Source organism: Cricetulus griseus, chromosome 7 (assembly GCF_003668045.3).
Source record: "Cricetulus griseus strain 17A/GY chromosome 7, alternate assembly CriGri-PICRH-1.0, whole genome shotgun sequence".
Lineage (NCBI taxonomy): Eukaryota > Metazoa > Chordata > Mammalia > Rodentia > Cricetidae > Cricetulus > Cricetulus griseus.
The window spans coordinates 8,201,410-8,323,305 of record NC_048600.1 but is presented as its reverse complement, the minus strand read 5'-3'; the positions used below and the strand labels follow the sequence as shown (position 1 = coordinate 8,323,305).

At 41.7% G+C, this 121,896-nt stretch overlaps 2 protein-coding genes across 3 annotated transcripts; one reads left to right on the top strand and one right to left on the bottom strand.

Annotated features, from left to right (window-relative positions):
• The first annotated feature begins 1,103 nt into the window (after positions 1–1,103).
• Positions 1,104–69,112, top strand: Rasgrp3 (RAS guanyl releasing protein 3). Its single transcript, XM_035448290.1, has 18 exons — positions 1,104–1,459; positions 24,949–25,080; positions 28,037–28,235; positions 30,911–31,013; positions 33,169–33,231; positions 33,737–33,868; positions 35,177–35,324; positions 36,869–37,042; positions 37,404–37,520; positions 40,381–40,656; positions 48,603–48,680; positions 51,054–51,170; positions 54,331–54,446; positions 57,056–57,203; positions 64,126–64,162; positions 64,391–64,516; positions 64,976–65,337; positions 67,234–69,112. The coding sequence occupies exons 3-18, from the start codon at positions 28,166–28,168 to the stop codon at positions 67,240–67,242; spliced, it is 2,076 nt and encodes a 691-aa protein (XP_035304181.1). The 5' UTR covers positions 1,104–1,459; positions 24,949–25,080; positions 28,037–28,165; the 3' UTR covers positions 67,243–69,112.
• Positions 69,113–77,768: 8,656 nt separating this feature from the next.
• Positions 77,769–93,267, bottom strand: Fam98a (family with sequence similarity 98 member A). Of its 2 annotated transcripts, XM_027426066.2 has the most exons (8): positions 93,109–93,267; positions 88,477–88,625; positions 85,252–85,386; positions 81,835–82,019; positions 80,777–80,857; positions 80,085–80,201; positions 79,642–79,809; positions 77,769–79,560 (listed from the first exon to the last, which is right to left on the bottom strand). In XM_027426066.2, exons 1-8 carry the CDS (start codon positions 93,228–93,230, stop codon positions 78,880–78,882), a joined length of 1,638 nt encoding a protein of 545 aa, XP_027281867.1. In that variant the 5' UTR covers positions 93,231–93,267; the 3' UTR covers positions 77,769–78,879. The 2 variants fall into 2 exon arrangements, with proteins under 2 accessions (XP_027281867.1, XP_035303457.1); XM_035447566.1 differs by lacking the exons at positions 81,835–82,019; positions 88,477–88,625; positions 93,109–93,267.
• Positions 93,268–121,896: the final 28,629 nt, after the last annotated feature.

Here is a 121,896-nt window from a genome sequence, read left to right as displayed (position 1 = left end):
GTCACCAACACAGGAGTGAAAAATCCTGTGGAGATGATGTGTTTCAGGGCGTTGCATCCTCAGATCTGGAGTTTATATCTATTGCTGACTTTAAACTCTCACTGATGGGTTTTGATATTCCCAATGGTTTCCATTTATACTCTGGGCTTTCACAATTAGGTAAAAAGTTAGACCTGAGAAATTGATCCTCTTCCTCCACTTCTTCCTCCCCTCCTTTCTTTTTAATAATAAATTTTATACAGAGGGAAATTTCTGGATTAATTTTCACCACAAATAATTATAAGATGAACCCCAGTTTGGAAGATGGGCCATACATGCTCCTGAGAGAGTTTACACTTGTTAAAAATCAAGGCTGACAGTAGCAGGCTAGTATGACTCAGAAATCCCCTGGGAGACTTTAACCATGCATTGCCGATGTTCTCTTTTCCAAATGAGCAGACTGTCTGCCACATCTCCACTCTCCCTCCAAAGGTGAGCTCCTCACCTTAATATTCCAAGAAGTCCGAGACTCAAGGCCAGACACCTTCTAAAGCCACACACTCCAAAGGTTTTCTTAGGAGAGAAAAGTGATAAAGATGAGAAGGGAAAACTAAACCCTGGTGGATCCAACACAGTGGGCCGGCTAGTCTGCCACTGCTGCGAGCCACACAGAAACTGCTTCTGTCCCAGCTTCCCAGCAACATATTTGCAAAGTGGTAGTTTCTCTTTCCAGTCACCCTGACTGACAATCTCAACTGCTCTGTGGTTCCCCAGAATGTAGACAGCAATGTGGAAGTGAGGTTTGGGGCCACAGATAATCATTTCCATGGCTTTTTGACAAAACTTCATGGGATATTCTTCCATCATCCCCTATGTTCTTGCCCCTGGCCATCTCTGGCTGCAGCAGCCCTGAAGCATTCTTAAGAGGGCTAAAGTTTGCCCTCCTTGGGACAGTCCCCTTTATTGTGTGGAGAACCCTGGAGTTCTGAGAAAATGAAACCAAGATTGACTATTGTAAGAGCACCTGACCTGTAAAAGCAACTTCCACCTGCTGGCTTGAACTCCTGCTTCCCTTTTCTTGCTGACTAGACACACCTTAAGTGAGGTGGGAGAGTAGAGGCTGTCAGCCTCCCCACCCCCACACAAACGCAGTTAGCTTTCTGTTTGCAGTGACCTGCCCTCCTGTGTGACTTATCAGCTCTTCGGGCATTTATCTCTAGAAGGAAAACAAACGGTGGAATGTCCTGCCCCGCATGCTAATGAAGTGGCCAAGCCCACCCACAGCTTACCAGAAGGTTTACCAGCTGGGAGAATAATGAGCTTCGGTTTCTGACCTCCTGGCACCGCTCGGTGTTTATCAGGAGGTGCATATGACTGGTTAAGACACAGCCTGGCTCGAAGGGAACAGCCGCTGGTGGCATGCTCACACTTGGCAGCCAGACAGGCAAAGCGCTGCTGTGAGGAAGAGAAACTCACCCTAGTAAGTCAGTAACCTGAGACTGTCCTCTCTCTCTCTCTCTCTCTCTCTCTCTCTCTCTCTCTCTCTCTCTCTCTCTCTCTGTGTGTGTGTGTGTGTGTGTGTGTGTGTGTGTGTGTGTGTGTGTGTGTGCTCGAGATTCAAGCCACCACCAATTTATTATGCCATCTGGATTTTGGTACCCTGTGACATTGTATTTGTATTTGTTAATTTGTGGGTTTTACTATTTAAGACTGTTCTTTTTAGCCACAGTGTCTTCTAACTTTGAGGATGGAAGACTTTGTCTAGCAAAGGAGTTGATTTCTAGGTGTCCCAGGATTTTTAGGTTCATAGCCAGGATTTAAATCACCTAGGAGTGAACTGGTGGGTAGGAGCAGATGGCTGGAGTTTTGCTAATATTTTATCACTGAAACTTGGAAAACCATATCTGTTAAAAAAAAATGGTGAATTTATGGTATGACTGACTTGACCATTGTGAGTCAATTCTGAAAAAGAATTGTGTAAGAGTCTGCAAAACACACTTATAAATTGACATCTGCATCAAATGTCACTTGAGGTTCTAAGCATGCTTTCCGGTTCATTGAACGCTTAACTTTACAATATGTTTCTTCTATAAACTCACACTCGCTCATGACTTTAAAGCTAACATAATGCTGGGTGGTGTTGGCGTACATCTTTAATCTCAGTACTCAGGTGGCAGAGGCAGGCGGATCTCTGTGAGTTCAAAACCATCCTGGTCTACAAGAGCGAGTTCCAGGACAGCCTCCAAAGCTACACAGAGAAACTCTGTCTGGAAAAAACAAAAAATAAAACAAAACAGAACCATAATAAAAGCTAACATAACACTTCCAGTTGTTTTGGGTCCTCCTTGTTTTAGTAGCTGTGTGGTGCTCAGGGTCTTTGGTTTTTTGTTTGTTTGTTTTGTTTTATTTTGTTTTTTCTCCTTGTTGATGACTCAGATTATGAAAGCGTTCAATGACAGAGTTTGCTCTGGATAGAGTGGCAAAGTGGGAACACCAGTGGGTCAGAGCTGTTGCTCAGGGACTTTTGGCCCATGTGGAGGAAAGAGTAGGCAAAGGTCTGACTGATGATGTAGCCTCTAAAAGTGGCAAGCCTCTGCATCAACAGGGCAGGAAAGATGACCAGGCAGGTTCCTTTTTCTGGATTGCCTGGTCAGTCCTGAGGGATCAGAGCAGGGCTGTATTCTTTCAGAGTCTCAGGAGATGGTGTTTTGCTTGAGATGCGACTAGGATCTTCTGAGTTGAGCTTCCCCAAGATTACTGATGGTTTGCCCTCAAGAGTCAAGTTGTTCCCTTTGCTTGTAAGCTCTGCCTGAGGGCACACAGGTTCCTCTTCACCCCTACCTTGCCCCCTTGCATGTGGAGATGGTATGAAAATAATGGTGAGTCTCCAAAGAAGCACAGCTGACCTTGAACATCTCACCAGCCATGATCCCTAAGGAGACAGCTTTGGGTGCTCTGTGGGGTGGGTGTGGGAGGTGTAAAAAAAACAAAACAAAAACAACAAAAAGAGACTAATCTGGCTAGTCTGGCACCTGAAGCTCTTCTTTTCCTTAAAATGTGGAAGAATCTGCAAAAATCTTGAGTGTCCAAGGAGGGAAAAAATATAGCTCCAATTCTTTGTTCCTCTTTATGCCATTTTGTGAGGTCCTGGAATCAGCTGGCATCTTCCCTGTATAGCCTGGGACTTCTTCCCTGTCTCACTGCAGATGGCTGCTGTTTCCTGGGCCATTCTTGAGAGTTCCTGTTTAGCAGAGTCCACATCTTCTACAGGTTAACAATGGAGAAAACAAAACCAAAACAAAAACCTCTCCAGTGAAATCTTGTCTCCAGAATAATAGCTCCTCTGATAATAAAATGAAATATCTATTGACTACTAAACTAAGGACCATTCTCAGATGAGACAATAGATTTATGATAATATACAGGGATGAGGTGAATCTCGGTGGTCAGCACTTGCCATGAAGTCCTGGGTAAACACTTCTTCCCCACCAAGCATATCCAATGGGATGTCTATGTGGGACTCAGTGTCCTCTGAATTGTCCAACTTCTGAAGTTTTGACCTCTCAAAGATTTTGAGCAATGCAGTGATACCCCCTTTTCAAAGTACTGATAAAAATTATTTTTAAGAAGTCATTAATTTTACTTGCAAATAATATATATCACAGTGTCAAAGAACTTTAGATCTGGGTATGAGTTGTAAAATGTTCAGTTAAACACATGCATTTTGAAGATGGGGAAAATTGCAGCACATGTTTCTACTGTAGTAACTATATTCCAATGTAGAAGCAGAAAAAAATACCTAAGGTTCGGATACTGGTAAAGAGATAATCAATACTAGTAAACATTGTGTATTCTTCTTGTGCATTTATCATACCTAATGATGTCCACAGGTGTATGCATTTTCATAGACTGTTTATAGTAATGTTACCTGTTGTCTAACCAGTGTTTGGCTCACGGTACCGTGGCTTAACAATTTTATCAACTGTGTAATGGTGTGAAAGTGACAGGAATTCAATGGAAACCATGCTTTGAATCTTGAATTTGGGTCTTCCTTTCTTGACAAACTAAGTAGCAGTGTGAGTCACAGCTCTTATTCAGCCAGGTGATCAGAAGGGCAAACCACTGGTACCCTACAGGGCTCCTTGCTGCTTAGTGGTGCTGTTGTCTCTATTTAACTGTTGAATGCATTTTCAACTGATGCCATTTTCAATTTATGATGATAGTGTGTCAAGATAGAACCCAATTGCAACTTAAGAATGTGTATATATTTTGAATATTGAAGAAAGCGAGGCTCAGAAGCTGCCTGGGCACTTGCAGACATGACACCTGGGTTAGACTCTTGACCCATATTTACATATATTTATATGTAAATCCCACCATTTAAAGATCCCTTCAGATGCAAATAAGAGTGTTTCTATCCTAATACAATTAGGTGTGTGTGTGTGTGTGTGTGTGTGTGTGTGTGTGTGTGTGTGCGCGTGCGCGCGCACGCGCTCGTGTGATGGCCTTCTAAACTCTCTACAAAAGGAAAGGCTACTTCCCCCAGGGACGGTCCCAACCTAGACTCCATAGGATCACTGACTGATGGTGCACTTTTTTTTTTTCTCTTTGCAAAACAGTTCACAATGAAGACTTTTGTGTTGGTAAATCCAGTGCTGAGAGCTTTGTTACTAATCTGGACTATTCCACACTCCTGTCCCGTCTGGCTTTTCCATCATTACTTTTTTCTTCTGTAACTTCTTTTCTTTGGAGGATAGCCACTCTACCCATGCTGAGCACTGAATACCTGGCTTGGTACTGGAGAAACTATTTTTAGACCCGTTTGTATAGTTCAACTTAGAAGGCTGGTCATCCAAGTAGGGTGTTTATTTGCTTATTCATAGAAACAGCACAATCCTTCATTCTTAAACTTAAACATCGGTTAAGTGATCCAATACATATATCACTAATACAGATACCATACCACCATACAGTTGAAAATTTTGTTTAAGGACTGGCTATATAGCATGTAGCATTGGCATGCATATTCTATGAAAATACACACAACTCTTCACACTGTTTGGCATAGTGAATGCACACTAGCATCACACCTGTGCATGTGTGATCACACTTGTGTCTGTGTAGGGCAGCATGGAATGAGTCCCACAGCAGAGGACTGGCTGGGAGTGGGGAAGGAGGAAATCTGATGGCTGCTGCTCATGTCATTTTGTTATGAGTCACTCTCATCTCACAGTTTGCTATGCATCTAGACATTGGCTGTCTCTTGCCAGTTGTGAACTTGTGGGTTTTCTGGGTCATCGGTCAGGTGACGCCCTTACAGAAAGCTACTTCTTAAATCTTTTTACAAATTTCATCTGCCTCTCTACATGCCTTCTCGTGGCTAAATGTCAAACTTGTAGGCAGTAAGAGCCTCAGGGAAGGGGGAGGAGGGGGGTGGGGGGGAATGGGAAAAGTTTTCAGTCAGTCAGGAGGAACATTGAGTAAATAGGCATGACATGGATACCTAGAGAAAATTATACATTTTTTTTTTCTAAGCCATCATGACCAGATTGTCTGTTTTGAAGATCAAGCTATTTATAGAAAGAAAAGATGTTTTAATCTTTAATTTTACTTACTGGATCCCTCTAAAACTAAGGCCAATTCAATATTAGTTTTTAGTGTCACCTTCTAAATCAGAACACTGGGAATTAACTTCACTGGAGATGAAAGTTGTACCTTAGTGTCCTTAAGTGATTACATTCTACGACTTCATGCACACCATGATCCAGATGCCTAAGTCCCTTATGTTAAACACCATGGAGTTTTCACATAACCCATGTTGCTCTTCTGGTGTGATTAAATCTTCTGTGCCCTACTTGGAGACGTTACTTAAGATTGTTCTCTGCTGTTTAAGAAATAACAAAAAGAACCGAAAGGTTGTACGTGTTCAATACCAATGCCACTATTTTGAAAACATGCTTTAAATTCTTGGCTGGTGGTTGCATTTCATAGACATAACCCTGAGGATATGAAGGATGCAGTATTTGACTGGAATTGCTTGTTTCAAAGGAAATGTCAGAATTCGATGAATGCCAGGCAGAAACACAAAGAATGGGCTCAGAATTTTGACACCATTCATAAGCCATATTGGAGAGCTGCTATGTAGCAAAGTCAAATGCTTGCTTAATTTCTTGGGAGTCTTACAATAGGGAAGCAAATTCTATGATGCAGAGCATGTTTTGTTTGTCTTGGCAGATGGTGTGACTTAAAGACATCTATTTCCAAAGAGCTAACCCCACTGACCCTTGTTTTTCTTGTATCAATTGCTCATTTACAATGTAAATTAGCCATTGGAGTGCCATATTTTCATTGCTTTATTGGCCTAAAGTGTTGGGTGTTCTACTCTGTCGAGTGGTCTTTGTCTTTTCTTATTGTCTTTCTTATATACCTCTCTTTGTGCTGGGTTTAAAAGTGTGAGCTCTGTTACTCTTTTAGACTGATTCACTCTTGTGTAGCCCCGAGTGGCCTTAAACAGAGAGATCCATCTGCCTCTGTCTCCTGAGTCCTGGGATTAAAAGTGTGTACCACAGCCGGGCGTTGGTGGTACACGCCTTTAATCCCAGCACTTGGGAGGCAGAGGCAGACAGATCTCTGTGAGTTCGAGGCCAGCCTGGTCTCCAGGGCGAGTGCCAGGACAGGCTCCAAAGCTACACAGAGAAACCCTGTCCCGAAAAACCAAAAAAAAAAAAAATTAGATCATAAGCAATACGTCATCACACTTGGGTGTTCTGCTAGTTGCAACATTCTCACGTTCAGGGAGCAAGAGTGCATTCTGACTTGCTTGTTATTTTTCTTTGTGTATGAACTTACTCACTATGAAGAGTTTTAGCTTATAGACTAAATGGACTCTCTGCTGTTGGTCAGTTTTCCAATATGTTCATTATTTATTGGCTGACAACATTATCAGAATGTTGGTAAAATCATAACAATGGCAGTATGTGATGTCTATTGATTGTAAGTGCAGCTATATATAGTAATAGCCAGGGGAAATGCAAGTGCACAGGTTTTGCAATAGAAGCTATTATAATAACCTTTGTAATGTGGCTATTTAAGGTAACTTTCTTTAATTAAAAAAAAAGAGTCTTGAAAAACATTTAATTCATGAACTGACCCAAAAAGTATTTTTTTTCTTAATAGCTATTGTAATAATCAGAATTTTCTGCATCTTCCCAGAGTATACAAGAGAACATTTTTGAAAGACAGACAATGAAATGGTTGGTTGTAGGTTTACCATCATGGACTTCATTTCTGTCAATGGAATCCAAAGAAATGTAAATCTTGATGCTCCTACTGTAATAGAAGGATTTCATTCAAGTCTATTTGGTGAGGTGATTCAAGTTGCCGCAGCTGTATCAATATCTTTTAAATTTTCTATTTAATAGGATTGCTATTTGTATCTTCTGAAGGCTTCTTTATCCCCCAAATGTTGTCTCTTCTTTTCATGTAACCAGGTGGATTGTCACAACCCATAAGAGTCCATAGCATTATGACATTGATTTGCTTTAGGATTATAAAACAGTCGATTTGAATTAAAAACATGCTCCTGGTGCAATCTGGCAAAGAACTAACCATGCAGTGGAAATTTCTATCTCTTCCCAGGGCTTTGTTTTAGTTATCACTTTCCTATTGCTTAATTTTTCAAACCTGAAGACAAGTAACTGCATTAGAGAACCTTTAAGTTATTTTAATTGTCTTTCTTTTTCCCATCTGGGGCATCTGCAGTGTGACAGAGACCTAAGCAATTGGCCCAAAGGGAGATTGATGGGCTACGAGTGGATGTAGACACAGTCATCAATCTATACAAAGTTAGACTCCAGGCTCAGTCTCTCTGTTTTCAGGATCCGGGGCATTTTCTTTACATCCAACAATCCCAACTGCTTCTCACCAGGCTTCCTTGGTATCCTCTATATAAATTAGCATCAAAAGGTACATGAGAAAGTCATTCCTAGAAATCTGCACATGCAAGTTGCAGAACACTTTCCACCCAGAATCAAGGACGTAGGGAGAAGAAATAGCCTTCTCTGGCTAAGCTATAGCTACTCACACTGTGACCATGAAGGATGTCCTCCTCAAATCTCCAGTTAACACAGACTCTGGAGCTTATAAACACTCAAGAATTCTAAGCAGTTTTACATTGAAGAACCGAGTACATCCACATTTAGTTCTGTGACACTCACTCTGAAAGTTCGATTTGAATGAACCCTGGAATCTGTGCAGCTCTCAGTTCTGCTTTCTGAAAGTACAAACTATTTCATTTATGTGTGGAGTGCCTGCCCCTCAAAAACCACAGGAGTTGACAGACTGTTTTAGAGATCATTATATATATATATATATATATATATATATATATATATATATTGTCTGATGGGCAATGGCTAATCTGAAGGCTGGCTTTGCAGGTTTCTCTGTGACCTGCTTCTGTTTCCAGCCACTCTTGATCCCGAGATGGCTCTGCCTCGGTCTGTGTTTCTTTTGTAGTAAGCATTTAGACTGTGCCTGCAGTATGAAGAGGAAATAAAATAACATTTACTTTCACCTCATCCAGAAAGTTGAAACTATTGTGAGCATAGTACTGGAGGAGAAGAAACAACTTTAGGAAAGTTAGGTTCCTTGCATTTTAAGAGTCTCGCTGGAAACAATGCCCATGAAGTTTTAACATCATGGTGTCATCTTGTTGTAGAATATTATTTTAACTAGGCAAAGATATGTTACATTTGTTTATGCTGCAGAGTATTACTTTAACTGTGTGAAGGTGTGTTACTTTTGTTTATTCTGCATTTGCTCAATCATGAAAGGATGTGTTGCATCTGTTTCACCTTGCCTGCCTAAGGCACCTGATTGGCATAATAAAGAGTTGAATGGCCAATAGCTGGGCAGAGAAAGGATAGGCGGGGCTAGCAGGGAGAGAGAATAAATAGAAGGAGAAACTTAGGCAAGGAAGAACAAGAAGGAATGAGAGAAGGAGGAGGAGAATGAAGAAGACACCTGGGGCAAGAAGCCAGGCAGATACCAGCCAGTCACAGAGAAGCAGTGAAAGTGAGATATACAAAAGAAAGGTAATAAGCCCCAAGGCAAAAGGTAAATAAAGTGAAACAGGTTAATTTAAAAGAGCTGGCCAGAAATGAGCTAAGCTAAGGCCAAGCATTCAAAACTAATAAGTCTCTGTGTCATGATTTGGGAGCTGGTTGGTGGTCCAAAAAGAAAAAGCCTGGTATATCATCTCTCATTCTGCCTATATCTAAAACTGGTGCTGTTTAAGGAAAGGGAAGCCATTGTGCAATGAAGACTCCTGCTCTTGTCATGCAACTGATGTTGCATCATGACCAATAATACATTTGCCATTTCTGTTAGGAGACTTTTCCAAGACACAGACGCTTCCTTAGGCACCGTGGATTCATAACTGCATCCCACACTCTCTTCTTTAGTTCCTACCCAGAACACACTGAGATTTCATGACTGTGGTATCCTCTCAATTGTTGTCCTCTGCATTTTGTGCAGGGTGGTCCTGTAGAACTCAGCCTCTGCCAACACTCAACCATCATTATACCATCTCTTCTGATGACAGGTGGAAAAAAATGGTCATGATTATAGGACTAGCAGATTCGCCAAAAGTGCCAAGAGCTGTATTTAAGTTTTATAAGAAGTGACATAATGTTGGCACTGAGAGAGGCCATACTCACTACTCCCATAAAATGTTTCTGGGGACCATTATTACAGATAGCTAGAAGGGCTAATCAGAGCCAGGGGTGGAATCAATGTAAGTTATCTTGTGACATTTCATCTTTATGGTTTTTTTTTTAAATAATATGTTTTAACCTCTCTTTGAAAGTTGGTGACATTGAATAAGATGTAAGAATTGAGGACCTGTCTATACAATTGTAAGAATCAGTGAAATGCATCATGCATAAAACATTTTGCAACTTACCTTGTATGTTATCTCATACCAAGCTTTTGAGAGATGAATTTAGAAATTCACAAATTTAGAAAGTTGTTTGGACTGTTAGTCTATTATTGAATCCAAAACTTTTCAAGGCTTAATAAATAGTCTAGTTTGCAGGTCCCCACCCCGTCCAGGCAGAAGTCATCGAAAGGAATTTAAAAATCTAAAATGTTTTTTTCACCCAAGATGACTCATTCAGTATTTTTATATATTAAGCATGGGTAATTATATGGACTTTCCCCCCATAGAATATTATCAGTTTGAGCCAGGGGAGATTTCCTAGAGTTGGTGACTTTTGAGTTGGAGGAAAAACAAGCAAGCAACACCACTAGGAAGCAGTTACTGTTGAGAAGAAAAGGGGGCCATTTTGAAAACATCTGTTTCAAGAATCACACCTAACTTGGTGGAGCTGAATCCTAGGGTTTGTATTATCCAGTACAGTGGAGAAGAGCTTGAAGGCAGGTACTTCCAGGAGCTCCTGGGTAGTGTTTGCTCTTCTGAAACATTGAGATATACTGGAGAAACATTTAAAGTTTCCAAAAGAACAAAACTGAAAGCAGAAGGATTAGAAGTTCAAGACAAACCTGGGAAACCTTGTGCGATCTTGTCTTAAAGAGAAGACAAAAACAACCACAAAACCCAAGTTTTCATTGTGGGACATTTGACTATATACAAAAGTAAACAAAATAGCACAAGGAATTCCCATGTTTTATCACACAACTTTTTTTCTCAATTTTTTATCTCTAAATATACTCTTCTGTTGCCATCATTAATCTTTATTAGCTCAGTGAGTAAAGACACTTGCTGCCACCTCTGATGACCTAAATTCAACCCTTGGGATGCACATGGTGGAGGAGAGAACTGACTCCAAAAAGCTGCCCTCTGACCTCTACATGTACACTGTGGTGCACATACATGCACATGTGTGTGCTGAACAAAGAACAAATAGAAATACGTATTGCCTTTTTGAGACAGGGTCTCTCTACGTAGCCTTGGCTGCCCTGGAACTCACTCTGTAAACCAAGCTGGCCTCAACCTCATGAAGATCTGCCTGCCTCTGCCTCTGCCTCCTGAGTGCTGGGATTAAAGCATGCACCACTGTGCCCGGCTTTAAAGAAAGAAATTTAATATATTTTTTTAAATCTGCTAACAGAACATGGCATACATGCAGGCAATGGCATCTGTGGCTGTGTGAAAGAAAAATGGCCTCCAAAGGGAGTGACACTATTAGGAGGTGTAGCCTTTTTAGAGGAAGTGTGTCACTGTGCGGGTGGGCTTTGAGGTCTCCTAGGCTCAATCTATGCCAAGTGACACAGTTCACTTCCTGCTGCTTGCAGATCAAGATGTAGGACCCTCAGCTCCTTCTCCAGAACCATGTCTGCCTGCATACCGCCATGTCCTACCATGCTGGTAATGGACTAAACCTCTGAACTATAAGCTGCACAGTTCAATGTTTTCTTTATAAGAGTTGCTACAGTCATGGTGTCTCTTCACAGCAATAGAGATCCTAACTAAGACACTATCTAAAGTTCAAGGGAACGGAGGAACTATGTGGACAGACTGAAAACTATGGCCTTGATTTGATATGATGAGTAGTTGCAAAATCTAATGGTTACTCTAAAAGGTGCATGGCTTTTCCACCAGACTTCAAAACACTACACGTCTGAAAAGAGGTGAATTTAAAATAATGAAAACACTTTCTCTCCACCCCTCATTATATGATGAAAATGTTCAAACAAATAAAAGTTTCAAGAACTGCACAATGGATTTCCAAATATTGCTAGTAAAGTTCAACAGTAGGCTTCTGTGTCTGTTTCTTAATATACCTGTCCATATATATCTGTTCCTCTCTCTTGCCCTTTGGCCTTCTGTTTCCAAAATAAAATGCAGACAGCAACATACTTTATTACCAAGCAACTCATCAGACATATCATTGATAAGAGTACAATATTATGTAGGATCTATACCTTTTCACATGAGAGGTTCAACTTATCTGCATGTATTTTCTCCAAGGAAAAGTTGCTGATTCCAGAAAGATCAACCCAACTCCAATCTGATTCCTTCTGGATATACATAACCCTTGAAATGGTTGGGAAAGCTCTTGATCCTGAAGACCTGCCCTACTACTGAGGAGCCTTGAAAGCAGAGGTTCTCAACCTGTGGTTCGAGATCCCTTTGGAGGGTTGAATGACCCTTTCATAGGTGTTGCATATCAGATATCCTGCATATCAGATATTTACATTACAATTCATAACAGTAATACAATTACAGTTATGAAGTAGCAACAAAATAATTTTCTGGTTGGGGGCCATTGCAACATGAGGAATTGTCTTCAAGGGTGAAAACATTAGGAAGGTTGAGAATCACTGCTTTAAGGCCCTTGTCAGATGTGGGCTTGGCAAAGCAACATTCCTCTCAGTGAATATGAATTGAAATTGAGTATGAAGCAACTGACACATAGAGCTGTGTACTTGACACTGAAGCTAGAATAAACCAGATCTGACAGTTTCACAGTGAGCATCATTCCACCTCTCCCAGCTCTGTAGGTCAGTTATGCAGCAAGGTAGGTGGTTTGTAGGTAAAAAGGTGCTAAATGCATTCTCCACAGAGTCACCAGAGAATGTGCAAGGGGATGAGCTGGGCAACAGGAATGGAGAGAAAATGTTCCTATGATAGAGAATAAATCACTGTCTTCATGTTTATCCTCTGACTCCCTCCAAAATGAGTTAAAGCTGTTTGTACTAAGTGGCAACAACAACAAAAATATAAAATATAATTGGAACTACTAGGAAAACCAGAGACAAATTATTCCAGTTAGTAGAGTGAGAACAAATTCGGACTTTAAAAAGCCTTTGAAATGTTCCTAATTATGGCAATTTTTGGTATGTTACCACCTGCTAATTGATTCCAAAATTAAGGCAGGCAGAGGTGATGGGGTGTAACTTAGCAGGAGGGTGTATGCATTGCATGTGCACAGGCCTGGGTTCCATCCCTGGCACTAGGGGGGGAAAAAGACAAACCAGGTTAAGATGCTGTCCAAAGATACATTCTTCCAAATTTTACTGCTAATAAAAAAAAAGTATAGAATTTATTTGAAACCTGGAAAAGTCAACCAAATAGTAGGCCTTTGCTTACACAAAAAGTAGACACTCTGGTAACAGATAAAATGTAGGTATCTTATAGACATCCAATTTTTATTCATTTTTGTTTATTTACTTGTGTTTATTTGTATGTGTTTTCAGTTACATGCATGCTGAAGTATACAGAGGAGGTCAGAGGTCAACTGTTGGAAGTCCTTTCTCACCATCTGTTTTGTTGAGGCAGTCTCTTGTTTTTAATGCTACTGTAGGGTTACGGTTAGGGTTTAGGGTTGGGATGCTCCGGGCCTGCTGTGGTTACAAATAGGGGCTATCACATTCATTTTCTTAGGTGGGTATGTCAGAGGACCACCCAATGAGTCTGATGTATGTCAGAGGACCACCCAATGAGTCTGATGTATGTCAGAGGATCACCCAATGAGTCTGATGTTAGAGGACCACCCAATGAGTCTGATGTATGTCATAAGACCACCCAATGAGTCTAATGTATGTCAGAGGATCACCCAGTGAGTCTGATGTATGTTAGAGGACCACCCAATGAGTCTGATGTATGTCAGATGACCACCCAATGAGTCTGGTGTATGTCAGAGGACCACCCAGTGAGTCTGATATATGTCAGAGGATCACCCAATGAGTCTGGTGTATGTCAGAGGACCACCCAGTGAGTCTGATGTATGTCAGAGGATCATCCAATGAGTCTGATGTATGTCAGAGGACCACCCAATGAGTCTGATATATGTCAGAGGATCACCAATGAGTCTGATGTCAGAGGACCATCCAATGAGTCTGATGTTAGAGGACCACTAATAAGTCTGATGTCAGAGGACCACCCAATGTGTCTGAGGTGGGGGCTGGCAAAGGAAATGTCAAGATCAAGCAAGCAGGCATCAGATTCCCTGCTTAGGAAAAAGACACCGGTGTTCCTCCTAAACCCACCAAAGAAGGAAAGGCACAAAGATAAGTGACACTTGGTTTCAGCCTTAGGGGACAACAGAGGGTAGTGAGGATTTAGGGAGCCTGGGAGGCCCTTGCTGGTTGGCTCAATTAAATATTGCTTTGTGGTTTGCAAACCTAGAATGTGCAGATCTAATTTTCCTACAGGAATCAAGAAAACTAGATGTTAAAGTGGAAGTTGGGTTTGTACACTGTTTTTACAAATAGCTAAAACAGTTTGAAAGTTTTTAAATGTCAGCAGCAACACCAACAAATACAGTTATTGGCTGTGTTGTTCCAGAGGACTACAATCTGTAGAGAGGGGTAGAATTGATTAGTGTACATGATCTTCACTTTCAGGAAAGCTTGGAGACTTGTAGTTTATTATCTGTCTAGCTAGGCATTCTCAGATAAGGGGGAAAGTGTGCAAAGAGAATGGTGTGTGAGAGCAGTATTCCTGATGTCTTCACAAGGACTGTGTTCTTACACTTCACTGCTGTAAGTGAAGAGACAGAGCTTAGGTAGTTATGGAAAGCAGCATTGTGTTTTGGGACCTGCAGGCACATCTGTGAGAGACATTGTTGATGCCATCTACGTGGCATTCTGACATTCCTCTTACTGTCACACAGTCCTCAGTTAAGAACTTGGTGGAATGATTTGGTTACGGTCTGCATTACAGCAAAGGTACAGAAGCTTGGAAATGTCTAGATGACAGAAGAGATTTTCTAGATTAAAAATAATGTAGGAGGTTTTCATTTTACTAAAGTAATTCCTGCCTTCTCCAAAAGCCAAACATTAAATTTTAGGAAAGAAACTGTCACGATAGATAGTAACTTTGCTGGAGAATGTGACACTTGTCTGTACTTGTTAGCACTCAAGAGGCGAATCAAAGCAGAAAGGTTTTTTCTTTGTTCCTTTTTTTTTAAAGAAGAAATCAACAATGGTAGCACATTTATTTGCAACACACAAAACTAGTACACATTGGGTCTCAAGTATTTCTTAATTTTCATATGTAGAGAAAGTTCTAGAAATTTCGGTATTTTTCCTAGTCATTGAACGTTATTTTTTTCATTGAATGTTTTTATGGTGAGTCTGTGTGTGTTTCTGTGTATGAGTGCAGGCATGCACATGCACAGGTCAGAGGACAACCTCCCATCAAGTGTCTACCTTCCATCTTCTTTGAGACTCCTGTTTACCACCGTGCACCCAGGCTAGCTGGCCTATGGGCAACTTGGATTCTCTGGTCACTGCCTCTCTGTAGGAACAGTGGGGGCATTTGTTACCACCTCTGGTTTTATGTGGGTTCTGGGGATCCAAACTCAGGTCCTCACACTTGCGTGCAAGCACTTCACTCACTGAGCAATCTCCCCAGTCCTATATGTTTTTTTTTTTTTCCTGGAATAATGAAAGAATGTAGTACCAAATTTATGAGATGTTTAAACATTTTAATTTGTATTTTTCACTTTCAATTATACAACTATACATAACTTGTGTTACATTTAGTGATGAGGAATTATCTTTTTACCTAAAATTCAGGAGACTACTGAATGTTTGTGTGATTAGTAAGAAAACAATTAGATAAACAATAAGATCAATAAATACCTTCTGTTTCTCCCTCCCTTCCTCTCTCCCTCCCTTCCTCTCTCCCTCCCTCCCTCCTTTTCTCTCTCTCTCTCTCTCTCTCTCTCTCTCTCTCTCTCTCTCTCTCTCTCTTTGAAACATGGTCTCTATATAGCCCTGGCTGTCTTGGAACTCACTCTGTAGACCAGGCTGTCCTTGAACTCACTCACAGAGATCCACTTGCCTCTACCTCCATAGTGCTGGGATTAAAGGCATGAGCTACTAGGCCTGGGGTGCATGCTCTGTTTCCTGGACTATAAATCAGAAGCAAACATTGAAACAATATTGTGAGATACAACTGGCAATGGTCAGATAGTGTGGGCACCTGCACACTAGTAAAATCCCCGCAGGTTACCACAGAGGCTGCTGTGTTCTGCTTCTAAATTTACTGCCAGCTTGGTTTCAGTTGCTATTTCAGTATCCTTGTTGTGACCAGCAGATCCATTCACGAGACTTTTAGTGAAGATACTTCCCTGTGTGATGACTTGGTTTTAGGGATGTTAGTGTTACTAGCATTACTCCTGGAATCTCATAGTGAACTTTGATCTAGAAGGATGAAGAGAGAGAAGACTAGAGGGAAGTGGACACAGCTTCTCTTGAAGTAACAGAGTGGGAGACCTGGAATTGGGCAGAATAAGACTGGTGAATTAAGCCAGAAATTAATAAATGGAAATGTCCTCAAATGTGAGCACATTCGGATGCCTGGAGCTATCATTCTTTGTGCCCTGTGCCATGCCAGTGGCTTGCTCAAGCTCTGAAACTGACACCTCCTGCTTATCTCTCCTCTCTACTGGAGCCAAACTAATCCTTCTAAACAGTCACAGGACACCCTATTTAAAAATCTTCCCACAGTTCCCTATTGTGTGACATAGCTCTAAGGTCTTTTCCATGGCATATAAAACCTTTCATAAATGACCCCTGACCTCAGGCCCAACCCTGACCCAGGCCCACCCTATCCCAGGCCCACCCTCACCCCAGGCCCGCCCCTCACCCCAGGCCCACCCCTCATCCCAGGTCCCACCCTACCCCAGGCCCACCCCTCATCCAGGCCCACCCCTCACCCACCCTCACCCAGGCCCGCCCTCACCCCAGGCCCAACCCTCACCTCAGGCCCACCCCTCACCCCAGGCCCGCCCCTCACCCAGGCCCAACCCTCACCTCAGGCCCGCCCCTCACCCAGGCCCGCCCCTCACCCCAGGCCCGCCCTCACCCCAGCCCGCCCCTCACCTCAGGCCCGCCCCTCATCCCAGGCCCGCCCCTCACCCCAGGCCCGCCCCTCACCCCAGGCCCACCCAAACCCTTTCTCTCTGCTCCTCTATGCATTATAACATTATGAAAATGATTTCTTTTTCGTATCCCCGTGCTCTGCACGTTGCCTTTTACTGTTTTTAAAAGTGCTGCTCCACCCCTGACACGTTTTAGCCTGGCAACAGCAAACGCGCTTTTCAACAATTCTCCACCCTCCAGAACCTTCCAGACAGACTTGGCATCCCGTGAACTGATTTCCTTTGTGCTTTGTGTGATTTATACCGCTGCCTGGATCTGTTTCCCTGGGAGTTTCTTAAGAATAGGACAGTATTTCTACAGACGCCCTATGCAGAAGTGTGTCTGCTATCTCAACGTGGGTCTCTCTCTCTCTGCCAACACGTTTCTTGCCTTCCAGCGTTACCTTTAAATTTTGGGTTTGTTTCTCCCTATTCCCGTTTCTTGGTCATCTCTAATTGTTACTTTATGATAAGCTGTTTTCTGTTCTTCCTATCCTCTTTCTCCATCTCTCTAGGTTAGAAGTCTGATGATTCCCTGCTCTGGCAAGTTAGTCAAACAAACTCCAACCTGCACTATGATCTTTTAAACCAGTGGTTGTCAACCCGTGGGTTGTGACTCCTCTGGGGCTGCATGGCAGATATTTACACGATTTACGATTCACAACAGTAGCAAAGTTACAGTCATGAAGTAGCAACTGAATAATTTTATGGTTGGGGGTCACCACAGCATGAACTGTGTTAAAGGGTCACAGCATTAGGAAGGTTGAGAACCACTGCTCTAAATACTCGAGAAATCCCAAAGTTCTTTGCGGTATGTTGACAGCTCCGCCTCCACTGGGCTCCTGTCTTCCATAAGTAAATATGTTGTTAATCCATTCATAATATTGTCTTAATGGGAAACCATATTTTAATGTCCAGAAAACTACTTTGCAAATTCAGTTGGGAATGTTTCACAAGTCCAGGACTTCTTGATTTTAAAATCACTGTGCTTCACTCTCTCAAACCCTCCACATGTGAACTCTTTTGTTCTGGTGAAGAAGATGGGAGGACTGCTTTCTGGCTGGATGATGACAATGAACCTTACAGAAGTTAAATGGGACCGACGATACCACAGAATGTTCTAGTACCTTTTGCTTTCCCTTCGGTAGGAGTGCTATGATTTCAGAAGCAAGAAAGTTGATGTCTTAGGTGCGAGGATAAGCCATGTCACAGACTCTTGGTTTGTTTTCCTTTTAGAAAGAATAATTTTGTGTGTGTGACAGGATAAATATTTAAATAAAAAAGAGAACAGCAGTATGGGGAGCCCTCCAGCTGGATGCTTCAAGCTGTCTAAATGTAACTAAAAGCAAAGGAAGAATTTGAAAGACCCCTTTTTCTTTTTTTCTTTTTCTTTTCTTTTTTTTCCCTTTCTTTCTTTCTTTCTTTCTTTTTTTTTTTTTTTTTGGTTCTTATGTTTGGCTTTTAGACAGTTCCAATAAAAAGTCTAGCTCCAAATCCCCGATTCAGAAGCAATTTAAACGGAGATTTTACCATCTCATAAAAGAGTACTATAAACACGAAGGTTTCTAAATAGGAACAAATGTTTTCACTTATATTTAACATAGTACAGTTTCAGCTGGAGAAGGAAAATAGTCTGTATTAGAGGTTTAGGTGGGTTTATTGTCTGTGCACGTGAAAGTGGTCTCAAAAAGATGAAAAAAGTTTATCTTTTAAAACATATCACTGACAATGATACAATTGCCAAGGTCATAAAATAATTATTAGTAATAATAAAGAACTCTATGTCCCCATGTGTTGTTCTTGTTTTAACTTAATTTACCTTTATGTGTATGCATGCTTTGCCTACATGTGTGTTTGTGTGCCACATGCATGCCTGGTGCCCATGGAGACCAGAACAGGGCATCAGATGACCTGGAACTAGAGTTTGTTGTGAATTGCCATATAGGTGCTGACAATTGAACCCCAGTCCTCTGGAAGAGCAGCGGGTGCTCCTAATTAAGCACAGGGCCAACTCTCCAGTCCCTACTCTTTTTTGATTAAGTACTCAGGTGAGCACATAACACAATGGGTTTCATCATGGCATCTTTATACATATGTGTAACATTACACTTTGTTTTCATTTGCTTCCGTGTCCCCTCCCCCACTCTGGGCGATTCTCTCCCCTTCCCACTTTCTCATTACATGATTTCTTATCATATATATATATATATATATATATATATATATATATATATATATATATATATCCTGGACTTAAACCAGCCTCCCAGATAGCACTACCACTCTTGACTTGATTTGTGCCTTTTTCAAAATCCAAGACTGAGTTAGACATGGTGTATATGCCTATACTCCCAGAATTGGGATCTGAAATCAGAGAATCATGAGTTCCAGGAAAGCCTGGACTACACAGCAAGTTCAAAGCCAACTTGGACATACTGAAACCCTGTATGACAAACCAAAAAATTAGTTGCTTAATTAAACCCAAGGCCTGGGTGGTGGCTGTGGCCCAGTGTTAGAGCAGTTGTCTAGAATGTGTGAGGCCCTGAACTGATGGGTAGGGAAAGGGGGAGGGGCGTGGCAAGGAATCAGCTCAGAATTCATCTCACAAGGGTTCACTGTACTTTGGTAACAATAAGATTTTAGCTGTACTTTATTTACTGCTGGAGAGGGACAGGGCCTCTAGAGTGGATTTTAGGGGTGGGGAGGTGAATGAAGATGGAGATAAGTTCAGAAAAGTGACTGGCATGGGAAGCATTAAAATGACCCCCTTCTCCATGTCCTCTTCCTCCTCCTCCTTCACCACCACCATCATCAAATTTACTCTGAAGTAAGTGGAACAATTTTCAAAGGAATTGCAGAGATGTGACTATTTCAGGTGACTTCATACCAGATCCTTTTAGGGTGTTGGGTCCACTAACAGAATTACTGTGAGGGCAAGATTGGCATCGTTAGAAGAAAACATTGATTTTTTTTTAATTAGAAAATACAATTATTTTTCCAAAGTCCCAAATTTTAATTTCTGGGGTAAAACATTTCCTAGCTGCTATTCTCATTTTGGAATGTTATTTTCAGTTTGAATAGGGGGTTAGCTTAGTGGGTCCTAACCCTTTGGTGTGGATGAATGTATCTGCCTGTGGGGAGACACTGTAACCACGCCTCCTAAGGGCTGGCTACAGGTGTGCCTGACCACCCTGTCAGGGCATGATCAAGTTGAGGTCAGGATGACCTGTGATAGGTTTTTAAGGGGCTGCATGGCACATGGGGGCTCTCTCTCTCTCTCTCTGGCCTGCCTGCCTTGCTGTCCCTGGCACGCTCTGGCTTGCATTGGCTGGTGTTTATAGAGCATGAGCTTCTTAATTTCAGGGGCGTGGGTTCGTGCCCCATTTTGGGTACCAGGTATAATGAGAGCCGATCAGTAGTCTGTAAGGTTAAGATATCTTTATTCAGATCAACACCAGTCAAACGCAAGCCAGAGCATGCCAGGGACAGCAAGGCAGGCCAGAGAGAGAGAGAGCCCCCATGTGCCTTGCAGCCCCTTAAAAACCTATCATGCATCATCCTAACCTCACCTTGACCACACCCTGACAGGTGGTCAGGCACACCTGTAGCCAGCCCTTAGGAGTCGTGGTTACGGTGTTTCCCTACAATCCACCTGGATATCATCCACCCACAAGTGTCTACAGCATGTGCTCATGGCTTTGTTTCATGTTCAGCTCCTTCCAAGTGCCAGGAAAGCACCTTTTAGTTGGACTTCGGAGTTTTATAGTTTATTACTAGAGCGTCCCTTGGATTTTCATATTCAGCTTGCACCAGCTAGTACTTAAGTATGGTGGTTTGCTAGTATTAAATGCTAGCAACTAGGGAAAAAAACCCACAGCTGAACTTTTCTATTTTCTTGTTACCCTCCCCCCCCCACTGCTGTACCAAATGCAACGAGGTCTTGTGAGTATGATGAACTCTGAGCTGCTCCTGTTTGGTACTTGGTACCAGTGTTTCCCCTGGGTTGCCAAGCCCACTGTAACAATGAAGCTTATTCATCTATAGACAATATCGCCAGTGATAGATGCTTAGGAAGTAGTGAGCCAGTGTTCCCCACAGTGCCTAGAAATGGCTTTAACAGGCTAAAAGGTTTTCAGATCTTGGGGATGGGGGAAAGGAAAGATTTTGGAGTCAGACTTGGGCTTTGGGAATTAGAGGATAATATGCTATTGGACAGTCAACTTAACTTCTTGAGGCCTCTGTATTCTTACTTATGCAGTAAAGATAATAATACTTAGCCTTTTGGATTTTATTAGATTAACTATAACATAGATATTCCCCCAGCGTTGTTACATTCATGCTATATTTCCAGCAATAAGTGGTATTTTTACATGCTATTATTTCTTTGGCATTTTTTTAATTCAGAACAAAATTTCCTGTTAATATTAGTTATTATCTTATCAATTTAGTAAAATCTTTTAGAAGAAAGTGATAAGTGAATAGGCAGCATGTAACTTAAGACCTAGGAAAGTCTTATTTACTAAGCCTGTCACAGGCAGGAATGGAAAATAGTTTTAGAGTTGAAGAATATAGTATTTTCATTGTTCTGTGACCTTTGGACTAATGCTCAGCCCTCCATAAGTGTGGGGGATTTTATTCTTTATGTTATCCATTATGGCCAATGGATAATGATTCATCCTTGCTGTAAGCACAGGGCCTATTCTCTATGTTCAAGCTATTCCAGTAGGTCTGTGACACTGGCAGTTTAATAGTGATGAGAGCAAAACTGATGGAGCATACTGGGAAGAACAACTGCTCTGAGGAAATAAGGTAGAAAGAGAAATTCAAAGAAATGAGGGGTGAGATTGAAAAAAAAAGAAATCTAACTAGAAAATGGGAACTTAGCAGTGCCATATCGTAGTTCTTTTTTTTTTTTTTAATCTTTTAAAAACCAACAGGTAATGAAGGTACTAGAGGGTGGGAATGGTTAGCCAAAGACAGTTATTCAGATACTAGCTCAAAGTTCCTTGAATGTTGCAGATACCGATATTGCTAACTCTACATGGCCAAAATTAATTCATCATTTGTCTCCATGAACTTGTTCTGTTCCTCTTCAATTTCATATTCAAGTTGGGATTAGCACTATAACCCAGCCCAATATCTAGGTAGAAATGTTGACATTCTCTTAAAGGCTATAAATCCCCATGATCAATAGATCAGCCTTGTTGGATCTATTTTCTGCATACACTCTGTAATCACCTGATTTTGTTCATCCTCATTGTCACTTGCTGGTTCAAACACCATCATCTCTTGCTCGGATGGTTATAAACAGATACTAAGTATTTTCCCATCTTTTTATTGTTGTTGAGACAGTACTTATTTATCCTAGGCTTGCCTTGAACTCATCATCTAAGAAGATGACCTCAAACTCCTGATCCTTCTACCTCAACCTCTAAAGTGTTGGGAATACTGGCATGTGTCACCATGCTCTGTTTATATCAGTGGTTCTCAACCTTCCTAATGCTGCAACTCTTTAATACAGTTCCTCATGTACTGGTGAGCCCCGCCATCATAAAAGGGTCATTTGACCCCCACTAAGGCTTGAGATTCAGAGATTGAGAACCACTAGTTTGTATGGTGCTAGGGATCAGACCCAGGACTTTCTGTGCATGCTAGACAAGTACAACTGAGCTATAGCTCCAGCCCTCAGCCCCCATCTTTGGTATATGCTTCTTCAGTCCCTTCTCTGTACTATAGCTCTAGCTTCATGATTCCAGAGTGATCGAATCTCTTTCCTACTCGCTGTTAGAACAATAGTTTCCCCTAGCCTTCATAGCTTATGCTATTCCTCATGACTTAATTACTTCTACTTCTTTAGTCCTGGCCCTTGCCACATCCAACATTCAGTTATCCCAAATGCCTTTCACATCCTTCCCATTGCTGTCTTCTTGCCTATTCTTTGCCTAGCTACAACTCTCCCAGTTCCTAGACTCAGTAAGTGCCCCCTCCCTTCATACTCTGTGCTGTGCTTGAGAGTCTATTTTATTGTAACCACTTCTCTAGTTCTTTGTTACAGCATAGGCATAAGAACTGTGTGTTTCTAGGTCATCAACCCATCTTTTCCTTTCCCCACCCTTAAGCAGCCAGATTAGTTCCTTGCTTAGCATCTCATATTTAATATATCCTTAGTATATATTAAATATATCCTTAGTATATATTAAATACATGTTTATTTGTCATATAAACTACTTTTCAGAATCTTAGTATTACTTCTTTTACAGAACTCAAGATTAAGGCTTTTTAAATAATATCATCTGTTTTAGTACAGGATTTAGGTACTTATGAAAATTTGTCTCCATATGACGGACAGTTATATGCAAAATAAAAAAAATACATGTGGTTGTTTGGGAAAGGTTGCATTTAGGACATAGAGGCAGGAAGATCTCAATGAGTTTGTGGCCTGTCTGGTCTAGATAATGAGTTCCAGGACAGTCAGGGATAAATGGTGAGTTCCAGGAGAGTCAGGGATACATAGTGAGACCCTGTTATCTATCCCCAAAACAATTACAATGGGAAAAAAAACACATTCATGTATGTATAGAGATATTGTCTAATATGAGAAGAGAGGGTCTTTAAGAGATCTTGTTTGATCTTTTCTGGGAAGAGAGAATACCGTAGACAAGGCAATCTTTGGAAGTTCTAATATAGCTAACATTGTTTCAAACTACTTCTCGTTAGATATGGCATTTCACCTTCTGGAGCTCGGAGAAAACTTCTGTGTGGTGTTGGTGTGCTATTGGTGTGGGATTGGGGTGATACTGGTATGGGACTGGTGTGAGATTGGTGTGGTTCCCAGGCACCTCTTGGAACTTAGTCTATAACCTGACAGTCTTTCTCAACTTTGGCTTGAGAATTTTCAGGAATAGAATTCCGTTACAGGTAAGGCCATCTACCCACTGCACACTACCCTAAAACAATGATAATTTTCATTCCATTTTGCTTTTTTTGTCTTTAAATGCCACACTTACTACCACATCTACAAACTGGTTCTATACTTTAAATTCAGTACTCAATTTAAAAGGCTTCAGGTTTAAGTAAAACTTCGCACATGTGACTGGCTAGTGTCGAAACCCGCTTTTGGGGGGGGGCGCTCTAAGTCAAGAGCCTGAAGTGTTCATTTGTATCTAAAGCTATTAGTTAAAACTGGCATGAAATTGGCCTTTGCTTACTGATCTTAAAATTGTGTGCATGTGTGATCATCCTAGCTTAGGGGAAGGGATTTTTGATAATAACGTCTTCACAAGTTAAATTAATGTGAGTCTTTTTGCTATATGGATGTATTGTGCCTTTGAAACCACACTCAACAAAACCCTACAGCCCATTTAGAATGATTTTTTTTCTTGGGAATAATTTAAACTATCAACACTATAGTAAGATCTAAACTACCAGGAAACTAAACAACCCAAATTACAATAACACTGACATTCCTGTTGAGACAATCCCAAGTGATTTAGGGTCAGAGTGGTGTTAACCACAGCAAAGTGCTTAAGGATTTGTTAACATTGTGGGTCAATTCTTGGAAACTCTTAATGAGTAATTCTGAAGATAAGTATACTACTGAAGTAAGATTTTATACTATGTGAATAAAACTTAAAAAATAAAATTAAAATAAAAACAAACACATGTATGCTGTTTTAAGGTAAATTTAAAAATTAGATTATATTGATTATTCTTCTGGGGTGGGGATGGTCTACATGCTATGGCATATATGTGGAGGTCAGAAGACAGCTTTGTGGAGCGCCTTCTCTCAATTCTTGCCTGGATCTAGAGGGTTAACTTAGGTCATCCGGTTTTCACAGAAAACACTTTACCATCTGGGCCCTTTCTCAGGCCCCTAAAAAGCAGAATTTTAAAACTGCTACCAAATAACTATTTTGAATATGTTTCCCTTTTATTTGATTTTAAGGTTAAAGTTTACACCAAATCTCAAACATCACACAGACCTCAGGGAATAACTTTGGGAATATTTCAATACCAGGTAGGTTCTTTAGGGTTTCCATTTACTAACTGGGATCTTTCCTGCTGTTGTTTTCAGGTTTTCCAGAGCACTTGTAATTTGAGTTGAATGAACCAGTTCTTCAGTCTGCTTCCTTGATGCTCTTTCCGGGATGACAACTGCCCTTGACATCTTTTCAGACCTAGAACTCGATCTGTATGAAAATAGATTGTAAGTACCTTTTAAAATAAATTATTAAGATTATATAAGAAACAACCCTAAATGCACCCAGCAAGACAAAAGGAGCACACCATGACATTAGGGAGAGCTGTATTTCTGCATGGTGAGATTATAGGTAAACTCTTTCCTTGCTGTCCATTTTAAGACACGAATGCCATTGTTTTCGCAAGGTGGGATCTTTGCTTTTGAAAAGGCATTTGTAGACACAATAAGGCCAACATGAGTGAAATGTGATTGCAGATAAATGTGCAGGAAGCAGAAGGATAAGTGAAGACACAGACAGGCTTAGTGATTGCAGAAACAGATTGTAACCCAATAGGCCAGTCCATTTGGCCCATTTACAAACCAGATTCTTCACTGTTCACAAATATAGCTCCAAATACAGTGACAGGTCTTTAATACAGGGTTATTTCTAACCACTTGTGGGGAACTCAACACTTCCCAGACAACTCAAGAATCATTTTGGGGTTTGGTCTGAAAAACCACTTACAGTCATATACCACAATTTCCAGCTAATTGTTCAGTCTCAACTTTCTAAATGTATCAATGGGGCTTACATTAGAGAGAAATTGGGGAAGCGCTGCCCAGAATGTCCTAGAAAAGGTACAAAATTCTTCTTATGACTGTTGGTGGACCCTGTTAAATATAAAAGGGCGACAGGATCTTTTAAAGCTAATTTAAATTAGTGAATCAAACTGAAAAAGAAAACAAAACAAAACAAAAAAACCCTCTTAAGTATTTATGGGATCTCTAATTCTCTCACAAATTTGTACATATTTGGATAAACTTTGTGTGATTTTTACTTTATTCATAAAGTTAATACATCATTTTGGGGAACTTCCTATGGAGATTTATTACCTCAGGCAGCTGAAGAAAAGATAGGAAGAGAGTTAAGGCTTGTTGAGTAGGAGTGGCATGGGGAGAGAGGTGGTTTTCTTAAAGTAGGGGGTCAGGTTTGCTGATAAGATGGCTTTGTTATGAGGTGTAAAAGAGCTGGGTACACATATTTAATCCCTTTTCTAATGTTTTCATTGAGCCATTCTTTTTATCCTCTAGAGTGGCACCCTAGGCACAAAGATGTGGCTGTATAGAATGAATCAACATGAATTTTTTTCTTTCATCTAGAATCAGATAAAGCCCATAGGCTCAATATATGCCCATGCACAGACTCACCCAAGTGCCGTCCTTTGGTGACCTCACTGAATGAACACAGCCATGGCCATGGACATTAGTCATTTTCCCCTATGCTTTCTGCAGTTGACTGGGAGCCTGCTGAAGGCAAGGATAGAATGATATCTTCCTTCATCTGGGTAGCTTTTGTTTCTAATGCTTTGCCTGATGCTCGGTCATCACCAGTTAAGTAAACAGCACCTGAGAGGGAAATAAACCCTGACCTAAGCAGCTCACTAGAAGTCTCTAATGGCCTGGTTGGTGCACTCCACTGTCCTAAGTGGATAGTGCTTTGCAGCATGGTGGCCTCTGTGCTTCTCTATGTCCTATGACAATCTGGCATGAGAGGCATCAGATGCCGGCTCTAGGAAAGTAAGACTGTGCTGTCTCCCCAACCGTGACACCAGTTGCCCCATGACATTGAGATAATTGTGATTACATGCTCTTTCTAAGATGTTGTGAAAGAGTAATGCCCTTAATACTAGATTAGGGGACAATATTGTGACAGCTCACACTCTTCATATCTGGGAGACTCGTATGAGGGAAAGGAAGTCCACAAGTTTTATTTTAACATGGGGTTCTGGTTTTTTGTTTTTTGTTTTTTAGATTATTTTGTTTTTGTTTTTTTCTGAGACATGGTTTCTCTGTGTAACAGTCCTGGCTGTCCTGGAACTCACTTTGTAGACCAGGCTGGCCTTGAACTCACTGAGATTCACCTGCCTCTGACTCCTGAGTGCTGGGATTAAAGGTGTGTACCACCACCTGCCAGCTAGCATGGGGTTCTTGCTTCTAGGCGTGAAAGATGGGATAGCTCAGATCAAATTGCTGAGTCTCTGTGAAGTTTATCTATAAGCAGACAATAGTAATTGCTGCCTCATAGCTTCATTATGGAAGTCTAATCAATAAAGTCAGGCAATATCACTAAAGTGTCTAGTTGTGGTTTGAACGAGAATGGCTCCATAGGCTCATGTGTTTGAATCCTTGGTCCCCAGTGGGTGGAACTGTTTAGGAAGGATTAGGAGGTGTGGCCTTGTTGGAGGAGGTGTGTCACTGGGCTTTCAGGTTTCAAAACCCCACACCATTCCCAGCTAGCTGTCTCTCTGCCTTGGGTTTGTGCATCAGGGTGTAGTCACAGATACTGTTCCAGAAACATCCCTGCCTGACAACGTGCTCCTCACCATGGTGGTCATAGACTCTCACCCTCTGGAGCCATGAACCCTAATAAATGTTTTCTTTTTCTAAGTTGCTTTGGCCATGGTCTTTTAGCAGCAATAAAAATGTACCTAATACACCTCCTCAGGGTAATGATGTTACTATTAGCAAGTTTCAGAAAAATTTAGAAGTTTTGCTTATAGCTGTTGAACATTTACATGATCAATGAGGTTGATGCTTACAACTACAGCTGTATTCAAAAGTGTTTGTCCCTAAATATCTCAGCAATGCCATTAAACTGAATGGAGCATGAGGTGTTCCTGAATGCCTTATCAGGTGCGAATATGAAAAAAGTGTAAGACATTGTTCTCAGAACTGTTCAGCTGCAGAAAGGGATGATATTTAAGATGGAACACCTCTGTGGTCTTTCATCACAGTACATGCCAAGGGGCCTCCCATCCAGGTGTTTCATTCTTATGGCAAGGGAGATCATCTGTCAATCTGATACATTTATTGTAGAAAACACATTTCAAGGTGGCAGTTGGGCGGGCCTAGGAAAGATAGGAAAGCAGTCCTTTGATGTGGTCTAAGTCTACTCTGAAATAATCTCTTCTTGGTCATTTAGAGTTTTCTTGAAGTATAATTAGGAGCAGAGTCTACCGAGGGGTGAGGGAACCACTGGTGGCTATAGCTATGGAGGTGATCAGTCTACTGCTGGAAATGTCTCCAGATTTTTGACAACGGCTAAGTAACCATGGGGTCCAGCGGCCTCGGGAAAGCAGCGACGCTAGATGAACTGCTCAACACGTGCATTGAGATGTTTGGTATGATGTTTAAATTTCCTTCCATCTTGATGTTGTTGCTTGCTTCAGTTCACAGGCAGGTTTCAGTCTCTGTACTTGGACATCTGAGGGTGGATCCACTCTGTCTCTCCAGTTTCACTGGCCTCTGCTTTCATTTCTGTTCACTTCTCACAGCTCACACTCCAGACAAACCATCTACTTATTTCTGGAACATTCCTTGTGTCATTTTCTACTTCCATAGTTTCCTTCTCTCATTGGAATTCTCTTTGAGGTCATCAGTTGCCATCCTGAATAGTCATAATTCCTAATAACCTATCAGAAATGGTGCTCACTTTTCCATCCCACTTCTCAGTGTATGTTTTCATGCATATGGTACATGCTACAGTGATGATTGCCTTATTCCTTGCCTCATGACTTGGTGTGTGTGCATTGCATGAGCTACTATAATCTTCATTTGTATATATCTTGTATATATCGATGCACCTTTGTATTGCTGTTTGTATATTGTAATGCAAGATTCTTGGCCTGGAAGGTCCCAAATAAGCACACAGACGCTATATTAATTATAATACTGTTGGCCAATGGCTAGGGCTTCTTATTGGCTAGCTCTGTCTTTTTTTTTTAAGGTGATATTTCTTTTTTTTCCATTCATTTATTTAGCTCATAAATAATGTCATGTACAATTATGAAACATAATAATAAATGTGAATAATAAATGTTCACAATGGCATGGCAAAATTAAACCAATTCATATGTTATATCACACATATTCATCATTTTTGTTTTGAGAACACTTAAAGTATATTATCTCACCACTTTTAAAATATAGCATATTGTTATCAACCATATTTATCATGCTCTAAGTAGACCTCAAGGCATCACAGAGTCCATGCCTCTTGTCCCACTGCAGTTTTATATCCTTAAACCAATCATTTCCCCATTGTTAAAAGACCCACATTGAAGCCTAATAGCCACAATTCTGCTCTCTGTTCCCATACATTCATCATTTCTAGGTTACACATAAAATTAAAATTGTATGACATTTGTCTTCCAGTGTGTCACTTATTTTTTTTTTTTTGGCCAACATATAACTTTACTACTTAGTAAAGATGAAATCAAATTTGCATGCACAGGTGAGCACTCACTGAAACACCTTGGATTCATCACATATTTGAATATATATATATATATATACATACATATATATATATATATCAATAATGGCAATATGTTATGCATCAATAGCAGCAACAGCTTTTCCAGGTTCTGCAGTCATTTGAACAAAATTGTAGAGACATCCAGGGTACTCCATTAAAAAAAAACAACAAAAAACCAAAAACAAACAAACAACAACAACAAAAAGGTAAAAAACAAAATCCCAGAAAACAGCACAGTTCTGTTACTCTTGTGGTACTTGGCACCATTTTTTTTTCAAATTGGCTAGCTCTGTCTTAATTATTAACCCATTTCTATCAATCTTTGTATTGTCACGTGGCTGTGGCTTACCTGGTAATGCCCGGCATGGTGTTACTCCTCCAGCAGCATCAAGACTCTGGCAGGCTCCTGCCTACCTTTCCCAGAATTCTCTTCATCTCCTAGCCCCTCCTATCTTCCTGCCTGGCCAATCAGTGTTTTATTCATCAATCAGAAGAGAAACATATAGAGCATAACATCTCCCATCAGTATATCTATCTTATCATTGAGCATTGGAGTCACAAAGAGACCTTTGTTTAACCAATTTAACAATTTAATTTCTTTAATTGATAGGAAACCAGAAGTAAGCCAGAGTAGGGCTATTGGATAAAATACAGAATGACTGTGGCCAGCAAGGTGGCTCAACTAATGACACAGCCAAGCCTAATGGTCTGAGTTTGATCCCCAGAGCTCACATGATGGAAGGAGAGAAGTAGTTCCTGAAAGCTGTCCTCTGACTTCCACACATGAAACACCCACTACAGCAATAAATAAATACAAGATGATCACGTATATTTGAATTTCAGATAATCAACATGCCTTTGTATGTCTCAAATATACCAAGTCCATACTTGTTCTGAAAACTTAATCACTATTTACTTTCAATTCAAATTTACTGGATGTCCGAAATTTATATTTGCTAAATTTATCAATAACAAAGCAGAAGAGTGGTGATACCATCTACATTAGATTACAAGAAAATACCAGCAGAAATTGGAGGTAATAAAGATAACTGGGCTTAGGCTGGAAAGATGGCTGAGAGATGGCTTGGCGGTTAAGAGAGCATGCTGCTCTTAAAGATGATGGAGTTCCATTCCCAGAACCCATGGTGATGGCTCACAACTGCCTGTTACTCCCAGCAATGCCTCCAGGTTCATGTGCACATACCTACATGAATACACATAATTAAAAACAAATTTTACTGGGCAGTGGTGGTGCAGGACTTTAATCCCAGCACTTGAGAGGCAGAGGCAAGCGGATTTCTGTGAGTTTGATGACAGCCTTGTCTACAGAGCAAGTTCCAGGACAGGCTCCAAAGCTACAGAGAAGCCCTGCCTCAAAAATCCTAAATATATATATATATATATATATAATATATATATATATATTTACAAAATATAACAGGGCTTATGAGACTTTGTTGACAATGTATTTTCTCAAGTGATATTAAAGGAATAAAAGATTAACCCTGACATCTCTGCCTCTTATTTTATTTTCCACAGATGACAATGGAGAATTGAATGACAGCTATTTGCCAAGAATAGTTCTATTGATGCACCGATGGTATTTATCTTCTACCGAACTGGCAGAAAAACTCCTCTGCATATATCTTTTCAACTGCTGTGTAATGTTCATATTATAAATCAAGTTCTGTATTTAGATAGAGTGCCTATATAAAACCAGTAAATTAAGATGAATAAATGGTCTTATTTAGTCGGTTATCCAGATGTTTTGCGACTATATAGATGTTAGAGGAGACATCTGGATGATGAACCAAATAGCTGACTAAATACTGGATGTTTTGGCTGAACTTGAAGATATCAGCAAGATGTAAAGTGGAACAGGAGTTGTAGGTTGAGGATTCCTAACTTACCCAAAACATTTACAAACATTACTTAACACTGGTTCAATATTTTCCTTCTGTGGTGACAACAAAGCCTACCTTAGTTTTCATAGTTCCCCTTGCTGGTAAGACATGGTGAATGTTCTAGAAGGTTTTTTCCTCCTGTAATTTGTTGATTGGTGCTAATTTTTTGTTTAATTGATAAAAAACAAAGAAAAAATCTGTAGAAGGCTGAAAATAAAATTCCTCATGGTTGAAAGCCCACCTTGCAATGTGAGCAGGTGTTTACTGATTTTTGTGTTTTCTATGGTCCTGAAAAACCATCAAAAGGCACATTGTGATAATGCAAGCAGTCTCTCAGTTTGAGGAAGTTGATTTCCTAAGGTCTGTGTTTGTTGTACAATCTCTAAGTGTTCATTTACATCTCTGCCTTATATTAACCCAGAAGCCCCAGCAGGAGTGAGAACACTTACAGAAAAGGGAGAGCCTGGGACTTAGAAAGTCTGCTCAAACATTGTTGCCTGCCAGTGTAGCCTGAGCCAAGCAGGGACTGAACCTGTCTGCTTCATGTTTTTTCCTTCCATCTTCCTACAACCTCAGGGGATGAGGGGATAAAGGGATATTGGAGGGGTTAGGAATGGAGAGCCTTAGAAGTGAGCAAGATTCTGCGTCCATTGATGCCACTCTTGACAGGTAGAGTGTAGGGAAGGATGAGGGAGTCAACAATATGATCCATACATTGCCCATAGAACTCATCCACAAATGACACGCCTGTCCTTAGTGGGTTTGCCAATGCATGAAACATGAATAAAAAATATTCGGGCATGTTAGAGCATAGTGTGGAGTTTCAGATGGTATAGAAGTGGAAGACTGACATTTTCCTCCTCTTTACCTACTCCATGCCCACTGCGTCCTGTCACTGTAGGAGTAATTGTCCTAGAAGAACCAGTGAATAGATTTAAGAACAAATAATACAACCTTAGTATTAACATACCTGAACATGACATTTTCAAATACCAATGAGATCTGAGCACTTGTTACATAAAATACCAGTCCTAAATATGAAAACTTTTTAGCTAAAATGGTGCCTCTGGCTACTATGAATTTTGAATTTTGCAGTATGCTTGTAACCACAGTTTGTGGTTGTTGGTTGGCAAGTACTCAGGAAGGTGCAACTAATTTGTAAGTGACTTCTCCACCAGACCAAAAATATATCCCAGGGCCTTAACAAGTCAAGTTTGTCTATACAGTGGCAATGTGCTCACATCCCACTTCTATGCCCATTTGACTATCTCCAGGTTGAGTTCACGTCAGCCACAATTTTGAAACCCAACCATTTTATATCTTGGATATTTAACAAATTTCAGAATAGCTGTACTTTCATGTTAGAAATAGTCATGAGTCACGAAGGAAACTTAAACAATTTAAATTTAAATGTCATATATGGCAGATATCAGAGGGGTTAAAGAACCACAATCTATTAAATACATCCGGGACACACAAACTTAGATCCTAGTTACCTGCTTCAGACTCTAGTCTGAAATCACATATAGGAAGCTAGCTGGAGCTGATTTCTAGAATCAGTAGTAATCTATATGACCATTAATATCATGACAGAATATATATTACACTTACATAATAAGAGGTCAGTAAAGATGGCACACAGTCCAAAAATACACTATTTTAAATAGACTCTCATTTGACCATAGCATTATATTAGTTACAGTGGTGACTTTTTTCCCTTGTAGTATTGTTGGCTCTCCAAAAGTTTCAGAGCTTGGGCATTTTGCAAGGTTTTGGATTAGAAGTGCCCAACCTGTAACTGGGATTGCCTGGGATTTGTGTAAATTTTTGGAGCAGTGTCAGCTAGGCATGTGCAAAAGGAAGACATGAGAACATTTTCTTTAACTAGTCTACGTATCAGAACACCAGTGGAGAAGGCTGTGATGAGTTCCGACTGAAGGTCTGCTATTTCATGAGGTAAGCACACTTACAGATTTCATTTCTCATAGCTTGGGGTTCTGGAATTATCAATAATTCCTGTTTTTTTTTTCTAAGCAGCCAATGCTTCACCTCACTGTCTTTGTAACTATTAGTTCTTCTCTGCTCCTGGTGGGTAGGTTAGAATTTACTTTATGGACTAGAAATCAACTAGGGGCTAATGCCGTACAGAGGAAAACCAGCTCACAGTTTTGTTGGATTCTATGTTTTCTACTCCCTCACCATATGCTTTGCCATGAATTGCGGGGAGTGGTCCTTCAGGTGTGTTCTGTAATAAGTCAGGAAGAAGTTCAGGGTTGCTGGATCTTGATTCTTGACAAAAGGAGCAGAAATACAAGTGGTGCAATTGCTGGGGATATGAGCCGACAACTTGGAACTATGGTACTGGATTCTGTGTTTAGTTCAGTTTAAAAATGGTATGATAGTCTCCAAAGGGTCCAAATGAAATCCTCCAGCCATCAAAAGTCCTTTATATACCTTTCAGGTACTGGATTCTGAAATTCCCTGCAGAGTTTAATTTGGATCTTGGTTTGATTCGTATGACTGAGGAGTTCCGGGAAGTAGCTAGTCAACTAGGATATGAGAAACACATCAACCTCATGGACATATCCAGCATGTAAGAATGGGCACATCTTTTGGTCTCCATAGGTTCATTGCTTTGGGGAAGGGCTAGTGATGACCCTGCTTGAATGGAATCTATATTGTTCTAGAAGAAAGCTAGCTTCTTTGGACACAGCCTGGCTGTAGTGAACACAGCTGTAGTAGACACAATCTTTCTCTCCAAGATACAGTTTGTTTGTAAAATGGGATGGTACCTTTATGGGATTAATCTATGTTTAAGAATTCCACCAAGAAGCACATGAAAACATCTGGCACAGAATGGATGTTGAGTACTTAGTAATTGTCTCCTATGCCCCAGCTATTCAGATCACCACATTGTTTTCTCCTAGGAGCCCATCAGAAAAATCTTGGGTCCCAACTAAGCCTGCTGAATTAGAATCTATACCTTAATAAGATCCCATGCGATTCATACTCTCATGCAAGTCTGAGAAACTCTTCACCCTAGTTCTTCAGAGGCTTCCCTGAGGTTACACAAATGTTGACCACAGTTGTGTCCTGACTGGTTATCTCATAAGGGACTTAATACTAATTAGACTCATTTAAGGCAAACCAGCTAGCTCTGCCCAGGGGAAGCTTTCTCATGAACCTATATATGGTTGTCCATATTACAATTGTATATTCTATCCCAAGCTGGCCTTGAATTCAATATGTATCCTAGGGTGTCTCTGAGCTTTCTGATGATTTTCCCATCTTGACTTGCTGAATGCTAGGTTTACAGGTGTATATCAAATACACATATTTTGAGTCTTAGGCCTTCTCTTTGCCTGGAATGCTTCTTCAAGACTAATTGATAATGAATGACCCAGGAATCATCAGGGAGGCTTGTTTACAATGCCTGTCATCCAGATTCATTCCTAGTAAATCAGAGTCTCTGGAAGTAAGATGTAGGCCTCTGTCTTCATAATGAGTTTTTCAGATAATCCATATGACACTCAACTGTGATAAACACAATGTGGTTGTTTCCAAGTGCTTGAATCACCTCCTTTATGCCAATAAACCTCTGAATTTACAGGTCTCACCCTGATCTCTTCTGTATAGTTCAGCTATTTCTTGGTCACAAGGAATACCAAGTATGAGATTCAGGATGGACCACAGCAAACCTAGCCTGCCTAGAACAAAACAACTCCAAGTCTAGGTTCTGTTGGCAATGGGTGGGTGGTTTTCAATTCCAATATGGAGGGGAGAGCATGCATTCCACACAAGCTCCTGGCAGTAGGCCAAGAGTCACAGTCAGTGGGTTAATATCTTCCACTGAGAGAAATGCGTGTTGGGCACGTTGACCAGACTTTCTCTTCTTTCACAGTCCTTCCTATGACTGGATGAGGAGAGTCACACAGAGGAAAAAAGCATCGAAAAAGGGGAAGGCTTGTCTCTTGTTTGACCATCTGGAGCCCATTGAGTTGGCCGAGCACCTCACTTTTCTGGAGCATAAATCTTTTAGAAGGATCTCAGTAAGAACTTGACGGTTATTCTTCCAAGGGTAACATGCGCTGTGCCAACTTTCCCAAGAGCTGCGTGTTCATACTCCCGAGTGTTGGCAGCCTCTGCCACTGGGCTCGGTTGGAAATGTGCCCTTGATTCACAGGAACAATCCCTTTTAACCAAATATAAATATTATCCTGTCTTTAGTTTATGGCCCAGGAGCTATATTTCTGTCGCTATGTTCAATGTCTCCTTTCATAGATTGAAAGCACAATTTTTCTAAACCTTCAGCAGAGATTTTAACCATTCAAGGTTTATTTAGCTCAAGTGACCTCTTCCAAGTGAACGGTTTTGCTGGGACTTTTATTTGTAGCACAGGGGCTAACTTATTGTGGTATCTATACAAATGCCTAACTATGGACATACGTTGAGAATTAAGAAGTGTAGGCATTGAAGAGCTCTCATGTTGGCGTATTTCCTGGAGATGGAAGTCCCCTGCGTTAGACTTTCCTTCCTACACATCTTGATGGATACTCATTCCATTCTTACATCCGTTCTCCCTTCCCGTTCCCCTTCCTTCCTCACCTGCAGTCTCTTCAAGATACCTCTTTCTTGTTGCCCACTTCTTTATAGTGGTTCCATTAGCTGGTTGCTTCTGGGTCTCTCGTGAGCTCAGGGGAAGTCATTCCCCTTCCAAGGAGCCTGAAGTAAATCCCACCATTGCTGGCAAACAAGATGGTTTTGTCTACAAGCACGGATTTCCTCCTTTCTCTTCCTTCTTTCTTCCTTCCTTTTTTTTTTTTTTTTTAAAAAAAACTTTGAGTAGCCTTGAGGATCAAACCCAGGTCCTCATACATGCTACACAAATGTTCTAGAAGCTGTATCCTTAGCCCAACAGCAGAAATTTCTGAAAGACTGATGCATTCACCAAGCAAATCCTGTTTGTAGAGAACTATCAAGATGCTTCTCAAACAGGCCAAGGAAGGCGAGTCCCTGAACTTTGTATAGGACACAAGGCATCTCCCCTCACAGTCTGAAAATACGTCTAGATTGCTAAAGAGCAATCTTCCTTTACTATTTTTTTCCTATCTCCTTTTTTCTTGAAATACTAAAAACTTACTCATTTTTGAGAATATTATATTCCATTCATTTCCTGTTCTCTAGTGTGTGCCATTGTATCGTAAAGTGTTTATTTTTTGGTGTCATTAGTAGAACTAAAAATAGAAAACCTTAATTCTTTCCTGAGGCAATACTAAGCTGTCTGTTTTAATATTCCCAGGCTAATGGCCTATGTGGATCTTTATGGTTTGGGAAATTTGGAATTCTCAAGCATGTAACTTTGGATTTTGCCCCTTCTTCCCCCTCCTCTGAAGCACTGTGATTTGTGTGTTTGTGGGAGTGAGTTATGAAATGTAGCAAACAGTTCATTTAAAGGCACACGGATTTCAAGTTGGAATCCTTTATTAATGGGAAATGGAAGAAATCATCATGCCACAAAAGCTAGGGCACCCCTTTATCCATCCGCTAATGTCTGATTTTGTGATAGTTTAGAATCTGATTATTCCTTTTCCAGTTCACAGATTATCAGAGCTATGTCATCCATGGCTGCCTGGAGAATAACCCAACACTGGAGAGATCTATTGCTTTATTTAATGGAATCTCTAAGTGGGTCCAGTTGATGGTTCTTAGCAAACCAAGTCCTCAGCAAAGGGCCGAAGTCATCACAAAGTTCATCAATGTAGCACAGGTTTGTCTCATACTCAGATCCAGGTTTGGGGAGTCTGTGTATTGATTTCATTGGGAAAAGTCATTGAGAATTTTGGTGCTAACAATGGAAGAGCTCTCACAGGACAGTTAAACCATACTCCTCTCCTGTAACAAGATTGATTTTAAATGGCAGTCCTTTAGAACTATTTAATTGTGTTCTATGAAATACAATATCTTTCTTTTTAGAGGATTCAATTTTCATTTCATCTAAAACTCATGGATTCCCCCCTAGATTCTTGTTATTAACATTGTGCTTGTTTTCACCTGTATTTTGGGAAATTCAGAATAACTTTGAAAAATCTCTACCAAGTACCAGTGATAACATTTTTTTCTCATTGCAGAAACTCCTTCAACTAAAAAATTTTAACACCTTGATGGCAGTGGTTGGCGGGCTTAGTCATAGCTCCATTTCCCGACTCAAAGAGACCCATTCTCATCTCTCTTCAGAAGTTACAAAGGTATGGTGGATTTCAATCTAAATTCTAAGCAGTGTAGATTGTTGTAATGTGCTCTGATCCTGATAAGTGTTACCTGGGAGGACAACCTTTTTCTCTTAAACAAATGCAAAGTCACACATAGGGAACTAAATAGGAAGCAAAGAGCCCTATTGGCAGAATCAATACAGAAACCCAGATGGCTGCTAGGGGGAAATGTTTCAATGAGAATGTTCTGGTCTGGTGGGTGAGATGGCTCAGTAGGTGAGGATGCTTGCCACCAACCCTGGTGACCTGGGTTTAATCCCTGGAACTCACATGGTGGAAGGAAAGAACTTATTCCCAACAGTTCTCCTCTGATCAGTATATGTAGGCTAAGCCATGCACACCTCCTCTCCAAGAAATAAATGAATACAGAAGGAAAATAGTCCTACCCAAAGATGAATATATTGTAAATGTCACCAAATATTCATTTGGGGCTTGCTCTGTGATCAGCACTCTGATAAATGTGGAAGATGCCAGATGAGTAAGATAAATACTTATTGCTCACTGACAACACTGTGGCACATGGGAGATGCAAAGAAAAGGGAAGCTGGAGTAGAAATATTCAGACTCAAAATCATGTACCTTTAAAAGCCAGTTCACATATGGATATTCTCTATTATATTTATTTACAGACCATATCCTATAACTATCTCACTTACTAAGCAGAAAGGAACGTTTTCTCTTAGACTAACACTTGGCGGTAGTAGTAGAGGTTGTGTTCTGTTTTAACCCTAAGGAAGATGAAGTTTAAGACAACCTAAGTTGGTTAAATAACAAAGCAGTCTATTGTCCAACAGCCCTGGCAGTCCAGTGTCTGAGTGGACTCCAGGCGTGACCTTTTCAGGGTCTGGCTCAGTTCCTTCACATTCTTCCCAGGCTCAGAGATTTGTAGCTGCTTTTGTTCATTTTTGGTTTTTGTTTGTTTGTTTGCCTTATTAGCTTGGCTTCCCTCCTGTTTGAACTTTGGGAAGCAATAGGAAAGATCTTGTAAATGGAGCTTTTTTGTCCTAGCTGCCTCGTCTCAAATAAACACACAAAAACTTATGTTAACTGCAAAATGATCAGCCAATAGCTCAGGCTTATTACTAACTAGCCCTTACCACTTATCTCAGTTCTAATAAACCATGTACTGCCCAGAGGCTCATGGAGTTTACCTCTATCCCATTTCATGTGTCCAACTCCATCATCTGGCTGGTGATTCCTCTGACTCCACCCTTCTTCATCACATCATTCTCAGTTTAGTTTTCCTGCCTAACTTTTTCCTGACTTGCTATAGACTGATCAGCTTTATTATTAACTAATGAGAGCAATACATACTCACAGTGTACATAAGAATGATCCCACAGTAAGATCTAATCTTTTTTTAAAGATTTTATTTATTCATTATGTATACAACATTCTGCTTCCATGTATATCTGCACACCAGAAGAGGGTACCAGATCTCATAACAGATGGTTGTGAGCCACCATGTGGTTGCTGGAAATTGAACTCAGGACCTCTGGAAGAGCAGCCACTGCTCTTAACCTCTGAGCCATCTCTCCAGCCCCAACATCTAATCTTATACATGAAAGATTTCTCATTTTAACTCTCTTCTCATTAACTAAAGACTAACTTTCTAGGCATGTTTGACCATCTCAAGGCATGCAATGGCCATCCTGAACCAATAAGAGTTGTCAGAGAAATACGGTCTACTTATTGGCCTAACCCTCTGTTCCTAAACTGTTTAGGAATAAAAGGGGTGGAATTCCTGTGATGGAGCAGATGATGATTGGAGCAGAATCCATCTTACATCCTGGGGGTAGGGTGGGGGTAGAAATAGCTCATCTAAGCATGTGCAATGCTTTTGGAATAGGAAGGCTAATCAGAGGGGATTTATTAGAAAGTCTAGTTGTTGTTCACTAACCAGCAAAATTCATCTATACAAACATGAGTGAATACTCCAGAGAAGCACCATTATCTGGCCTCAAATTCTGCCCTCATCCCAAGTATAATGGGACTTATTATGGGTTCTTAAGCTTTGTACTAAATTTCAAATAAAAGGCAAAAATACAATTTGAGTTATAGAGAATAAGAGGCTTGAGGTTATAAGTATATCTTTAAAAATTATATATCAGAGGGACATAGTGAGGGCTCAGCTTTTAAGGGCTCTGACTAATCTTCCAGAAGGAGCGGCTTTGATTCCTGGTAACCACATGCTGGTTCACAGCTGTCTGTTACTCCAGTTCCAGAGATTTAACACCTTCTTCTAATTTCCACATGTCCCAGACCAGGCATACATATACTGCACACACATACATGCAGACAGAGCACTTATATAAATAAAGTAATAACACACACACACACACACACACACACACACACACACACACACCACACCACACCACACATCCTTAAACTCTTCTTTCTCATAGGAAAAGAAACTGAAAGCCAAACAAGTGAGAAGCCATGTTCACATTCACCCCTTTAGTTAATATAGAGCCTAAAACTCCAGCTAAGTGCAGCGTTTCCTGCCCTGCCTTGTTCCAGGTTAGCTTTCAAGTGACATTTGCAATGCAATTTCCTTGGAATTCCTTTGTGAACTGCCATTTCTCCTGACTCTCCAAATCCTAAGTATGCCATTTAACAGCTCACAGGTAGGCAGAGGAACAGGCTGTGAGAGCCTGGCCCAGTACACTTTTCTGCTTGTCTTCCCTTTGGATGACAGTTTCCTTCATCAATGTTGGTGCAGCCAATCCTCTTCCCCATGGCTGAGGAATTCCAAGCCACATATTCCAGAGTCTGCAAGTGGATAGGAGCGAAAGCTGTTAGTTGACAATTCTACTTTTCCATCTCTTCCCAGAACTGGAATGAAATGACCGAGTTGGTCTCCTCCAATGGCAATTATTGCAATTACCGAAAGGCCTTCGCCGACTGTGAAGGCTTCAAAATCCCCATCCTTGGCGTGCACTTGAAAGACTTGATAGCAGTCCATGTCATTTTCCCAGACTGGTTGGAAGAGAACAAAGTGAACATTGTGAAAATGCACCAGCTCTCCGTGACCCTGAGTGAACTGGTCTCCCTGCAGAACGCCTCTCACCACTTGGAACCTAACATGGATTTGATCAACCTGCTCACTGTGAGTTGCTAGGACCAAACATGTGCTCAACAGCACTTCTGTTCCTTAATTTCTAGTGCCACGGAAAGATATGTTGCAACAATTCACTTTTGGGGAAAAATAATTTAGGGGTTAGTGCATGTTAAGGAGTCTCAAAGAATGAGAAAAATGAAAACTTATACCCATAAGGAGTATGACTCGAGACTATAGCCTTGGAGCAAACACATTTTCCTTCTTTGGGATGAGCCTGGTCTCTGCCCATATGAATGCCTTCTGTAGGTCTTTTCTCCTTAAGAGCCACTTTAGCCTTCTGCTGTCTGTCTGCACACTTGCCCATCTGATCAGTTCTTTTCTTCTGCTCTGAAATCCTCTGCTTCTCTTTCAATTGAGAATTCAAAGACTCCATCTTTATTCTTTTTTTCTTTTTCAAGTCAGGTTTTCTCTGTGTAGCTTTGTAGACCAACTGGCCTCAAACTCACAGAGATCCGCCAGCCTCTGCCTCCTGAGTACTGGGATTAAAGGCGTGCACCACTACTACCCAGCTTCCATCTTTACTTTTAATTTGAAAGCTTCTGTTTTATATTGTGTGTGTGTGTGTGTGTGTGTGTGTGTGTGTGTGTGTGTACATGGTGTATGTGTGTGGAAAAGGGACGAGGGGGGTGACCTTTGATCATACCACAGTACATACTCGGAGGTCAGACAACTTTGCGCAGTTTGCTTTCTCTTTCCAAGTTTGTTCAAGGAGTAACTTCACTCACTGAGTCATCTTTCGGGCCCCTTCTTGCTTTTTTGTTTTTGTTTGGTTTTCAAGTTTTTTTTGTTTTTGGTTTTTTTGTTTTGTTTTGTTTTTGGCATTGTTTGTTTGCTTGCTTGTTTTAGACTTGGAATTTAGCTCAGGCTAGTTTTGAACTTATGGTCTCCCCTGGCCTCAGTCTCTGAAGTACTAGGATTATAACTGTGAGACATCATGTGCTGCTTTTAAAGACTTTGTCTTTCTAGCGTAGTCTTTGTTCTCTTCCAGTGCAGTAATGGATCTTTTGTGTTTCACCCTTGTACTTTATATATTTTTCGTTAACTGTAGAAGGCATTGCTCTGCATTAGATTAATTCTTTCTGTTCATGTGCTTTTTTTTTTTTCCAATATGCCCAGCAGCTTTCAGAGTACCTGGCACTACTGAGAACTCAGAAGACAAAGTGAATGATGTGTTTAAGAGTAATGAGTGTCAAATACTCTCATTGTTGTTTATTTATTTTGGCACTTGTAGCAGATTGTTTAGATGGACTTCAGGTCCAGAGGTTTTTAGACACAGCAGGTATATAGACCGAGACATCTTCCATTGGGTCTTCTTTTTGAGGAAGAAGAAACACAAACAAATTCTCTTACTCTTGCTTAAACAAGGGAAGGCACAACTTCCCTATTTGGCTTCACAGCAGCCTAGCATCAGAAACTTGGCTGCCAAGGTAAATTGGTGTTTTCTTTTTACGTCCACGGAGATTTTACTCCTGTAAAGATCCAACGGTCTAAACCCCCTAGGATGGCTGCATTGGAGTAGGAGCTCGGTTCTCAGACTTTACAGACTCTGTCCCTAGAGTAAGTGATTGTTATTAAAAGACACACCCCTAAGCAGAATGATAGTGTTAACTGTACTCAATATGAAGTTGAGGCGATCAACACACATATCTCTTGGGTGTGTGTGATAAACAATAAACAAAAAGATGTTCTCCAATGAGGAACCTTTTTTGGTTTTTCGAGACAGGGTTTCTCTGTGTAACTTTGGAGCCTATCCTGGCACTTGCTCTGGAGACCAGGCTGGCCTCGAACTCACAGAGATCCGCCTGCCTCTGTCTCCCAAATGCTGGGATTAAAGGCGTGTGCCACCAACGCCCGGCTAAACTGTATTCTTAACCTTAAGTATAACTTTATAAGGCAGTTATCTACATTTGAACAATATCCCAAACACCTGAAAGACAATGATAATGTAAGGAAATTAAGTTTGAGTTTTAAGTACACCAACCAAGAGAAAGGTCTCTCCATGGTAGAGTACTTGCCTAGGATGCACAAGACCTGGTTCTATACAAAACAAAACTAAACCTAAATGCACCAAGCAACATTATCAAAAAGAGGTGTTTAGGAAAATTATGAATATTTCTTTAATGAAAGTTCAATGGTACAAATGGGAAACCTGAATTAAAAAAATAAAAGCTAAGAAACAATTCCTTTTTGTTAGGAAAAACAAAAGAAAAGAAATGCAGAGTTTGCCCACTCTTTTTTTTAGGAGCACTGAGGGAAAATGTAGAAGTTTTTAAGGGCAGGGTCTCATAACCCATGGTGATGGCAAAAATACTAGATGAAAAGTCTTGGTCTTAGCCCTACCTCTGTGCTAATCAGTTCTGACTTTGCCTTTTCATAATGTTCTGTGCTCATTTATGAGGTCTAAATTTCTATGAATATAGAAATACAGAATGGCAAGACATGAAAATAAAGAAAAATTTGTGGTATTGGCATAGGGTCCACTGACTCCCCAGGACAGCACAGGCCTGAAGAGGAGTTATGACACCTAAGCCAGTTTCCACTTAGATCTCATATCTTCCTTGTCTCACCACAATCAAGTAAAATATTCATTCCTCACAAGGACACATCCATTTTTTTTCCTGACCTCTGGGGACCTAATGTTCCCAACATGAGTCCTGAGGAAACTTATGTGTTCACTAGAGTCTAGTGGCCACTCTATGAAGTCCATACATGTTTGTATTAGAACCACACATCTGTAGCTGTCTGAGGCAGGAGAGCAAGTCCATGAGCATAGCTTTTAAGAAGTGATTCATTTTTCTCCAAGTCAAGTTTTTGCCCAAAGTGACTGTGTTCTTTAGTCACCAACATGTGCTTCAGACACTGAAAGACAGAAAGTGAGAGCTCAAGTTAATGAACAGTTATTAAACACCTATTCTGTGCATTAGGCTGTCTACCTATGCTGGAATTTTCCATGACCACTGACTCACATGACACTCCCCCTGGGTCTTCAAGGTATATTCTCACAGGGGCCCTGTAATGAATCCTGGGGGAAAGAGAAAAATGTCATACCCCCTCTGTTCCTTCCTCAAACATGAAGGAACTGAGGTTTATTAATACCCAAAAAAGCCTAAAAGTGGCTACCTTCTGGATACAAGGGTGAGGAACTTTCTCCCTTGGGTAATGTATTAGTCAGCTTTTCATCACTATAACAAATACCCAGCATAAATCAATTCATGAAAAGAAAAGCTTGTTTTGCCACAGCCTTGGTTCTGTGGCAAGGCTGCACCTCAGTGGGGCAACATTTGGCCAACCAAGATCACTTATGGCTGGCAAGTGGAAAGACAGCACGGCATGGCTGAGGTTCCATAATTTCCTTGGAGGTGTGCTCTCATGATTTGAAGACCTTTTACTGGGCTTCACCTCTTAATGTCCCACTGCATCACAATTGTGCCACAGAGCAAGCTTTTAACATATGGGCCTTGGAGGGGGCTTTGAAGATGTAAATTAATAGTGCATGAATGACCTTGGATGGACATGTCTCTATACTGTGCACATATTACTCACATATAGTTTATCTTTTGTCACTAAAATTTTAAACAATATTCTCCCCAGCCCTTTTCACTAATTTAGAGAATAAATTTTATGTGGCAAAAACCATGTTGCTTGCACTTTGGTGTCCTTTGTCCCTTGAACAGCAGAGGAACACAGCAGTAGACCATTGGGATTTAGGTAGTTCTCCCTTTCAGGGTAGATCTGGAGAAGGCATCTCCCCTTGAGGACCCAAGTCATATAGTGAGGAGTTCTCAAAGCCGATGCCTCTGTTTCATGATCTATGAAACAGACAAATTCTTTTCATGTTATTTTTAGCCCCATCGGTTGCTTTTACCATTTTGAGCACATGCAAATAGTTGGAAAGCCCCTATGTTTTTACAGTCTCATTTTAAAAAAGACAAGAAATGAAAAAAGAGAGAAGGAGGAGGAGAAGAAAAAGAAAGGAAAAGGTGATTGCTAAACTGATGAGTATAAACAGTTTATGATCAAGTGTGTTTTGTTTTATAATAAGCAAATTGGAGCATGAAGTCTAATTCTAGATCAACCTGTGCTGACAGGATTGGAGGGTAAAGGCAACTGACAGTGGATCAGAATAGTGCCGAAACCCACCAGGTACAAAATATGTTACACAAAAGCTGGTCACATTATTTAAAAATGGGAAGTAGACAGGGAAAATCCAAGGAGCTCTGAGAGAGGAAATAGGGCTGTGAAATGGTAGCAGTTGTCCTGGGGACAGTTTTCTGTTCACAGATAAGCACCAGGACATGTGGTTGCTATATTGCCTAGATGCCAGTTCTGCATAAGTGACCTTCTAAGTAAAGCCAGTGAAATGGATACATATTAGCTCATTTAAATCTTCCCCAAGGTCCTGGCTGGAAGCTCTGCTCATCAGGAAGAAATCAAGAAGCTTCATTGCTTGCTCAGGATTGCAGTGTTGATAAGTAGATGGAAGACACTTGGAGATGATCAAATCGTGTCCTTCTCTGGATCAGTTATATACCCATCAGTCATGGGAAAATACCTAACGAGGGTACTTGCAAGAGCATCTTGCGAATTTAGTGGTGTCTTGTGGGCATTTCTAGTTGAATGTCTTGGAGCTGCTGTTAACTCCTTCAATGATGCTGGTACCCTTCATTATGGGATTTGAACATCACAGGACTTGGAGGCAAGTAAGGAGGAAGGAAACTATGCTTATCATTCAAAGCCAGGGCTAATTCCTGATAACAAGGAGCTTGGAAAAATAGATTGCCCTTGGCTTTCTCTCTTTATTTATGGAAAATCCTCCCTGCAAGGCCTCAAACAGCAACTTCATGGAGCCCAGCAGAATCCTTGGGGATTTAACCAAATGGTAGGCAACTTCCCATGGTGGGTTTGTTTTATTTGTATAGTAACATGAAAGCTGTTTGTTGCTGGTGACCAGTGTTTAAATATTGTCCTAATTCATATTAAACTCCAGATTGCTGACTTCTCACAAACCAGAGATGGCAACTTGATATCAAATGTTGGACAGACAAATATTTATTATTATACCTAAATAACAGCTGTTGGTGTACGTTTCCTGTTCCAACTACCTGCTCCCAAATAAACATGGAGATTTAAGATTACTTAAAAATGCTCAGTCAATAGCTCAGACTTGTTACTAGCTAACTCTTACACTTTAAATTAACCCATATTTCCTATCTACCCTCTGTCATGTGGTTCATGGCTTGTTACCTCCTTTTCTACCTGTGCTATTTCCTCTGTGTCTCCTAGTGTCTCCTCTGACTCCACCCTTCTTCTTCTCATCACTCTCAGTTTGGTTCTCCTGCCTACTTTATCCTGTTCAGCTATTGGCCAGTCAGCTTCTTTATCCAACCAATCATGGTGACAAATATTCACAGTGTACAAAAGGACTATTCTACACAAAATAGCTGCTTCCAACTTTTAAGAGACCATGCCCCCTCCTATTGCTTCCTTAGCAGAGAGATGGTATTCTGTTCCATTTACCATAACAAACTGTTGAGTATAAAGAAAAGATTGAAAACCTGATAGCATACATAAGGATTCTTTTTGTTGTTGTTGTTTTTGTTTCTGTCTTTTGAGACAGGGTTTCTCTGTGGCTTTGGAGGCTTCCCTGGAACTAGCTCTTGTAGACCAGGTTGGTCTCCAACTCACGTAGATCCGCCTGCCTCTGCCTCCTGAGTGCTGGGACTAAAGGCATGTACCACCACTGCCCAGTTCACAAGGGTTCTTTTTTTTCTCCAAAATAAGTCATTGTGGTACTGTATCAGCTATTACCTTGTTACTGTACCAACATATCTGACTATGCTTTTAACCCCATATTCAGGAAGCAGAAAGAGGCGAATTCAGAGTTTGAGGTCACCCTGCTTCATATTGAGAGTTCCAGGTCAGCCAGGGTTACATAGTAAGACCTCCATCTTCAAAATCAATATAAGAAAAGCAACTTAAAAGAGAGAAACATTTATTTTGTCTCACAGTTAAAGGAACCAGTCTAATATATCAAGAAAACCATGGTGGTGGCACAAGCTTGAAGTTGCTAATCCCAGTGTGTCTCCAGTCAGGGTGCAAAGAATGATACATTGGTATGTGGCTAGCTTTGTCTTGTATTTATATAGCCCAGGACCCAGCTTGGGAAATGGTGCCACCCAAATTTAGGGTAGGTCTTTCCATTCAATTAAGCTAACCAAGATATCCCCCACAGATAGCTTTTCCCAGAGATTTCTCTCTTTGGTGAGATTAGATAAAAAATGGATAATATTAACCATCACAGGTGTCAATGTGCCCACCAAATATCCTTTTGCACATACTACTTCATTCTTTTGAATTATTGGCTGCTTCCTAGAGGCATTAGCCTCTGACATGTGTGAATGGGTGTGACTACTGTTTAGAGAAAGGTAAATTCAGTGTTCATCGTTAGCAAGCAGGATTGTCAAGACTTGGTAAAATTTTGGTACCAATTTATAGCAAGGTCAATTTTATTCTTCCTAGGAAAGAACTTCAGGCAACTAAGTCTTCAATTTAAATGATGTAGGGAGTGGCTGTTAGGACAGTGATGTGACTGATCTCTGGCACATATTATATGGTTAAAAAATATTTGCTAAATGAATGAATGCTTTTGGATTTTATGGTGTCAACTTTGTTTTTGAAGGAGTTTGAACAAAATCACCCTAGAAAACTGTAGTTTGCCTCTAATTTTCTCTTCATCTCTTTTTCTTTCTGTTCTTTGCTCCATTCTCATAAACAATGAAGATTTATTCTTAAACAAGCTAAAAAAATCTTAGAGGACATTTGTCATGCCTAAAGGCCAGTAGCCTGACTCTTACCATTGTTGATGAAGTGATGGGATTCATTGAGTCACCTGGCATTGAGGGCATGGGTGTGAATTGTCTGGCTTACTGCAATCCTCATGACTTGCTCTAGGGGAATGGGAGCATGCATGTTAAAGTGTTTACCCATTATAGATACTCTCACTCTCCAACCTTGATGGAAGCTGGTGTCCTTGCCTGTGCTGGCCTTCTCTTCCTCTAATCATCTCCTGAATCTTTCCTGATCATTTCAGTCTCCAGGGGTCCCCGTGTGTAATAATACTAGGAACGAGCCCACATATACCAATAATAACAATGTCAAATAGCATTTCCCAAGACAGTCCTGTGGGCCAAGTCCTTGTGAAGTACTTTGAATGTATTCTTTCATTTGATCCTCATCAAAATCTAGTTTTGTGGAGACTTGTATAGTCTTCACCTTTTATAGACACAGGATCCATGTGGGGATGCCCAAATAACTTGGTTTGGGCTCCGAGTTCACCGATGGCAAACTCAGGCTTGAACGGTAGCCCCTTTGATCTTAACACTTATTCTTCTCTTTCTCAGAATAATTCCTGTAACATTTGGATGGAGGCATCTCACTTAATCCTTAACATGCATTGATGGCAACTCAGTTTTGTTGTTTGTTCGAATTCTGTTTGTTCAAATTAACTACCAGACTCTTAAGGGCAAAGAGCCACATTTGGTTTCACCAGGCCACTGTACAATGCTATAAAAGCAAAAGGATGTGGGCTAATTTATTCTTTATTTCCATGGTTTTTAATCAAGTCTTGTGCTATGCATCTGTCCAGCCCCGAGCCTATAAAAATCTAGACTCCCTCATCTCTGCCTCAGGACTGAACATGTAAGACCTGTCTAACCAACACTGCAAGGAGATGGAGTCCATTGTGGTTTTCTTGATGCTGATGACCACACCAGAATTAACTTTCTCTTTTTAAATTTTTATTTCTCACCTCAACTCTTTTGCATCCATCCAGATTATTGCGCACGGGACTCACAGCCTTCAACTTGAAAATATTTCAGTAATTTGGGTAAAGAAATGTCCAACATAATCACCTGTGTTGTTTGATCTTGTCATAGCTCTCTCTGGACCTCTACCACACTGAAGATGATATTTACAAACTGTCACTGGTGCTGGAGCCTAGAAATTCCAAATCGGTAGGTACTGTTTTTCTTTCAGGGCTCTAAACACCACTGTTTGTCATTTATTGTCATTGGCTATTTTGGTGGTGTTTTGTGTTCTTATGGCTGAAGAACTTTGAAAATCTGTAGTATTCCCATTTGACCAATGGGCCAGCTTACTCCCAAAGGTTTCAGGAGTATTTCTTCACATCAAATGCTAAAGGAGAGAAATAATATTACCTGTATGCTGTTTTATTATTTACCTTTTATCTTTTGTATTCCCCCTCTAGGAACTTACCTACGCAAAGGGCTAAAAGAAAAAAATTGTCAGTCATCCTAGTATTTAAGATCCTGTGTTAGAGTTTCTGTCCAGATCCCTTATACCCTTCTATGCTCTGTAAAAATAAATAAATAAATAAATAAATAAAGGGGTTGGAGAGATGACTTGGCAGTTAAGAACACTTGCTGTTATTGCAGAAGACCATGTTTGGTCCCCAGCACCCACATGGTGATTCACAACCACCTGTAACTCCAGTTCTTAGGGTTTTAATGCCCTCTCTTTGTCTCCATACATGGGGCACATTCATGCATGGAGGTCCAAACACTCATACATATAAATAAAAAATAAAATAAACAGAAACACAAAAACACCCTCATGCCCATAAAAGTAGTTTAAGAAATTTAATCTGCCTTAAAAATTCTGTGACTAAGAATGATTGAAGAAACACCTAAGGCTGACCTCTAGAGTCCATATATACATGCCACACACACGTGCACACATGCATGCACACATAATCATACACATAGAGCCATGGTGTGTGAAGGGATGCAAAGGTGTGAGTGTGTGCATGACCCTATCTAAATTGTATAAAGTTGTTGATCTTGCTAGCTGCCTGCCAATAGCACCCACATCAACATTGTATGGGATTTAAATGAGTTATGGTTCCTCCTCAGATTCTCCTGAAAAAAAATGTATCCCCAGTTCATACATAGCACATAAAGAGCCTCCTGGAACAGGTTTGCCTGTGTGTACCAGGAAAAACACTGTCACTATATGAGGGTCCCACAGAGAGCAGTAAATAAACCATACAACAGCCTTAGCTGGGCTCCCAGTTGGGTTGTGTGTCCTGCTTGAGTTAATGCATTATTGACACCACATTTCCCATGTGACTAAGAGAAAATGTCTTGAAAGACAGAAAAAGAAAAAAAAAAAAACCTGTTAGAAAAGCCTGTGGAGAGGACAGAGACCCAGGCATTCACACAACAGTTGGAAGTAATTAGCACCACAAAGAGTGGGTGAAAGGACATGAACTTGCCATGTGTCAGTTACTAGTTGTTGTATGCATTCAATGCAAATTTATCACAAATACTATTTGAAAAAGCTTGAAATTAGATTGCTTTTGTTTTTGAGACAGGATCTTGCTATAAAACCTGGGCTGGCCTCAAACTCCTGAACTTCTACCTCAGTCTCCCAAGTGCTGGAATTACAGGTATGTGCCACTGTGGTTGGCTTGATAACTGTAATCTATGTATGTGTATGTGTTTGTATACATACATACATATGTAAAAGTCCATGGTGCTTTATCGTGTGAACCTTTAGGAATCATCTGGTGATAACCTGTAGTTAGAGAACCCAGATGGGCAGTTTTGGTGGTCCAGAAGTACAGTTTTTAAATACTTATTTAAAAGAATAGAATGCAGGCTGCTATTAAACAAAGTGCATTATCAAAACATATCTTTAGCCATGTGTGCTAGTACACACCTCTGCTGGGGTCCAGCCTGTACCAGTCCCATGCTGCAGAGGCCATCTGTTCTGGACTGATGTCTTTGGGGCTGTAATCAGAGCCATTAAACAACCCTGGTCCATCCCTGAGTGGGAGACTACAGACCTGGGGAAACTCCTAGCTAACCCGAGGCATTAAGGATGAAACACCGACACATCTAGTTATCTCTGGAGGGCTCTCAGTCCATGCTGGAAACTGGAGTTCATGGTTTATTCAAGCATCCTCTTAAATAGCTTTCCAACAGCGGGAGGCTAAGACAATGAGATGGTAAGTTCCAGTGCTACAGAGCAAGGGACCGTGTCTCAAAAAGCCCAAACTAAGGTAGAGCATGTTTTGAGTTACTGGTTAGATTCTATCAACAAAAGATGTTTGTTTGTAAACTTGTGAAGCTGGGTATGGTGTCCTGGGGGGGGGGCAGAGGCAAGAGGATCTATACAAATTTGAGCCCAGCACAGTCTATGTTGTCCCTGTTCTACTTGGGTGTCATAGTGAGACACTGTTTCTAATAAATAAACACTTGAGCACTATAGAAACTTAAGTTTTTGCTGCTATTTATATATCAAATTTTCTCTCTTGGTGGATCAAGGTCCAGTTAATGTTGAAAAATGTGTGTGTGTTCTTTTAGCAGCCTACCTCCCCTACAACACCCAACAAGCCCGTGGTGCCCCTGGAGTGGGCTTCAGGAGTGATACCAAAGCCAGACCCCACAATCATCAACAAACACATAAGGAAGTTGGTTGAGGTAAGTAAGAGGAGGAGAATAAGCAGAGGGTTCTAGAAAGCCTCTTTCTCTTTCCTGAGTGTTCTGTGAGCGTCCAGAAATCAGATGACCATGAAAACAGCTCTTGGGCAATTAGGAACACTTTAGCTTGATTGAGGAACAAGTTCCTCAGCTGACACTCATGCTGTCTGCATTGGCCACAAGAGGAGACTTTATCAGAAAGAACCTCTTTGTCCCTTGTCTTTTTTGTTTGTTTTGTTTTTCCAGACAGGGTTTCTCTGTGTAGCTTTGGCTGTCCTGGGACTTCATCTGTAGCCCAGAATAGACTCGAACTGAGAACTCACAGTGATCCCTGTGCCTCCGCCTCCCAAGTGCTGGGATTAAAGGCATGCACCACCACCGTCGGGCTCTGTCTCTTGTCTGTGTCTTCTTATTTACCCAAGTATTCTCAGGTCCTTCTAGCTTTCTCCCTGGGCATTTGCCACCACCACCACCCCACCCCCCCACCCCACCCACCCCCACCGTCACTGCCACCAGAAGGACTTTAGGGATTAGAATTTCTCATGGAAAACCCACTCCAGATGAGTTTGCTACTTCACAGCAGGGAACTATCCTGTAAACTGGTTTATTTCACCTGCTGTATAGGATGAGAGTTTTATGACACAGTCACATGATGCCACTGAGGTCAGAAAAACATCACTCAGTCTAAGTCAAGGTTCTTTCAGGGTTCTCCCTGGAGAAAGCAAAAGCAGATCAGTGCTGCCCCCATGTCATCCCAGCACTTGGGAGGCTGAGGCAGAAGGACGGTGAGTTTGAGGGCAGCCTGGTCAAGGGATGGGAAAGAGAGAGGCGGGGGGCGAGCACAGTAGAGTAGAAGTACAAACGCACAAACGTAGAGGAAGAAGTGGCAATGTCTGTGGTTGGAAATTGATTAAACCCCTGCTGTCTTGGACTGGTACATCATCTAGTACAATAAAATTGAATCTCTGAGATGGACTATCTATGGGACAGATAGTGCTCTCTCCTGGAAGGGGATGTTCAGAAGAATAAAAGAATATTTTTTGTGTTGGAAAACCTAGGGATTTGGCAATTGCTGAGAGAGGTTTTATGTTGTGCATGAGGCAGAAAGAAATAGTTAAAAGGCATAGTGCTGATGCATATGAGAGGCTGAGAGTCAAGAGAGTTAAAGGCAAATAGAACTACACAACAGGACCCTATCTCAAGAACAAGTAAGCTGAGTGCTGGAAAGATTGCTCGGTGGTTAAAAGGACTTCCTGCTCCTCTTTGGGGCATGGATTTGATTCCCAGCCCTCACATTGGGTGACTAACAGCCAACCGCAACTCCAGCTAGGGGATGCAACACCACTATGGCTTTCATGGGTACCTGAATGCATGTGCATGAACACATGGCACACGGGCATGCAGACAATTTAAAAATAAAATGCACCTTAAGCAAGGATGCAAAGAAACTGAAAACCCAAGCAAGCCAAAGAAAACCACAAAGGTGGTGAGGAAGGGACTTTTGCTGAGGGAAGAGCCTGAGAAGACCATGTAATCCAGGGCAAAGAGGAATAGAGTTTGGGGGCCAAAAGGACCCAAGGAGGGCATTGCACATATCAGGATGCTCTGATTACAAAAAATGAGAAGTAGAGACCTTCCTTCCTTCTTTCCTTCCTTCTTTTCTTCCTTCCTTCCTTCCTTCCTTCCTTCCTTCCTTCCTTCCTTCCTTCTTGATATCCTTTTCTCCCTCATTTTCTTGCATCTTTTAAAATTAGCACATAACCTATTAGATTTCATTATGGCATTGTCAAACAAGTTTTGTTTTTGTTTGTTCTCCTGGCTTCCTCCACCACTATCCTCAGTCCCTATCTCTGTTTGTACCCTCCACCCCTGGTAACCACTTTACTGCTTTTTTGTCTCATATATCCTGTCGTTCTCCCAACACCTCCTAATTCCCTCTCACGATTTTCCTTCTGTTTCCCCAGCTTAGACCCACACCCACACAGACGTAGAAACATTCAAACCTAAGATCTGCACGTTTGAGAGAGAATTGTGATTTTTTTTTCTTCTTGGATCTAGGTCACCTCATTTAATATCACATTTTCCAGATCTACCCATTTTTATGGAAATTTCAAATTTCTTTTTTTCAAACAGCTGAATAAAAATTTTTCCAGTGTATGTCGTTGAATATTTTTTATTTTTGTTTTTTGTTTTTCAATACAGGGTTTCTACATATAGCTTTGGAGCCTGTCCTGGCACTCGCTCTATAAATCAGGCTGGCCTCAAAATCACTGAGATCTGTTGGCCTCTGACTCCCAAGTGCTGGGATTAAAGGCATGTGTCACCACTGCCTGACTGAATAGCCATACTTTTTATAGAGTATAAGAATTTCGTAAAAGAAACTTTAGTAAAAGTTCGTAAATGAAATGAATTGTCCCTTATTTGATTAAGCTAAAGGTAAGCTTTGTAATCCAAGCTGGGTCAATCTGTCACCAAGGAAGTAGGATTGGATTGATGGGAGTAGAGATTTGGGGTGTGAGATTCTCTTCTGAGCAGGGGCAGCCTGCTCGATGAGATGGGTCCAGATAAATGCTTTGCTTTAAATTGCATGTGTTGGGGACTCTCTGCACAAGCTGTCACATCTCCTATTGTCAAGTAGACCCTTAGAATACTTGATTTGTGTTGGGGAGTGTTCGTGCTCTTCTCTTACAATTCTGAATGATTTTTAAACTGTATATTGACTTTTATTTGAACTGTAGAATTGATTGTTTCATCTGTAAACATTTCTTCCTTCTAAATTTGAGTAAAAAAATTCTTACTGGGATTTTGATAGGGATAAAATTCAACATGTATTTTCAATTTTTGAGGTATTTTAAATTTCTAAAGTTTCATTTTCTACTTTTATGGCATTATAATAAAAAAAACTCACCAACCTAATTCCTACTCAATTCTGAGGTCTCAGTTTAGACTTTTCTTTCCCCAGGAAATCTTTCTTTATCTACATTCCAAACTCCAAGCCCTCCACAAACTACTTATGGTTTTATAGTGTTAAATAAACTTTGAGTTTACAGCTCTTCACCAGATCCTAGGCTCTTGGATTGAATGGATAATCCACTTATTATTTCAAGTTTAGTGCCTGACTTACACATGCTTGTGATGAATACTTGTCTATCCTTTGCAGTCTGTGTTTCGAAACTATGATCATGACCACGATGGATACATCTCCCAAGAGGACTTTGAGAGCATAGCTGCCAATTTCCCCTTCCTGGATTCCTTCTGTGTGCTAGACAAAGATCAGTAAGTTCCATTTTGTCATTTCCAATGGCTCTAGTTTAAAGCAGAAGAAAATCTAGGGGCAGGCAAACCTGCAGCCTGCATCCTGACAAGCCATGCCCTATTGTTCTAAACATGACCCGTTGGGTGTTGTCACAGGGCAGAGCACATCTCTATTAAACACAAGTGCCCATTTGCAAATGAACCAGCTGTTGGCTTCTTTCAATACTTCTACGGCTTCACTACCAACTCTGAAACCCCCATCAAGACAAATAGGAGTGACAAACCTGAGAGCAGATGCCTGTAGTCCAGGCTACTTGGCAAGCTCAAGGCCTGCTTAGGCTACAGAAAAAGAATTCAGTATCGGCCTGGACAACTTAATCAGTGAAACCATGGCTCAAAATAAAAATTACTAAAAGAGGACTGAGGGTTAAGCTCAGGGTGAAGAACTCCTGTGCAGAACTTCCCCCAGCTTTAAGTCCAGTACCCGAATGACTGGCCAACATTCTTCTTTCTGGTAACTCACAGAGTAAGCTCCCTCTATTTTGTGGTTCTACATACATCTCTTGGTTCCTGGAATTCCTAGCATATGAGAGAAGACATGGTAGACAGGCCCAGGAGTTTCTTCAGCTCCTTGATCTTTGAGTACTTTATACCACATCTGATGGAAGTTGGAAGCTCCTGTGCCTGGAGCAACTATTTATCAGAAGATCTATATGATGTAAGCTGGGATATATGCTAGGCAGCAAGCACCTCCTTTCTCTGTTGAGCCATGTAAGAACATGAGCTAGGTTGCTGCCTGGTGGTTTAGCTCCATTTGCCCTATTGCCCTTATGGTATAGTAAGTGGATCCCTGGGGCATGTATGATTCATTGTTTTTACACACACACACACACACACACACACACACACACACACACACACACACATTTCATTATACATATGCACATATGTATGTGCATATATGTCTTTCTAAATGAATGTACTTCCAATAAGACTTTTGTGTTTGTTTGTGACTGATGCATGTGTCTCATGTGTCTGAAGATATTGTGGGATGTTTTTTTAAGGGTGGGAAAGATACTAGATGACTTAATTTTATAAATTCTAAGTATGACTCAAGTTATTTTGCATATGAGATTGAAAAAAGGATCTTAAGTCTGGGGTGCAATTATGGCATCATTGATCAAAACAGGGGAACCTGTGGTCATTCAAGTTGGAAAGGAAGATAGGGGACTTTGGCATGTCTGTGTTGATTTTGAGGGGCATGTACAAGGAGAGATGCCTAGAAGTTATTGAAGATGTAGCATGAAATATGTGAGAACAGTCGGGCCTGGAGGTGCACGATGAGTTTTCAGCCCCACAATGTTAGCTGGTTGCCAGACAGAGCTCAATGTAATATTCCATTCCAGTGAGAAATTTAGGGAAATGAGATCAGGACTTGGGAAATGAGCCCACAGGACTTCCCTTCCCACTATCGGATTCTGTACAAGGAACAGAAAGGGGACCAAAAGGGGAAAGACTAAAGCAGAACAACACAGAATTGTAAGCTCCATAGAGAAGAGAGTGTAAATAAGTAAATAATGTCCCTGCATCACACACTGCCATGATGTCAGCGATTTTAAAGATTGAGAGGAGGTCACAGTACTGTCCTCAGTGACATTTTCAGTAGGATGGCAGTGGGAGGAGCTTGACTGGGTGGTGTAGAATGATGGCAGAAAATGCTAATGAGTGATATCTTTGACAATGTTGGGAGTTGCTAAGAGAACTACCAGTGCTGGAGAGACAGCAGGAACATGGAGAGAGATTGGAGGAGAAGGGAAGTATTGGGCATTTCTGTAAACCCAAGAAATAGGTGAGATGATTGAGCAGTGTGTTTGGTCCTTACTGATAGACAAATGACAATCGAGGTGGTTATAAGAAGAGAATACGGAGCAGGGCATTGGTGGTGCATGCCTTTCATCCCAGCAGTTGGGAGGCAGAGACAGGTGGATCTCTGTGAGTTCAAGACCAGCCTGGTCTACAAGAACTAGTTCCAGGACAGCCTCCAAAGCCACAGAGAAACCCTGTCTCGAAAAACCGGGGGGGGGGGAAGAGAAGAGAATACAGAGGTGGACCAGGAAAGTGAGTAGAAGAGGAGTCACTCTGTGTAGAGATCTGGAGGATTTACTCTAGTTAAGCGGTGGGTCTGGAGGACACACATGCAAAGGTCAGTGGGGGAGCAGCCTGCAGTGAATTAGGCTGAATAAAGTTGAGAAGGACAGCAGCAATTTCAACCTTATTACTAGTTGAGGACTAGAAATATGACCTTCTGGAAGCTCCTATTCAGTAATAAAGATAACTTTTGAACCAGAGCACACAGGCTATGTGTACAGCCATATAACCACACACACATAACCTGAATATTTGTGTATGCACACACATACTCACAGATACACACACACACACACACACACACAGCATCTACTTATTGGAGGAGGCTTTGAATACTTCATGTGTCTTTTGAGACTCATCCTCCTCTTGGATGTTTAGGAAAAGTTAACATTTCTCATTTGCTTTAGGTCACAAGGGTTTGGAAGGTGAGTGCTAGAGTGTGACAACCTCTTAGTGATGCCCTTTTTTGACTTTCCTAACAGGGACGGCCTAATTAGCAAGGATGAAATGATGGCTTATTTCCTGAGAGCTAAATCCCAGCTACACTGCAAAATGGGACCAGGATTTATCCATAATTTTCAGGAGATGAACTATCTCAAGCCGACCTTCTGTGAACACTGTGCGGGCTTTGTAAGTGAGATTTTCAGTTTTTATTTTTGCAGCACCTTAGAAAGGTAGGGAAGTGATTTACTCAGTAAAAATCCATTTTCTTCCTTTCGTCAGAAATAAAATGTGTCTTGGTCCCCTGAAATTAAAGATGAAATGAAAACTGAGATTTGTGAGCTTAGCTATGCTCTTAGAGTAACCCCAGTCAAGACAGGGAAGGTTGCTGAGCCCCGTTAGCTTGAGAGAGAGCTTCTACTATTACCATCTGCCAAGTGAAGTGTAAGCCTAGCTCTGGCATCCATCACCACTCTTGCTAATAGTTGCTATAAAGAGGATCATTTATCTTAGCCAGTTCCTTCTAGTACTCATTTAACATATTAGTCACTACATCCATCATGGCATGGCTCAATACTTCCCGACTCAAAGAGGGGGGAAAAGAAACACCACTGGGGATAAGGTAGTCATGATAATAAATAACATTTATTTAATGCATGATGGTAACAGAGTCCCTGGATGGTGATGTAAGGAATCCCCACAGCACACCTTTTAGGCAGGCTTTTTTTTTTTTTTCCCCACATTTGGCCTATGAAGATGGAGAGGTATAGGATGGCTAACCCAAGTCCTCAAAAGAGTATGAACTCAAACACAGGGTACTCTGAGTGTGAGCCCTGTCTGCCTTTACCACCGCAGCACATGAAGACTGTACACCAGTAATTCTTAACCTGTGGGTTGTGACCTCTTTGGGGGTAGAATGACCTTTTCACAGGGATAGAATATCAGATATCCTGCATATCAGGTACTACAATATGATTCAAAACATTAGCAAAAGTACAGTTATGAAGTAGTAATGAAAATAATTTTATGGTTGGGGGTCACTACAACATAAGGAACTGTATTAAAGGTCATAACATTAGGAAGGGTGAGAACCAGTGTTGTATACCTACCCTGACACCGGGTAATGGGGCCAGCGTTCAGCCCTCTCTTACCAGATTCTTGGACTCTAATTACTTTCCAATTGGTACTCAAGTAAAAGAAAGTGAAAAATTAGAGGTGAGGGTGGCATAGCACCTAAGTATGATAACTACCAGAGCTTAACCGTTGGTATTATTTAGCCATCGCATCCCAGTGTTGACTGCATCTGGGCTGCCTGTCAATCACTTTTCCCATCCCATGCCTGAAGGACTGGCTCTGTGAGACCAAGGGGACACAGCTCTCTGAGAATAGGTATGTAAGAGTCAGCCTCTACTTTTCAGACAGTTCCTGGTACTGATGGCAGCCCGCAGATCTCCCTAGCCAGGCTTGCTTCATGAATGCCAAGGATAGAGAAATCCCTTTTCTGTTAGCATCTCTATTGGGTGTACAAATGCATGTCCTTTTTAGTGTGTCTCTTGTTTCTCTATTCTCATGGGGATTTGGGGAAGTTAATAAGTCTGAAAATGCAAGCAGAGTTAGACCACGAGTACCACTGCCCTGCAAAGTTTGAGCCTTTGAATGAAAAGGTCAGACTGAGTGGACTCTCCAAGGCATATCTGAGAATCAAGATGATTAGCTGGCCTCTGGTGGTGTATGAGGTACTTATGCCATCTCACAGTGTTTGCTGTTGCTGACTCCTTCCTTCCTACATGGGGATACCTGTTTAGTACAAGAAGGAAGGTGGTCCATTTGGGATCCACGTCTTCCCGCCAACTCATCTGGCTACAGTTGCTGACGCTGGGCTCTGCTGCACCTGGTATGAAGTACAAAACTCTGGACCCCGGGTCTGGAACCTTGGCTTTGAACCTCAGTTTTGCCCCCTCTAACTCCATGTCATTAATGACTATCAATATGTCTGTTTTCCTATTTGTAAAAGATAGTCAGTACGATGGACGGTGGTGGCATGTGCCTTTAATCACAGAACTCAGGAGGCAGAGGTCCATGGATCTCTGTGAGTTCAAGGAAAGCCTTGTCTACAGAGCAAGTCCAGGACAGGCTCCAAAACCCTGTCTCAAAAGAACCAAAAAGCCAAAAGCCAAAAAAGGATAGTCAATATACTACTTAACCTGTCAAGTTGTTGGGGAGATAAATAACACTACGTGTGTTACCAGTCGGAAAGTGCCAAGGGGATGAGAAAAAGAAACAGTTTAAAAATTTTTGAAAGTATTCTCTTGGTACTTTTAGAGGTTGCATGAAATTAACTCTTTTAATCTTATTCCTTTTAATTTTCAAAATATATTTAATTTCATTAGGATAGCTTGACTTGATCTTTGTTCACATCATACCCAAGGGTCCATTGATCTTCAAGGGATTTATAAATACACCTCTAAAGATACATCCTTGAAAGGAATTATGAGAATGCCAGGAACCATTTTCCAGCACCTGGGCCATCTGCTTTTGAAATAAATTCTATTTTAAGGAAGGCAGTACATGTAGTTGAGAATCTGTATTGTGAACTGAACTGAACTGAAAGTGTGTTGGTAATCCCCGTATTTTATAGAAGAAGAAACTGAAGGTTGGAGAAGAGAGTTGGTTCCCCAAGGTCACAAGACATTAGCAACTGTGGCACAAACCCCAGACAGCTCTCCTAACTCTCATTCCATTGTTCTTTATATTATAAAGAATTTCAAGTATTGTACAAGCCCATGTTCTTAGATCAAAGGAGCCTGGGAAATGCTCCCAAGCCTCACCTAAGCAGGGCTGCCTTTGGCTGTCGTTGGCTGGCACACTGACCCAGTGCCTTTTCCTGGCAGGGTTTCCTTCTGGCTCAGGAAACCATGTCCTGTAAGGACTCTTGCTTGATTATATCTGTTTTCAGCAGCTCTGCAATGATGTTAATAGTGTACTGCATGTCCATATTCGGGTACCCTATCTTTAGGGGTGGGGTGGGATCTCATTCAATAGTTCAGGATGACCTTGAACTTGAGACCTTTCTTCCTTAGTCTTCTGAATGCTGGGATTAGACACAAGCACCACCAAGCAGGAAAGGATTCTTCCTCCTCTCTTTCTTTCCTCTTTTTCTTGAAGATCGATTTTTTTTCTCACAGAATAGATCCTGATTATCGTTTCCCCTTCCTCTACTCCTCCTATTTCCTCCCCATGTAGCCTTCCATCCAGATCCACCTCTTTATGTCTCTCATTAGAAAAAAACAGGTTTCTAAGGGATAATAATAAAATAAACAAAAAATAACATATTGGAAAAGGACAAAACAAATAAACAGAAGAAAAAGAGTCCAAGAGAAGGTACAAGAAACAGATACAGATTGTTTGAATTCTCAGGAATCCCATAAAAACACTAAACTGGAAGCCATAATATAGATCCCAAAGACCTGTGCAGGCCCTGTGCATGCTGCCTTTGCCTCTGTGAGTTCATATGTGTTCTGATCCTGATGATTTAGAGGGCCTTGCTTTCTTGGTGTCCTCCATCCTTTCTGGCTCTTATACTCTTTCTGCCTCCTCTAATGTAGAGTTCCCTGAGCCTGGAGGGGAGGGATTTGATGGAAACTTCCCATTAGGGCTGAGTGTTCCAAGGCCTCTCAGTCTCTGCATATTGTCTGACTGTGAGTCTCCGTATTTGTTCCTATCTGCTGCAGGAGGAAGCTTCTCTGATGATGGCTGAGCAAGGCACGGATCTATGAGTACAGGAGAATGTCCTTAGGAGTCATTTCATTGTTATGTTTCTTCAATATCACAGTAATTGGGTTTCCCCCAGGTCTCTGGCCTGTCTAGTTTCAAGTTCTTGATCACTCAAGTTGGGTTCCATCTTGTAGAGTGAGCCTTAAAGAGTCAAGTCAGACATTGATTGGCTACTCCTACAAGCTTTGTGCCACCATAGCACTAGAATATCTTGCAGGCAGGACTCCAATTGTAAATCAAAGTGTTTGGAGCTGAGTTGGTGTTTACATTTCTTCTTTAGTAGCATGCAGACATGTACCAAAGACACTAGCACATAGGGTGAAGGCTCTATGTAGGCACCAGACTTCTCTATGTTCCATGATCTATGTAGGTGTTGTCTTCAGCAATTGGACCTTGCCATTAGTTTATAGGGAGCAACCTATACTCTTAGCAATAGCCTGGGTTGTTTGGGGGTTCCCATGGGACCCCTTTGGCCAACAACATAATAAATGTGTCTCATTCCTGGTACAGGGAGCTTTATTTGGTGATGAGATGTCCAGTTGGGACTGTGTCTCCCCCATTATTCGGAGATTTTTTTCAGATCAATTTCATATATGTATATATTTTAAGAGGCTTCTACTGATTTAGGCTTCCATACTAGTCCTCAAATGGCCCTTATTTTTACCTGACTCTCCACATATGTGTTCTCTGCCTTCTTCCCCCTCTTGCTTCCACTTGATTTTCCTCTTCCAACATCCCCAATCCATCCATAACTATCTATTCTATTCTATTCTATTCTATTCTATTCTATTCTATTCTCTTCGGGAGATCTGTCTGTCCCTACTCATCCCTTACTTTGTACTTAATCTCTGTGGTTCTATGGACTATAACTTGGTTATCATTGCCTGCATGTATGTCTGTGTGATATTGTCAGGGTGTCTGGGACTGAACCACCGACAGTTGTGAGCTGCCATGTGGGTGCTGGGAATTGAATGTGGATCCTTTGGAAGAGTAGACAGTGCTCTTAACTGGTGAGCCATCTTTCCAGCCCCCAGCTAGATGATTTTTAAAGCTTTCTGGGCTCTTGAGAAGATGTAACTAACCTGACCACCAACTTCCACTTTCTTCCCCCAGCCAGTCTCCTATGGCACTCTACTCCGAGGTGCTGCCAGTCTGTGGTAAGGAAATCTTCCCTATCCAGAGGCAAACTGCAGCCCTGCTAGAGGCATTTGCCTCTTAGTGTGTTCTCATGGACCTTGGCACTGTGAAAGATCAAAGGACTCTCTGGGGTCCCCTGGTGGAGTTGCCTTGGCTGAAGGAGAGAAAGGGGCTGCCACCCCCACACCCTTATGTCACTCTGCATTAGTAACTCTGAGGGCCAGATGCCCATCCATGCATTGTGAACAGTGTTCCCACTACTCTCAGGATGCCATTGGCCCAATTCTTCTCGGCATCATTTTATTAATCAAGCAACAAGCACCTAGCCTCACCCATAAGGAGGTTGGGAGTTTTCCCAGTTTAAGCCCACTAAACTGAGCTGATCCTAGTACTGAATGTGCTGGTCTCCCTGCTGCCCCTGGGCAAATGTTATAAGAAGGTAGAAAGAACCGCAGGGCAAGGGCACCTTCCTCACAATGTTGAGAACTGTGAGGAAGGCAAAGCCCCCACTGTTCCTGGAGTTTTTAGGGTCAGAACCTTGGATCCAGGAGCCCCACCAAGCTAGGCTTAGCCACTTGACCTCAAGAGGCACTTAAGACAAATAATGGGTGATTCAATGCAGCCACATTGAGAAGAGGAACAAAGAAAGAGGAACAGCAAGACTCCATCAAGTCTGTCTTCTGAGTTCTGACACTGCAGGTTTAGGCTTAAATAGAGCAAGAATCACACATGACCAAACTGTCCTTGTTGAAGTGTGGTTTGGCCCAGTTGTGAACCATCATTGTCTGAGCTCCAGTCTCTCCTGTCATGTGGTCTGAGAAGCTGTCAGAGAATTGTGGGAATGCTCTTAAAGGAGACAAGCCCTTCCTCTTGCTGGCCTGGAACTTCAACCTTTGCTTCTCTGGGCATGAGATTGCTGGAAGCCCCCGATCCTTGAGAGCCATGGCTTCATTCAGGAGCTTGAGGGGAGAAGGGAAGGGGATATGGGGCTCTCTAGAATATCTTCATTTCTGCCAGGATGCTACACCACAGCCAAGACTGTGCCCTGAGCAGCTTGCAAAAAGACTCCTTGTTGAACTTGAGGCATTTGTCATGTCAAAGGACAAAATTAAAGTTCCAGTTAAAGATTCTTGGTAGTACTCTTTTAGATGCTAAAACCAGGTACCATGTGGCCATTCCACAAAACAGTAAGTTTGCAATGAGTTGAGCAGCAGAAGTTGATTTTATAGACAGGGAGAGAAGCTGAAGCAAAGGGGATTGGTCCCTCCCTCTGCATGGAAGCAGGAGTGTGTGGGGGGACAATAGCAAATAAGCCAGGCATGAAGGCACATGCTGGTAATCATTGCTTGTGAGGCTGAGGCAGGAGGATTGGGAGTTCAAGACCAGCCTGGGCTACATTATGAGAGCCCGACTAAACAAAACAAGGAAAAAAAAAAAAAAAACCTGATAGCATGAGTTCCCTTTACCTTCTTGTTTAAGAAGTTAGCTGTAGGTAACAAATTGAAACTGGCCATTTAGGGAGAATTTGGCTGTTGTTTCTCCGGATCCCTGGGAAGGTCCAATAAATGCTTAGTTTCAGCATTGTGGTGTGGGGCATTAGTATAGGTGATTGTATTCTGATTTTATTCCAATGTGTTGGGGTCTTGTGCAGCAGCTGAGTCCTTCATAAGGCCCACTTTTAGTTAGCAATCACTTCCTACTAGCTAACTTCGGGGAAGTCACCACATCCTTGATTGGCAGAGTCAGAGCCTTTCTGACTTCTCCCTCAGCCTTGCTGCAGTCATGGTGCATAATAAGATATTTGCCCCTTCTCTACCTGGAAAAATCCGAATTAGTAAGTGCATGCTTAGACGACTTCCTTTCCTGTAGAGGGTGCCACAAGCAGCCAGGAGCATTACGAAGAAAGACAGGTGAGTTTTCTTATACATTTGGATTGAGAGTCCCTCACCAACGTCTAAACAACATATTGACTTACTAACTTTAATTTCCCATGTCAACTACCATTTGGTTCCAAGAAAGACAAGGGACGTTGTTACCACAGCTGGAGGGCTGGGAGAAGGCTCCTCTCCGGCAGGAAGGGTGTCCAGGGCAGCTACATCCTGTTTGTGAGCTGACTTCCCAGGTCTTCTGCCTCTGTGGATTTGTTTTCTTTCTAGGCTTCTCTTCCCACACCCTGACATTCCTTTGTCTTCTGTTTCAGCTCTGGGGCATAATCAAACAAGGCTACAAATGCAAAGGTAATACCTGTTAAGTCATGGACATTTGGGGTAGGATGCTCTTGGCCTGATTGAGCACTTAGATCTCTTGGAGTTAATATGTGCTGGAAGAAAGCCCTGAACTTCCCAGAGCCATCCCTGAAATTCAGATTGGGGGAGGGGAGGGCTAGCAGCTCCTGTGTCACTCTAGAAGCTGAGTCAGACACTCCTGCATCACACTTACCAGTGGCACCTTTGGGGTCTTTTCAGACTGTGGAGCCAACTGTCACAAACAGTGCAAAGACCTCCTGGTTCTGGCCTGCAGGAGACTTGCCCGGGCGCCCTCATTGGGCAGCAACCCTGGGTCACTGCCTGGAAGCCCAGCCTTGCCCCCAGGTAATACTCTACGTTCTTCACTGCCACTGTGTCTCTCCACCTGTCTATTGGGAAGCTCCACCCATCCCTGTTCCTCCCATCCCAGACCCCACCCCCGAGAAAGCCGGCCATCTGCGGCTCCACCCCCGAGGGCATTAAATGCCCCCTCCTCGTGGTTTCCCCTCGTGGTTTTCTCCTCTTCCCTTGGGGTCACCCCGAATGCTTTGCTCAGATTAAATCTGGATTTATTAATTCGGCCTGATCTGATTTATTACATAGGTGGCGGAGGAAACCAGCAACCTGGGATCCAATATTTTCCAGTGAGCTCACTCACATGCTCACCTGCTGCTAATTTAATTCTAGCCCTAGTCAGTTTCTCTGGGACCTTGCCTATCAGATTCCTGGCTTCTGTACTCACAATGATGAGTTGCTACTGAACAGACTGATGCCAAATAATCATCACTCTCCTCTCCCCTCTAGTGCAGGATGAGGTGTTTGAGTTTCCTGGGGTCGCTGCTGGACACCGCGACCTGGACAGCAGAGCCATCACGCTGGTTACAGGCTCTTCTCGTAAAATCTCCGTGAGGCTACAGCGAGCCACCACTAGTCAAGCTACACAGACAGAACCTGTGTGGTCAGAAGCTGACTGGGGAGACTCGGGGTCCCATACGTTCCCCAAAATGAAATCCAAGTTCCATGACAAAGCAGCTAAGGACAAAGGCTTTGCCAAATGGGAAAACGAGAAGCCCATGGTACAAGGTGGTGTGGATGTGGTAGACAGAGGCACTGCATTCGAACCTGACCAGGATGAAGGGCAAGATGAAGCCAAACAGGACGGTGAGGTCAGTGCTGGGAAAACACAACTAGAATCCGAAAGGAGGAGACTGAGGGTGCTGATGTGGGCATCGTAGCTCTGCAAAATAGCCTCATGACTTCAAAACCGATGCAATTGGAAATCAAGACGTATCCCTTTTAGAGCTACTGGCTAGTTACATGATCTGGAACATGATTTTTTGCCCCTTGAATCTGTTTCAGCATGCTGAAAACTAAAATAGAATTCTGAAATGTAAGGAGGTCATATCTGTATCTCAATGGTACATCAGGGACCTGTGACTGTGTAATATATTCAAATATCAGTGCATTGCAGGTTAGCTTCATTTCCCAAGGCAGTGTCAGGGCTCACATTCAGGGAAGACTTGTAAATAGAGAATAAGAACTCTTGTCAATATCCCAGAAAAAAGAGGGGTGGGAATCCAAGATGTCAAGGCTGCAAGGTTCTATAAAGTGGACTCTATCACCCAAGAATCACACTCAGGTCACCCGCAGTAAACTGGCATGCACATGGAATGTTAAAATATGCTGAAATTATAAATTGATTCAAGATGGAGATAATTTAATAGTCAACAGTCCGTGGTGTGTTAAGAAAACAGATTTGGGATCATCAAATACTCCTAGTCTGAAAAGTAACATATTTATTGGGAAATCAAGTTCACACTGTGTGAGTATATAGTGTAAATGTATACAATCAGACATATGCATATGTATGCATCTAAATTCTCTTAGTGCCCTTATATGTATTATAGCACAGATTTCTTAGATGGAAACATTTGAACAAGGAGCATTTTGAAGGAGGGACTACTGTTTGGTACAGAACCCTATGAGAACACCCGTTTATTGTATATGAACTCTGAGAGTAAGACTCACAAGTGAAGTGTGGAAGTCTGTTTTTTGTTTAATGATTTATTTGTTTGTATCTGAGTATGCTCATGTATGTATGTGTGTATGAATATGTGCACCTGCACACATGTGCCAGGATGCATGCACTGAGGTCAGAAACGGGTGTTATGGCCTCCTCTATCCTCTCTCTCTCTCTCTCTCTCTCTCTCTCTCTCTCTCTCTCTCTCTATTCAGGGGTCTATCTCTGAATCTGGAGGTCATGTTTCCTATGCTAGGCCCGAAGCTAGTTAGCTGTAGTCCCATTATGTCCCATTGGATTTTTTTTTTTAATGTTTCAGAACAGTTTTATGGTAGTCCTTTCGGGAAGAATCCAGTATTATTTAAAATTATTGGCAAAGTTACATGTATTTTACATACCTGAAAGTTTTTAGAATGTTGAAATAATTGAAGAAAGGGTAATAGGTGAATAGATTTCAATAAATCTTACAAAAGCCTTATCTTTAAAAAAAAAAAAAAGCAAGTGCAGCAAGCATTTTGAGACACTGCCCATCTTTCTGATACCCGTTCTTTTTTGTGTCTTGTTTTTGTTTTTAAATTTATTTTTGTGCAGAGGTTAAGAGCACTGACTGCTCTTCCAGAGGTCCTGAGTTCAATTCCCAGCAACCACATGGTGACTCACAACCATCCGTTATGAGATCTGGTGCCCTCTTCTGGTGTGCAGATATACATGGAAGCAGAATGTTGTATACATAATAAATAAATAAAATCTTTAAAAAAATTATTTTTGAGTTTCAGTGTCACACTATCTTGCTTGGAGCTAGCCTCCAACTCCTCGGCTCAAGGGACCCTCCTCAGATTCTCAAGTAGCAGGGACTACAGGCTCAGGGCCTATCTGGTTGGCTCTATGATCTTTTAATTCCTTCCTAGATGTGTAAACTATGAGGCACTGGTCATTGGCGGTCTTCCCTCACACACAGTCATCTGGAAAACAACATTCTAGGTTTGCTCTCCTTTTGTTCAGTGAGACCCAACTATGCAACAGGCTCTGCTTTGTCTTGCAGGATGGCTGAGTTCAAGCTGGGGAAACTGAAGGCAATTGTGTCAGCTTTAGGGAGAAGAAAAACTCTGAAAAGCACCCCCAGCCCGGGAATCGATCTGCTCATGCTCACGGCTTCATGTCTTCGTGGGATCTCCGTGACTGGACTACGGGGCGGAGGATTTACGCTGACTCTGAACTATTAATTTCCCACACTCTGCCCTGCTGAGATGCCACGAACACTTATACAGTCAGTGGTTTCTCACATCTCTCTAGAGCCATTTATATGCAGGGAACTGAGAGCTTTGGCTCACACTCTAAACTCAAAACTTGGTTCTTTCTGGCCAATGTAATTTTTACGAATTGTGGTGTGTGCGCGCGCGCGTGTGTGTAGGGGTGTCTCATAAGGAGGTGAGTCTGAGCTCCTTTTGTGTGCCTTTTAGATGGAAACTCTGAGGATACTTAGCTGTAAGAATTTTTCCAGCTACTATCACACAGTGGCTGTGGGGTGCAATGCCACATGTGTGTATCACCTAGGTCTCACTGATCCTGCATCACTAAGAGGAAAAGCCCGCAAGCTCCGCTCATATTTATACAAGCTACAGTGGGGAAAAAAAGTATATGCCTGGCCACCTAATTATTTTCCCTAATCTTCCTGAAGATTCCCAAAATAGGTTGTTAATTAAGGAATTAAATCAAGTTCTATGGGATAAAATTTGGTTAAAACAAAACAAAACAAAAAACAAAAACAATGGAACAGAGAAAAATGACTGAATTTCTAGTTGAAAAGGAGAGCAACCAGTTTGGAAAAGCCAAAAGAAATCTTAGGATTCTTGTTTTAAATAACTTCTGGATGCAAAAAGTAGCTTAACTTCTTCCTGATAAATTCTCATCCACACTTGAAGAATATCCGCAGAAAGAAAAATCATCATAACCCTCAACTATGGACTGATATTTATGCCTTTAAAACATTAATAACTTAAAGCCTTCCTTTGGATGTGTACCTTATGATTCATGATGCTCAGAAACAGAGACACAGCCAGGTTGGGGTTACACAACTCTACCATGCACTTGGGACATGAGGTAGGAGGACCCTCAAGTCTGAGGTCAGCCTAGGAAACTTAGCAAGGTTCTAACAAAACTAGTAATAAAATAAAAGAAAATTGAGGTGATGGAGTCTGTCATTGAGGGATCCATTTGATGCTAAATGGCCAGTCAGAAAATCTTTCACAGTGGTACCCTGGTCCACATTTGAGGGCTAACATGTATGCATCCCATGGACACCAATTGTGTTTTTGTTGGAGAAAGGGTCAGCTCTGGTCCTTAGAAACTGAGAGCATGAGAACACAAAGGCTAAGTGGTTCCAGTGTCTTCATCTGTCATCTGGGTGCTGGGAATTGAACCCAGGTCCCCTGGAAGAACAGGCAGTGCTCTTAACCACTGAGCCATCTCTCCAACCCTGGTTCCAGGGGGCAGAGCTGATGTAATATGCCCTGAAGGTTCTGGAATGGGGAATGAGTGAGACTGGGAATATTGAAGCCATTGATTGAAGGAGCTGTGATTAAGCTAGATATGAACTCACTTAACAGTGCCAAGCACCTCAGAGGGCAGTGGTGTTGGACCCATGTATATACACTATCTGTTACTAGTCATAAATACAGCTAAATACATGTTAATGAATTAAAACCAGAAAATGGTAACTTAAGTAGAAGGAAACCCTTCTTGAAAAAAAAATCAGAAAGAAACCTGTTAAGGAATGTTGGACTTTTTATATTTCTTTTCAGAGGAGTTATTTCACTTGCCATTTGGGTTGGATATTTATGCGTTTTCATATACAGGAGGAATTTTGTATTTCTAGTCTTCGCATGATAAGGAAACAAAATGTACCTTCAATGAAAAATAAACACAAAAAGAAATAGCATGTGTATTGTATGTGTGTATATAGCATGTGTATTGCATGTGTGTATATAGCATGTGTATTGCATGTGTGTATATAGCATGTGTATTGTATGTGTGTATATAGCATGTGTATTGCATGTGTGTATATAGCATGTGTATTGCATGTGTGTATATAGCATGTGATTGAATGTGTGTATATAGCATGTGTATTGTATGTGTGTATATAGCATGTGATTGAATGTGTGTATATAGCATGTGTATTGTATGTGTATATATAGCATGTGATTGAATGTGTGTATATAGCATGTGTATTGTATGTGTGTATATAGCATGTGTATATGCCTGTGCATTATGCAAACACAACTGTTATTAGCCTGCTGAAGAGGAATCTTAATCCATAATGAAGCTGTTTCACAATTTTGATTATACCATTGACTTACAACCAATGGTGACTTTAATGATGACTTCAATTTTCCCGAGTCAACAAAATAAAATAGACAAGCCCATGACAAAGCAAAAAACAAACAAAACAAAAAAATGGTTTTGCTTCCTCCAGACCTTTTTTTTTTGTAGTAGATTGTCATTTTGATTTTCTTCTTTTTTAAGAAAAGTCTTGTTTTATGTTTATGGATGCCCAAGATAAAACTTATCAAACTGTGGCTCTAAAACACCTCCGGAATACAATTTACACTGGATTTAACACCCCTTCTCCACCGAGTATGCAAGTGTACCACATGCATGCAGTACCCTCAGAGGCCAGAAGAGGGCGCCAGATGCCCTGAAACTAGTTGTTAGCTGCCTTGTAGGTACCGGGAATTGATCCTGGTTCCTCTGAAAGCACAATCGGTGCTCTTAAGCCCTGCGTCATCTTTCCAGCCTCATTTTTATATTCTATGGGTAACTAGGGAGATAGGGTCTCGCTGTGTACTCGAGAATGGCCTATAATTTTCTAGGTAGCCCAGGCTGACCCCACACTTGAGAGTACCACATAGTATCCTGCCACTGCTACTTTGAAGCAAGGGCAGAGCCAAAGTCTACAGTGAATTACATAGGTCAGGGTATATTAGCTACTTCCATTGATTCTTCACTGATGTGCATAATGCAGAGCAGCTGCACCTGGCCTTTGAAGGCTTTTGTTGAAGGTCCACCTCCTCACCAATGTCCCCAGACTTCAACTGTAACATCCTCTGCAATGTCTAAGAGCTTTGCTGTTGGAAAACCATGGCGGCAGGCTCCTGAGATAGGAGCACCAAACTGTTTACTGGTGACAGGAAGCCCCTAAGGTCCTCAAAGAGTCATAGTGCATTTGTCAAAGCTAATGACAGCAAGATTCTGGATTGACCAATATAAAACTTAGCAAACTGGAATACAACTTACACTGCACTTACATCCCTTCTCCACCGTCTACAGTCACCCGATATATAGGACGTGCTGGATACACTTATAGGAGCCTCAGCTTCATTATGCAAAAAGACGTTTAATCACTTTCAATGACTTCAGAGAGATACTAATTCAATTAAAATTTGTGTCAAAATTTACTTTAAAAAGAAATATAAATGAAAATGTTTAAAAAGCATATGAAGATGAGCTCTCCTCCTCCTTCTGTTCCCTCCTCCTGGTCTAACACCTGTGTATTCTTTTTCTATTTGAAATCAGGTGGTCAAGACGAAGTAACTAAATGAGTAAATTAGTTTAGAGGATATATATATATATATATATATATAGTGCACATGTAAATGGGCCAAAGCATAAATATGTTTAAAAGGCTAAGAGAATTTAGCTCTTTACAGTGAGTTAAGAGGGAAGTAGAAATTAGCTTTCAAAATTAAAGTGTACCATGCATTGGAAAGTGGGTTAGGCTTTAGAATTAGAGAAAGTGGGTAAGCACAGGAAAGGACTTCATTTTCAAGACTTCTTGGGATGTAGGAGTCTTCTGGCTGCACCAGACTCAGCTGGGTAGAACTAAGGGGCACACAAGCTCTCAGATGAAAACAGTTCCTTCATCCTGTCCCCTAGAGTCTTAGTGGCAGTCATATGGAATTTGTGTCCACTGAGAATGGATGTGTCAGGAGTACAGGGGAAACATCCTTCATTCATTTCAATAAGCAACTGGCCCAAACACTTCAAAAATAAAACATTACAAAACTGGGGGAGGGTCAAATACCATAACCCAATGCAATGTTAGGTAGGGACCATGGTTATATTCTGGGTCAAAGATTTTTTTTTTTTAAATCAGTTTTTCTATGGTAACTAGGAAAATTGAAATGTGAACTATATGTTACACCATGATAATAGCAAGTGACTTCTCATTCACTTGAATATGACAATGACTTTTTGGTTATGTGGAAGAACACGTTTAGGAGGAGCCTGTAGACTAGTTAGGGAAGAAATACCCACATAAGCAAGATGGTGGTGCTTTCCACACCTATGACTAACATGTAGCTGTATGCCTGGCTGTAAAGTACTTTTAAATGGTCTATTTTTGTTAAAGTTTCTATTGCACAGTGTGATAATGCAATGACAAGATTTTTAAAATACTGACTCCAGGAGAAACGTTTTTAAAAAAACTTTCCTGGACATTTCTAGTTCTAAAAAATTCCAGGGAAAAGACACATTTATCTTTATTATAAATCAGTTTAAAAGTAGCAATGAATAGGGCTGGAGAGATGGCTCAGAGGTTAAGAGCACTGACTGCTCTTCCAGAGGTCCTGAGTTCAATTCCCAGCAATCACATGGTGACTCACAACCATCCGTTATGAAATCTGGTGCCCTCTTCTGGTGTGCAGATATACATGGAAGCAGAATGTTGTATACATAAAAAATAAATAAAATCTTTAAAAAAAAAGTAGCAATGAACATAAAGCAAAACATGGACAGATCTCAGTCTTAAGCCCGGAGGAGGAGCTGGCCCCAGGTCAGTATTGATCAGGTCTTAACAGGAGGCTATGGGCAGACTGGATTAAGTGGCTATGTTATTTAACAAACCACAAACAGAACAGGCAATATTAGTCCCTCTCTCTTGTGTTTTGGATAAAAGTTCACAATTAAAACAGCACAAGAACCCAGAGCACACTAGAACTTACACTGTTGGCTGGGGAAACACAAACCTGACATCTCATGAGAAAACAAACAAACGGCTACAGAACATAGGAAAAATTGTTCTTCGAATTCCTCCAAGAATTCAGGCAGCTTTCATGGGTCCCTGATTCACACAAACCATGGATGGAGTAAACATTTACAGCTGCTTTAATGTACTAAGTTTTAGGGTATTTTACCTCACCATGGACAATGAATTCAGTGTCTTCCAGGGCAAGAACACGATGACTTTTGCAATTATCCTGTTCACCAGGGAGAAAAATAAGCATCTCTGGCAGATAAAAGTCGTTTGTCACCAGTTTTCTTCAGGTTTGTCCCTGGACCCCAATTTACAGCAAACAGAGGTCAAACACGGAAATCTGTAACATGAAAGTTTTATTTTCACTTTGCTCAGTTAGTGATATAACCAACCAACAGGCACATGACAATGAGCACCAGGCCCGCACTATCCTGATGTGGAGCGTCTAAACCGACTCGTGCTGTGAATACAGAACATATCAGAACTCAAGGACTTATCACAGGACAGAGGACAGAAATGCCATTAGTTCTCATACTGACTGTGAGTTGCAGTAACATTTTGGATATGTTAACTTTTCAGCTTCATTTCATTTTTTATCCTCTTAGCTACTTTAAACTTAAAATTCCATCCATTATGTGAGTTATGCTGAATTTTAGATAGGGATGTTGCTGGCTATATGAAACTGTCTTAAACAACAACAACAACAAAAACCCATCAAGATTGTTCTTAATTTTTGACCAAGTAATTAGGCATCTGAGAATTTCTTCTAAAGATAATGAGGTTGACAATGAGTAGCAATTGCAATTACATATGGAGGCTCATTGAATCTCCGCACTAGGGCCCAAGTCCCTAGTAATAAAGGCCCTAGGTAGCCTGTGAAATGAGCGGTGGAGCCAGGGTCCACTGTCACCTGCACCCAGAATCCTTAACCTCATTTATGAGCACTTGAGCTATACTAGAACATAAGAGAATTACAAATAAAGTTTTCACACACACACACACACACACACAATTCTTGAAAATGGTTGGAAACAGCTCCAAATCCATGAAGGCACGGTTTAATAAAGTGTTATGCAAACACAATGCAATACCCATTCCTTTTTAAATTTTTATTTATTTGTATTTCATGGACATTGGTCTGCATGTCTGTCTGTGTGAGGATGTCAGATCCCCTGGAACTGGAGCTATAGACAGTTCTGAGCTGCCATGTGGGTGCTGGGAATTGAAACTGGGTCCTCTGGAAAAGCAGCCAGTGCTCTTCACTGTTGAGCCATCTCTCCAGCCCCCATTCTTATTTTTATTTAATGAGTGAAGAATATGGGAAAGTGTCTGAGATATTTTGTGTGTGTACCAAACACACAAACCACTAAGGCAACAACAACAAATAGTAAAAATAAACCATGATTTATTTCCACAAGATTCTATGTCTGATCCATTACCTTTCCCCTCTCATCTAAGGGAATTCTGGAGTTGAATCAGAATTCTGATTGAATATCCCAATGCAAAATTCTTGGATCCTTGTTCCAGCTGACCCAAATCTTTATTGCCAAGCATTTTCTTGAATTTTCAGATGAAACATATCCCTGGAATATTACATTTTCTTCTTACATTTTTCTTACAATAGACACTTTTCAGACAGGAGAGCTCACCATACCCTGGGCTACTCAGCAGGTGCTAACACCTCATTAAATGTGTTGTAATCACTCTTGCTAATGGTATGATTATTAATGTAAACATCCCTTCTGGTAATCATTTTCCTGCATGTAGTGGACACTGTGGGGGGACTGGAAAATTTGACTCCCTAGTTGGCAGCTGCTAGACTTTTTTTTTTAAATAAAGATTTATTTATTTATTATGTATGTAGAGTTCTGCCCGCAGGACAGAAGGCATCAGATCTCACTATACATGGTTGTGAGCCACCACGTGGAATTGAACTCAGGATCACTGAAAGAACAGCCAGGACTCTCAATCACTGAGCCATCTCTCAAGCCCCCTAGGTGCTGGACTCTTTTTTTTGTTGTTGTTGTTTTTTGTTTTTCGAGACAGGGTTTCTCTGTGGCTTTGGAGACTGTCCTGGAACTAGCTTTTGTAGACCAGGCTGGTCTCGAACTCACTGAGATCAGCCTGCCTCTGCATCCCAAGTGCTGGGATTAAAGGCCTGCGTACCCCCCACCCCCACCCCCACAGCCCAGCACTGGACTCTTCTTTGCTGTCCTGGATACTTTGAACAAAATAACTGTCTGTTATACCACTAGCCAACCCATCCTTAAGTCAGGGTCCACCGTCTCAAATACTCCACAGATGCCTTGAAGAAACTACAGGCCCACAACTGCTTGCTCTGGCTTCTGAAGGTACAACCACAGCTATGACTCAAAAAGTTTGTACCAGGCCTTTCCCTATCACACACCTTGGTGAACTCCAGATAGCCCTACAACCATCTTCACCTGCATCAGAGGGGGACCACTTTCTGATGGCCTGTGACTAGTGCAAAGGCAACAATGTTATGATTGGTGCAAACACGAACTTTTATTTACATGAGGGTTTGACCAGTGGGTACACACACTCTCACTCTTTTCCTGGTTGTGTGAGCAAAGTACTCACTCAGCTTAGCCAGGCAGAGACACACTCCCAAGCTCCCTTCTCCCAATGCCTCATGGCCACTCAACAAAAGGCTTCTCCAGTAATCTTTGCTTTTAGGGAAACAATCTGAGGTGCCATAACGAAAACAGAAGCAGAAGGAAGGCCAGCACATCCAGTCGAAGCAGCTTGATAGCCCAAGGGGCAGAGGCACGGCTGAGCCAATCAGAGGGTGAGCCTTTGTCAGGTGGCCAAAAGCAGCAGGGGCAGCAATAGGAAGGCAAAAGTAAGGAGAGCAGGTTTCAGAAGAGCCAAAGAACAGGCTGGCAGCCACCTTAGGCCTGGGAGCTGCTCTCACAGGGTGAGATATCCTGACGACAAGCCTCCACCCCAGTGGGCAATGCCAGCTGTTGCCAAGGGCTACAAAACGCTGTAACACTAGAGGCCCCACCTGCTCTTGCTCCCATCTGCCTGGTGCAGCTGTTCACTGAAGCTTCCACCATTAAACCGGGGGGACATAGAAGCATTCCGTCAAGCAAAATTACTAAATAGCCACATTGAGTGCCTTTTTCTTACTTAACTACTTCGTATTTTGCCATCTAATTATTCTCCAAATCCTATCTTTTCCTATTACACAAGCGCATCAAGGTTCACTGCATCTCATTTTAATCTCTGCTTTATTAAACCTATTCTCTGACCCATGAATTAGATGAATTATCAGGTTCCAAAACGGTACACACCAGTTTTGATTGATGTGTCACTGAGCAACAAAAGGAGCATTTCTAATTATACTCGTAATAACGAGGAATAAAACAATCGGAAATCAGGGAGAAGTCTTACAGGAGGAACACTGTATGTGGTAATGAGCGCTGCATGAGTGTATTTCCCAACCTACACCCAACGGTCCTTTTAAAAGGCAGGAGTCAAGACTCGGACATGGTGGTGCAGGCAGGCCTGTAACCTCTGCACGTGGGCATGAGATGCAGGAGGGTCAGTTCAAGGTCACCCTGGGTTAGATAGTGAGTTCAAGACTAGCCTGGGTTATAGATACCTTGTCATCAAAAAGCAAACAAAAACCACAATCAAATACCACTAGTGAAGGCGGTGGGCGATTATAGCCATTTAAAAATCTATTGTCAAAAGGACACGAGCAGAGTCCAAGAAGAACCCATGCGACAGAAATGAAAATGTGAAATGCTTAAGGAAAAAGGTGATTTGGCTCCTGGAAATCAGTTCTGTACATGAGAGATGGTTTCAATTCTCTCCCTCAGCCAGAGTTAGTTTATGTCTGTACTGTTGGACATCAGACAGGTTAGTTCTACAGCAGGATATGAACAAGTCCCATGGCAGGATTTATACAGTGCTCAGCCAGTGGGAATGTACAAAGCATTATAAAGTCTGCCTAGTCTGTTCCAGAGATGTCCTAGTAGTTCATGTAAAACATGAACTAGATCTCCCCATATCTTGTTTTCCAAGAAATCCTCATTGCCTAACTCCAGTAAATCACTACTGACCACAAGAGTGTCTACACTATTAGGCTAGGTGTGGTTGGTGGCACCTACCTGCCTGTAGAGCCAGCTATTTGGGAGGTAGAAGTGAACCCAAGAGTTTGAGGCCAGATTCCAACCCCAAAGAAAACAAGCAAAATCAGAATATGGTCAAAGAAACACTCTATGTAAAGCCCAGGAGCGCTAATATGATAAAGCTGGCAGTCAGACTATCTCTTCTAGAGAATTCATGGTGAAGAAGAGAAACTAAATTATTTTATGGCAGCTCCATGTGGAGAACAATGTCTAGTCTGAAGCAAAAAGGATATAAAATTTAGGGCCATCATGGGAAAATCTACCATTTGTCTTCACATGTGATCATATTTGAGAAAGCAACCTAGTAAGAATAAACAAAATTCTACTTGTCAAGAGTGAGTCTAGTGCCAGGCGTTGGGGGTGCACACCTTTAATCCCAGCACTCGGGAGGCAGAGGCAGGCGGATCTCTGTGAGTTCGAGGCCATCCTGGTCTCCAGAGCAAGTGCCAGGATAGGCTCCAAAGCTACACAGAGAAACCCTGTCTCGAAAAACCAAGAGTAAGTCTAGGAATACTGTAGAGTTCTGGGTTATGAAAGCAATTAGAGCAAATGTCTTCCTAAGGCATTATTTCAATGTGGCTATGACAATTACATTTCTAATAGGAAAACACCTGTATTCAGTAACCTCTTCAATGCTTACACTCTAATTTTAATAAAACATTCTGAACATCTTGCAATCACAAAAGCTAGCTGAAAATTTGCTAAGATTAATAAAAGCATTGTGGTGGTCTTTGGAGGATGGTTTAGTTACCAGAAAGCCCATATTTCAATAGTAAAATGTTTTTAACAATAAGACATGCTTTGGTCTTATCCCTTTTAGGGCCTGTGAGGAGGCTCAGAGTAAGTGTGCTTGTTACCCAGGCCCCACCAGAGTTTGATCCCCAGGTCCTTCTGTGGAGGGATATAAGCAACTTCTGAAAGTTGTCCTCTGACCTCAACACATGTGCCCCATTCACACACATCATATGTACCCAGACCATAATTAACTTCTAAAATTTCCACTAAGTTACAATTTCTCTTCTAATAATATCTTTGTGTTTTTCACTTCACTTTCTTTTAAGAAAACCAAGTCTCACTGTTTTTAGGAAGAACGGAAAAACAAAACCTCTGAAAGATTAGGGAGGGACATTAACGTATCTCCCTAACATGTGTGACAACAGCTACACCCAGTGGACAGAAGGAGCCAAGCTATCTAGCCATACTGTTATAAATATGGTCAATTCAGAAAGAGTTTTTCCCTCGATTTGTCTGAACTTCTAGAAAAAGGCTGCTTTTTACTTAAGAAGATACTCTTTGGGACAAAAGCCTTGGGTCACATGCCTGACACAAGTATCCAGAATAATTTGGTGTGAAAAACAGCTAAAATGAAACTCTGCAAGCAACAAGAGAATGTACAGATACTTTATTGCTCACCTCTCACACCAAACACACCTCCAGCCATTTCCTTTCACAGCTTGACAGTGTTTACATGGACAAAACCCGGCAGCAGGCATGGGGATTTCAGTAAGGGATGTGAAGAGCGACTCAGCCAGGCTTTTGTCTTCTGCAGCAATGATAAAGGGCCTCCTGCGCTGAGCAGTACTGGGTCTGACTTTGTAGTGCACTTCCATCACAAAAAAGGGCTCTTGCCTAAAGCAAACTAACTTGTATTTGCTTGAGCCAGTGGCATTAACTCGTGCATAAAACAGATTTCTGCTTGCCATTTCTTCTAGCAAATTTCAAGTAAAAACAAGGTTGAAGGAGGAACTTTTGTTTCGGATGGATGCAGGTCTGTTTGAGTTGCTATACTTAACTAAGTGCCTACAGATACTAGAGTTCACAACTTAGTTTGCTTTTGTTGTCTTTATGGATTTTGGCCATGTTCATGGTTTTTGGAGGAGCATATGGTACAGTATTCCACCAACAGGATAAGGCTACTGAATGTGTTATCTGCAAAAGAGCTCTTGTAATAGGAACCAACCCAACAGGTCTGTCACAAAGCTGTGTGACAAAACCTCTCTGAATAAAATGCCAATCAGGGGCAGAGCTATGCTTGGAGAACACACATCAGAAAGATAGTATAAGAAAAACACACATAGGTTGTTAATATGAGAAAGGGTTCCCAGCAGTAAATGTAAAAAAAGTCTAGGCAAATCCTCATTTTCAAAACTTGCATATTGAAAACATGAGAACTATTTTATTCAAGTAATTTCTTCAAAAAAGCATGTATGTTCTAACTGGATTAGTCTACTGGTCAATTAAAGGCAACTTAAATTGCCTTTAAAGTTCGTTTTTTTTCCTAGAAAGGAGATATATGTTTCTTAAATAAACAGTGTTATGTAAAACTGTTTAATAAAAAGAGAGGGAGAATCGAATGAAGACCAACAAATGGTTGTCCCAAGCAGGTGTATGCCTGCCACCTGTGGTCTTACATTCATTCAAAAGAGATGGCAGATTCAGGGTTCTGAAACTAAGTTTCTATTACTTGAGCTCTAGCAAAATAGAAGTTTCTGTAGCCTCAACTAGTATAATGTCTCCCTTGTCCAAACCCAGAATGACTATACTGATACCCTCCGTGTTGGAAGTGCTGCTCAAACTGGCCCCCTTGGTGGTAAGTCTGGCTTCCTCTTCCTCCCCAGCCTCCTCCTTGGCCTCCACGCCCACCCCGGCCTCCTCTACCACCCCTTCCGCCACGACCACTGCCTCGATCCCCATGGTGCCCACCATCTTGGTATCTATTGTCCTGCTGGTATCCACCGCCCTGATACCCACTTCCTGCATATGAAGATGTTTGGAAACCACCATAGCCACCACCTTGGTAGCCACTACTGTGGCCGCCATGGTAGCCACCAGGCTGGAAACCTGAATCTCGGTACCCACCATCCTGGTAGCCACCCCCACTTCCACTCCCTCCATCTGTCCAGCCTCCTTGGTGTTTGTTTCCTCTTCCTCCCCCTCGGCCACCATCATAGCCACCACGTCCACCATGGTCATAGCCACCACGTCCACCTCGCCCTCCTTGTTCATGACCTCCTCGTCCTCCATATGAGGAATGTTCATAACCACCTCTCCCTCCTCCTCGGCCTCCTGATTGCTGCTGGGGGCCATCTTGTCTTTTCTGCCATGGTGGCATCTCTGGGGGTGGAGGTTCAATTTCATTGGGTCGACCACCTCTGTCAGGCACCCTGCCCATCAATACCTATGGAATAAGAATGCTATTTTAGACATCTCATTTTACAGACAAACAAACGTGAAAGAAAATCCAACGGACTCTAGTCACCTTATTGATGGCACAGGCAGTCTTTTCTCTTATGGACCCACTGCTTGTCCTTAAAATCTTTGACAGGTCCTGTCTAGCAGCCAGAAGATGAGCAACGGAAATGTTACCTTTAGGAGACAAGACTGAACGCTTTGGCTGGTAAACCTTAGCTAATTTTTCTGTCTGACTCTGTTGAAACAAAAGTGTTCAAAGTCAAATGTTAATCTTCAGAATAGCGCAGGAAACACAACTAAAAAGGTTCAAGGTAAAGATACAGGATAAAGATTTACTGGGTTCCGAATGGTGGAAAAGTTTGAAACTCAGCTGTTTTCTGCTCTTAAGTACTATCTTGTTTAAATAGAGCTGCCAGTTGTTGACACAGCAGGGAATGAAGGTGGGCTTCTGTGGGAGTTTTCCTCTTAGGGGTTTTAGGGACTGTGTCTACAAACAATGATTTCGTGTACCTTAGCTCTGTCAGACCAGCCAAAGGACTGTACAGTGACATCCAAACGTTTGATTAGCAGCTTCCTCCGGACTTCGTATTCATTGGCTATGGCTTGGTTAATGGCTTCTATCTTTTCCTGAAGCAAAATGTAGAAAACCAGTTAGAATTTACACATGTGCTAGACCTGGATCCCGTGTTCCTAGAGCAGAAAACCGCTGCTTTCACAAGTGACTCCAGCATCCATCACATACGGTCCTTCCCACCAGCTAGTGTAAACAGTCCAGTAAAGTGACAGGACAGAAAAGCAAGTCTCAAAACAGTAATACTTGTAAAGCAAAAAACTTTTGTTCAGCTTTCCCATAATTCACTGTGTGAAGTTGGTTCAGCTCAATCAGGTTTGGCAATTAGAAAATGCTTCATTCATACCAAACTTTAATTTATTTAATAAGTGCATGAAATATTTACAAATTCTAAGGTAAGTGCTTTGAGTTATACACAAATAAAACTTTTCTCCATAACGGAGGTTCCCCAAATGACTGTAAAAATGTCCATGTAGCAGACCAAGAATCAGGAAGTAAATTTAAGTCAGGTGTAATCAGTCTGGGAAGGCTGAGGCCAGGCAATTGCCACATGTGCGAGGCCAACCTGGGCTAGAGTGCTGACATAAAGGGTGGTTCCTTAGGAAGGCGACTCAGGAAGATCACAACTCACCCAGTGGGCTGGTCCCATCGGCTTCTTCAATAATGGCTTTCCCACATGATTAGGTGGAACTTTTGCTAATGTTTCCTTTAACTGACACAGAAACAGATAAATGAATAAAAAAAAAAAATCTACAAGTACTATGTATCTTCCTCATTTTCCCAACTCCCATCATATCTTGCCATCAAAAGAAGACTCCTGACAGAGACAAAGGTGGAGGCGGTTTTGAAACGTAAATGCAAAGACCTGCAAGGTGAGTGAGACACTGGCTTGTCCCACTCCTCCGTCTAGAGAGGTATGGATCCTTCACTGGACCTGGAACCAACCGTGCCTGACTCCATGGGCACTGAAGGAGCATTAGCTGAATGGATGAATGAACGCAGAGTACGAACTACAGATACACTGCCGTGCCCCAGTGTTCACCCCACGGGGAACATGAGTCCAACAGATACTCAGACCGGAACAACAAATACCATTTTCTTTTATTTACTCATCCATTTTTTTAAAATTAAAATTGTTTGTTCCTAATCATGTATATCCATATATATATATACATATATAAATCAATATTCTGTTGATAATTCTATTTTTACACTAAATTAAGTTCATAGCCAGAAACTGAGTTTGCCGGTTGGAACATACAGACCCAAAGCAACTGGATTAGAAAACAGAACTTATTAATGTCCTTTCTGTCCAGCTGAGGGGGAGGCATAGAAACAATGATAAAAACTGAAAATCGCCTCAAAGTTCAATCATCTTATTAAGGACTTAAGAATCTTAATTATTTTTACATTATATCTAGCTTACTTCAGCTTTTAAACCAAAGTATTAAGTTTCATTTTTGAAAAAGAAACATGTCAATGTTTAAAAATAACAAAGAAACAAAAAGCCCGCTAGAATATTAATTTCTCTTTAAGGCATCTAGGATTTACAACCCCAAACTCATTTATTAACATTCCTTATTAATATGTACATTAGGTTCCCATTAAGAGAAATAAACTTAATGCTTCATTTCAAACAAACGTAGGACTATGCCTTTAATACGCTACAATCGGTACTAAAGGTCTTACTTTTTTCTCAATCCCGCTGAAGAATTGGAACATAGTTATATTGGCTGGAGGTTTGGACATTCCTAGAGCAATACATATGCCTTTCAACTCTTGAAAGACCTCACTACCGCCTCCTTCTTGAGCTTTTTTTGGAGGAGCATTCACACAGAGCATTCTGGCAGCTTCTAGTTCTGAGATGAGGTATGCTGAAGTAAACAAAATGAGATTTCAAAATAAGATACTACAGTTAACAGCTGTTAAGTCTGGAGTCACAACTCTATAGACCTAATGATACGTAACTTTTAAAGCTGCAAGAATGGACAGAACAAGAAATGAAAATCACTTTTACCTGCTAATGACATAACATATACACTGCTTATGTGACTCGGGTACTTATGCACTGTTTACAGGTTAATTAAAATTAGGCAATGCTTTGAAACCAGAGACCAAAGTTGATCATACCTAAAGATCTGGGTTCTTGACTTCGATCACGCTAACTCCAGAACAGGGGTTGGCGTCACAAGGTGACAGACAGATGGCCAATTTTCAACGATTTTTCACATTTAGCCACTTGTAAGCACAATGACAAAACCACCATACCCATTCTAATAATTAGTCTGTCTGGAACAGGCATGAAACATTTTAACTAAGTGTGAAGGCAGTGAACTTTCTAAAGGTCCTCTCATTCTCTAATACCTTCATGGGTGCTCCTTCATCTTACCCTTCCCACCTGCCCTTTCTCTCCACACTCCTCATCTTCTTCTCCCACAAAACAATCACTTCTGCTTTTCAGTATTTTGTCACGTGTGTCTACATGTGTGCACACCACAGCACATGTATGGAGTTCTGAGGACAACTTGTAGGAGTTAGTTCTCTTCTCTGTGTGGGTCAGGGAGTTGTTTAGCCTGGTATACCGAGGGCTACACTCTCAGGTAATTTAGCTGAAGGCCTAACTAAACAGTGCATTACATTCCTGTAACTGTCCCAAGGACATTCCCTGCTAAACCAGACCATTTCTGAGTAGTCAGCACAGTTGGGTTCTACTCTTTTCGCAGGTGTTTTCTGGGTCACTCGATCCTATCAGAAACACCAAAGTGGGATCAGCTTGAATATCTCACTTGCTATCCCTAGGACAAAAGGCTGAAGCCAAGGGGGTCATGATTTTGGCAAGTCATTTTTGAGAAGCCATCAATTCCTGTTCCAAAGTAATAAATGTAGCTAGTTTCTGCAGAGGCCATTCATTCCATGTGGCTTCAATAAATCTTAGTAGGTTCTACGTAGCAAGCTGCACATGGGTGTTAAGACAACGAAAACAGTAAAACTCTGTGGTTATGAAAATAACTAAAGCTGTTGTAAAAAGGTTTTTACCAGGGTCCTGTCACACTTGCTCTCTCATACATAAACAACTGCTTTCCTGCCAAAACACCAAGATTTGGGTAGTTGCCACTAAGATCCCATAGTCTGCTCAGCCAGGAACATTTACTGTCTGGCCCTTTAAGGAAGGCTGCCAACCCTTGTTCTAAAAATCATATATGATTTAATATTACACTGGTTGTTTAAATTTGGGATGAGCTAGTTCAGATATTCATGACATTAATACCATCATATCTACAAACTTTAAAGCACGTGGCAAGTTCAAAGCACTAGAAAGGCCCTGGAGACACTATGAAAAAGAAACCCAATGATCTTTACTGATAGTCTAGTTAAGAATCAAAATATCTTCCCCACCTTCACCTATTAGGAACTCAAGCCTGACTTGACTGATACATGACTTAAACTGTGAACCAGAAAGGGCCAGTAAACAGCCTAGAGTCCCGATACTCAAAGACTATTCTATTCTGCTAGTTCAAATGAGGTTTGTTTATTTTTCTCTTAAAGGAGAATGTGGTAAACCAGTCAGGTTAGTGAGGCAGAGTGCCGCAACAAAGAAAATCCTAGCATCAAGAAGTGACAAAACTGATACTTGCTTGGCAAGATGAGAAAGAATGACCCAGCGCAGCAATGAGTGTGTGTATAAACCACTACATTGAAAGTGGCTACAAACTGAGGGATGTTGAGGAAGGCAGGCTGTGGTGAAAGGAGAAAGAAAAGGGAGCAGGTGAGCACTTGCAAAGGATAGAAAAAGCCAGTAACCTTTAGCTGCTTTGGTTATTTGCGGAGCATGTGGTTGCACACTCTTGATAAGCTCATAAAGTCAAGTTTGTAATTATGACCTTGATTCAAAATAGTTAGTCTAGTCCGCTTAGAAAGTGGCAAGGTGCTAAAGGCACTTTATAAGGATTTACAGTCCATGTGGTTTTAAGTGTTAGTAGGGAAAGGCAGTGAGTTCTGTGGAAGACTCAGCCATCCAGGGTCACTGCCAAGCAGTGCACACAGTGGTTAGCTTCCTATGCAGACAATGTAAGTGACAAGCACGGCTGGTCAGGATAAGCCATACTACAGAGAAGAATCACTAGACCGCTGCTGCTGGGTCAGTCACAATCTGAAGAAGACTGAGTGAATGTATAAAAGCTACCTACATAGAAACATCAGTATCTAAAGCAAGTCCTGACCCTGCGTGCATACATGCCCAGCAACAAACCCTGGACAAAGGGGATGTTAAGTAACTGTAGACATTTTCAGTGCTTAAGCGTAACGCTACAACACACTTCCCCCTAAAAATGAATACATAAACAAGCAAATAAATAAATAAACCTCCAAACTGGGGTTGTAGTATTTTTCAGATACCACAGTACAGCTCCCTCAACCATACTTGTTATAGAGCAATCAGTTAAGCAAAGCCGAATCTAGCTGAATTCCAGAATGGTACCAAGAATAGAGTTAGGATTAATGCTGTCCTTACTGGAAGTTCATACAAGGTAATACAATTTATGGGTCTCCTGACTGTATTTCAGGAAGAGACAGTTATTAGTATCTGTTTAAAAGACAAGGAAAGGACTTCTCATAAAAACCGATCCCCAGAATTATCAGTAGGTAACCATTCAAGTGCTGATCCTGTATGCTTAGAAACAAAACCAAACCCATGTTACCAACCCAGAGAACCACCAGTAAAACAGAACACTTTCACATTAGCATCATATACGCACTGCTTCTCCCCTCTACCATCTTGCCCATCTATTTAAACGTGTGCTTTTAGTCTAGAAAGTAAGTTTATGGTGACACACTGACATGGCACTCCAGCACCTCCACTGGTCACAGCAGGAGAGGCACTTCAGCTAAAGGATTGAGCACCAAAGCCGGAAAAGAGCGTCAGTTATCAAAACACAGGGCCACTGGTGTGCATGCTGCCACCAGCTCCTATCTGGAAATGTAGTGAAGTCTTCTTTTAAAATGGATAGGATTTAAATTCAAGTTACTACGAAGCAAACTACAACAGTAACAAGCCATACATTGCTCATGGAAAACAGCACAGCTACATTCTAGTAGTCATGAACTTACTGAGCAGGAGGAGGCAGTTCTTCTGAACAAGAAGGCGCTTGGTTACATCCCCAGATGTCAGAGAAGGATATGGGCAGTTCATCTCCCCAAGCAGCCCACTCACCTCAAGCTGGAATTCTTCAGCTTCACTTGGACCTTGGGAGGAGTACAATAATTTCAATAGCGTCAGTCACAGGGTGGAATTCCCATTAGGCTTTCCTGCCTCGGCTCTTCTCGATTCGTCCTTCCTCACACCACTGCAGATCCCGTTTAAGGTGTGTGTTAGGCTAGTTTCTTACTTGACAATTAAGAATTATTCCTTATTGTTTCGTGTGTGTGAGGTGTGTGTGGAGCACACAGCTGTGGAGGTCAGGAAGACTGTGGAGTTGGGCCTCTTCTTCCACCTTTATTGTGGGTTGCAGGGACCAAACTCGGGTCACTAGGCTTGCATGGCAACAGCTTTTCCTGCTGAGCCACACTTCACCGCCTACTTGATAGTTTTTAATGGCACCTACTCTGTAACTCCCCCAGTTTCTCTGCCTGCTTTTAAAGACTTCCCAACTGTTGAAGCGTGCCTTTCCCGGCATATTCAATCATACCCATTGATGCACCGCTTCCACAAACACCGGCTCTCTTGGGCTACACCTGCCTCCTCAGTGTCCCAGGCAAGCCTGTCTCCTTTCTACTTTTCAGTTTTTATCTACGCTATAACTGAAAAATGACAGGGGACCACACACTTTTCTACTAACACACCTCTCTTATGCAGCAAAGCCCAGTAGGCTTCTCCTCCCCCAGACCTCCCCTAAGCACTTTTCACACATTTGCCCCCCCCCACCACAAAGGCAGAGTTTAATTACTGTAGCAATCACCAGTTATTTCACAGGTATCTAACATTCCCAGTTCACGGAAACCAGAAGGCAGTGAACGTGACTTATGGCTCTGTATTCCAATAACATGCAAAATAAAGTTTGAGGGTTAGTGGGCAAATCAAGGGGGGGATATGTGGATGCCATCTCCACTGTTTTGATTGTTGTCTATTCAGTATCACACATGGGTAGAAATTAGTATGTGTTGGAGTCATTTTCAAGACCCAAGTCCATTTTCTTACCACGTTTATCAATCAAACTGTGACTTGTCAACCCTAAGGCTCCACAGACCTCAATGAGGCAGCTGGGAGATGAGGCAGAAGAGAGGAGAGCACAGCAGTGTTTCATCAGCTGTGATCAAATCATCCCAGAGTTAGTTCCACAGGCTCTTTTATAGACAGCTGGGGAGGTGAGGAAGCCCTGTGCTAAAGATGCTGTCCCTCTACACAAGAAGTAACCACACTGTCTTATCTCTTTACATGTTAGTTTCTACATGGCCCCAGTTAAAGACAGTATCCTATCTAGTATTTTCAAAGGGTTCAAAGGGTTCTATAATTTCCGATACAGTAAGTGACTGAACACCAAAGTGGTTCTTTAACTTCTCCTGGATTGAATCCTGGTTATTTGACCCAAGGTAATGTATTTAACTTCTTTGGGCTTTTGTCATTGAATATATAAGACTAATAAAATCTAACTCACAGAGCTGCCCTAAGTTCTAAATGAGTTAACCTGTGCATACTGCTTTAAATATAAGAAATAAATACATAATATCAATATTATGACACTAGATCTTATTAATTGGTCAGACTTGGGCTAGGATATGGCCCAGTGGTACACAGTGCCTAATCTGATGAGGTACAGGGTTAGCCCCCCCTGCACCTCCATTCTCTCCTACCCCTGACAAGGTACTGGGTTAACCCCTGTGCCAATACACACTCTCTTTCTCTTCCGTCCTCTCTCCTACCCCTGATGAGGTACTAGGTTAGAACCCCAAAATACACACATACACTATCTCCCCTTTCCTCCCTCTCTGTCTCAATCCTGATGAGGTACTGTGTTAGACCACACATATACACACACTCTCTCCCCATTCCTCTCTCTTCCTCTCCACTCCCACCCCTTGCTAGAACTGGATACAATCAACCTGCACATATTAAATATACTAACAAGCCAGGTGTATAATCCCAGCACTCAGGAGGCTGCTGTAAAATTTCATCAAACTAGCCTGAGCTATGAGAGGCAAAAGTCCAAGCCTCAGCAAGACCCTTGTCTCCAAAATACCAAGAAACAAAGCACACACAAGCAAGAGTAGGATTAGTGAGGACATACTGTCCCAGGGGTATGCTAACAGGCAGACATTCTTATTTGCTGTCCATTAGAGCTTGACCTATGGCAGGAGGAAGCAGAAGTTGAGTGTTAGGTTCCAAGCTCACGCAGAGTGAACAGACTGGTAAATGTCAAGAAAACTGGTAAATATAAGAGTGCTCTAAATCCTGGGGGTGCTGCCCTTGGCTGTGGTATACCTAATATGAATATGTATGCAGACTAGTGGAGTGTCCCCATTCTTCCCAAGTACAACAGAATTAAAGTGCACACACTTTACACACTGTACATGGTTCGGGGATCTGGCAGACCTAAAAGAAGAACATCCCAAATTCCACTAGCCACCAATCCAGGATCTCACAATCCATGTTTCACAAAATGCAGACAATGGAGCCGGGGGCCTATAATCCCAGCACTCAGTAGGTTGAGGCAGAAAGATAATGAGACAGGCTAATCTGTGCTACATAGTAAGCGAGCCTTGCTTAAAAAACAAACTGGCTAGAGAGATGGCTCAGAGGTTAAGAGCACTGACTGCTCTTCCAGAGGTCCTGAGTTCAATTCCCAGCAACCACATGGAGGCTCACAACCATCCGTTATGAGATCTGGTGCCCTCTTCTGGTGTGCAGATATACATGGAAGCAGAATGTTGTATACATAATAAATAAATAAAATCTTAAAACAAACAAACAACAACAACAAAAAACCAAAGCAAAGCAAAAATATGGAAAGCACATATATTTCGTATTTGTACTCTTATTTTCTGTTTCAGTAAAAGGGTCTTTTCAACCTCTGCATATATTGTAGCCTTACAGTTAGTTACTTTATCCTTGAAAACAACATCAAAAAGCATAGCCTGTGTGTGTGTGTGTGTGTGTGTGTGTGTGTGTGTGTGTGTGTGTGTGTGTGTGTGTGTGTGTGTGTGTGTGTGTGTGTATGATGTATGTGCTGGGGAGCACTGTTTCTTTATGGCTACAAAACATTGAAAATTGTAGCTCTGATATTAATAATGACGTTCAGAATGCCTTGATGTTATTTTTTAAAGGGAAAGCTTACTTACTGTTAGTTGCTTGTACATTTTCTTCTAGTTTACAGAGTACTCTCAGTTCCGATACCAGCCAAGCGCAGAGTTTGGTAAACTCGGGCGAAGTAGCTCCAGCAGAGACTGCCTGCAACAGTGCGCCATCATCCAACAATGGGCCCTTGTAACTGGTGAATAAGAAACTACATATTAGAAGAAAGTCAACATGTGGTATGTTGCAGGTAAAATTCATCTATTTTTTTATGTAAAGAAGCAATAATTTAATAAAGTATAAATAACAATCCTTAAACTTGCAAATATGTATTTAAAAAAAGCACTGTAATACATCATTAGAAAAATAAAGTTATGCCGGGCGGTGGTGGCTCATGCCTTTAATCCCAGCACTCAGGAGGCAGAGGTAGGTGGATCTCTGTGAGTTCGAGACTAGCCTGGACTACAAGAGCTAGTTCCAGGTCAGCCTCCAAAGTCACAGAGAAACCCTGTCTCGAAAAACCAAAAAAAAAAAAAAAAGTAAAGTTAAAAAAAATAGTTGAGTGGTTATAAGAGCATTGGTTGTTCTTCTAGGACATGGATTCAATTCCCAGCACCCGCAAGGTAACTCACAATTGTTTGAAACTACAGTTCCAGGGGATCCCATCCCTCTTTTTGGCCTCTGTAGGCACAAGGCAAGCATGTGTTACACATATATACATGCAGGTAAATAGACATAATATATACAAAACTTATTTTTTTAAATAAAGAAAAAGAAGTCAAGCTGGGCATGGTGCAACATGTCTGTAACATCAGCTCTGGTTAAACGGAGAACAAAAGGACCTTCCCCTGGAGCCCACAGTGATATCTACATGGTGAGATCCTTTCCAAAAAACAAAACATATCAAATACGACAACAAAGACACCAACCCAAAATAGCCGTCCAATCAGTGACTGCAGTTTAAGCCCTTAAAACATGTGAGAGCTGGAGATGCAGCTCAGTTGGGAGAGTGCTTGTCTAGCACACCTGAACACTGGTTCAGATCCAAATCTTTATACACTCGGCATGGTGATAGCCTATACTGGTAGTCTTAGCAGTAGAGGCACTAGGATCAAAGTTCAAGGTCATTCCTGGCTATACACAGAGCTCGAAGCTCGACTAATATACACAAGACACCGTTTTAAAAACACACAAAATAACCCCGCAACATAGAAACCCCACAATTATCTGTAAATATTTAATGAACATAATCACATACTAATAAATAATGCCAACTTCTACACAACCCTGCAAGCTCGTCTTCAGGGTTTACTTTCTTACTGTAACTGTATTAAATACTAAACTCTGGTAAAGTACTAGAAACTTGTACAACAATCACGTCAGAAGCAAAATCGACTTTCTCTAGAATTTTTTTTCAAAAATCAATTAGATTTTATTTTTGGTGATTTGCTTTAGGAACCTTTCCAAGAAATCATTTATTTCAGAAATGTGTTAAAAAACAAAACAAACAAACAAAAAATCCTTTTTTTAAAAGATAGGGTCTCATACTGCCCAGGCATGAAAATTTCAGAGTAATCAGGACTGGGTGCTATGGCCCATACATGTAATACCAACTACTCAGGAAATGGAAGCAGGAAAATCAAGAGTTCGAGGCCAGCCCAGGTAACTTAGCAAGATCTAAATCAATCAGTTAAGTAATCTTAAATGATATGTTGTTGGGCAGGTGAGATGGCTCGGCAGGTTTAGGTGCTTGCACAAAGGCTTGATGACCTGAGTTCAATTCCTGGAACCTGCAAGGTACAAGGAGAGATCAATAGCAAACTTGCCTCTGACTTCCACACATACACCACGCACATGTGCACAAATAAGTAAATGTAATTTTTTTCTTTTTTGACAGTAGTGCTAGCTGTTCTGGCACTTGCTATGTAGACCGGACTGGCCTTGAACTCACAGAGATCTGCCTGCCTCTGCCTCCCAGGGAGTAAAACGTGTGCTACCATACCCAGAACAAAAAATTAACATAGTTTAAGATTATATTCTTTTAAGTGAAATACTGAATAAAAATAATGTAACCAAAGATATACATCAAATATCCTTAACATGTTATTTAGAGGTATGGGTATGATAAAGAATTTACATGTTGAGATTCCCTTAAAATATGTTTGCATATGAAATGGATTAGGATAAAAAAAATCTTCCATACAAAGAAAAAGAAATTATACAACATCCTGCAACTAGATTACAAGGAGTAGGGGAGCTGGAGGGATGGCTCAAAGGTTGAGAGCACTTGCTGCTCAGTTCCCAACACCCACATGGGCAGTTAACAACTGTGTATAATCCAGTTCTAGGGGATCTGGCTCCTGTTTTTGGCCTCCTCAGGTATCAGGTATGCACATGGCGTACATTGACATGTACATATATACACACATAAAAATAAAACCCAACACTTCTTTATAAAAAAAATCATAGTAGAGACACTTAAAAGCCCAGGCCTAGAAACTTCTCCCTGTGTTCCACATTCACTCAACAGTAACTACTAAGTTCCTACTGTGTGCCACGTTAGAGATAAAAGATAGTATTCGACTGCAATTCTGAGTGGATTCCTTAAAACTACAACTAAAATTGATCAACTAAGGGTGACTTAGTATTTGTTTCTTTTTTTAAAATTTTATTTATTTATTATGTATAGAACATTCTGCTTCCATGTATATCTGCACATCAGAAGAGGGCACCAGATCTCATAACGGATGGTTGTGAGCCACCATGTCGTTGCTGGGAATTGAACTCAGGACCTCTGGAAGAACAGCCGTTGCTCTTAACCTCTGAGCCATCTCTCCAGCCCCCTGACTTAGTATTTGAATGCAACCAAACTAAGTTACATTTTTTTTAAACTTTCAGACAACTCATGGTTTATATTGCAATTTGACTTAACTATTTATTTGAGGGCAAATGTTGCAGGAGTTAGCCAGACAAGAAAAACACCATTAGGATAAAGTAACAATAATAGGAAGCAATTTCATCCACCGCTGCTGGTCACTGACCTTTACCCACAGAATGTCCCTCTCTTCTTGATCCACGCGTTCGTTCAACACTAACCTTAAGTATTAATCACTTCTAGAACTTCATTTCCTTTTCAACTGATGAGGGCCTCCTCAGTGCTTCTCAGAGCTGTCATGTGAACCTCCCTTCCACATGAACTTAGACCCCGAGGGACGTCCCATACTGGCACACACCAAATGTCCCTCAAAGACATTTACTGAGCAAAACACGCTTAGACACCCATTGAAACAAACCCATTCTGCAGAACATGACTTCCTGATGGCCTGGTGCAGGAACTAAGTTGCCTAATGTCTGGGTCATTCACAAATGTGTTTTAAAATGACAATGGTGACCTCACTTTAACTAAGAAAGTACTATGCTTTCTTTCTGAACAGTGTCTACTAGGACACCAAGGTATTACATGTGTTGACTTTCAGATACCTCAAGGTGTCTTTCCCTAAATAAAGGTTTCTCTTAAGACTATCCATGTCACCAAAAAGCCTAAAAGGTTGTGCTTTGATAAAGGAAAAATATATATACTTAAAAATACAACTATCTGAAGAGTACGGGGGCTCACACCTTTAATCCCCGCTCTTAGGTGACAGAAGCAGGTGGGTCTTTGTGAGCCAGATCTACATAGTCAGGATTATAACACAACCCTGTCTCAAAAAAAAAAAAACAAACAAAAAAAAAAACCTAGCTAAATCTGTGCTGATCTTCCCCTTGAAGTAGTTACCCTCAGGCAAATACTTAATCATACAGTCTCTCTCTCTCTCTCTCTCTCTCTCTCTCTCTCTCTCTCTCTCTCTCTCTCTCTCTCTCTCTCTCTCTCTGTCTCTGTCTCTCTCCTTTTATAAGAAATTCGAGGTTCTCAAATTTGAGTACCTTGATCTGAGTGACCTAAGGACATAACCCTTATTTCCAAACACAGACGACTTTACGCCTGGATAATTATCCGAGGAGAGACAAGATGAAAAAATAAGTATGTTGATTTTTTGGTGGGTGAAGACGACTCTGGAATCCTGGAGTTGACCAGTCTGTGCTGGGGTCAGGAGTCACTGTCTGTGATCCCCATCCCCGAGGCAGGTGGTGAAAGGTTAGGTGCACAGCTGGGCGGGCTCGAGAGACTGCTGCATCGCCCAGACGTGCGCCTTTGGATGCCTAGACGCTTGCAGAGATGACCGAGCAAACATCTTTTTTTTTTTCCTTTTTTTTTTTTTTCAGAGAGTAGGGTGGGGGTAGAAGCTCAAGACGGAGAGTAGGAAATCTTGGGGACAAATAGGAAAGCAGAGACAACTTTGGCAAACCCAAAAAGTGGGGGTAGGGTGGGAGGACGGGCGGCAAGAAGAGGAGCTCGGGGAGTGGGGGTGGTGAGGACCGGAGCCCAGACAATGACACGCGTGACTGACACACGCTGCGGGTAGCCGGGCTGCAGGGAGCACCGGGGAGGACGTGAGGCGACAGAGCCCAGCCGGCAGGGTAGGCGTGGACGTGGCACCGGGGTCCCAGGGCCAGCGGGAAGCCACAGCGGGAGTCGGGGTGCGGCGAGGAAAGGCAGGTGGCTCCGACTGGGGCGCCCGTGGAGTTCCCGAGGCACCAGCAGGTCGAACTTAGAGGAACTCATGCTCCCGCGGTCTTACCCTAGATCTTCCAACGACTCCAAGATGTCAGTCTCCATGAGGTCACACTCCATGCTACTGTGGTATTCAAATTTCCGAGTCGTCAGGCTGCCCTCTCGCCGGCAACGCGTACACTCGCGCATGCGCTCCTTGCCCGGAACTTCCAAGTCGGCAGCTGGCGCCTCAGTCGCTGCACTGCGCATGTTCCGAGCGTGCGCAAGCAGTTTGGTTCCACCCATCTCCCCGCCTCCCACGCTGAAAATGGCCGGGCATAGGCATGCGCACTATGGGATAGTGAAGCTGGCTGCCCTAAGAAGGGCAGGAAGTCTGGCGGCGTGGCAGCTGGGCTCCCGGAGCCAGCCTGGAGGCGCGGAGCTCTTGGAATGCGCATGTGCACAGCTTGGGGCGAGGCGGGTGGGCGCGGGAGGAGCTTGAGGCAGGTGGAGACCGGGGATTTAGGGCGTGAGCGGTGAAATTGAGGCTACTGGAACTCTTCTCTCCAGCGGGTCACCGTGGAAAAAGGGCAAACTTGTGTGGCCTAGGGCAGGGTAGACGCGTCGAGAACAATGAACGCCAGATAAATGCCTCCTGATTTTCTTCAGAGAAGCCTCAGTGTTTCAGGGAGAGAGGTCTTGGCTTTCCCTTGGTATGGATTCAGAAAGCTGTCGAAAAGTTCCTCCCCTCCCCCCGCTGTCCTTTTGAGCCTGCTCCAAACACCAAGCATTTTACTTTAATGGGAAAAGGACCTAACTCCATATCAAATATAAAACGGTGTATTTGATTACATGCAGTTTAGATCAACATTTTGTCTTCGCGTTGACCTTTTCTCTCCCCTCTTCCTCTCCCTACTCTTAGTTACCTTTGTAAAAATACAGGGTATTAATATATGGCCCTTTGTGTCCTGGAACTCACTCTGTAGACCAGGCTGGCTGTGAACTCTCAGAGATCCACCTACCTTTGCCTTCCCAGTGCCTAGATTAAAGGTGTATGTCACCGTGCTCAGCTTTCTCATTGCTTTTGGTCATAGACGATTGGGCATAGCCTTCAGTTATGATTATGTGCTTAAGAACTGTTGAAAATTGAGAAAAACTTTTTCAAAGTGATGACATAATCAGAACATTGTATTTATCCATAAATTGTTATGCTGTTATATTGTGTAGTTTAGTTTTAAAATTGCTCCTGGATTTTATTTTATGATTTCCATTGTTTTGCATCTATGGATAAACATTCTCTATCTTTAGAAATACACTTTTTAAGTTATTAATTTTGTTTTATTTGGGTTGGGAGAAGGTTATGTACCTACTGTATGCTAGTCATTACCCTCTTGACCCATGTGTGATCTGGTTTCACCAAGAAAGCCACACCAAAGTTAAATGTTCTCCAAGGTGGACTGCTTGATTCTTGCTCCCCGACTATCAAGTTTCAAATTCCAGAGCCAAGGTTCAACAGGATTGTGTTTAATTCTCTTAAGAGCCAGCTCACCACTGCTCGGTGGTGGTGCATACCTTTAATCCCACCCCTGGGGAGACAGAGATGGGAGAATCTCCATGAGTTTGAGGCTAGCTTGGTCTACAGAGCATGTTACAGAACAGGTTCCAAATATACACAGAGAGACCCTGTCTGGAAAACCAGAAAAAGAGTCTAGTCATTGTTCAACTCTGACTTAACCTCGTTTTGAGGTAAAGCTGTGGGAAGATAAGCTTCTGGTAACCCAGAGCTAAAATGTGTTATCAGATAACATCCAAGGCCACAGGTGTTTTCTCCACACTCCTGTAAACTTCTCTCTCACCTGCTGCCCCCACCAATATATTTGGGGGAAAAAATCCCTTGATTTGTGACTTTGTGTTATGTAACTACACAAACAACGGGACCCCTTTCCATCTTGGATCATGGTATTTGGGGCAATTTGAATCAGTGCTCGGGCCATGGCCACTCATATTTAGCTCAAGAAAAAAAAAAAAAACTATTTTGCTCCATTTGGAATAAGAACTATGTTTTTGCACCCACACTTTATGGTAAGGCTCATCATGCTGTGTAAATATTGTTTGGATTTTATAGATGAGCACATTTACTCTCGTGTATTAATGATCCCTAGCACTCATAAGTAGTAACTGCATTTTAAAACTAGAGCATATTTACATCCTTATTCTTACTTGACTGTTCAGGCAAGGATTTAAAGCAAAATGTGAAAAGATAGGGAAGCATGTATATATTATATATAATTGTAGTAAAATTAGTCTTTTCCGTGGAAATGTTGAAGGTGCTCAAAAAAAAAGTAACAATAAAAAAGTCACTTTTTGCCAAGCCGTGGTGGTACACACCTTTAATCTCAGCACTTGCCAGGCAGAGGCAAGCAGATCTCTGTGAGTTCAAGGCCAGCCTGCTCTACAAAACAAGCTCCAGGACAGTCTGGGCTGTTATACAAAGAAACCCTGCCTTGAAAAACAAAAAAAGAAAATCACTTTTTAGTAAGAGGGTTTTATTTACTCTTAGGTCAGTCTTCCCTAGCTATGCTCCTCAAGACTGACATCTAATCTTTAGCAAAATAAGGCAAGCAGAGCAAAGGTTATCATCAGAAACAGGATGCATGTCTGAGTTTTCAGACATTACCATATTTTAACTTTTGTAATTCAATGAAGCATTCATGAAACAATCTGTAGTCTGGTTTTTATAATACCTTCATGCAGACATGAATATATATATATATATTATATATATATATATATATATATATATATGAGACAGGGTTTCTCTGTGTAGCTTTGGAGCCTATCCTGGCACTCGCTCTGGAGACCAGGCTGACAGAGATCTGCCTGCCTCTGTCTCACGAGTGCTGGGATTCAAGGGGTGCGCCACCAACGCCTGGCGACTATCCTACATTATGAAGTATGAATTTTATAAGTATGTTATTGTATGTAACAGGGTAACTGAAGGGTATTACATCTCCCCCAAGTTTCTCCAAAAAGACTTTGAATACTGTGGTAGAACTTGCATGTCTCTTTCCAGGATCACAAGCCCTTTGGTTTGCAGGTGGAAGTCCACATATTTCCTTGTGTTTGTAGACTCTTCGGGTAACGTACTGAAGGCTGCAAGCAAACTGACACTGGTTCACACCATATCCAGGCTTGCTTTGAGTTGTACTTTTAGGAACTGGGATTTTGTAGCTGTCTTGGATCCCATGCATCCTTCCATGGTCTTGCATCTCAGTCTTAGCAAGCCACGGAGGGAATGACAAGTTCCTGTGGAGTTCAGAAAACTGATGATACTGCCAGCCTGGGACCACAACAAAGCACATGCACACCACTGCTTCCTCTGCATCACCTGGATGTGCTCATATGTGTTGCAGGATATCTGATCACACTGTGAGCCCTGAGATTACATTATTTACTGGAAAAACCTGTTTCTAGTTGTGGCATTTTCCAGCCCCCCATCACACCCTTTTAAAAGATTAAATAAAACCAACCAGTGATTGGATGCTGGACAAGCAGCCAGTTGACAGAAAAAAAAGCCATAGAGAGTGGGAGGAAGTCAGGGAGATGGATAGAGAGACACACAGGAAGTAGTAGGGAGGGACTTTGAGTTTGGTAGTCCTTTTTGGTTTGGGAAGGCAGAAGAGAAGCTCTCTATGTTGGAAGGCATTGAAGGAGAAAGCAGCTGTGGTGAAGGAAGAAGCAGCTACATGTTCTCTCTCTCTCTCTCTCTCTCTCTCTCTCTCTCTCTCTCTCTCTCTGACTCTCTGAGCTAGCAGGTTTTCACCCCAGCCTCTGGCTCCCAGGTCTTTATTGGTAAAATAGAAACTTAGTTAAGAACAAATTTGGTGGTATAAGACCTCCAGGATCTCAGCCCAGGACCTTGGTCACCCCAATCACCAGGCAGAGTTGAAAGCTTGATGCAAACTGCATGAGGCTTTATTGTTGTTTAATGAGCTAACCCCATGTTAGCTCGGGCCTTCCATCCACCCACCATGGTGGATGGCTAGGAAAGACAGCTCCAAGCGTCTGCATAGAGATCTTATAGAGCAGCGTACAGGGGGTGTCTAGGGGTATGCACAGGCTCAGGATTGGTGCGGCTCCAGGCTTGGAGGGTTTGCCCTGTGTTGATTGGTCAACTGGTTGTTATGGCCCATAGGCCCTCCCAGGGTAGTTGCTATTCTCTGCACGTCATTGCTGTACACTTGTCCGTAAGGCACACCCAGAGCCGTAAAGCATGGCACCACCAGCTAACTTCTGATTGGTTCCTTACCACAAGGCAGGCATCTAACCTCCTAGTGACTAAGACAAGGTCAGACAAGCATGTGTTCAGCTGTTATGGCTGCCAAAATGGGAAGCTGCTCCCTTCAGTGGCAGTGGCCGGACGTTGGTGGCACATGCCTTTAATCCCAGCACTTGGGAGGCAGAGGCAGGTGGATCTCTGTGAATTTGAGGCCAGCCTGGTCTCCAGAGCGAGTGCCAGGATAGGCTCCAAAGCTACACAGAGAAACCCTGTCTTAAAAAACCAAAAAAAAAAAAAAAATTGGTGGCAGTGGCAGAGGTGACCATGGTGCAATGCAGGTAGAAGTCCCACCAAGCCTCAGCCTGAGCAGCAAGTAGCAGTAGATTCAGGTGCAGACACTGTACCACTGGTAGAACAACACATACACATCATCTCAATCACAGGCATGAAAATTAGAGATGCACTTGTACCTCACTAATACATTTGTAAAATTCAAACCTAATACATAATCTAGGACAGCTGTGTCTAGATTTGAGATTGCTTCACAAATGCTTTGTCAGCTAGTGAAAGTTAAATTGAGGTAAACTGGAAGATTGTAAGTGATGATGAACTCTGTTTCTTGCTTTACCTGATAGCTGCTACCAAGCACAGCTATACGTTTGTACAAATTGATTCCTCAGGCTGGAATCTTCTGTCTTCAACATCTGGAAGATTCTTCTTGCTCTGCCTTCAGGACTCAGTTTAGGAGGTGACATCTTTGATTGTCTCCCCAACGTTTACTCAGCATGTCAGCACAGGCTGCTTCAGTGTACTCTCTGTTGATGTTCCTGGTGCTCAGCTCACCTCCGTTGCCCAGCTCACCTTCTCTGTTGCCAAGGCTGGGTGCAATGCTGATGCCCCACACAGGAGGAAGTCTCTGTACAGGTTATGATGGAATATCCTCTCACTTGGATTTTTAAGGTGATGGTATGTAACTCAACTGATTTCTCATGAACATCCAAGAAACTTAAATGTGGATGCCCGGGCCACAACACCCACAGCACTATGCTGTCCTTTTTAGCATTTACAGACTTTGCAATCTGCATTACTTGAATCACCTCAGGAGACTCCATGACTAATCCTTCATAATGTATCATTTATTTGTGTGTTATTTTTATATTGCTTACATCGAATGTTTTAATCAATTTTCTCCTATGCTAAACATGCAAACCCTACATCTTGCCTTGTTACACTGAAGTGCACACAAAATGCATCAATAACATTGATTGTTAGTTGACAAAATGTCTTTCCATTTCTCATAGTTTTTTCCCCCTCTGGAAAGAATAAGGTGATTCTTTGTAGAGAAAAAAATAAGTATATAGCAATGCGTTATGTTTTGGGCACTTGGATCATTCTGTAAGTCAGTCATGTTTATTTAAAACTTGGCTATTCTGGTAGGATGATTTATGCCTTTGCTGACTTAGACTGCTCTTAACAACTTTGTTCTGTGATGGTTTAATGGCTCTGCGGGCCTTTGTGTCCTCAAGGAGACTGCCCCCCCCCCCTTTTCTGCTATCCACAACTAGACACAAGGAAAATCCAAGCAGTGGGGTAGAGATGCTACTGATATGGAGTGTACTAGAAAGAGAAGGTAATTAAAGTAAAATAAAGCCTTTACATCCCAGTCCTGGGGAGAGCTTGTACTTGTGATTGGATAGATAAGCTGTGCTAATTTTGAATGTCCTCAGCACATCTTAGTTTCCAATTCTTAGAATGAATTATATTTTATTTTTCATTGTTACCCAAATAGGATCATTGTTTACAAACACAATAAAGGTAAGGTGAAAACATATTTTAAGCAGGAACCAATTACATTTGAGAGTTGCTGTGTTGGTTGTATTATTACAAAAAACCTGGGTTTAGTCACATAAATTTAGCTTTGATGAGAAATTTGGAAGGTTATTGCAGATGAACCCTTCTCAAGCACTTTGAGACAGAAATGAAGCCTCCTACTCCAGGGTATTTGTTGTATTGATAATGGACTTTTTTCTTCTGTGTCCATTAGAATGTCGTCTCTCTGCTTGGAAGAAACCAGAGTCAGCGACTATGTTCTCCAGGATCCAGTCCTGCTGTGACTGACACAGGCTAAAATATTCACTGCCCTGAGGTTTTCAAACTTTGGTGTATGTCTGAGTTACATAGGGGCTTTGAAAAACACAGATTTGCCGTGGAATATCCTTTTACACTTTGTGAATGTATGCCACTGTGATTGGTTTAATAAAGAATCTGACTGGCCAATAACTAAACAGAATAAGGTTAGGCAGGAATGCCAGACTATGAGAATGCTGGGAGGAAGAAGGGTGGAGTCTGGAGTCACCAGCCAGATGCAGAGGAATCAGGAGATGAAAGTGCCATGCTAATAAAGGTACTGTCATGTGTTAGAGCATAAATAAGGAATATGGGTTAACTTAAAATGTAAGAGCTAGTTAGTAATAAACCTGAGCTATTGACAGAGCATGCATAGTATATATGAAGTCTCTGTGTTGTGTTGATTATTTGGGAGCAAGTGGTTGTCACAGGAAAACTCAGCCTGCACAAATTGCTGTCTTCTCACTGACCAGGTTCTGACTCAGTAGATCTGGATTGAAGACCATCAAGTTACTTCTCTAATGACTCCCCAGTCTCTAGTAATAGCTGGTATTTTGGTCTGACAACTATAATTTGAAGCCACGGAGTCACAGAGGAACAAGATTATGTGATAAGTTTTGGACAAATAGAAATATTTTTTTCTAGGATCTGTCAAATGAACAACTGGATAAAAGAATGGAGTTGAGTGGAGAGGGCTGGGATGGAGATGTGCATGTGGGTACTTCCGGTGAGGTGAGTTACTGTGCAGAGGTGCTTACTGTCAAGCTTGATGATATGAGTCCCATCCCCTGGACCCACATCGTAGAAGAGAGAAATGACTCCCCCCAAATTGTTCTCTGACCTCCACACATGCCATGGCACATACTATTGTTAGCAGTTTCCTCCCCGACTGAAACATTCAATCCTGTAAGGATGCTCCTTAAGATAGGAAGTAGACAACTCAAAATAGCTTCAGGAAGTTCCTGAAACTGATCAGATTCACTAGGCTCCATCCTCCACAAGAGTATAAAAACTACTGAGAGTCGCTCTCAGACAAGCCGAGCTGAAGAGAAGACTGAGACAACAGCTGTCTGGAAGAAACAATGACCAGTCAAGCAGCCTGGGAAAGGCTCAGACTGACTGGGCCACCTGAAAAGGACACTTTCCCACCTGTTGATCTGCCTTCAGCTATGCTGTGTGCTCTAGGGTTCCAGATTTTGTGAGCTGACTCTCATGCTGGGGTAGGCTTTGGTGATGCAGTTGTCTTTCAGTCATTTCTACTCCTGTGAGTAACCCCTCAACCACATTCCTGTAAGTAACCCCAGTAAAGCTCATTGGTTCACCCAGTTGGATTAGGTGGTATCTATACTTTGGTGTCTTGTGGGATCCCTGTCTGGGGTGAGTATACAACATATACACACAGACACACAAATAAGTGCAACTTTGAAGACAGGAAAAGAACACTTCAGTAAACTGTCATGTATGTGGTGGCAGGAATGTTGGGGCCACAAAGGGGTTAATAAAGAGAGAGACACAGGAGGGAATGAGAAGAGAGCTTCAGTGGGAAAGCTAAGAATCTACATTTTTAGAATGTGTCATATGTCTAATAGTGATAGGAGACAGAAGGGACAGGTGGGGAAGTTTTCATATTCTGTATTATAAAGGGCACTCTTGTATTCAATATTATAAAAAGGAATCTGTGTATACAAGTTATTAAGAGCTTAATATGTCTGTGGGGGATCTCTTTCCGTCTTGGCCTGTCAGCCACCAGATTGGGAGGGCAAAAGGCAGTAGCAGTGACAGAAAGCTTTGTATGTGGCCCATGAGCACCATCGGAGACAGCCTTCTGGAGACACAGACTCAGTGAATCAGCTCAACTTTACTCCATAGTATAAGGAATATATAGGATTGGGGAACCTGGGACAAACCCTAATTTGCATTAAGTGGCACGCTGCTACCATAAGGCTCCCAGCACAAGTCTTAGTTATTGTATGTGCAGCAAGGGAGTCTTCAGGCAGAGACCTATGTCAAGTTTCAAGCTAAAGATAAATCAGGCATCTGCTTTAGAAACAGGCATCTGCTTTAGAGACATCTTTCAGATAAGGTCAGTCCTCCAGGCCCAGGGACATTCTCCAGATAAGGGCAGGTAGAGGCAGGAAGTTCTGCTTGGTGGAGGGAGCCCCATATGCTGCTGAGCTGTTGAGATAAGCTGCCAGGTCATTTGGAGACCGACCTCTGCCAATCAGCAAAAATCTTCCAACACATGTCCACGTTGCTAATGATTTGCTCTTGGTTAATCACTTGACAGAAGTAACTTAAAAGAGAAAAAGGTTATTCTGATTCACAGTTCCAGGATACAGCCCATCATGGTGGGATGTCATGGCAGCAGGACCCCAAGGGAGCTAGTCACGTTGTGTCCACAGGCAGGAAATGGAGCATGATGAAAATGCTCAGACCATTCTCTTTGTCTTATACAGTTCAGGATCCCATTGCAAGGAATGCACCACCCCTGGTGCGTGGGTCTTCCACCTCTGTTAACCCAATCAATATGAGCCCCTACAGTCATGGCCTCTGGCCTCCCTCCCAAGTGATTTTAGATATCATGGAGTTGACTCTTGGGAGTAACTATCTTGGGGGAGTGCAGGGTTGGTACAACAGACACTAGACTCAGTGTTTGAAGAATGCCTGAGCCCAAACACCCACAGAGTGAAGAAGAGTGCAAGCAGGGATAATGAGAGAAGTGCAGACATTACAAGCCTCAGAATGTGGCTATCTGTGCAGACAGGTAAGGCTGAGCCCTGGGATGATCGTCTGTCTTTGTCCTTGGCTTGGCCTCCCTATGCTATGTGTTGCCTAGAGGTGAGATGGGAGATAGTTTTCTAGGACATTAGCTCTCTGCCTTCTCAGATTTCCCACTCTCTACATAAAGTGCAGTTTAAAGATTCCATTCTTGTCTCTGCTCATTGACCTCCACAGTACAGTTGGCATTAGCTAGTGTTCTAGTCACAATGGGGTGAAGACATTTTAAAATGCCCACTCAAGTTGATTATGCAGAGTCATTTATAAACTTATGAAGAGTTATTTTGGCATAACAGGGCAGGCAAATGTAGCATCAGAATGCATCATGGTGCATAAAAGGCAGAAAGTAAGGCTGAGGCTGCTGCTCGTGTGTATGGTATGTGTATGTATGTGGTGTGTGTGTGTGTGTGTGTGTGTGTGTGTGTGTGTATGTATGGTATGTGTGTATGTGTGTGTGGTGTGTGTTTCTGTGTGTATGGTGTGTATTTATGTATGTGTGTGTGCATTTGTATGTATGGTGTGTGTATGTATGTGTGTGTGCATTTGTATGTATGGTGTGTGTATGTATGTGTGTGTGTGTATGTGTATGTATGGTATGTGTGTATGTGTGTGTATTTGTAAGTGTATGGTGTGTATGTATGTGTGTGTGTATGTGTATGTATGGTGTGTGTGTGTGGTGTGGTGCTCATGCATGCACATGAGCATACAAAGGCACAAATTTGGAGGTAAGAAAACAACCTCTTATGTTGGTTCTTGCCTTCCATCTTTCTTGAGACAGGGTCTTTTCCTCACTGCTGCATACATCAGGCTAGCTGGCCCAAAAACTTGGAGTTCTGGGATCACATATGATGGGGAAAGTACTTCTGTGTCTGTTTATCTTATTGATTGTTAAATAAAGTTCTGTTTGGCCAATGAGACAGCAAGTTAGATGGGACTAGGAGTCAAAGAGGATTCTGGAAAATGTAGTAGAGAAGTGGTGATCCAGGCAGGAAGTGACATAGCAAGGTGACTCATATTTAAGCAAAGGAAACAGGAAGGGTTCCCCTTTTCCCCTTCCTCCTCCAGCGATGCCATGTGAGCCACCGGCAAGAGAGGGTGCCAGCGAAAGGCATCCTCTATAAGATAAGTCTTTTAAAATATATAGATTTATGATAATTGAGACTGAGCTAACAGAAGAGAATCCTAGTCATTGGCCAAGCAGCATTGTACCTAATACAAGTCTCTCTGTGCATTAATTGGGGCCCTAACTCAGGTGGGTGGCTGGCATAGAGTGCCCACATGGCATTGGGGCTTGGGTGGCTTTGGCGGAAAGATTTACCATAACACACATATGTCTGTATTATCATGTCCAACTTTAATATGGGTTCTGGGGATTCAAACTCAGATCCTCCTGATTACCTTGCTTGTCAAGTTCTTTACTCACTGAGTCATCTCTTTACAGACGTTTGATTCTCATGAGGCAAAGGCAAGAGCAAGAGGTGTATTACTAGATGAGTATATGGACTCCAAGATCCAAGAAATTTCATTTATTTTACTTTTTGTAATTGGTGTATGTTTACAAGCTAGTAAATGAGACCTGAGAGTGAGGGAGTTTATACAAACAGTGAGAAGAGAAAAATCAATATTTCTAAGTGTTGTGAGGAAAAGAATCTAAAGTTTTAGTATGTGGATGAAGATTAGAGACTGGAAGAGTCTCAAATTCATATTATGGAGTGACAAAGCAGCTATAAAAACATTCCTTGCAATAACGTGGGAGAAATATCACATAATCTAATGGTACTTGGCCTTAAGCGTCCATGTGAGAAACAGAATATTAGAAACCAATGTGAGTTGCCATTATCTGCTTTTGCAAGCTGTTATTAGAAAGACATTAACTCAGAGAAACAACTGCTATGTGTGCAAGCAGGAAGGCAAAGCAGAGAATGTTTGAAGAAGGGTAGGTGATTGGGAAAATGGGGGTATGAGTTGCAGCCCCTGCTAAGACCCTCAACCCTATTCTTCTCTAGGAGCCTAGCTGCTATGGTCAGACACATGCACATTTCCTGAGGCTAGGTGAGGTTTCCTAGAACTTTTCGCCTACCTGCAGCATATGCATTCTTCTTAGAAGTAACGTTCTTTATTACAAGCATTTACTTCACTAAAAAATGGTCCACCTCTCATCTGTAATCTTCATAGCCTGTCCTTTAAAAATGTTTTGTGTTGCCAGGTGGTGGTGGCACACCCTTTAATCCCAGCACTTGGGAGGCAGAAGCAGGTGGATCTCTGTGAGTTTAAGGCCAGCTTGATCTACAGAGCACGTTCCAGGACAGGCTTTAAAGCTACAGAGAAACCCTGTCTTAAAACACACACACACACACACACACACACACACACACACACACACACACACACACACACACCAGAGAGAGAGAGAGAGAGAGAGAGAGAGAGAGAGAGAGAGAGAGAGAGAGAGAGAGAACGAACATTTTGTGTTAAGTCCCATCTAGCCAGTTGAAGCATTCACTCTCATTAACTGGGCACAGTGGGGAGTGTTTGCAATCTTAGCTACCAGGGGACTGACAAAGAAGGCATTCTGATGTTCTTTCACTAGTGGGTTAAACAAGAGATCAGTTTTAAATTAGGAAGGTGTATTTAGTGTTTAGTAAAAAGATATTTAGAATTTCACATGTTGGGCAGTGGCAAAGTGTGTGGTTCCAATAATGTGGTGTCTGAGTTGCTCCAGGATCCTCTTATCAACCAATCTCAAATTATAACAATCTGAAAATTCTCAAGATCTGCTTGAATTGTCTTGGCTTGAATTTATGGAGTTGCATTGAAAAGTTAACTGTTACAAAGATTCACAAATATACCTCTTTTCTGTTTTTTGCTTCCGAAGTGATAAAGAAAACAGAAACGGATATCCTAAATGCAATGGCTCATCAGGGTGAAAATTATGTTATTGTTTGGTGAGAGCCATTATCATTGCCTGCATTCTTCTTGGTTTCTGATCTTTCTTTTTCTTTCTTTCTTTCTTTCTTTCTTTTTCTTTCTTTCTTTCTTTCTTTCTTTCTTTCTTTCTCTCTTTCTCTCTTTCTTCCTGCTGTTGCTAAACAATAAAAAGACATTATCTTCCCCATGCATATAGTTATGCATAACTATATCCCCCAAAGCAGTGGTAAAAATTTCAAACTAGTAAATCAAAAAACTAATGCTTTTGAAGGCTTCAACATTCCAAAATGTACACAGCACACTGGTATTATTGGTTATTTAAAGGTAAAGGCAAGGGAGAAAGAGCAGACAAAGAATTGTTCTGTGCTTTTCTGCAGGGGAGGCATAAATCTGTCCCCTTTCCTGTACCCAGATGTGGACAAAGACATTTATCACTGGAGCCTTGAGAACCATACTGCAATGACTCTGCACAACTAGGTCTTCCTGGCAATACCAGCTGTCTTCCAGTATTTCCCAGTCACTGTGTTCTGGTGTAAATCCTTTAAACTCCAGTCCCCCTCTTTTGTCTACTGCTCTGAAATTTCTTCTTCTTTGTTAAAATGACATAAGTCTTGATGCCTGATTACTTCTTTAGATTCTTAATTTATTTTCTGTGAAACCTCTGGTCAAACAAAAATATTCCTGTTTTGTCAGTTGACAAAGCCAAAGTCATCTTGGAAAAAGAAACTCAGTCAAGAAAATACTCTGCAGACTTGCCCACAGGTCAATGTGATGGAGATATTTTTTTTTCAGTGGAGTTTCCCTGCTTTCAAGATGACTCTGGTTTTGTGTCAAGTTGACAAGGGACTTGTGTCTTAGCTTGCGTTCTCTTGCTGTGATAAAGCACCATGACTGAGAAAACTTATAAGACAAAGAGTTTATTTCAATTTATGATTCAGGGGTTAGAGTTCATGATATTTGAAGGGAAGCATGGTGGCTGTAGCTAGAAGCTAAAGGTTTACATTTTGAACCACAAGCAGGAAGCAGATAGAGTGAACTAGCAATGATGTGAGTCTTTAATCTCTCAAAACCCCACCACAAATTCATATTTCCTCCTACAGGGTATCCCAAACAGTGCCACCAACTGGAGACCAAGTAATCAAATGTTGGAGACTACCTCATTCAAACCACCACATTGTCAATAGAATAAGAATAATAATAATGAGAAAGTGAGTTCATCTCTGTGCTTCACTTTGGGGAGACAGATTATTTGAATGTGTTCAAGTAATCTAGTTTGAAAGAGCAGTGACAACACTTATTAGAATCTCAAAAACAGTCTTCTGTGCAACAAAGAAATTTCCTATTAATAGCTCATTCTGCACTAATGTAAATCTGTCCTTGGCTGCAGAATCTGACCAAAGTGAACATGTGAGTTTGAGTGTGGTGCCAATTCATCCTAGGTTCAGAGCAGAGTGGAGCAGGAAGGCTGGATGAGAATTAAGTCTATCTAAAAGCTCTGCTTTCAGGTAGTTCAAAACTCTCAATTCAAGATGTTTTTTATGACCCAGCAACATATTTTTGGGTAATATATTCTCAACCTTTTTAAAAAAGGACCTCTTAAACAGAATAAAAATGTGTCAAAATAAAAAATTCTACAACAGTTTCTCTCTCCTGTTCTTTAAAAAAAAAAAAAAAAAAACAATGAAAAGAGTAATCCCCTGATGATGGGGGAAGTACTTCTGTGTATGTTTATCTTTTTCATTGTTAAATAAAATACTGTTTGGCCAGTGAGACAGCAAGTAGATGGGACTAGGAGTCAAAGAGGATTCTGGGAAATGTAGTAGAGAAGTGCTGATCTAGGCAGGAAATGACATAGCAAGGAGACTCATATTTAAGCGAAGGAGAAACAGGAAGGGCTCTCTTTTCCCCTCCGCTCCTGCTCCAGCCACACAATGTGATCCACCGACAAGGAGGGACGCCAATAAGGCGTCCAACAAGATAAGTCTTATAAAATATATAGGTTTATGATAGTTAAGACTGAGCTAACAGATGAGAAGTCCTAGTCATTGGCCAAGCAGCATTGTACCTAATACAAGTCTCTGTACATTTATTGGGGCCCTAACTCCGGCGGATGGCTGGCATATAGCGCACACGTGGAGATGGGGCTCAGCAGCTTTTGACAGAAAGATTTATTGTAACACCTTCTGGGGTGGTGTTAGGGGGCAAGTAGGGAAATTGCCTGGCATCTGCTTAGCATGCATGAGATCCTGAATTTGATGCCTAGGGTTATCAAAATGAACCAGTGAACTAGCTGCACCCCAGAACCCTTATATAACTGACAATAATAATATTGAACCCTAAATATATACTGCTTCCAATGGATCTTGGATAATGGAGCTTTGTAATCATGAATTCCCTTGAAGAAACCTCATCATGTGTAGGGGTAGATGGTGATATCATTGACATCTCTCACTGATCCAGTCCATGGCACCCCTTGAAAGGTGATGGAAGAGGAGGTTGACATCAATGGAGCACATTGGTAGGTTAAATGAAAATGCAATTTATGGTCTTAACTTGCCTATAAAAAAACACAGGCTAACAGAATGGATACAAAGACAGAATCCACTCTTCTTCTGCATACAAGAAACATACCTCAACTTCAAAGACAGACATTACCTTAGAGTAAAGAGTTAGAAAAAGATTTTCCAATCAAATGGACCCAAGAAACAAGCAGTAGCAATACTAATATCTAACAAATTAGATTTCAAACTAAAATCAATAGGAAAAATCCATCAAGATGGCATCTCAATTCTGAACATCTGTGCCCCCACATTCATAAAATAAACATTACTACTAAAACTCAAATCACACATAAAACCTCATGCACTAATAGTGGGAGACTTCAACACCCCACTCTCATCACTAGACAGGACCACCAGACAGAAACAAAGAAACTAACATAAGTTATGACCAAATTAGGTTTAACAGACATCTATAGAACATTCCATCCAAACACAAAAGAATATACCTTCTTCAAAGTGCCACATGGAACTTTCTCTAAAATTCACCACATACTCAGCAACATAGCAAACATCAACAGATACAAAAAAAAAAAAAAAAATGGAATAGCCGCCTGTATCTTATTGGATCACCATGCTCTAAAGTTAGAATTCAACAACAATACAAACTGCAGAAACCCTACAAACTCATGGAAATTAAACACTGTGTAAGTGCACCATTCCTGGGTCAAGGAAGAAATAAAAAAAGAAATCAAAGACTTCCTTGAATTCAATGAGAATGATGATACTACATACCCAAACTTATGGAACACTTTGAAAGCAGTACTAAGAGGAAAGTTCATAGCACTAAGTGCCCACATGAAGAAACTGGAGAATAGACACACTAAAGAATTAACTGCACAATGGAAAGCTCTAAAACAAAAAGGAGCAAACTCACCCAGGAGGAGTAGACACCAGGAAATAATCAAATTGAGGGCTGAAATCAATAAAGTTGAAACAAAGAAAATACTACAAAGAATCAATGAAACAAAGAGTTGGTTCTTTGAGAAAATCAACAAGATAGACAAACCTTTATCCAAACTAACCAAAAGGTAGAGAGAGAGAACATGCAAATTAACAAAATCAGAAATGAAAAGGGGGGCATAACAATGGACACTGAGGAAATCCAGATAATCTTCAGGTTATACTTTGAAAACCTATACTCCACAAAATTGGAAAATCTAAAGGAAATGGACAATTTTCAGGGTAGATATCACTTACCAAAATTAAATCAAGAACAGACAAGCAATTTAAACAGACCTATAACCCCTAATGAAATAGAAGCAGTCATCAAAAGTCTCCCTACCAAAAAAAAAGCCCAGGGTCAGATTATTTCAGTGCACAATCTACCAGAAATTCAAAGAGGAGCTAATACCAATACTCCTTAAAGTGTTCCACACAATAGAAGCAGAAGGTTCATTGCCAAACTCTTTTTACAAGGCTCCAATAACCTTGGTACCCAAGCCACACAAAGACACAACTAAAAGAGAGAACTACACACCAATATCCCTCATGAACATTGATGCAAAATACTCAACAAAATACCGGCAATCAAATCCAAGAACACATCAGAGAAATCATCTCTCATGATCAAGTAGGTTTCATCCCAGGGATGCAGGGATGGTTCAACATAGGAAAATTCATCAGTGTAACCCACAATATAAACAAACTGAGAAAGAAAAATCACATGGTTAGCTCACTAGATGCTGAAAAAGCCTTTGACAAAATCCAACACCCCTTCAGGATAAAGGTCTTGGAGAGATCAGGGATAACAGGAACATACCTAAACATAATAAAAGCAATATACAACAAGACAACAGCCAACATCAAACTAAATGGAGAGAAACTCAACTTGATTCTTCTAAAATTAGGAACAAGACAAGGCTGTCCACTCTCTCCATATCTCTCCAATATTTTACTTGAAGTTCTAGCTAGAGCAATAAGACAAGAAAGGAGATCAAGGGGATCCCATTCCACATAGAGGGATACTCTCTCAGCCTAGATACATGGGGGAGGGACCTGCCCCAAATGATGTGACAGACTTTGATGATCACCCATGGAAGCCTACACCCTTCCTGGGGAGCAGAAGAAGGTTGGGATGGTGGGAGCATGGAAGGATGGGTGGGAAAGGGAACTGGGATTAATATGTTAAATAAGATTGTTTCTAATTTTAATAAAAAAAGAAGGGGGGAGAAAATGCAATTATCTCACAACAGATCTTACTTTCTCATTTGTAATCTTCTACACTTTGGTTTCCAGTCACTAAAACCTTACTTAGCAAGTTGTCTTTATCTGATGGAGGCTTTTTTTTTTTCTTACATTATGACTTGCCAGGTTGGTTTATTCTAGTATCTGCTGAGGCTTAGATGCTTCATATTAATTTACTTTTTAACTAGAAAGCTACAGTTTAGAAAAAGTATCTTTTTCCACTCCACTGTCCACTGATGGAGCTGAGAAAGATAAAAGATGAACAATGGTATTTTTTCTTTCTTTTTTTTTTTTGAGACAGGGTTTCTCTGTGTAGCTTTGGAGCCTATGCTGGCACTCGCTCTGGAGACCAGGATGGCCTCAAACTCACAGAGATCCATCCGCCTGCCTCTGCCTCCTGAGTGCTGGGATTAGAGTTGTGCGCCACCAACACCCGGCAATAAGCACCTGTTTCTTTCATTTTAATTTTTAAATGTCTTATTGTGTGTATGTGTGTGCTTGCTTGAATGCTGGTGCCTAACAATGGTATTTTTTCTAAGTATGAATCCCAGAGCCAATTTTAATGGTTTATTTTTTGCCCCTCTCCTTCTTTTATCTCCTCTGTTCTCTGCTGTTCCCTACCTGCCCTCCTCTCCTCCTTCAATTCTTTGTCTTTCTATTCTTTTCTCTTCTCTCCCTCTGGTATAGGGGAACCGCACCCCCCCCAGTTCCTAGTCTCATAAATAAAATAATTTAAAAGTGTACTTAAGCTAGGCGTTGGTGGCGCACGCCTTTAATCCCAGCACTTGGGAGGCAGAGGCAGGTGGATCTCTGTGAGTTTGAAGCCAGCCTGGTCTCCAGAGCAAGTGCCAGGATAGGCTCCAAAGCTACACAGAGAAACCCTGTCTCGAAAAACAAAACAAAACAAAACAAAACAACAACAACAACAACAACAAAAAGTGTACTTAAATAAAAGCACAATGACACTTTTATTAGAGTTTAAAAGACAAACTGCATAGCAGGTAAGCTGTAAGACCTTTAGCAGTGTCATTCATTCAGAATGGGGGAGAGAAGGAAAAAAACCATGCAATGCCACCCAGCATGGAGGTCAGACACATGATTGACAAGTGGCCATACAAAGTAAGCTTTAGAGAAAGAGAAGAAAGAACTAGATATCTGGAGAAACACTCAAAGTGTTACGATAAGCATGCTTAGAAAAAGAGAAAGAAGGAAGGAATGCTCTAGGCATGAGGATTCTGGGAAGAAAAAGTTTGCTAGCTAATTATTCCACCCATCTCTTTTTGTTAGTTTGTTTTGTTTTTCGAGACAGGGAGTAGACCAGACTGGCCTCGAATTCACAGAGATCCACCTGCCTCTTCCTCCTGAGTACTGGGATTAAAGGCGTGTACCACCAATGCCAGCTCCATCTCTTAAACAAGGTTTAAGGACAGCGCCCTTCCTAGAGGTGGTCCCTTAGCCAAGGGTTTTGACAGTGCCTGGATGGAATCTATTTTTTAAAAGATTTTATTTATTTATTATGTATACAACATTCTGCTTCCATGTATATCTGCACACCAGAAGAGGGCACCAGATCTCATAACAGATGGTTGTGAGCCACCATGTGGTTGCTGGGAATTGAACTCAGGACCTCTGGAAGAGCAGCCAGTGCTCTTAACCTCTGAGCCATCTCTCCAGCCCTGGAATCTATTCTTGACCAGATTTTTTTCTACAATAACACTCCTTCCTTTCTTCCTACTCCTTTCCTCCCTTTCTTCCTCCTCCTCCATTTCCTTCCTTCCTACTCTCTCTCCCCTCCTCTCTAACACGAGGTATCACCAACATGAAATCCTGCATGCCTTCCCACCACGGTGAACTAAAACCTTTTAAAGCTGTGAGGTGTGTGTGTGTGTGTGTGTGTGTGTGTGTGTGTGTGTGTGTGTGTGTGTGTGTTCGTGTGTTCACTGTGCTGTTTGTATGTGGGTACCTGCAGAGGCGGGGAGATGGTGTCTGGTCCTCTGAATTGGCACTCCAGGTAACTGTGAGCTGTTCCATATGGGTGATGGCACATAGGCTCTGGTCCCTCTGGAAGAGCTGCAAGTGCTTTTAACCAGAGTCCTCCCTCTAGGAAGATCCTGGCTTCTTCTAAGTTATTTCTTTTAGGTATTTTGTCACAGACCAGAAATGTAATAACGACCAGGTTTTCATTAATCAACGCAGCAGGTATTCTACAATGGCCTTGAAGCAGTGTCTTTGGTGCATGGCCAGTAATGTCTTCCTGACCATTGCAGATGGCAACTGAATTTTAAGTTCGTCTGGAAAGGGGTACCCCTGCCCCACCTGGCTGTGGTGAGGATCCTGGGGATACAAGGGCCCATAGAATGCTAGTTCTGAAGACTGGATTTCTCATGGAATCTTAATTGGAAGAATTGGGAATAATGACTGTAAGCTGACCAATAAATAATTTCCACATGGGAAAAATACAGTTGTTGTTAGAGAAATCTGAAGCCTCTGGCTTCTTCGATAGCTGATGGTTCTCATCAGTCCAGGCTTTTCCCTGGTGCCTAATCTTGGTACTGTGCTGTGAAGACGCCTTGTCTCCCTGCTGCCACAAGGCCCCTAAACATTCTTGGATAACTGCTCTTTTATATTTATGTTTCCTTGAGGACTCTCTGGAGCCAGTAGCGGCATCTGCTCCCACGGTTTTTAGGACATTAAAGTCTGAGGTCCTCTCTGTACTGTATGATGTATGGCGGGTGCTGCTTATCCTCTGCATTTTAATCAGTTCCTCCCATCCCTGCTGCTGAGGCTGAGTGTTTTCCGCACCGTGGCATTGACAGATAGAGGCCCTCATCAGCTGTGTTCATAAATTCATGAGAAAATTAGTTTACAGTTGTGAAATAGCACCTTGTGTTTTCCATAGCCAGGTCCATTTCTCTCACAAGGGGAAGATGGACCGTTTTTCTTAAGAAGGGCAGTATGAGTGGACCTTTCTGTCTGGTTGAACACAGGACGACACTTGGGCAGCATCCCTGTGCATTTTCATCCATTCTCAGATAAGAATTCATCTGTTATGTTGCTTGTGCCCCTTAAGAGAGTTTTAGATAAAAGGCAATTCTGTAGATACAAGTTGTGCTTTGAAACAGTTGTTCTATGAGAATTGTATTTCTGAGATGACATTTATGACCTGGCACTAAGTGACTTCTTATGCTATCATTTCATTATAATACTAGGGAAAGAAGTCACAGAAATAGATGATTTAAGCACCCCCTTTTCCAGGTCTCAGTGTTCTGCCCAAGGACCACTGTCTGTGTGTTGTTGCTGAGGAGGTTTTTGTGTTTTGTCATTTCTGCTGGTTGTGGTTGTTGTTCATGTTTTATGTTTTTGAGACTGGATCTTGCCAAGTTGCCCAGGATGGTCTTGAACTCCTGATCTATTTGCCTTAGCCTTTTGAGTTCTGAGATCACTGGTGTGCACACCAAGCCCAGATTAGCTATGGAGTTTTATATAATGAGGGAATTTTTCAGTGTCCATATTAGAATTTACCTGAGGGCAATATTTTCTTACCCTTTCCACAGAGCTCCAGTTCGGAAATTGTTTTAAAAAGAAAAAAAAAAAAAAACCAAAAAGGTAATGAGAACGTGGAGTCCAATAGATTCATGAAGCAGATTAAATAAAGTTTTCTTTATTGCAAGTTTTCAAAAGCCTTTAAAATGCTAATGTGAATTATAGTCTCCAGGAGGAAATTATATTGTTCTCTCAAGATGCTTTGATCACAAATTCACTTTTTTGTTTTCTGGATTTCTCTGTGTAGCCCTGGCTGTTCTGACACTCATTCTGTAGACCCAGTTGGCCTCTAATTTAGAGATCCACCTGCCTCTACCTCCCAAGTGCTGGTATTAAAGGCATGGGCCCCCTTTGTCCAGCCTTGTGGGATTTCTGCTTGCTCTCATTTGTTGCTCAGTGGGGAGGGGTGAGGGAGCCAAGTCATGATGAGTTCCCCAGGAAGGAGACCTGCATTGAGGTGCAGATCTGATTTAATGTGTATGTTTACTGGCATATATGCATAATTATCCAATCAGCTAAGGTCATATCAAGTTATTGTCCAATCAGTCCAAATGACATGCAACCCGTGCTATGTGAGGGTGTACAGGGGGATGGGTGGGGGTAGCACGACCAGGCAGTGTGTCTGTAGATAAAGGACAGGAAGCAGGCAATACCCTGGGCTTTGGCACCAAATTAGAGGGTCTCCAGTTAGCAGGGACTTTATTATGAATCATCTGATGTTCCACAGACTTAGGTTGGCTCAAACAGCTGCAGGTGTTGGCATTCTCAGGGTCCCTTTCTTTTAGTGACACCATCTGAACCGAGACTGACCCCTCATGGCCACACATTAATTTTTAACGTATTATTTTGTCGGACTCATACTTGATCAAACATAGTTTCACAGGTGCTGATCTCCATGTCTCAGTGAGAAAAGTAGGATCTAGAGGAGGAAACTGGTGTGACCGAGACAATGCACATGGATACTCAGATCCTCGAGTCTCCATGGTTCACTCCATGTTTTCATACTGTCTTCATTTGACTATGCCTCCTTATATAGTGACCATTACTGGAGAAGTTCCTCCACAGTCTTACAATATATTTTTAAAATTTTGATTCAAATTAAAAATAGAGTGATTTATAAAATTGTAATTATTTGTTTCTGTGTGTGTGTGTGTGTGTGTGTGTGTGTGTGTGTGTGTATGCATGTGCAAACCAGATATCAACATTGGTTGTCTTCCTTAATTGCTCCCCACTATATTTATTCTTCTCTCACACATTAGACCCTGACCCAGTCCCTCTTCCCACCCCCAGTCCTTCCCCCTACCTCCCCCCTTTTTTTTGAGATTTTTTTCTGAACCTAGAGCTTGCTGATTGGCTAGTCTGGCTGTCCAGTAAGCCCAAGGAAGTCTGCTGTCACCATTGAGCTTGTGTTGGGATTCCAGGTGCATATTTGCTCTGGTCCATGCAGTGTTGCGTTTAATGTGGCTGCAGGGCATGCAAATTCATATGTGTATGACAAGCACTTCACTGGCTGATTTGCCCAGACCTCTATATGTTGTAATGGGATTCTTTGTATCTCTGTCTATTTCTTTTTATACTGTTTTTGCTTTGGTTTTCACATTGTTTTGTTTTATTTCTTATTTTGTGTTATTTTGGAGATGGGGGAGGGTCTTGCTCAAATTCTTCCTGACATGTCTTTCCAAATGTGGTCATAGGTGTGCACCACTGTGCCTGGCATGCTTTTGCAAATTGTGAGTTTATATATGACTGTCCACACCTCCTGGCTCTACATATTCATGATGTCTTCCATTATTTCTCCACATAAATGCAATTTATCATTTTAATCATTCTAAGTAGATTTATATTGTTGTGAGACCCCCCAAAAATCTCAGAACATTTTATAGTAGGATTTTAAAATATAGACTTTAATTTTTACCTTTTTCTTTTTTGAGTCCTGGAGATCAAACCTAGGACCTCATGCAAACATTTCATCCCACCTTGTTCTTCTTGTTCTTGTTCTTCTTGTTCTTGTTCTTCTTGTTCTTGTTTCTTCTTCTTCTTCTTCTTCTTCTTCTTCTTCTTCTTCTTCTTCTTCTTCTTCTTCTTCTTCTTCTTCTTCTTGCCATCCCCTCCCCTCCTCCTTCCCCCTCCCCCTCCTCCCTCCTCCTTCCCTCCCCTCCTCCTTCCCCCTCCTCCTCCTCCCCTCCTCCTTCCCCCTCTTCCTCCTTTCCCCTGTCCCTCCTCCTCCTCCTTCTTTGTAAAGCATATGTCATTGAGTTGGTTAATTTTATGACAACTTGACACTCTAGCCAATTAGCCAGAGTCATCTGAAAGGATACCCTAATTTAGAAAATGCCTCCATAAGACTAGACTGTAGGCAGGCCTGTAGGGCATTTTCTTAATTAGTGATTTATGTGGGAGGCCCCAGCCCATTGTGGGTGGTGCCATCCCTGGGTTGGTAGTCCTGGGTTCCATAAAAAAGCAGGCTGAGCAAGCCATGGGGAGCAAGCCATTAAGCAGTACCCCTCCATGGACTCCGCATCAGCTCCTGCTTCCAGGTTCCTGTCCTGTGTCTTCCGTGATATACAGTGATGTGAAATGTAAGCCAAACAAACCCTTTCCTTTCCAAGCTGCTTTTGGTCATGGTATTTCTTCATAGCACAGAAACCCTAACTACTACAAGTGGTATTGGGATAGCTGCTTTTGGGAGAAGGACTTTGGAACTTTGGGTTAGAAGAACCACTGAGTATTGAGAGTTCAATGTGCTGTTCAGTAGGAGTTTAGAAGATACGAGTATCTGGAGGCCTCGAGCTGGTCTGGAAGACACCCAAGCACCTGCTCAGGCCTGGAGTCCAGGGTGGCAGGAGTTACCACAATGAAAAAATATGTGGTAGAGACTTGGGAAAGATAGAGCATGTGGTGAAGAAATGGGATAGAAAGAGAAGCAGAACAGTTCATACACTGAGGAGAGGTCCAACTGGAGACACAAGAGTAAGGAACAGGCCAATTATGAAGAGCTTGAGCTCCCACCCAGGGCCATGCTTATGTCTGGGGACCCTGCAGCCTCTGAAGTGGGCCAAACTGATCTGCGTGGCCTGTGCTGCCACTTAAATCCATGTCTGGGTCCATAGCCCTACCACAGCCTAGGTCTTTGTTGATGTCCTAGGCCTAGGCTACTACCAAAGGTCATGCAGATGTCCATGTTCTGGGATACTACCTGAAGCCATGATGTCTGAGTGCCATGATGAGCAGTCTCTGCCCCTCCATGACCTGCAGTACCAGTAGTGATGTGGCCAAGGGAGAGGTGGCCATATCCCTCACTGTGTTATTGCAAGAGAACTGTCCAAATGGAGTTGGCCCATCCCTACTTCTACCCCATCTGTAGGCTGCTAGAAGATGTGAAGGGGCCAGTCCTATGGGACTATAGCCATAGAATCTCCATGACTCTGGGAAACAGCAGGATATTCAAGGGGAGTCTTAGAGAGAGTCCAGTGATAATGTGTAGCAGAAGCCAGAGGCCCTGAACCAGACCAATGATCCATTGCAATGAACATTTGCAAGTAAAGCTGTTCAGGCAAAAGGGTATACTGTGTGACACAGTGCAGCTTCCAGTGACACTACTACTATGAACAGAATATGTGATGGAGACACAGGAAAGAGGGAGGAGTGGAGTGGTGCATATAGGGCAGAACTGGACATGTGACAGCTGTGACTGGTATGAGAGAAGGCTGTGATTGCTAGAGAAACAGGAGGAGGAGTCAGTGAGATATTTTTCTTCTTCTTTTCTTTTTTTAATTTAAAATTTTCTTTTGGGGGTGAGGTTACAAGCATGGAAAGACTGGGATATGAGTGGGATTGGGGTGCATGATGTGAATTTCCCAAAGAATCAATACAAATTTTTATTTTGTTTTGTTGAGACAAGGTTTCTCTGTGTAACTTTAGAGCCTGTCCTGGCACTAAATCAATGGACCGTGCTGGCCTCAAACTCACAGAGATTTAACTGCCTGCCTCTGTCTCCTGAGTGCTGGGATTAAAGGTGTGCACCTCCAAAGGTAAGGGAGAAAGCAACAGAGACAATGGAGGCCTGGTTTGTGAAGTTGCAGAGGGAAGCAAAGCCTGTACCAGGTCATTTGTGTGAAGAATCTATGGTGGCTGGTCAGCTGGGGCTGAAGAATTGGTTGTGATTAACAAGAGACCAGAACTAAGCAAACCTTTGTTTTGCTGGGACAATGGATATTGGTCATCAGGGGCTGAAGAATCAACCATGACTATGAAGAGGCCAGCATCACTGAGGTGAAATCTTCTGGGAAGGTTTCCTCAGGGTCAGCACATGCAAGCTGTGTTCAGAGGTGGCCGAGGTTGTACCTTGTGCTGGCAGTCAAACTTGGTCATGTGTAAGAGACTCCCAGGTGGTGCTGGGTTTGAAGGCATGAGGGTGTCAATGAGAACAGCTGAGATCTGGCACTGTAAGAGGCCAGGAGAAGCCATTGGTGAAAGTGAAGCTGGATAAGCAGTGGAAGCTCCAGAACTGAAGGGTCGTGGAGAAAAGTTGAGACTTTTCACCGTGAAGAGAGCCCCGGAGAGTCTATTGGTGAAAGTGAAGTCAAGTTTCAGTAGAAGACCCCAGCATTTTGGAGATGCCACTACCATGGGATGACCACCGAAAACAGCAACAGTAAAGGAGTGGAGCTGGTCCAAACTTAGAAGGAAAGCTGTATATGATGCAGAGGGCCAAGCTGGAAAAATGACCCAAGCCCCTTTGAGAACTCCAGAAGATCAGGAGTGAACCCCATACTGAGCACTGAATTATTTACACCTTTGGAGTATGGTTTTGCTTTGTTCAGAGTGTGGCTGTGCTCTGGTTCTTTCCTCTTGAAGTATAAATGTATTTACTTAGTTTTGATTTTATGTTATCTCACAGTTGAGAGACTTTGATTTTTTAAAAGAGAGTTTGGATTTTAAAAGAGATGTTGAATTTTTATCAAAACTTAACTTTAAAGTGTATAAATTGATAAAGTTTGTGGGACATTTTTAGGTTTGCAATGCATTTTATATTTGTGATATTTATTAAGATTATATCTTAAAATGTTTTGTATGTCAAGTTGACAAGGGGTCACTTGTGCTGGCTAATTTTGTCAGATTGACACAGGCTGGAGTCATCTGAGAGGAGGGAACCCCCAACTGAGAAAATCCCTCCATAAGACTGTGTGAGAGTCTCTGCAAACACCAGAGTCAGCAGAGCATAAATCGGCTGGTGGCAAGAAGGAAGTTGGGTTCAGCAGGACTCAGTAGCCAATGTTGGTTCAAACTTCCATAGTCTGACACTGGGTAATTTTAGGCATATTTATTACAGCACAATTTAGGAAAAAGTTTCCTGATGAAAATTTAACTCAACCCCATGTGCACAACAAAGCTTAAGACATGTCTACATTGCAATTCATTTAAAGTACAAGTGACATCTTTCATAAAGATAAGTTCTATAGATTAACTGAGAAGCAGTCTCAGGATAAATACGCTCAGGATAAGGGCTTTGGGGGAAGATGTTGCTGTAGATTGATTGAGATAAACAAGCTCAAGATAAGGGCCTGGGGGAGTTGGTGTGGCCTGGCCACACAGATAGCACAGAAGTCAACAGACTATTAGCTACATGGTTCCCAGTCTTCTGGGCAGAAAACAGGTTATACATCTCTCACTTTGAAGAGATAACCCTGTGTGTTTAACATTTCCCTAGTGCTTATCTGTGAGGACAAGGACTTACATGTCCCCTACAAAGACTGGACTGTAGGCAAGCCTGAAGAGCATTTTCTTAATTAGTGATTAATGGGGAAAGGCTCAACCCATTGTGGGTGCTGCCATCCCTTGGGCTGGTGGTCCTGGGTTCTATAAGAAAGCAGGTTGAGCAAGCTATGATGAGCAAGTCAGTAAGCAGTATCCTTCCATGGTGTTTACATCAGCTTCTTCCTCCAGCTTCCTGCCTTGTTTGAGTTCCTGCCTTGACTTCTTTCAGCAATGGACTAAGAGGTGGAAGTGTAAGCCAAATGAAACTTTTCCTCCCCAGGTTGCTTTTGGACAATCACAATTAACATTTTTATGTTTTATGAATACATTTCAATTTTAGACATTTAATTTGTGATAGTTTAACTTATAGTCCTGCTTATAAAACTGCTAAGTAAACTATTTTTCTTTTTAGGGGAAACTTTAGGTTCATAGCAAGATTGAGCTACAGGGAACCTCTGGATATGCCTAGCTCACATATTCACAGCCTCCTCTATTATCTTCAGCTCCACAGTTTTGCAGTTTACAGAAAACACTTTAGTTGGAGCCAGACATGTATATGTAGGCTTTTCAGGTTATCTTCTTTCATTTAGTAATTTCATTTAAAATTCCTTCATTTTTTTCACAGCTAAATAGCTCATGTCTTTGTAGCTTTAATATTTTATTATCAGTGTGCTATAGTTTATTTGTCCTTTCAGCAACTGAGGGATTCCTGGTTGCTTCCAGTGTTTGTCAATTAATGAAGAGAACTGTTATGAATAATTTTTGTCCTGAATATGGTATCTGTTTTTTTTTTTCCAAAACAGGGTCTCACTGTCTTAGTTAGAGTTTTTATTGCTGTGAAGAGACACCATGACCATGGCAACTGTTATAAAGGAAAACATTTTGTGGGGTGGCTTACAGCTTCAGAGGCTTAGTCCTTTATCATCATGGTGGGACATGGTGGGATACAGGCAGACATGGTGCTGGAGCTGAGAGCCCTACATCGTGATTGGCAGGCAATAGTAAGTGAACTGTCTCTCTGGGTGTGGCTTGAGCACATAAGGGACCTCAAAGCCCACCTCTCCAGTGGCACACTTCCTCTAGCAAGACCACACCTACTCCAACAAGGTCCCATCTTTTAATAGTGCCACTCCTTTTGGGGGCCATTTTCTTTCAAACCACCACACTCACTATATGTGTACATCCTGATTAGCTTTAGCTGTTAACTTGACATAGACTAGAACTATCTATGAAGAAAATCTCAATTCAGGAATGGCCTAGATCAGATCCTCCCCAGGCCATGTCTGTGAGAGACTGTTATGGTTGTTGACTGATATGGGAGGGCCCAGCCATTCCTTGGAAAGACCATCCAGAACTGTAAAAGAAAGTGAGTTAAGAATGATCATGCTAGCTAGCCAGCAAAAAGCGTCTCCCAAGGTTCCTTCTGTACCTCTTTGGCCGTGAAGTGAGTTTCTCAGTAAGAGCCAATGCTGTGTGGACAGCAAGCATGCCTACCTTCAAATTCCTGCCTTGGATCCCCTCAGTGCCAATGGTGGTTATGCCTGGGTTGTAAGCCAAATACACTTACAGTTGTAAGCCTCCTATCCTCTATGTTGCTTTGGGTCTGGGCATTTTGTCACAGCAGGAGAAATGAAACTAGAACAATGTGGGATGTGTGTGTGTGTTTGTGCTCATGCACACATGAGTGTATTCTACATGTCTCAGGATGGCCTTTAACCTACCATTCTTCTGGACCCCTTGAGTGCTGGGATCCCAGACATGTGCCAGTCTCCACTATTTCTTTTCAAACATGTGCTGTGTGATTTTAAAATATTTTTTGCTTCTATCTTTCAAACCTTATTTTACCTGTGATATTTTAGTTTATGATGCTGTGCAACATGGTGTGTAAGTTTTAAATTTATGTGGTAAACACCAAGGAGCTACACAGCTGAATTATATGGTGTGAGCTCACTTCTGTAGGAAACTGTCTTCTGTGATGAGTCTCTGTCTGTCCTGCCAGCCAGCTCCCAAATAATGACACAGATACATATTAATTCTGAAAGCTCAGCCTATTGCTTAGGCTTGTTACTAACTAGCTCTTATAACTTAAATTAACCCATTTATAGTTCTCTATATTCTGTCATGTGGCGTTGCCTCTCTTTCATCTTGTACCTCCTGTTTCCTCTGTGTCCCCTGGCATTTCCTATTCGCTTAGATTCTCCTTTCTCTCCTCAGAAATTCTGCCTATACCTCCTGACTAGGTATTGACCATTCAGATATTTTTTTTCAAAAATCACAGCAAATACATCTTCACACAGTATACAAATATCCCATAACAGTCTTCCAAAGTGCCGTGTGTTTTGAGTCTCATTAGCAAGGAATGAAAACTCTGGCTCCTCTCAACCTCACCAAAATTGGATGTTTGGATGTCTTCTCTGCTTTAATTGATTGCTAAGGTGTGTGTGTGTGTGTGTGTGTGTGTGTGTGTGTGTGTGTGTGTGTGTGTGTACCTGTCCACATCCTCCATTGCACATCCCTCTGATTCTATTTTACTAATCGTAGGCCGCACTATAGTCATCTGTGGACTCATCTGCTTCTCTCCCTATCAGCAAACTCCTCCTTCAGGGTCACCCTTGCTGTCCCTTCAGGGTCTGGATTATTGTGTTGTTCAAGTTCCATTGTGTTGAACAAACAAAAGTTCAGAGACTAAAAGGTCAAAGATCCGGTGTAAGAGCCTTCC

Coding starts and splice junctions, on each gene's coding strand:
- Rasgrp3 (XM_035448290.1), top strand. CDS start 28,166: ATGGGGTCCAGCGGCCTCGGGAAAGCAGCGACGCTAGATGAACTGCTC. Junction 33,869..35,176: donor CTCATGGACATATCCAGCAT/GTAAGAATGGGC, acceptor CTTCTTTCACAG/TCCTTCCTATGACTGGATGA. Junction 57,204..64,125: donor GTGAACACTGTGCGGGCTTT/GTAAGTGAGATT, acceptor CTTCTGTTTCAG/CTCTGGGGCATAATCAAACA.
- Fam98a (XM_027426066.2), bottom strand. CDS start 93,230: ATGCGCGAGTGTACGCGTTGCCGGCGAGAGGGCAGCCTGACGACTCGG. Junction 82,020..85,251: donor GAACTGCCTCCTCCTGCTCA/GTAAGTTCATGA, acceptor TGTTTACTTCAG/CATACCTCATCTCAGAACTA. Junction 79,561..79,641: donor CTGCCTGTGCCATCAATAAG/GTGACTAGAGTC, acceptor CTTATTCCATAG/GTATTGATGGGCAGGGTGCC.